Source organism: Ixodes scapularis, unplaced genomic scaffold (genome assembly GCF_016920785.2).
Source record: "Ixodes scapularis isolate PalLabHiFi unplaced genomic scaffold, ASM1692078v2 PGA_scaffold13__105_contigs__length_92229423, whole genome shotgun sequence".
NCBI lineage: Eukaryota > Metazoa > Arthropoda > Arachnida > Ixodida > Ixodidae > Ixodes > Ixodes scapularis.
The window spans coordinates 51983504-52124833 of record NW_024609839.1 but is presented as its reverse complement, the minus strand read 5'-3'; the positions used below and the strand labels follow the sequence as shown (position 1 = coordinate 52124833).

General features: G+C 47.3%; 8 protein-coding genes across 10 annotated transcripts; 3 read left to right on the top strand and 5 right to left on the bottom strand.

The window, feature by feature from the left end:
• Positions 1-29542: 29542 nt before the first annotated feature.
• On the bottom strand, positions 29543-45318 carry LOC8030224 (neuronal membrane glycoprotein M6-b). Of its 2 annotated transcripts, none has more exons than XM_029972285.4 (4): positions 44939-45318; positions 41590-41758; positions 38531-38829; positions 29543-30687 (listed from the first exon to the last, which is right to left on the bottom strand). In XM_029972285.4, the coding sequence occupies exons 1-4, from the start codon at positions 44973-44975 to the stop codon at positions 30392-30394; spliced, it is 801 nt and encodes a 266-aa protein (XP_029828145.2). In that variant the 5' UTR covers positions 44976-45318; the 3' UTR covers positions 29543-30391. The 2 variants fall into 2 exon arrangements, with proteins under 2 accessions (XP_029828145.2, XP_029828144.2); XM_029972284.4 differs by lacking the exon at positions 44939-45318 and adding an exon at positions 44525-44776.
• A 539-nt stretch (positions 45319-45857) lies between these two features.
• Positions 45858-82180, bottom strand: LOC8030225 (putative helicase MOV-10). The gene is made up of 19 exons (XM_029972282.4): positions 81758-82180; positions 80139-80418; positions 79100-79261; positions 76103-76290; positions 73503-73595; positions 72038-72172; positions 68896-69096; positions 67639-67747; positions 60203-60451; positions 58512-58671; positions 57373-57572; positions 55370-55438; positions 54914-54991; positions 52516-52671; positions 51141-51352; positions 49950-50216; positions 48225-48339; positions 47269-47406; positions 45858-46094 (listed from the first exon to the last, which is right to left on the bottom strand). The coding sequence occupies exons 1-19, from the start codon at positions 81871-81873 to the stop codon at positions 46026-46028; spliced, it is 2997 nt and encodes a 998-aa protein (XP_029828142.3). The 5' UTR covers positions 81874-82180; the 3' UTR covers positions 45858-46025.
• Positions 82181-83678: 1498 nt separating this feature from the next.
• Positions 83679-100374, bottom strand: LOC8030226 (ubinuclein-2). Its single transcript, XM_002399387.5, has 5 exons — positions 99112-100374; positions 98194-98274; positions 95375-95485; positions 91468-92486; positions 83679-85289 (listed from the first exon to the last, which is right to left on the bottom strand). Exons 1-5 carry the CDS (start codon positions 99280-99282, stop codon positions 84362-84364), a joined length of 2310 nt encoding a protein of 769 aa, XP_002399428.4. The 5' UTR covers positions 99283-100374; the 3' UTR covers positions 83679-84361.
• Positions 100356-103521, top strand: LOC8030227 (inhibitor of growth protein 2; the record flags this gene model as incomplete). Its single annotated transcript, XM_029972286.4, has 2 exons — positions 100356-100716; positions 102836-103521. Coding segments are annotated over 2 exons (1002 nt in total), but the record flags the coding sequence as incomplete, so codon positions are not given.
• A 3745-nt stretch (positions 103522-107266) lies between these two features.
• LOC8030228 (DPH3 homolog) lies at positions 107267-108443 on the bottom strand. Its single transcript, XM_002399389.5, has 3 exons — positions 108167-108443; positions 107974-108048; positions 107267-107458 (listed from the first exon to the last, which is right to left on the bottom strand). Exons 1-3 carry the CDS (start codon positions 108272-108274, stop codon positions 107390-107392), a joined length of 252 nt encoding a protein of 83 aa, XP_002399430.5. The 5' UTR covers positions 108275-108443; the 3' UTR covers positions 107267-107389.
• A 68-nt stretch (positions 108444-108511) lies between these two features.
• Positions 108512-117454, top strand: LOC8030229 (probable dolichyl pyrophosphate Glc1Man9GlcNAc2 alpha-1,3-glucosyltransferase). 2 transcript variants are annotated; one of them, XM_002399390.5, is made up of 12 exons: positions 108512-108835; positions 108975-109053; positions 109417-109610; positions 110441-110636; positions 111239-111368; positions 112485-112588; positions 113009-113129; positions 115301-115431; positions 115863-116002; positions 116092-116189; positions 116315-116429; positions 116635-117454. In XM_002399390.5, the coding sequence occupies exons 1-12, from the start codon at positions 108771-108773 to the stop codon at positions 116843-116845; spliced, it is 1584 nt and encodes a 527-aa protein (XP_002399431.4). In that variant the 5' UTR covers positions 108512-108770; the 3' UTR covers positions 116846-117454. The 2 variants fall into 2 exon arrangements, with proteins under 2 accessions (XP_002399431.4, XP_040354755.2); XM_040498821.2 differs by having other exon boundaries at positions 108596-108724.
• Positions 117455-120210: 2756 nt separating this feature from the next.
• On the bottom strand, positions 120211-122214 carry LOC8030230 (cytochrome b-c1 complex subunit 8). Its single transcript, XM_002399391.5, has 3 exons — positions 122091-122214; positions 120964-121119; positions 120211-120379 (listed from the first exon to the last, which is right to left on the bottom strand). The coding sequence occupies exons 2-3, from the start codon at positions 121115-121117 to the stop codon at positions 120285-120287; spliced, it is 249 nt and encodes an 82-aa protein (XP_002399432.3). The 5' UTR covers positions 121118-121119; positions 122091-122214; the 3' UTR covers positions 120211-120284.
• Positions 122215-122426: 212 nt separating this feature from the next.
• LOC115313332 (electron transfer flavoprotein-ubiquinone oxidoreductase, mitochondrial) lies at positions 122427-136300 on the top strand. The gene is made up of 13 exons (XM_029972288.4): positions 122427-122543; positions 123120-123218; positions 125199-125351; positions 126085-126161; positions 126272-126353; positions 128142-128260; positions 129022-129099; positions 129931-130143; positions 130891-131109; positions 132262-132427; positions 133517-133699; positions 134844-135065; positions 135938-136300. Exons 1-13 carry the CDS (start codon positions 122507-122509, stop codon positions 136099-136101), a joined length of 1812 nt encoding a protein of 603 aa, XP_029828148.2. The 5' UTR covers positions 122427-122506; the 3' UTR covers positions 136102-136300.
• Positions 136301-141330: the final 5030 nt, after the last annotated feature.

Below are 141330 nucleotides of genomic sequence, written 5' to 3'. Positions count from 1 at the left end.
CCTTATCAGCGCTGATAGGAGGCAAAGATTTTCTTTATAAAGAGGCGTTTTTTTTCCCTCAGAAGCGGCCTATTTGGGGGCGTGCTTTCACGCAACCGGCACACGTCAAACCGCCCCACATTAGACCGCTGGATGATTGTTCTAATAAAGTAATCAATTAATGCGCCTTTATTAAATAGCTACTGTCATTATACGAATACATTTAACGCCCGCGACTGGTGCTTTCAAGCGAATCCAGGGGACCCCTGCAAGCACGACGTTAGTCGAGTGTCAGTCGCCTGTAGACCTGTCGGGTAAAGTTGGACGAAAAAAGTTTCGGCCTTATCAGCGCTGATAGGAGGCAAAGATTTTCTTTATAAAGAGGCGTTTTTTTTCCCTCAGAAGCGGCCTATTTGGGGGCGTGCTTTCACGCAACCGGCACACGTCAAACCGCCCCACATTAGACCGCTGGATGATTGTTCTAATAAAGTAATCAATTAATGCGCCTTTATTAAATAGCTACTGTCATTATACGAATACATTTAACGCCCGCGACTGGTGCTTTCAAGCGAATCCAGGGGACCGCTGCAAGAACGACGTTAGTGGAATGTCAGTCGCCTGTAGACCTGTCGGGTAAAGTTGGACGAAAAAAGTTTCGGCCTTATCAGCGCTGATAGGAGGCAAAGATTTTCTTTATAAAGAGGCGTTTTTTTTCCCTCAGAAGCGGCCTATTTGGGGGCGTGCTTTCACGCAACCGGCACACGTCAAACCGCCCCACATTAGACCGCTGGATGATTGTTCTAATAAAGTAATCAATTAATGCGCCTTTATTAAATAGCTACTGTCATTATACGAATACATTTAACGCCCGCGACTGGTGCTTTCAAGCGAATCCAGGGGCCCGCTGCAAGCACGACGTTAGTGGAATGTCAGTCGCCTGTAGACCTGTCGGGTAAAGTTGGACGAAAAAAGTTTCGGCCTTATCAGCGCTGATAGGAGGCAAAGATTTTCTTTATAAAGAGGCGTTTTTTTTCCCTCAGAAGCGGCCTATTTGGGGGCGTGCTTTCACGCAACCGGCACACGTCAAACCGCCCCACATTAGACCGCTGGATGATTGTTCTAATAAAGTAATCAATTAATGCGCCTTTATTAAATAGCTACTGTCATTATACGAATACATTTAACGCCCGCGACTGGTGCTTTTAAGCGAATCCAGGGGCCCGCTGCAAGCACGACGTTAGTGGAATGTCAGTCGCCTGTAGACCTGTCGGGTAAAGTTGGACGAAAAAAGTTTCGGCCTAATCAGCGCTGATAGGAGGCAAAGATTTTCTTTATAAAGAGGCGTTTTTTTTCCCTCAGAAGCGGCCTATTTGGGGGCGTGCTTTCACGCAACCGGCACACGTCAAACCGCCCCACATTAGACCGCTGGATGATTGTTCTAATAAAGTAATCAATTAATGCGCCTTTATTAAATAGCTACTGTCATTATACGAATACATTTAACGCCCGCGACTGGTGCTTTCAAGCGAATCCAGGGGCCCGCTGCAAGCACGACGTTAGTTGAATGTCAGTCGCCTGTAGACCTGTCGGGTAAAGTTGGACGAAAAAAGTTTCGGCCTTATCAGCGCTGATAGGAGGCAAAGATTTTCTTTATAAAGAGGCGTTTTTTTTCCCTCAGAAGCGGCCTATTTGGGGGCGTGCTTTCACGCAACCGGCACACGTCAAACCGCCCCACATTAGACCGCTGGATGATTGTTCTAATAAAGTAATCAATTAATGCGCCTTTATTAAATAGCTACTGTCATTATACGAATACATTTAACGCCCGCGACTGGTGCTTTCAAGCGAATCCAGGGGACCCCTGCAAGCACGACGTTAGTGGAATGTCAGTCGCCTGTAGACCTGTCGGGTAAAGTTGGACGAAAAAAGTTTCGGCCTTATCAGCGCTGATAGGAGGCAAAGATTTTCTTTATAAAGAGGCGTTTTTTTTCCCTCAGAAGCGGCCTATTTGGGGGCGTGCTTTCATGCAACCGGCACACGTCAAACCGCCCCACATTAGACCGCTGGATGATTGTTCTAATAAAGTAATCAATTAATGCGCCTTTATTAAATAGCTACTGTCATTATACGAATACATTTAACGCCCGCGACTGGTGCTTTCAAGCGAATCCAGGGGACCCCTGCAAGCACGACGTTAGTTGAATGTCAGTCGCCTGTAGACCTGTCGGGTAAAGTTGGACGAAAAAAGTTTCGGCCTTATCAGCGCTGATAGGAGGCAAAGATTTTCTTTATAAAGAGGCGTTTTTTTTCCCTCAGAAGCGGCCTATTTGGGGGCGTGCTTTCACGCAACCGGCACACGTCAAACCGCCCCACATTAGACCGCTGGATGATTGTTCTAATAAAGTAATCAATTAATGCGCCTTTATTAAATAGCTACTGTCATTATACGAATACATTTAACGCCCGCGACTGGTGCTTTCAAGCGAATCCAGGGGACCCCTGCAAGCACGACGTTAGTGGAATGTCAGTCGCCTGTAGACCTGTCGGGTAAAGTTGGACGAAAAAAGTTTCGGCCTTATCAGCGCTGATAGGAGGCAAAGATTTTCTTTATAAAGAGGCGTTTTTTTTCCCTCAGAAGCGGCCTATTTGGGGGCGTGCTTTCACGCAACCGGCACACGTCAAACCGCCCCACATTAGACCGCTGGATGATTGTTCTAATAAAGTAATCAATTAATGCGCCTTTATTAAATAGCTACTGTCATTATACGAATACATTTAACGCCCGCGACTGGTGCTTTCAAGCGAATCCAGGGGACCCCTGCAAGCACGACGTTAGTTGAATGTCAGTCGCCTGTAGACCTGTCGGGTAATGTTGGACGAAAAAAGTTTCGGCCTTATCAGCGCTGATAGGAGGCAAAGATTTTCTTTATAAAGAGGCGTTTTTTTTCCCTCAGAAGCGGCCTATTTGGGGGCGTGCTTTCACGCAACCGGCACACGTCAAACCGCCCCACATTAGACCGCTGGATGATTGTTCTAATAAAGTAATCAATTAATGCGCCTTTATTAAATAGCTACTGTCATTATACGAATACATTTAACGCCCGCGACTGGTGCTTTCAAGCGAATCCAGGGGACCCCTGCAAGCACGACGTTAGTGGAATGTCAGTCGCCTGTAGACCTGTCGGGTAAAGTTGGACGAAAAAAGTTTCGGCCTTATCAGCGCTGATAGGAGGCAAAGATTTTCTTTATAAAGAGGCGTTTTTTTTCCCTCAGAAGCGGCCTATTTGGGGGCGTGCTTTCACGCAACCGGCACACGTCAAACCGCCCCACATTAGACCGCTGGATGATTGTTCTAATAAAGTAATCAATTAATGCGCCTTTATTAAATAGCTACTGTCATTATACGAATACATTTAACGCCCGCGACTGGTGCTTTCAAGCGAATCCAGGGGCCCGCTGCAAGCACGACGTTAGTGGAATGTCAGTCGCCTGTAGACCTGTCGGGTAAAGTTGGACGAAAAAAGTTTCGGCCTTATCAGCGCTGATAGGAGGCAAAGATTTTCTTTATAAAGAGGCGTTTTTTTTCCCTCAGAAGCGGCCTATTTGGGGGCGTGCTTTCACGCAACCGGCACACGTCAAACCGCCCCACATTAGACCGCTGGATGATTGTTCTAATAAAGTAATCAATTAATGCGCCTTTATTAAATAGCTACTGTCATTATACGAATACATTTAACGCCCGCGACTGGTGCTTTCAAGCGAATCCAGGGGCCCGCTGCAAGCACGACGTTAGTTGAATGTCAGTCGCCTGTAGACCTGTCGGGTAATGTTGGACGAAAAAAGTTTCGGCCTTATCAGCGCTGATAGGAGGCAAAGATTTTCTTTATAAAGAGGCGTTTTTTTTCCCTCAGAAGCGGCCTATTTGGGGGCGTGCTTTCACGCAACCGGCACACGTCAAACCGCCCCACATTAGACCGCTGGATGATTGTTCTAATAAAGTAATCAATTAATGCGCCTTTATTAAATAGCTACTGTCATTATACGAATACATTTAACGCCCGCGACTGGTGCTTTCAAGCGAATCCAGGGGCCCGCTGCAAGCACGACGTTAGTGGAATGTCAGTCGCCTGTAGACCTGTCGGGTAAAGTTGGACGAAAAAAGTTTCGGCCTAATCAGCGCTGATAGGAGGCAAAGATTTTCTTTATAAAGAGGCGTTTTTTTTCCCTCAGAAGCGGCCTATTTGGGGGCGTGCTTTCACGCAACCGGCACACGTCAAACCGCCCCACATTAGACCGCTGGATGATTGTTCTAATAAAGTAATCAATTAATGCGCCTTTATTAAATAGTTACTGTCATTATACGAATACATTTAACGCCCGCGACTGGTGCTTTCAAGCGAATCCAGGGGCCCGCTGCAAGCACGACGTTAGTGGAATGTCAGTCGCCTGTAGACCTGTCGGGTAAAGTTGGACGAAAAAAGTTTCGGCCTTATCAACGCTGATAGGAGGCAAAGATTTTCTTTATAAAGAGGCGTTTTTTTTTCCCTCAGAAGCGGCCTATTTGGGGGCGTGCTTTCACGCAACCGGCACACGTCAAACCGCCCCACATTGGACCGCTGGATGATTGTTCTAATAAAGCCATCAATTAATGCGCCTATATTAAGTAGCTACTGTCATTATAGGAATACATTTAACGCCCGCGACTGGTGCTTTCAAGCGAATCCAGGGGACCCCTGCAAGCACGACGTTAGTGGAGTGTCAGACGCCTGGTAGACCTGTCGGGTAAAGTTGGACGAAAAAAGTTTCGGCCTAATCAGCGCTGATAGGAGGCAAAGATTTTCTTGATAAAGAGGCGTTTTTTTTCGCTCTGAAGCGGCCTATTTGGGGGCGTGCTTTCACGCAACCGGAACGAGTCAAACCGCCCCACATTAGACCGCTGGATGATTGTTCTAATAAAGCAATCAATTAATGCCCGTTTATTAAATAGCTACTGTCATTATAGGAATACATTTAACGCCCGCGACTGGTGCTTTCAAGCGAATCCAGGGGACCCCTGCAAGCACGACGTTAGTGGAGTGTCAGACGCCTGGTAGACCTGTCGGGTAAAGTTGGACGAAAAAAGTTTCGGCCTAATCAGCGCTGATAGGAGGCAAAGATTTTCTTGATAAACAGGCGTTTTTTTTCGCTCTGAAGCGGCCTATTTGAGGGCGTGCTTTCACGCAACCGGAACGAGTCAAACCGCCCCACATTGGACCGCTGGATGATTGTTCTAATAAAGTAATCAATTAATGCGCCTTTATTAAGTAGCTACTGTCATTATAGGAATACATTTAACGCCCGCGACTGGTGCTTTCAAGCGAATCCAGGGGACCCCTGCAAGCACGACGTTAGTGGAGTGTCAGACGCCTGGTAGACCTGTCGGGTAAAGTTGGACGAAAAAAGTTTCGGCCTAATCAGCGCTGATAGGAGGCAAAGATTTTCTTGATAAAGAGGCGTTTTTTTTCGCTCTGAAGCGGCCTATTTGGGGGCGTGCTTTCACGCAACCGGAACGAGTCAAACCGCCCCACATTAGACCGCTGGATGATTGTTCTAATAAAGCAATCAATTAATGCGCGTTTATTAAATAGCTACTGTCATTATAGGAATACATTTAACGCCCGCGACTGGTGCTTTCAAGCGAATCCAGGGGACCCCTGCAAGCACGACGTTAGTGGAGTGTCAGACGCCTGGTAGACCTGTCGGGTAAATTTGGACGAAAAAAGTTTCGGCCTAATCAGCGCTGATAGGAGGCAAAGATTTTCTTGATAAAGAGGCGTTTTTTTTCGCTCTGAAGCGGCCTATTTGGGGGCGTGCTTTCACGCAACCGGAACGAGTCAAACCGCCCCACATTAGACCGCTGGATGATTGTTCTAATAAAGCAATCAATTAATGCGCGTTTATTAAATAGCTACTGTCATTATAGGAATACATTTAACGCCCGCGACTGGTGCTTTCAAGCGAATCCAGGGGACCGCTGCATGCACGACGTTAGTCGAGTGTCAGACGCCTGGTAGACCTGTCGGGTAAAGTTGGACGAAAAAAGTTTCGGCCTAATCAGCGCTGATAGGAGGCAAAGATTTTCTTGATAAAGAGGCGTTTTTTTTCGCTCTGAAGCGGCCTATTTGGGGGCGTGCTTTCACGCAACCGGAACGAGTCAAACCGCCCCACATTGGACCGCTGGATGATTGTTCTAATAAAGTAATCAATTAATGCGCCTTTATTAAGTAGCTACTGTCATTATAGGAATACATTTAACGCCCGCGACTGGTGCTTTCAAGCGAATCCAGGGGACCCCTGCAAGCACGACGTTAGTGGAGTGTCAGACGCCTGGTAGACCTGTCGGGTAAAGTTGGACGAAAAAAGTTTCGGCCTAATCAGCGCTGATAGGAGGCAAAGATTTTCTTGATAAAGAGGCGTTTTTTTCGCTCTGAAGCGGCCTATTTGGGGGCGTGCTTTCACGCAACCGGAACGAGTCAAACCGCCCCACATTGGACCGCTGGATGATTGTTCTAATAAAGTAATCAATTAATGCGCCTTTATTAAGTAGCTACTGTCATTATAGGAATACATTTAACGCCCGCGACTGGTGCTTTCAAGCGAATCCAGGGGACCGCTGCATGCACGACGTTAGTCGAGTGTCAGACGCCTGGTAGACCTGTCGGGTAAAGTTGGACGAAAAAAGTTTCGGCCTAATCAGCGCTGATAGGAGGCAAAGATTTTCTTGATAAAGAGGCGTTTTTTTTCGCTCTGAAGCGGCCTATTTGGGGGCGTGCTTTCACGCAACCGGAACGAGTCAAACCGCCCCACATTGGACCGCTGGATGATTGTTCTAATAAAGTAATCAATTAATGCGCCTTTATTAAGTAACTACTTTCATTATAGGAATACATTTAACGCCCGCGACTGGTGCTTTCAAGCGAATCCAGGGGACCCCTGCAAGCACGACGTTAGTCGAGTGTCAGACGCCTGGTAGACCTGTCGGGTAAAGTTGGACGAAAAAAGTTTCGGCCTAATCAGCGCTGATAGGAGGCAAAGATTTTCTTGATAAAGAGGCGTTTTTTTTCGCTCTGAAGCGGCCTATTTGGGGGCGTGCTTTCACGCAACCGGAACGAGTCAAACCGCCCCACATTGGACCGCTGGATGATTGTTCTAATAAAGTAATCAATTAATGCGCCTTTATTAAGTAGCTACTGTCATTATAGGAATACATTTAACGCCCGCGACTGGTGCTTTCAAGCGAATCCAGGGGACCCCTGCAAGCACGACGTTAGTCGAGTGTCAGACGCCTGGTAGACCTGTCGGGTAAAGTTGGACGAAAAAAGTTTCGGCCTAATCAGCGCTGATAGGAGGCAAAGATTTTCTTGATAAAGAGGCGTTTTTTTTCGCTCTGAAGCGGCCTATTTGGGGGCGTGCTTTCACGCAACCGGAACGAGTCAAACCGCCCCACATTAGACCCCTGGATGATTGTTCTAATAAAGTAATCAATTAATGCGCCTTTATTAAGTAGCTACTGTCATTATAGGAATACATTTAACGCCCGCGACTGGTGCTTTCAAGCGAATCCAGGGGACCCCTGCAAGCACGACGTTAGTGGAGTGTCAGACGCCTGGTAGACCTGTCGGGTAAAGTTGGACGAAAAAAGTTTCGGCCTAATCAGCGCTGATAGGAGGCAAAGATTTTCTTGATAAAGAGGCGTTTTTTTTCGCTCTGAAGCGGCCTATTTGGGGGCGTGCTTTCACGCAACCGGAACGAGTCAAACCGCCCCACATTAGACCCCTGGATGATTGTTCTAATAAAGTAATCAATTAATGCGCCTTTATTAAGTAGCTACTGTCATTATAGGAATACATTTAACGCCCGCGACTGGTGCTTTCAAGCGAATCCAGGGGACCCCTGCAAGCACGACGTTAGTGGAGTGTCAGACGCCTGGTAGACCTGTCGGGTAAAGTTGGACGAAAAAAGTTTCGGCCTAATCAGCGCTGATAGGAGGCAAAGATTTTCTTGATAAAGAGGCGTTTTTTTTCGCTCTGAAGCGGCCTATTTGGGGGCGTGCTTTCACGCAACCGGAACGAGTCAAACCGCCCCACATTAGACCCCTGGATGATTGTTCTAATAAAGTAATCAATTAATGCGCCTTTATTAAGTAGCTACTGTCATTATAGGAATACATTTAACGCCCGCGACTGGTGCTTTCAAGCGAATCCAGGGGACCCCTGCAAGCACGACGTTAGTCGAGTGTCAGACGCCTGGTAGACCTGTCGGGTAAAGTTGGACGAAAAAAGTTTCGGCCTAATCAGCGCTGATAGGAGGCAAAGATTTTCTTGATAAAGAGGCGTTTTTTTTCGCTCTGAAGCGGCCTATTTGGGGGCGTGCTTTCACGCAACCGGAACGAGTCAAACCGCCCCACATTAGACCCCTGGATGATTGTTCTAATAAAGTAATCAATTAATGCGCCTTTATTAAGTAGCTACTGTCATTATAGGAATACATTTAACGCCCGCGACTGGTGCTTTCAAGCGAATCCAGGGGACCCCTGCAAGCACGACGTTAGTGGAGTGTCAGACGCCTGGTAGACCTGTCGGGTAAAGTTGGACGAAAAAAGTTTCGGCCTAATCAGCGCTGATAGGAGGCAAAGATTTTCTTGATAAAGAGGCGTTTTTTTTCGCTCTGAAGCGGCCTATTTGGGGGCGTGCTTTCACGCAACCGGAACGAGTCAAACCGCCCCACATTAGACCCCTGGATGATTGTTCTAATAAAGTAATCAATTAATGCGCCTTTATTAAGTAGCTACTGTCATTATAGGAATACATTTAACGCCCGCGACTGGTGCTTTCAAGCGAATCCAGGGGACCCCTGCAAGCACGACGTTAGTGGAGTGTCAGACGCCTGGTAGACCTGTCGGGTAAAGTTGGACGAAAAAAGTTTCGGCCTAATCAGCGCTGATAGGAGGCAAAGATTTTCTTGATAAAGAGGCGTTTTTTTTCGCTCTGAAGCGGCCTATTTGGGGGCGTGCTTTCACGCAACCGGAACGAGTCAAACCGCCCCACATTAGACCCCTGGATGATTGTTCTAATAAAGTAATCAATTAATGCGCCTTTATTAAGTAGCTACTGTCATTATAGGAATACATTTAACCCCCGCGACTGGTGCTTTCAAGCGAATCCAGGGGACCCCTGCAAGCACGACGTTAGTCGAGTGTCAGACGCCTGGTAGACCTGTCGGGTAAAGTTGGACGAAAAAAGTTTCGGCCTAATCAGCGCTGATAGGAGGCAAAGATTTTCTTGATAAAGAGGCGTTTTTTTTCGCTCTGAAGCGGCCTATTTGGGGGCGTGCTTTCACGCAACCGGAACGAGTCAAACCGCCCCACATTAGACCCCTGGATGATTGTTCTAATAAAGTAATCAATTAATGCGCCTTTATTAAGTAGCTACTGTCATTATAGGAATACATTTAACGCCCGCGACTGGTGCTTTCAAGCGAATCCAGGGGACCCCTGCAAGCACGACGTTAGTCGAGTGTCAGACGCCTGGTAGACCTGTCGGGTAAAGTTGGACGAAAAAAGTTTCGGCCTAATCAGCGCTGATAGGAGGCAAAGATTTTCTTGATAAAGAGGCGTTTTTTTTCGCTCTGAAGCGGCCTATTTGGGGGCGTGCTTTCACGCAACCGGAACGAGTCAAACCGCCCCACATTAGACCGCTGGATGATTGTTCTAATAAAACAATCAATTAATGCGCGTTTATTAAATAGCTACTGTCATTATAGGAATACATTTAACGCCCGCGACTGGTGCTTTCAAGCGAATCCAGGGGACCCCTGCAAGCACGACGCTAGTGGAGTGTCAGACGCCTGGTAGACCTGTCGGGTAAAGTTGGACGAAAAAAGTTTCGGCCTAATCAGCGCTGATAGGAGGCAAAGATTTTCTTGATAAAGAGGCGTTTTTTTTCGCTCTGAAGCGGCCTATTTGGGGGCGTGCTTTCACGCAACCGGAACGAGTCAAACCGCCCCACATTGGACCGCTGGATGATTGTTCTAATAAAGTAATCAATTAATGCGCCTTTATTAAGTAGCTACTGTCATTATAGGAATACATTTAACGCCCGCGACTGGTGCTTTCAAGCGAATCCAGGGGACCCCTGCAAGCACGACGTTAGTGGAGTGTCAGACGCCTGGTAGACCTGTCGGGTAAAGTTGGACGAAAAAAGTTTCGGCCTAATCAGCGCTGATAGGAGGCAAAGATTTTCTTGATAAAGAGGCGTTTTTTTTCGCTCTGAAGCGGCCTATTTGGGGGCGTGCTTTCACGCAACCGGAACGAGTCAAACCGCCCCACATTGGACCGCTGGATGATTGTTCTAATAAAGTAATCAATTAATGCGCCTTTATTAAGTAGCTACTGTCATTATAGGAATACATTTAACGCCCGCGACTGGTGCTTTCAAGCGAATCCAGGGGACCGCTGCATGCACGACGTTAGTCGAGTGTCAGACGCCTGGTAGACCTGTCGGGTAAAGTTGGACGAAAAAAGTTTCGGCCTAATCAGCGCTGATAGGAGGCAAAGATTTTCTTGATAAAGAGGCGTTTTTTTTCGCTCTGAAGCGGCCTATTTGGGGGCGTGCTTTCACGCAACCGGAACGAGTCAAACCGCCCCACATTGGACCGCTGGATGATTGTTCTAATAAAGTAATCAATTAATGCGCCTTTATTAAGTAGCTACTGTCATTATAGGAATACATTTAACGCCCGCGACTGGTGCTTTCAAGCGAATCCAGGGGACCCCTGCAAGCACGACGTTAGTCGAGTGTCAGACGCCTGGTAGACCTGTCGGGTAAAGTTGGACGAAAAAAGTTTCGGCCTAATCAGCGCTGATAGGAGGCAAAGATTTTCTTGATAAAGAGGCGTTTTTTTTCGCTCTGAAGCGGCCTATTTGGGGGCGTGCTTTCACGCAACCGGAACGAGTCAAACCGCCCCACATTAGACCCCTGGATGATTGTTCTAATAAAGTAATCAATTAATGCGCCTTTATTAAGTAGCTACTGTCATTATAGGAATACATTTAACGCCCGCGACTGGTGCTTTCAAGCGAATCCAGGGGACCCCTGCAAGCACGACGTTAGTCGAGTGTCAGACGCCTGGTAGACCTGTCGGGTAAAGTTGGACGAAAAAAGTTTCGGCCTAATCAGCGCTGATAGGAGGCAAAGATTTTCTTGATAAAGAGGCGTTTTTTTTCGCTCTGAAGCGGCCTATTTGGGGGCGTGCTTTCACGCAACCGGAACGAGTCAAACCGCCCCACATTGGACCGCTGGATGATTGTTCTAATAAAGTAATCAATTAATGCGCCTTTATTAAGTAGCTACTGTCATTATAGGAATACATTTAACGCCCGCGATTGGTGCTTTCAAGCGAATCCAGGGGACCCCTGCAAGCACGACGTTAGTGGAGTGTCAGACGCCTGGTAGACCTGTCGGGTAAAGTTGGACGAAAAAAGTTTCGGCCTAATCAGCGCTGATAGGAGGCAAAGATTTTCTTGATAAAGAGGCGTTTTTTTTCGCTCTGAAGCGGCCTATTTGGGGGCGTGCTTTCACGCAACCGGAACGAGTCAAACCGCCCCACATTAGACCGCTGGATGATTGTTCTAATAAAGCAATCAATTAATGCGCGTTTATTAAATAGCTACTGTCATTATAGGAATACATTTAACGCCCGCGACTGGTGCTTTCAAGCGAATCCAGGGGACCGCTGCAAGCACGACGTTAGTCGAGTGTCAGACGCCTGGTAGACCTGTCGGGTAAAGTTGGACGAAAAAAGTTTCGGCCTAATCAGCGCTGATAGGAGGCAAAGATTTTCTTGATAAAGAGGCGTTTTTTTTCGCTCTGAAGCGGCCTATTTGGGGGCGTGCTTTCACGCAACCGGAACGAGTCAAACCGCCCCACATTGGACCGCTGGATGATTGTTCTAATAAAGTAATCAATTAATGCGCCTTTATTAAGTAGCTACTGTCATTATAGGAATACATTTAACGCCCGCGACTGGTGCTTTCAAGCGAATCCAGGGGACCGCTGCATGCACGACGTTAGTCGAGTGTCAGACGCCTGGTGGACCTGTCGGGTAAAGTTGGACGAAAAAAGATTCGGCATAATTAGCGCTGATAGGAGGCAAAGATTTTCTTGATAAAGAGGCGTTTTTTTTTCGCTCTGAAGCGGCCTATTTGGGGGCGTGCTTTCACGCAACAGGAACGAGTCAAACCGCCCCACATTGGACCGCTGGATGATTGTTTTAATAAAGTAATCAATTAATGCGCCTTTATTAAGTAGCTACTGTCATTATAGGAATACATTTAACGCCCGCGACTGGTCCTTTCAAGCGAATCCAGGGGACCGCTGCATGCACGACGTTAGTCGAGTGTCAGACGCCTGGTAGACCTGTCGGGTAAAGTTGGACGAAAAAAGTTTCGGCCTAATCAGCGCTGATAGGAGGCAAAGATTTTCTTGATAAAGAGGCGTTTTTTTTCGCTCTGAAGCGGCCTATTTGGGGGCGTGCTTTCACGCAACCGGAACGAGTCAAACCGCCCCACATTGGACCGCTGGATGATTGTTCTAATAAAGTAATCAATTAATGCGCCTTTATTAAGTAGCTACTGTCATTATAGGAATACATTTAACGCCCGCGACTGGTGCTTTCAAGCGAATCCAGGGGACCCCTGCAAGCACGACGTTAGTGGAGTGTCAGACGCCTGGTAGACCTGTCGGGTAAAGTTGGACGAAAAAAGTTTCGGCCTAATCAGCGCTGATAGGAGGCAAAGATTTTCTTGATAAAGAGGCGTTTTTTTTCGCTCTGAAGCGGCCTATTTGGGGGCGTGCTTTCACGCAACCGGAACGAGTCAAACCGCGCCACATTGGACCGCTGGATGATTGTTCTAATAAAGTAATCAATTAATGCGCCTTTATTAAGTAGCTACTGTCATTATAGGAATACATTTAACGCCCGCGACTGGTGCTTTCAAGCGAATCCAGGGGACCCCTGCAAGCACGACGTTAGTGGAGTGTCAGTCGCCTGGTAGACCTGTCGGGTAAAGTTGGACGAAAAAAGTTTCGGCCTAATCAGCGCTGATAGGAGGCAAAGATTTTCTTGATAAAGAGGCGTTTTTTTTCGCTCTGAAGCGGCCTATTTGGGGGCGTGCTTTCACGCAACCGGCACACGTCAAACCGCCCCACATTGGACCGCTGGATGATTGTTCTAATAAAGTAATCAATTAATGCGCCTTTATTAAGTAGCTACTGTCATTATAGGAATACATTTAACGCCCGCGACTGGTGCTTTCAAGCGAATCCAGGGGACCCCTGCAAGCACGACGTTAGTGGAGTGTCAGACGCCTGGTAGACCTGTCGGGTAAAGTTGGACGAAAAAAGTTTCGGCCTAATCAGCGCTGATAGGAGGCAAAGATTTTCTTGATAAAGAGGCGTTTTTTTTTTCGCTCTGAAGCGGCCTATTTGGGGCGTGCTTTCACGCAACCGGCACACGTCAAACCGCCCCACATTGGACCGCTGGATGATTGTTCTAATAAAGCAATCAATTAATGCGCCTTTATTAAGTAGCTACTGTCATTATAGGAATACATTTAACGCCCGCGACTGGTGCTTTCAAGCGAATCCAGGGGACCCCTGCAAGCACGACGTTAGTGGAGTGTCAGACGCCTGGTAGACCTGTCGGGTAAAGTTGGACGAAAAAAGTTTCGGCCTAATCAGCGCTGATAGGAGGCAAAGATTTTCTTGATAAAGAGGCGTTTTTTTTCGCTCTGAAGCGGCCTATTTGGGGGCGTGCTTTCACGCAACCGGAACGAGTCAAGCCGCCCCACATTAGACCGCTGGATGATTGTTCTAATAAAGCAATCAATTAATGCGCGTTTATTAAATAGCTACTGTCATTATATGAATACATTTAACGCCCGCGACTGGTGCTTTCAAGCGAATCCAGGGGACCCCTGCAAGCACGACGTTAGTGGAGTGTCAGACGCCTGGTAGACCTGTCGGGTAAAGTTGGACGAAAAAAGTTTCGGCCTAATCAGCGCTGATAGGAGGCAAAGATTTTCTTGATAAAGAGGCGTTTTTTTTCGCTCTGAAGCGGCCTATTTGGGGGCGTGCTTTCACGCAACCGGAACGAGTCAAACCGCCCCACATTAGACCGCTGGATGATTGTTCTAATAAAGCAATCAATTAATGCGCGTTTATTAAATTGCTACTGTCATTATAGGAATACATTTAACGCCCACGACTGGTGCTTTCAAGCGAATCCAGGGGACCCCTGCAAGCACGACGTTAGTGGAGTGTCAGACGCCTGGTAGACCTGTCGGGTAAAGTTGGACGAAAAAAGTTTCGGCCTAATCAGCGCTGATAGGAGGCAAAGATTTTCTTGATAAAGAGGCGTTTTTTTTCGCTCTGAAGCGGCCTATTTGGGGGCGTGCTTTCACGCAACCGGAACGAGTCAAACCGCCCCACATTGGACCGCTGGATGATTGTTCTAATAAAGTAATCAATTAATGCGCCTTTATTAAGTAGCTACTGTCATTATAGGAATACATTTAACGCCCGCGACTGGTGCTTTCAAGCGAATCCAGGGGACCGCTGCATGCACGACGTTAGTCGAGTGTCAGACGCCTGGTAGACCTGTCGGGTAAAGTTGGACGAAAAAAGTTTCGGCCTAATCAGCGCTGATAGGAGGCAAAGATTTTCTTGATAAAGAGGCGTTTTTTTTCGCTCTGAAGCGGCCTATTTGGGGGCGTGCTTTCACGCAACCGGAACGAGTCAAACCGCCCCACATTGGACCGCTGGATGACTGTTCTAATAAAGTAATCAATTAATGCGCCTTTATTAAGTAGCTACTGTCATTATAGGAATACATTTAACGCCCGCGACTGGTGCTTTCAAGCGAATCCAGGGGACCCCTGTAAGCACGACGTTAGTGGAGTGTCAGACGCCTGGTAGACCTGTCGGGTAAAGTTGGACGAAAAAAGTTTCGGCCTAATCAGCGCTGATAGGAGGCAAAGATTTTCTTGATAAAGAGGCGTTTTTTTTCGCTCTGAAGCGGCCTATTTGGGGGCGTGCTTTCACGCAACCGGAACGAGTCAAACCGCCCCACATTGGACCGCTGGATGATTGTTCTAATAAAGTAATCAATTAATGCGCCTTTATTAAGTAGCTACTGTCATTATAGGAATACATTTAACGCCCGCGACTGGTGCTTTCAAGCGAATCCAGGGGACCCCTGCAAGAACGACGTTAGTGGAGTGTCAGTCGCCTGGTAGACTTGTCGGGTAAAGTTGGACGAAAAAGGTTTCGGCCTAATCAGCGCTGATAGGAGGCAAAGATTTTCTTGATAAAGAGGCGTTTTTTTTCGCTCTGAAGCGGCCTATTTGGGGGCGTGCTTTCACGCAACCGGAACGAGTCAAACCGCCCCACATTGGACCGCTGGATGATTGTTCTAATAAAGTAATCAATTAATGCGCCTTTATTAAGTACCTACTGTCATTATAGGAATACATTTAACGCCCGCGACTGGTGCTTTCAAGCGAATCCAGGGGACCCCTGCAAGCACGACGTTAGTGGAGTGTCAGACGCCTGGTAGACCTGTCGGGTAAAGTTGGACGAAAAAAGTTTCGGCCTAATCAGCGCTGATAGGAGGCAAAGATTTTCTTGATAAAGAGGCGTTTTTTTTCGCTCTGAAGCGGCCTATTTGGGGGCGTGCTTTCACGCAACCGGAACGAGTCAAACCGCCCCACATTGGACCGCTGGATGATTGTTCTAATAAAGTAATCAATTAATGCGCCTTTATTAAATAGCTACTGTCATTATAGGAATACATTTAACGACCGCGACTGGTGCTTTCAAGCGAATCCAGGGGACCGCTGCATGCACGACGTTAGTCGAGTGTCAGACGCCTGGTAGACCTGTCGGGTAAAGTTGGACGAAAAAAGTTTCGGCCTAATCAGCGCTGATAGGAGGCAAAGATTTTCTTGATAAAGAGGCGTTTTTTTCGCTCTGAAGCGGCCTATTTGGGGGCGTGCTTTCACGCAACCGGAACGAGTCAAACCGCCCCACATTGGACCGCTGGATGATTGTTCTAATAAAGTAATCAATTAATGCGCCTTTATTAAGTACCTACTGTCATTATAGGAGTACATTTAACGCCCGCGACTGGTGCTTTCAAGCGAATCCAGGGGACCCCTGCAAGCACGACGTTAGTGGAGTGTCAGTCGCCTGGTAGACCTGTCGGGTAAAGTTGGACGAAAAAAGTTTCGGCCTAATCAGCGCTGATAGGAGGCAAAGATTTTCTTGATAAAGAGGCGTTTTTTTTCGCTCTGAAGCGGCCTATTTGGGGGCGTGCTTTCACGCAACCGGAACGAGTCAAACCGCCCCACATTGGACCGCTGGATGATTGTTCTAATAAAGTAATCAATTAATGCGCCTTTATTAAGTAGCTACTGTCATTATAGGAATACATTTAACGCCCGCGACTGGTGCTTTCAAGCGAATCCAGGGGACCGCTGCATGCACGACGTTAGTCGAGTGTCAGACGCCTGGTAGACCTGTCGGGTAAAGTTGGACGAAAAAAGTTTCGGCCTAATCAGCGCTGATAGGAGGCAAAGATTTTCTTGATAAAGAGGCGTTTTTTTTCGCTCTGAAGCGGCCTATTTGGGGGCGTGCTTTCACGCAACCGGAACGAGTCAAACCGCCCCACATTGGACCGCTGGATGACTGTTCTAATAAAGTAATCAATTAATGCGCCTTTATTAAGTAGCTACTGTCATTATAGGAATACATTTAACGCCCGCGACTGGTGCTTTCAAGCGAATCCAGGGGACCCCTGTAAGCACGACGTTAGTGGAGTGTCAGACGCCTGGTAGACCTGTCGGGTAAAGTTGGACGAAAAAAGTTTCGGCCTAATCAGCGCTGATAGGAGGCAAAGATTTTCTTGATAAAGAGGCGTTTTTTTTCGCTCTGAAGCGGCCTATTTGGGGGCGTGCTTTCACGCAACCGGAACGAGTCAAACCGCCCCACATTGGACCGCTGGATGATTGTTCTAATAAAGTAATCAATTAATGCGCCTTTATTAAGTAGCTACTGTCATTATAGGAATACATTTAACGCCCGCGACTGGTGCTTTCAAGCGAATCCAGGGGACCCCTGCAAGAACGACGTTAGTGGAGTGTCAGTCGCCTGGTAGACTTGTCGGGTAAAGTTGGACGAAAAAGGTTTCGGCCTAATCAGCGCTGATAGGAGGCAAAGATTTTCTTGATAAAGAGGCGTTTTTTTTCGCTCTGAAGCGGCCTATTTGGGGGCGTGCTTTCACGCAACCGGAACGAGTCAAACCGCCCCACATTGGACCGCTGGATGATTGTTCTAATAAAGTAATCAATTAATGCGCCTTTATTAAGTACCTACTGTCATTATAGGAATACATTTAACGCCCGCGACTGGTGCTTTCAAGCGAATCCAGGGGACCCCTGCAAGAACGACGTTAGTGGAGTGTCAGACGCCTGGTAGACCTGTCGGGTAAAGTTGGACGAAAAAAGTTTCGGCCTAATCAGCGCTGATAGGAGGCAAAGATTTTCTTGATAAAGAGGCGTTTTTTTTCGCTCTGAAGCGGCCTATTTGGGGGCGTGCTTTCACGCAACCGGAACGAGTCAAACCGCCCCACATTGGACCGCTGGATGATTGTTCTAATAAAGTAATCAATTAATGCGCCTTTATTAAGTAGCTACTGTCATTATAGGAATACATTTAACGACCGCGACTGGTGCTTTCAAGCGAATCCAGGGGACCGCTGCATGCACGACGTTAGTCGAGTGTCAGACGCCTGGTAGACCTGTCGGGTAAAGTTGGACGAAAAAAGTTTCGGCCTAATCAGCGCTGATAGGAGGCAAAGATTTTCTTGATAAAGAGGCGTTTTTTTCGCTCTGAAGCGGCCTATTTGGGGGCGTGCTTTCACGCAACCGGAACGAGTCAAACCGCCCCACATTGGACCGCTGGATGATTGTTCTAATAAAGTAATCAATTAATGCGCCTTTATTAAGTACCTACTGTCATTATAGGAATACATTTAACGCCCGCGACTGGTGCTTTCAAGCGAATCCAGGGGACCCCTGCAAGAACGACGTTAGTGGAGTGTCAGTCGCCTGGTAGACCTGTCGGGTAAAGTTGGACGAAAAAAGTTTCGGCTTAATCAGCGCTGATAGGAGGCAAAGATTTTCTTGATAAAGAGGCGTTTTTTTTCGCTCTGAAGCGGCCTATTTGGGGGCGTGCTTTCACGCAACCGGAACGAGTCAAACCGCCCCCCATTGGACCCCTGGATGATTGTTCTAATAAAGTAATCAATTAATGCGCCTTTATTAAGTAGCTACTGTCATTATAGGAATACATTTAACGCCCGCGACTGGTGCTTTCAAGCGAATCCAGGGGACCCCTGCAAGAACGACGTTAGTGGAGTGTCAGTCGCCTGGTAGACCTGTCGGGTAAAGTTGGACGAAAGAAGTTTCGGCCTAATCAGCGCTGATAGGAGGCAAAGATTTTCTTTATAAAGAGGCGTTTTTTTTCGCTCAGAAGCGGCCTATTTGGGGGCGTGCTTTCACGCAACCGGCACACGTCAAACTTCCCCATATTAGACCGCTGGATGATTGTTCTAATAAAGTAATCAATTAATGTGCGTTCATTAAATAGCTATTGTCATTATATGAATACATTTAACGCCCGCGACTAGTGCTTTCAAACGACACCGGGGGACCGCTGCAAGCACGACGTTAGTGGAGTGTCAGACGCCTGGTAGGCCTGCCAGGGTTAAACAGTGAAGTTGGCCGAAAAAAGTTTTGGCCTTATCAGCGCTGATAGGAGGCAAAGATTTTCTTGATAAGGAGGCGTTTTTTTTCCCTCAGAAGCGGCCTATTTGGGGGCGTGCTTTCACGCAACCGGCACACGTCAAACCGCCCCACATTATACTGCTGAATGATTGTTCTAATAAAGTAATTAATTAATGCGCGTTCATTAAATAGCTATTGTCATTATATGAATACATTTAACGCCCGCGACTAGTGCCTTCAAACGACAACGGAGGACCGCTGCAAGCACGACGTTAGGGGAGTGTCAGACGCCTGGTAGGCCTGTCGGGTAAAGTTGGCCGAAAAAAGTTTTGGCCTTATCAGCGCTGATAGGAGGCAAAGATTTTCTTCATAAAGAGGCGTTTTTTTTTCGCTCAGAAGCGGCCTATTTGGGGGCGTGCTTTCACGCGACCGGCACACGTCAAACCGCCCCACATTAGACCGCTGGATGATTGTTCTAATAAAGTAATCAATTAATGCGCCTTTATTAAATAGCTACTGTCATTATATGAATACATTTAACGCCCGCGACTTGTGCCTTCAAACGACAACGGGGGACCGCTGCAAGCACGACGTTACGGGAGTGTCAGACGCCTGGTAGACCTGTCGGGTAAAGTTGGCCGAAAAATGTTTTGGCCTTATCAGCGCTGATAGGAGGCAAAGATTTTCCTGATAAGGAGGCGTCTTTTTCGCTCAAAAGCGGCCTATGTGGGGGTGTGCTTTCACGGGACCAGCGCACGTCAAACTACTTCATATTAGACCGCTAGATGATTGTTCTAATAAAGCAATCAATTAATGCGCCTTTATTAAATAGCTATTGTCATTATATGAATAAATTTAACGCCCGCAACTAGTGCCTTGAAACGACACCAGGGGACCGCTGCAAGCACGACGTTAGTGGAGTGTCAGACGCCTGGTAGGCCTGCCAGGGTTAAACAGTGAAGTTGGCCAAAAAAAGATTTGGCCTTATCAGCGCTGATAGGAGGCAAAGATTTTCTTGATAAGGAGGCGTTTTTTTCCCTCAGAAGCGGCCTATTTGGGGGCGTGCTTTCACGCAACCGGCACACGACAAACCGCCCCACATTAGACTGCTGAATGATTGTTCTAATAAAGTAATCAATTAATGCGCGTTCATTAAATAGCTATTGTCATTATATGAATACATTTAACGCCCGCGACTAGTGCTTTCAAACGACACCGGGGGACCGCTGCAAGCACGACGTTAGTGGAGTGTCAGACGCCTGGTAGGCCTGCCAGGGTTAAACAGTGAAGTTGGCCGAAAAAAGATTTGGCCTTATCAGCGCTGATAGGAGGCAAAGATTTTCTTGATAAGGAGGCGTTTTTTTTCCCTCAGAAGCGGCCTATTTGGGGGCGTGCTTTCACGCAACCGGCACACGTCAAACCGCCCCACATTAGACTGCTGAATGATTGTTCTAATAAAGTAATCAATTAATGCGCGTTCATTAAATAGCTATTGTCATTATATGAATACATTTAACGCCCGCGACTAGTGCCTTCAAACGACACCAGGGGACCGCTGCAAGCACGACGTTAGTGGAGTGTCAGACGCCTGGTAGGCCTGCCAGGGTTAAACAGTGAAGTTGGCCGAAAAAAGATTTGGCCTTATCAGCGCTGATAGGAGGCAAAGATTTTCTTGATAAGGAGGCGTTTTTTTTTCCCTCAGAAGCGGCCTATTTGGGGGCGTGCTTTCATGCAACCGGCCATACTTGGGTAGTAATTCAATTACAGTAATTGAATTACTGTAATTTAATTACTTTTCCTGGTAATTTGTAATTGTAATAATTACTTTTGGCTAAAAGGAATTGTAATTGTAATTTAATTACTTTCTAGCTTCAGTAATTGCTAAATTTCAGGCACAATTACAATTACTTTTGCAAGATTTTGCGGCGGCGGCGCTTTTCCCCCCTGGCCACGGAGACGACAGTACAGCCAAAGCGACAGGGGAGAGAGTGTATCCCAACCTGCTCAAAAGGAGGGAAAGGAGGAATGCGAAAGAGAGGACAAAATCCTTCATACCGATAGAACGGAATGAAGGATTTTGTAGACTGTAAAACGATTTAATGAAGAATCCGAGAAATAATTTGATAAATGAGGGCTACATTCGCGTCCGTTTTCGTTCCTGACGTAGTTAAATGTGACTCTTCGTCTCGTTCGCTTCCTGCTGCTCCTGTTTCTAGGGGTCTTTCTCATTCCCACACGGGGGCATGGGGGGTCGAAGTCGAGCTGGTTGGCTCCGATCACATCATTAGGTCGAGGCGGGGAGGCTCGAGGTTTTCCTTACCCGTCTTCGCCGCAAAGCATATTAGCTTACATATTTCAGTCAAGTTTGGGGACTTTTTTGTTCGTGAAATTATTCTCTTATCTTTATGAGTTTTTTACGTCCTTCTCTATCTCGTATGTTGGTACCACTAACAGTAAGTCGTGCTACTCTAACATCGAGGCGAAGAAGCAAAGAAGCAGCAGGTCTTAATAACACGACTCACCCTGCTTTTCTTCCAACCGTTGTTGCTACACTGCTCTTCCTTCTCCCAATCCTCGTCTACCTTTTTGTATAAATCTTCATTATTTAGTGTTCGCTCTGCCTAACCCTTTCAACCGTTCGTCAGCCTGATTGGACGAGATTCCAAAACTTACAAACCGCTACTTTAGACTGTAGGGAGCTTGTTTTTACATTTGTTGTTCGCTGAAGGCTTTATTTTTTTATAAAGGGCTTGGCTTGCACTTTGTTTTTTACACCTCTATCGTGACCCTCCACGCGTTGTCCTCTCGTCCTGGCCTGTGGAACCGTCCCGAGGCGCGCAGTGCTACTTTGAATTGAGAACCAGCAACAGTCTTACCTACAATGGAAAAGGAAAGGCTGCCAGGGCCTTGTTACGAAAAATTCTTTAAACATATTAGCAGCAATGTAAAAAATATAGTTGTGCAGTGCGAACTCTCCGCACCGTCTCTGAAAACAAATTTAACAAACCGAAAGGCGACCTCCACTTTGCGGAAACATTTGCAGGTAGGCAACTTTTTGTCACTTTCAATAATACTTAGGTATAAAAAATAATATTAATGGCTCCTCTGTATCTTCTAGCTGAAACACGCTCAAGTAACTCATGAAATCGAGGCATCCAAGAAACCGCAGTTTTGGAATAATTCGCGGATTCTAATTTTCATAACGCGGTGGGGTCGCAATATAGATTCCAATGTGTTTACATTTTACCGGAATTGCTCCCGGGACTTTTTTTTTTCGCGAATTGTAGGTGATTCGCGAAATTCGCGAAAATAAAGTCGTTTTCAGTGTATCATTAATTTTTCGAGGTTGTTCTTGCCATGCTAAATTCAAATCGGTCTTCTTTATGAAACGCATAATATCGACACAATCATTGATATCCTAATGATTAGCTACATGACGATCCTAAATTTATTATCTATCTCAGCCGCTTTTTGGGTATTACCGTGCACTGAATTAACCCAGAATCCCTGACGATAGAGTTGCTGCTATTGTGACACTAGTTTTGTGGAAGCGACCACAGTTCGCGTGCTACGGTTACCCACATCCGGCATGTTTCAAGTCCACAGACGGGGAGAGGCAGCGAATCATCGTGGCTGAAATGTTTTCGTAAGTTGTCGTATTCTTTAAACGTTTGACGTCGTTTACAAGTTTCTCTTATTAGCCATTTTTACGTGAGTTTTATGATAGCAGTACTGTCGCATATTTGTTTCCTTGTATTATTTTTTAAGTTTATTTTTGTTGGTTTGACTTGGATACCATTTTCATAAGCTCTAAGGAGATTCACCTCGCACCTGTGAATTTTGTCGCCATTTATTTTTTGATTTTTTGAGAACATAAGAACGCAGGAGTCCATTACTCCAAAATATTAAGTTCTATAATCCATTTAACAAATTTTATAAAAGGAAAGTACAATGCGTGACATTTATACAGCGGCCATACAACTCGTTCACAGTTTATATGGCCCAAGGTAATTTGGGGGGGGGGGGGGGGGGGGGGAACTCAGAAATAAGTAATTGTAAAGTAATTGCATTACTTTTAAAAGGTAATTTGTAATTGTAATGAACTACTTTCGCGTAGTAGTAATTGTAATTGTAGTTAAACTACTTTGGGAGCTAAGTAATTGTAATTGTAATTAAATTACATTTTGGAAGTAATTTACCCATGTATGCACCCGGCACACGTCAAACCGCCCCACATTAGACTGCTGAATGATTGTTCTAATAAAGTAATCAATTAATGCGCGTTCATTAAATAGCTATTGTCATTATATGAATACATTTAACGCCCGCGACTAGTGCTTTCAAACGACACCGGGGGACCGCTGCAAGCACGACGTTAGTGGAGTGTCAGACGCCTGGTAGGCCTGCCAGGGTTAAACAGTGAAGTTGGCCGAAAAAAGATTTGGCCTTATCAGCGCTGATAGGAGGCAAAGATTTTCTTGATAAGGAGGCGTTTTTTTCCCTCAGAAGCGGCCTATTTGGGGGCGTGCTTTCACGCAACCGGCACACGTCAAACCGCCCCACATTAGACTGCTGAATGATTGTTCTAATAAAGTAATCAATTAATGCGCGTTCATTAAATAGCTATTGTCATTATATGAATACATTTAACGCCCGCGACTACTGCTTTCAAACGACACCAGGGGACCGCTGCAAGCACGACGTTAGTGGAGTGTCAGACGCCTGGTAGGCCTGCCAGGGTTAAACAGTGAAGTTGGCCGAAAAAAGATTTGGCCTTATCAGCGCTGATAGGAGGCAAAGATTTTCTTGATAAGGAGGCGTTTTTTTCCCTCAGAAGCGGCCTATTTGGGGGCGTGCTTTCACGCAACCGGCACACGTCAAACCGCCCCACATTAGACTGCTGAATGACTGTTCTAATAAAGTAATCAATTAATGCGCGTTCATTAAATAGCTATTGTCATTATATGAATACATTTAACGCCCGCGACTAGTGCCTTCAAACGACACCGGGGGACCGCTGCAAGCACGACGTTAGTGGAGTGTCAGATGCCTGGTAGGCCTGCCAGGGTTAAACAGTGAAGTTGGCCGAAAAAAGATTTGGCCTTATCAGCGCTGATAGGAGGCAAAGATTTTCTTGATAAGGAGGCGTTTTTTTTCCCTCAGAAGCGGCCTATTTGGGGGCGTGCTTTCACGCAACCGGCACACGTCAAACCGCCCCACATTAGACTGCTGAATGATTGTTCTAATAAAGTAATCAATTAATGTGCGTTCATTAAATAGCTATTGTCATTATATGAATACATTTAACGCCCGCGACTAGTGCTTTCAAACGACACCGGGGGACCGCTGCAAGCACGACGTTAGTGGAGTGTCAGACGCCTGGTAGGCCTGCCAGGGTTAAACAGTGAAGTTGGCCGAAAAAAGATTTGGCCTTATCAGCGCTGATAGGAGGCAAAGATTTTCTTGATAAGGAGGCGTTTTTTTTCCTCCAGAAGCGGCCTATTTGGGGGCGTGCTTTCACGCAACCGGCACACGTCAAACCGCCCCACATTAGACTGCTGAATGATTGTTCTAATAAAGTAATCAATTAATGCGCGTTCATTAAATAGCTATTGTCATTATATGAATACATTTAACGCCCGCGACTAGTGCTTTCAAACGACACCGGGGGACCGCTGCAAGCACGACGTTAGTGGAGTGTCAGACGCCTGGTAGGCCTGCCAGGGTTAAACAGTGAAGTTGGCCGAAAAAAGATTTGGCCTTATCAGCGCTGATAGGAGGCAAAGATTTTCTTGATAAGGAGGCGTTTTTTTTCCCTCAGAAGCGGCCTATTTGGGGGCGTGCTTTCACGCAACCGGCACACGTCAAACCGCCCCACATTAGACTGCTGAATGATTGTTCTAATAAAGTAATCAATTAATGCGCGTTCATTAAATAGCTATTGTCATTATATGAATACATTTAACGCCCGCGACTAGTGCTTTCAAACGACACCAGGGGACCGCTGCAAGCACGACGTTAGTGGAGTGTCAGACGCCTGGTAGGCCTGCCAGGGTTAAACAGTGAAGTTGGCCGAAAAAAGATTTGGCCTTATCAGCGCTGATAGGAGGCAAAGATTTTCTTGATAAGGAGGCGTTTTTTTTCCCTCAGAAGCGGCCTATTTGGGGGCGTGCTTTCACGCAACCGGCACACGTCAAACCGCCCCACATTAGACTGCTGGATGATTGTTCTAATAAAGTAATCAATTAATGCGCGTTCATTAAATAGCTATTGTCATTATATGAATACATTTAACGCCCGCGACTAGTGCCTTCAAATGACAACGGGGGACCGCTGCAAGCACGACGTTAGGGGAGTGTCAGACGCCTGGTAGGCCTGTCGGGTAAAGTTGGCCGAAAAAAGTTTCGGCCTTATCAGCGCTGATAGGAGGCAAAGATTTTCTTGATAAAGAGGCGTTTTTTTTTCGCTCAGAAGCGGCCTATTTGGGGGCGTGCTTTCACGCGACCGGCACACGTCAAACCGCCCCACATTAGACCGCTGGATGATTGTTCTAATAAAGTAATCAATTAATGCGCCTTTATTAAATAGCTACTGTCATTATATGAATACATTTAACGCCCGCGACTAGTGCCTTCAAACGACACCAGGGTACCGCTGCAAGCACGACGTTAGGGGAGTGTCAGACGCCTGGTAGGCCTGTCGGGTAAAGTTGGCCGAAAAAAGTTTTGGCCTTATCAGCGCTGATAGGAGGCAAAGATTTTCCTGATAAGAAGGCGTCTTTTTCGCTCAAAAGTGGCCTATTTGGGGATGTGCTTTCACGCGACCAGCGTACGTCAAACTACCCCATATTAGACCGCTAGATGATTGTTCTAATAAAGTAATCAATTAATGCGCCTTTATTAAATAGCTACTGTCATTATATGAATACATTTAACGCCCGCGACTAGTGCCTTCAAACGACACCAGGGGACCGCTGCAAGCACGACGTTAGGGGAGTGTCAGACGCCTGGTAGGCCTGTCGGGTAAAGTTGGCCGAAAAAAGTTTTGGCCTTATCAGCGCTGATAGGAGGCAAAGATTTTCCTGATAAGAAGGCGTCTTTTTCGCTCAAAAGTAGCCTATTTGGGGATGTGCTTTCACGCGACCAGCGCACGTCAAACTACCCCATATTAGACCGCTAGATGATTGTTCTAATAAAGTAATCAATTAATGCGCCTTTATTAAATAGCTACTGTCATTATATGAATAGATTTAACGCCCGCGACTAGTGCCTTCAAACAACACCAGGGGACCGCTGCAAGCACGACGTTAGGGGAGTGTCAGACGCCTGGTAGGCCTGTCGGGTAAAGTTGGCCGAAAAATGTTTTGGCCTTATCAACGCTGATAGGAGGCAAAGATTTTCCTGATAAGAAGGCGTCTTTTTCGCTCAAAAGTGGCCTATTTGGGGATGTGCTTTCACGCGACCAGCGCACGTCAAACTGCCCCATATTAGACCGCTAGATGATTGTTCTAATAAAGTAATCAATTAATGCGCCTTTATTAAATAGCTATTGTCATTATATTAAATTTATCGCCCGCGACTAGTGCCTTCAAACGACACCGGGGGACCGCTGCAAGCACGACGTTAGTGGAGTGTCAGACGCCTGGTAGGCCTGTCGGGTAAAGTTGGCCGAAAAAAGTTTTGGCCTTATCAGCGCTGATAGGGGGCAAAGATTTTCCTGGAGGGGCTTTTTTTTTCGCTTTGAAGAGGCCTATTTGGGGGCGTGCTTTCACGCAACCAGCACAAGTCAAACCGCCCTATATTAGACCGCTAGATGATTATTCCAATAAAGTAATCAATCAATGCACCTTTATTAAATAGCTATTGTCATTATATGAGTACATTTACGCTCAACATTTTAAATATTGAGTTTAAGGGCATGGTTTCGGTTAGAATCTTGCTGAGATTAATCGAAAAACACTACATCAACAAATGTCAGTCAGAAAAATAGATGGCACGCGCGGTATTTTACGGCTTTCTGAAAAAAACGCACAATTTCGGCGGGTTTTTAAGTTTTGGTTTGAAATCGGAGCGCTTCTTGGTGGACTTCTCGGTACTTCTCGGCCCCGACGACTCCGCACCCCGTGGAGAAATAATGCAACCAACCTCTGCTGCGCTTTTCTCGGGTAACGCAGCAGAGGGTTCACGGGGTAGCGCTCCGATTGCAAAACGAAACTTAAAAACTCGTTGAAGTTGTGTGGTTTTTCAGAAAACTGTAAAATGCTGCGCGTGCTCCTATCGTTCTGCGGTTTATTGATTTAGTGTTTTTCGATAATGCTAAACTCAGTAAGTTCCTAATTGAAACAAAGCCTGGAAACACAATATAAAAAAAAACAATTAAAAACCCAATTATCTCAAGCTTTAATAATTTTCCTAAATGGGCGCTTGGCCCAGGACCTAGACGACGCAAGCCTTTTTTGTTGCGACGCATAGTTTTTGCAGTGTATATACTTTTTATTCAAATTTGTTTTGTAATATTAGTAATCTTTTTAAACTGTTTATAAAAAAAAACTAAAATACTTTTACAAACCTTTGTAATGCAGAAACACGGAGTCACTCCCACAATAAAATGGGACAAAATGGGAGACCGTTGCGGTATCCTGCTCTGCAAGTGAAGCATTGTTCCACAGCAAAAACAGGACAACGAACACCAATGAGACGCAGAAACATGAGAGAATGGCCATTCATTTATTAGCCAAGTTTGCCATTCCCGGCACATCAACAACTCCGAGACAGATTTTTGTTACCAAAAAGGTGACACAAACACTGCTTGGCAATGTCCTTTAGCAACATTTGTAATAAGAAAGCTGAAGACGCTACAATATCTATACATATAAAAAAAAAAACGGCAGTTTACTAGCCGGAGTCCTTGGAAAATTATAAAGCAATTCACACCTTCTGCAAGTTCAAAACAGATAAAAGCCAGCCATCAGCGAGCAGCACAGATGGCCTGATTTTAAAAATAAAACAGATTTCACGTCACGGGCTTGTAGAGAGTCCAAAGCTGCCCAAATGAAAATGCATCAAACACAAAAAAAAAGTTAATGAAAATGAACAACTGGCATGAACTGGTCATGCCATTGACTAACTCGAAATGTCATCGGTTTATTAGCAGGATTGCAAGCTACTACAAACAATGCTGCTGTGGCCAATATTATCCCGCATAATAATGCAGTATTGTGGCAACTCTCATATGATCAATGGCAAAACACTTCAGTATTATGTAAGTACCATGGGCCAACAAAAGCCAGTGACAGAAGTGTGTCATTCCTTTTTGAGACCTAGAAGCAAGATATTGAATATTTAAGGTGTCACATGGTTTACATGCAGTACATTCTTGAATGGTTCATGCCTGGTATTTATGCCATCTGGTTTCATGCACGATATTGATATTTATTTGAGCTCAGGAGAGCCATGGCCAATACAGTATTATCCTGTAGATCATGTAGCATACATGACTCATGTGTACTACATATGTGGCCCCAATTGCTTTTCAGACAGTGTGGCCAATGTGTAGCATATGGTTTACATTAGACAGTATGCTGTTCATTTAGAGTGAAGACTTGGCTCACATGGTCTTGTACAGCAAACATGACATCAGATACGCCGACCAAAGTAAGAAACAATGCAAAAGGAACTTTCCACAAAAAGAACTGAAGGTTACACTCTTTTCAACAATTATCGCATCGGACAATCAGCAAACGCACAAGTATACCAGTATATCACTGCTTTAATCGGGCAAAATGTCCTTACCAGTTCTTCACAATTGCACTGAATTTGGCCGACAACACATCAGCCCTTTAATTAGCATAGGACAGTGGAAAATATGCCGATTTTGAAAACATGGTATTAAACTATTGTCTCAACAGAGTTCACAAATGAAGCGAGGTCAGTGTCATAGTGGGATGAGTTTAAAGGAGCTGTGCAACGATTTTAACGTTGAAAGAATTGGCATTTTCTGCTTTTGATATTGTTCACTGTGTCACAAATGGCAGAAAACACACCTCCTTTCATCGCAATGTTGCGATTCCGCCGCGTAATAGCGAGGCAAAACTTGGAATATTTCCCGACCTGCAGCCACGAGCGGCGGCCATGAGAAACAAGCGGCGTGACGTCACTTGGGTCGTTGTAAGAAAGATAGCAAGTTGTGCGAATACCTGCTCGATAAAAGGTAACTCTTTTTACAAATCTTGTCGTTCCAACATATATATAAATGCGTCAACACCCTGGTATCATCCACAAAACTTTTATTATACGGAGTTTTAGTGGCGCCATCTATCCTAGGTCCACAAAACCGCGAACAGCCGCCAGAAGCCGGAGGGGGAGGGGGACAGCGCCGGACGGGCAAGGACGGGTGGTCACGCGGTCGGCAGCGGATGAGTTCTCGCTGCTCGCTGATGGTCTAAAGAGAGAACTTTTCCGGAACTCCGCGCCTACTCTAGTGACGTCACTGTGCACGTGACCCGGAAGACGATGCACGAGTTGAGAGGCGGCGAAAACCTGGATCTTTTTCATTTTTTTAAGTAAAAACTAGGGTATCCAGGCAAAATCTGTTTTCTGTAGTTCACTGCAGAAGTGTCAGGCATCAACTTCCACAATTATTTAAGCAAAGCCCTGAAATTGTTGCACAGCTCCTTTAAAGACTTGAACGTCTTCTCTAAACAAGTGTGGTGCAAAGCTCGTTTAGTTACCGTGGCATAAATATTTCCACGAATCTAGATCAGTGGATTTTTTGGTGCTCTTCCAGAATTTCTTATTTTTATTTGAGGCAATTAAAGAAACACTCTCACTTAAACTAATGTGGGTTAGTGCAGACAGGTTGGCTGTATCTGCCGTCACAACCACAAATTTCACACCGAATCTCCAGATCCATTTTCTTTTCCCCTCAAAAACTTTGCTAGCTGCCACACTTCACAAACTTCTACAAATGTAGAAATACAGGCCTTCACAACAGACTTCGAACAAATTGGGAGACATCCCAGAGTGCACTTGCACTCGAATACTGCCTTTGCACTCCCGCAGCCTTACGCTCCAAAGCAAGTCGGTCAGGAATGTTCATCAGACAACGTGACGACACCAGAAAACGACACACACGCCCTCAAAATGCAACGAACGGAACCACCAGGAGCGGCGTAGAAATTCAGACGTCGATGGTTTTGTGTCGGTATGGTGCCTGGAATGTGTCTCCGACCTATGTGCTTACCACATGTTCCAATGTGGTCTTTCGTCCGCTTCCGATTACACCGTTACACTGCTGCCCGTCGCGATGCTGGCCGTCGAACGGCAGGCATGGATGCGGCCGACAGTTGTTTTATCGTGGGTCGCTCCACCGCCAGAGAGCTCGTGAAAGCTTCGACAGGCAGAAGCTGGGACGCCGCGACGACGGCGACCTCCACCTTTTTCGCCGGTACTTTTACGACAAGCTGCCAGGATAGCGACGGGCGACAGTGCGACAGGTCTACGACGCCAATGAGTAGAAATCAAGGCCGCTTCAGAAGCGGTCTTTCGATCCCAGGGTCGTCAGTTCCGTGTCCTGCAGGTCCTGGAGCAGTTGGAGGTCGAGGAGCTTCTGCTGGTCCCTCAGGTGGGCGTAGTTGGCGGCCAGACACATCAGGTGCTTCACCAGCCCAAGGAGGGCCAGGAGGGCGGCACCTCCGGCCAGCCAGAGGAGCAGCCCGCATTGTTCCACCCAGTCCTTGCAAAACTCCTTGCGGCGCACGTCGCACAGCTGCATCGCGGGCTTGCCGTTGGCTTCGTAGACGGGAAAGTCTCGCGGCAGCAGGAACTCTGCGAAAGCGGGAAGGTACGGTGCTTTAGGGCTTGGGTTCGTATGGCTTCCTAGAGCTCCCAAATTTTTTTCTCCGTCCCTGCACCTAAAGAAAGCATTTTCCCAGTTTAAGCAGTTCTTTAGGAGGTTTGAGCCATTCATTGATGCGTAACTATGTGGCAAACGTTCAGTATGTGCATTTATCTTTACAAGATCTGCAGGCTCCTTCACCGTTCTATTGCATTAATGCCGAGACCAGGAGGAGTTCCTCGGCTGCCATTCAAGAAAGACGGGCGTTCCTCGAGATAGAAAGGTTTGAGAACCCCTTGTTTAGGAGGACGTGACGAAGAAGTATGGTGGGTGAACATTAGCGCACTGTGGGATGCCAACACTTATCGCGCTATGCACACGGGTGTAGATAGGGTGACCCGACGTCCCGTTTGGGTCCTCGTATGAAAGGCCCATTTTGGCTGTTCTCTCATTCTGTTTCAATGAATCTTCGTGTCCCCATTTATGGGGTGGCACACAATCGCAAAACCAGCATGAAGCGAGCAAAAAGAAAACCAAAAGAATATTTACGACTTAAGCATATATTCATAAAAATAAATGCACAACAGTGGCGTACCAACTTGTTTATGAGTGGGGGGGGGGGGGGGGGGGGCAAACCAGACCCCCCCCCCCCCCCCCAAGGGCCGGGGGGCAGTGCCCTTGGTATCTCTTGGGCGGCGCCGGCCAGTGTTCAACCTGCCCAGTGGCGGCTTTTTGAGGGGGGGGGGGGGGGGGGGGGGGCAAAACACATGCCTTGCCCCCCCGCTCTGATAACTGAGGGGGGGGGGGGGGGCAACATTGGCAACATTTCCTCCATCTTAAAATGCGGAAAAAGGAAACCCAAATTTCCAACAAGGAAAAAAAAATGTAAGTTCTTACGTTGAGCTGAATCTTAACACAACTTCTCTGTCTGCCTTTGTCCTCCCCCAACCCACAACTGTCCTATTTTCCATTCTTGAGGATTACAGTCACACTAGTATTACATGCCTATGCACACTACCTGAGGTCTATTGCAACCCTGTAAGCAGTTCCAAAAGTAGACAGGATCTTTCGGCGCTAACGGTAACGAGCCAAGTAGGCCTTCACACGTCGGGTCCCTACCTACAGTCGATGATAAGCTAAGAATTCAGTAGAAGCTCTGCCTCCAGAATGCGCTTATTGCCTTTTGCCAGGCTCTGGCATCTGGCTGAATTCTCTGTCACCGACTCTAGGTTTGGTTGGACGCCCTTTCTAATAAATCTCTCCAGAAATATGTGGCACCGCCCTGCTTGACGCATTGCAATGTTCCAATCTGCAGTGCATCTACAGTAAGCCCAGGAAGCGGAGGAGACGTTGACTTCGGTTTAAGGGGGGACGCAAAGATTGAAAACCAAAAAATCGCGAAAAAGTCGTTTTTGGAAAATTACTTTTTTGGGATGTATATTCTATAAGCTACCTCTTTTAATTATCAGCATCTAATTCACTGAAAAAATATGGTAAAAAGAAATATTTACAAGGTCTCGGCGGCTTTCAATTCGCGCTAGAAATGCAAAACTGAGCTGGACTTTGAGCAATTCGTGCTCGCTTTCAACTCGGCAGACGGTCTTGTTTTGAAACGATTTTGCTCAACTTCAGTCTCGTTTTGAAACGGAGCTTTTTGTATTTTTTTTGCCGTCCTTCAATATAGAGTCCGCAGCATAGTTTTGGTGTGATCAGCGTTTTCCCGCCTCACGATTGCAAAGCAGTGATTAGCCACAGAGCCCGCACAAGGGAGCGCACGACTACTATTGGCCCCCGACATTTCTTTTTATCTCCTTCCGTAGCTATGGCTACCATGCAGCCAAGGCGCATTTCACCAGTCTCACTGCCTTGCGTCGTCCGCTTGTTCCTGCACTGTGTCAACTACATTTTGCTTTTTGCCATCTGTACGATCGTTTGCTGCCCTTTGTTTTAGTAGTTTCGCATACTTTCCACACGTGTTTCATTGCCTCAAAATATGCGGGGAATGAATTAGGAGATGGTGCACACATTTGACGGCATGGCGACCATCAGAGGCAGCATCGGTGACCCGCCTCTGCGCAATGGGATACCGATGCTCACTGTGTTGCCGCTTCAGATTGGGATTCTTTTATCTATGCCATCGGCCACCCGAACTAAGTAAAGACAAAAGTGAAACAAAAATAATATACGCAAGGACACTTCCAGCTACTCCGCTGGTAAAGCCGTTTCACCTGGCTTTATCAGCGAAAATCGCAAGCAGGAAAATCCTGCTTGCTATTTTCGTGATTTTCGGTTGCGACGTTGCTCGCTCGAGAAAAAACAAATGAATAAAAGCTGTGCATGGCGACTTATGTGCATGCATACTGTGTTCACAACCTCTTTGACGCACGAGAATGAAAAGCGCAAGCAGATTCGTGCCACATGTAATGGGCTCATTGCTGAAAATGTGTGTGCAACTTTGAACCGCCATTTCCACAAAATGAATTTTTGCGCTGGCATTGACACTTATCACAGCGATATCTCGGGAGCAGTTTAACAAATTTGCATGCAGTAATTTTTTAATTCTTTTCCTAAATAACTTTGCGGTGGCATGACAAGCTTCCTTTTTTAGAAAATTCTATTAAACTTTTAAAACACTCAAAATAAATTTGATGAATGAGGCAACCAGCAACATAAAATTCAATGTAGAGTCAAATGTTTTCTGAAAACAAATGAATAAAAAGGGCTCTGCCATGTCCAGGGGTGCCTATCCAGGAATGCTTATAATCAATTTCACATTCCCACAATGTTTTTTATTCCTCCAGGTCTGGGATAAAAGAAGCTAGTGAACCACACTGAAAAAACTCCCTAACTTATGAATCTGTAGGAGTGGAGGCTCGGCAAATCACACTCTACATATTTATTTACAATATTTTACACTGTCCTTCTGACTAGCTCATCGAGGGGCCCTTCGCCGAATCCCCAGATTCCGTGCAGCTCGTGGTCCAGGCACCTCGTGTCCTTAGCTCGTGCCTGTCCCGTGAGCTTGGCGCCGTTCAAGCGCTGGATCGCTGCTGATAGCTGCCGCTACAGGTACTCCCTCCCTAGCGAGGAAGCGGTCTGGCGAGCGTTCCTGGCTTCGAGAGGGTCTGTGTGCAGGCTGGTGTTCATGTGGAGCCTTACGTGACGTGGCTTTGGAAGGCGTGTGGTCACGGATGAGTAAAAATCGGGTGCCAAGTGAGCAGGCTTGACTCTGTCTAGAGACACTACTTCTTCTCGACCGTTGACGTCAAGCGTCATGTTCTTCTTGTCTCGACGCAGTATAAGATAAGGGCCGTCATATGGGGGCTGCAAGGGCTTCTTTACGCCATCGTGTCGAACGAACACGTGCTTACTTGTGTCGAGGTCGCGGCTAACAAAAGTGTGTCTTGTGGAGGGCGTCCTTGGGCAGGTGGGCTGGAGGTCTTTCATTAGTAGTCGCAGCCACTGGACGTAGTTTTCTGCTGTTTCCTGTGAAATGTTGGCTGAGGAAGAAAAAAATTCGCCAGGCAAGCGGAGTGACGTGCCGTAAACGAGTTCAGCTGCACTGCAATTGATGTCCGATTTGAAGGCCGTTCTGATTCCCAACAAGACAAGTGGAAGAGCATCTGTCCATGCCGAGCTGTTGGTTTGCGCTTTGATGGAGGCTTTCAACTGACGATGAAAACGCTCTACCCTGCCGTTGGAGATCGGATGGTAGGACGTCGTATGGATGTGTTGAACTCCAAGGAAGTGGGAGAGAGTTCGAAATAAAGTCGCTTCGAACTGACGTCCTTTGTCCGTTGTGATGGTCTGTGGGACACCGAAGCGACTAATCCGCATTTCAATCAGTGTGCGAGCTACGGTTGTTGCGGTGATGTCTTTCATTGGTGCCGCTTCCGGCCACCGCGTGAAGCGATCGACGCAGGTTAGAAGATAACGGTTTTCTTGTGATGGAGGAAGTGGTCCCACGATATCAACGTGAATGTGGGTGAAGCGAGTGTCCGGTGTGCTAAAAGCTCCCAAGTGCGCCTTGGTGTGCCGGGGAACTTTCGAGCGTTGGCACTGGATGCAGGTTTTGGCCCAGGACCTCACGTCAACGTTGATACGAGGCCATATAAACCGCGAAACTATCAGTCTCTGGGTTGCTCGTATCCCCGGATGGGACAAGGAGTGCAAGCAGTCAAAAACTGTTCGCCGCAAGTCTGCTGGTACGAAGGGGCGGGGACGACCTGTCGAAACTTCGCACGCAACTGTGCCGTCACAGTCGGGCATGCGTATGTCTTCAAAGACTAGTGTCGTTGACGTTGTCCGTAGGCGTTGTAGTTCGAGGTTGCCTCGTTGTGCTTCCGCCAGCTGTGCTTAAGGAACTACAGGTCGGTCCGTGGAGCAGAGGTTGACCCCAACTCTGGAGAGTGCGTCAGCTGCGGCGTTATCCGTGCCCTTAACGAAGCGGATGTCGGTGGTGAATTCCGAAATATATGCCATCTGCCGTATCTCACGCGGAGTGTGTGCCGTGCTGTTGGAGGCCAGCGCGTAGGTCAACGGCTTATGGTCTGTCAAGACGAAGAAGCTTCGACCTTCCACGCAGTGGCGAAAGTGCTTGATGGCAAGGTATATTGCCAGCAGCTCTCGTCCAAAGGTGCTGTATCGCCGTTCTGTCGGGGTCAGCTTCTTCGAAAAGAAGGAAAGTGGTTGCCAGTTGTTTCCGTCGTGTTGTTGTAAAACCGCTCCAACAGCTCCATCCGAGGCGTCGACCATGATGGAGAGGGGTGCGTCGGTTTTGGGGTGGCTGAGAAGGGTGACGTTGGCAATGATATTTTTTACTCTCTCGAAAGCTTGGTTGGCGGTTGGCGTCCAACGGAGTGGCGTTGCCTTTACTTTGGTGGCCGGCAGTAGGTCGTAGAGGGGCTCGCAAACTTGGGCGCACTGTGGTATAAACCGTCGATAGAAATTCACGAGTCCGAGAAATTCCCGAAGTTTCTTCGCCGTCGGGGGTTGTGGAAAGCTTCGGATGACTTCGACTTTCTCGGGTAATGGTTGAATTCCACGGCTATCAACATGGTGGCCAAGAAATTCAAGTTCGTTGACGCCAAATTCACACTTGGTCGGATTGACGACAAGTCCGTATTCTTGGAAGCGCGAGAAGAGTTGTCGTAGATGGTCGGCGTGCTCTTCCGGAGTGTTGCTGAATACAAGGATATCGTCGATATACGCGAAGGTGAATGACAACCCTCGGAGGACTGTGTCGATGAATCGTTGAAAAGTTTGCGCAGCGTTGCGCAGTCCAAAGGGCATTCGCAAGAATTCGTACAATCCAAACGGCGTGATGACAGCCGTCTTGGGGATGTCTGCCGGTTCTATAGAGATCTGGTAGAATGCCTTCACGAGGTCCACCTTGCTGAAAACCTTCGCGCCCTGCAGGATGCCACCGAAGTCCTGAATATGAGGGATGGGGTAACAGTCGGGCAGAGTACACTTGTTTAATGACCGGTAGTCGCCACAGGGGCGCCAGTCCCCGGTTTTCTTCGGGGCCATGTGAAGTGCCGAAAACCAGGGACTCGAAGATGGCCTGATGAAACCAAGTTCATGCATGTGTTGGAATTCGTTCTTGGCTATCTTGAGGCGGTCGGGGGCGAGTCGACGTGGTCTGGCGAAAACCGGGGCCCCTTTCGTCACGATGTGATGGGTGACGGAGTGTCGGATGGCTTGATCGGGAGCAGGTGGGCGAAACACGGCAGGAAATTCGTCGGCGATGGTTTGCCATGGAGAATTCGTTTCTGTTCGTGGAAGAGCAAGTTTAAGAGGGGGGGACTTCGACACAATTACTTGGACGCTCAATTGCGTCTCGGTGTCAAGAAGTCGATTTCTCCTCAGGTCCACGGTCAGTGCGAATCGCCGCAGAAAGTCTGCTCCTATGATCGCCTGCCGAACATCCGCGATGATAAAAATCCAACGGAATGTCCGGCGGAGTCCGATGTCCAACGTCAGGGACCTTTCGCCGTACGCTTTGATCGGGGATCCGTTAACAGCCTGGAGCGGTGGGGACTCTTGGCGGCACCGGCGGTCCTCCAGCGTAGGAGGTACCACGCTCACCTCAGCCCCAGTATCCACGAGGAAGCGGACCTTCGTGTTGCGTTCCGTGACGTAGAAAAGCCGGCCTGAAGTTGGGTTTTCGACGCTGGCGGCCTTCAGCGGGTGCCCATGTCGTTTCCCGAGTAGTTACATGGTGGGCGGCATGCTCTGGCTTGGGATCCGTATCTCTGGTGGTACCAGCATACTCTTGGAAGGGGGGACCCAGCTCTTGATTCACTGTGGTGCCGGCCAGCGTTAGTTCGTGGATTGACGGTCAAGGATCGGGAAGGTCGTGATTGGAGGTTACGAATCTCACGACTGAGCTCGCTCACCTTGGCCTCTATGTGATCGTTGAAGCTGAGGAGTCGAGCGAGCTGGGATCCGATGTCGGTCACAGTAGTGCACGACGTTGAGGGGGTTTCTTGACGCACCGCTGAGATGGTAGGGGAGCCTACGTCCATGATTTGGTCGGCCATACGAGCAAGCGTGGAGATTGAGTCGGTGGCAGATGTACTCAAAATCATCCGGACTTGGCTTGGTAGACGTTGGAGAAAAAGTTCTTTAAATATGGATGTATCCATAGTCGTGGCTTTGTCTCCAAGGAGGTGCTCCATGCGTCGCAATAATTCTGTAGGTTTGCGGTCTCCCAGCTCCTCCGCAGTCAACAAACAGCTGCTGAAGGCGCCGTTGCTCAGACTCTGTGGTGCGACGAATCAACTCTTTCCGTAGAGTCTCGTAGGGCTGATCTGCGGGTGGAGAACGCAGAATGTCGCGAACCACAGATGCGGTTGACTGCGGGAGGGCCGCGACGACGTAGTCAAATTTGGTCAAAGATGAGGTGATCCTGCTCTTTCAAAAAATTGATTCCGCGGTCAGGAACCACAGCTCGGAGTCGGACGACCAGAACTCTGGGAACTTGATGTTGAGAGTCGTCGCCCCCAGTGTGGTCGGGGCTTCGGGAGAGGTGCCATCGTCTCCGAGGCTCATGACGGGGGCACGAAGCTGGACTCACTCAAAGAACCAGGGCTCCAGGGCAGCGTAGCTGGGCGTGGTCGGGGGCGGCTCGGTCCAAGGTCACCAGTATGTAGGAGTGGTCAGGGCAGTAGGACAGTGTAAAATATTGTAAATAAGTATGTAGGAGTGGAGGCTCGGCAAATCACACTCTACATATTTATTTACAATATTTTACACTGTCCTTCTGACTAGCTCATCGAGGGGCCCTTCGCCGAATCCCCAGATTCCGTGCAGCTCGTGGTCCAGGCACCTCGTGTCCTTAACTCGTGCCTGTCCCGTGAGCTTGGCGCCGTTCAAGCGCTGGATCGCCGCTGATAGCTGCCGCTACAAATCCATAGGCAAAGCTTTAGAAACTTATGAGTTACTCTTACACACGTGCTACGAATGTACCCTGAAAATTTTATACAAATAGCTCTAAAAATAAAAAGAAGTTTAGGCTCACTACCAGCTTCCCCCTTTAATACTTTGCCAATTCACAACGTGGAGACGTCAGAAGAAGAGCAAAACCAAGTATGCAACAACCCCCTTCTGCATATGCATCATTTTTTTGTGTGTTCCAAGCTTCTAACGATAATAGAGAATGAATTGTGTCGTCCCAATTAAACATACGAAGAATTTGGGTCGGCACAAAAGCATGCCTGAACCACTCCACGATTCCCCTCGCTGCGACGCCTCTCAGGATTCTCCGGGAAGGTACACTGCTACCTGCAAACGTGCGTGGCGCAAAGAAAGCAAAAAAGCCGTGGTTACCTAGCTGCCTAAAGTCCAGGCACTGGTACTCTTGCTTGAGCTGGTTGCACATGCCTCCGACGAGGGTGACCGAGAGGGCGGCCGTCACCAGGAGCAGGGCGAGCGCCAGCCAGACTAGGAGCACCAGGTATGAGAGCACAATGAGCAGGCCGCACGAGAGCCGGCCTCCGACGCGGGCTCGAGCCCCCAGCCGCTCCCGCGTCGGTCCCGTAGTGAGAAAGCCCACCGCCACCAGGCACAACTCCAGGAGGCCCATGGCAACTGCCGTGCCGATCGCCGCCGCTTGCAGTTCTGCGGGCCTGCCGAGTTTGGTGAGGAGTCGGATTAGAACGGATTGGATTAGTGCGTTCGAGGTCTATAAAAAAATACAGTCGGTGACAGGTTTAAAGCTCGGTAGAAGCTATGCCTCCAGTATGTGCTCGCTGCCTACTGGCTGTGCATGCAACGCGAAGCTATCGAAGGTAGAAAACTCGTGCTCGAGGCAGAGCGTGTACTGTGTTAACTTGTCCTTGATTACAGGAAAGCAGGTTCGTGACTGAAACACTACAGTCTGTTGCAGGTTAATGAATGAACGTTTACTAGAAAAAGTTACACCAAAAACTCTCGAGTCGTCCGAGTAGGGGTATAATGGGATGGGGTGGTTTAGATAAAGAAGGTGAGACCTGCCGATTTGACGAAGCCCAGCAGGTTAAAGCAGTTAATTGGAACACTATGGTCTGTTGCAGGTTAAGAAAAGCAGCAGAGGCTCTTCCCACTTTAATAGAGTGAACGATGGAGAGGAGGAAACAACCAATCGTGGGAGGCAAAGAGCTTTGGGGGAAAGGCTTGTCCCGCTTTTCTGAATGTGCAACAGACTATGTGGAAGTCTTTGGAGAGACTTCTGCGAGTTGTCCGGCTACGACCACCTTCTACCTCAGTCCGGTGATTCCGTGGTGGACTTAGCATTGTGGCACCTCTTGGATAAAACTGAAATTTTTCTCAGTGAATTGAGCAGCTGCCACATGTATCAATTCGTGGCTACTAAGGGTAAAAGCTGTCAATAAAAATTATTGGCTGATAAACTTAAGGAAGAGTTGCCGCGTGCAACTTTATAGATGGTTGTGCTTTCAAGCGCAAAAAGAAAGCACAAGTTTGACTTTGAATGAATCTTGTGCTGCTAGCATTTTAATTCCTCGCTTACATAAAAAAGAAAGTCATATTCAGCGATGCCATGGAAGGAAATCAACAATGTGATTGGTCTGAGTCATTTTAGAGCAGCTCTTGAAGCAGCCAAAAGTACATTTTAGAGGAGCAAAAGAACTTTTGGTGCATGAGTACACATTTCATTTCAATTCATACCACTGCAAATATTATGCTAAGATTAATCTGTCGGCCTCTTCAACCAAATGGCAATGGTCTACTTTGCCTTCTCACTCACTTGCAACCCTTTGCTGACATCAATTGCACAGCAAAAGCGATTTGCTCAAAAACAAAAAATGGTGTTTTGTTGCGTGGAGAAGCACCAGACATGGTAACAAGAAGATGACTGATGAAGGACAGCAGGAACTGTAGTGAATGGTTTTTGTAGGCACAGAATCCCACTGAAATAATGCTTGAATACAATAATTTTGAGCACCTAAATTAATGTTTCCTTCAAGTTTTGGAGGTTGTAAAAAAACAGCAATTTTTATTCCGATAAGAAACAAAACACTTGTCGTTTGATTAAGTATGTCAATTACATTTTTTATGTATAACTTCGTAACAAAGAATGGCACGAAAAACAATTAAAGCCTTCTTGACAACAATCTTGAATCAGAAAAAAGTAGGGTTGTGCGAATATTCGAAATTTCGAATAGTAGTTCCGAAGAATACACTATTCGATATTCGCTTCGAGAAGAACTGCACTATTCGCGTTTTTCGAAGTGCTGATTGCGGGTTAGCCCCGTTGAGTGCGCTTCTCACCAAGCACCGGTGCGCTGCGGAGAAGCAGTACCCGCGAAACCGAGCTCCGCGGGTGTTGCTTCTCGGCAGCGCACCGGTGCTTGGTAAGAAGCGCACTCAAGAGGTAACCTGCCGCAATAAACACTTGGAAAAGTATGAATATCGTAATTGCGTGCTTGGAAGTAAAGCATAAATTCAAAGCGGGATGGAGCACCTGTGCCGACTGTGTGATATCTACATTGTAGTAAAAGTTTCAAAATTAAACTGTTACGCAAGTTACTATGTTAGGCAGAGATGCCCTTACAACCTGCGTTCATCATGCACGATTCATTCTTTTTTAACTCGAGATTAAAGAAAGTATATTTTATATAACAAGATTTGTAAATTCACTTCTTTGGGTATAGTTGGCCATCTCTACAGGATTCATTTTATGTCAAATCTGTCGTTTACTTGCCATCCCAAGACACCAGACCTTCTGAGGTCACAGTTCATAAATATAGATAGATCAAACTTAGTTTATAAATAAACAAGTGGAACAACCTTCACAAGTTTAGCTGGGTTTTCGTCTAAGTATTATGCAATGGTAGTGAAAGGCATGGAAAAACTTCGATATTCGAATCGAAAAAATTCGGGCAAAACCACTATTCGCTTCGTATTCGCTTCGAACTCAAAATCCACTATTCGCACAACACTAGAAAAAAGGTACCGCCAGGATATCACAGTGCTCTTGAGGAATGCTGCTTTTCCCTTAGCATATGGGTGCGCTACGGCAAAGCATGACATGCGAAATTGCAATGCCTACCTTGCAGTTGTCGCTTCTCCGCAGCACACCAGTGCACGGCGAGCTGCGCACGTGACGAAGCTAATAGCCTATTTGTCTGGGGCACACTGCACACATGCAGTGCTGTAAACTCTTTCCAATTTAGTACACAGAAGGCTAATGGGGAGAAAAGGAAGCTCCTCTCTCCCTTATAGCCTTTCCTGCAGCACGAACTGCACTGCACCGGTGCGATGCGGGCCCAGACGAATTGGCCAGAAGTAACTTGCCAGAACAAACCACGGACTTAAGAATTATTGCAAAACTTCTGGAAGATAAAAATGGAAGAGGGGCCAAGACCACCACACCCGGTGCTGCTCACCCATATGGGTTGGGCCTCTTAAAAACCACCTCGACCATGCGCATGGTGGATGCCACCGCTCTGAGCACAGCACCCAAGAAGATGGCCACCCCAGCACAGCACATGACTGTTGCCACCAGGGTGGCAAAGGGCACACGCGACAGGCATCGTGCGCATGGCCGTTTGCAACCTGCAACAGTGTATAAGATGACGGTTAGAGTTTGTAGTCTGTTGGTTCGTTGTCATTGACGGGATTAAACGGCAAAAATGTCCTTCAGTTGTCCCACCTCCAGCGCGAGCATTATATCGAAGCACTACGGAAGGCCATAAGTGCGTGCTACAGCCCCGGCATCGGAATGAGACACCCTGGACTTCTCGTATCCAGTCAGTGACTACAGAAGGCTCTAAACGACACGCGTTACAAAGTGTTTGACCATGTATAGTCATCCACCTGGTGGGGCACGTCCAAGGATACCAAGAAGAAAGATATAGGCATTTGTTGTGGCAGCCGATGATGACAGATAAAGCCTTCAATAAAGCGTGACTGCAGCTCAAAACTGATCCGCTGTATTGAGAAGATAGATATATAACCTTTAGTGGCAACAGAATATATATATATATATATATATATATATATATATATATATATATATATATATATATATATATATATATATATATATATATAAACAATTACCACGTCCGTAAGAAAAAAAAGGTGTGAAGAGAACAGTGTTTTCTTTTTTAAATAACTATTTAAATGAGTACATTCATGCAGTAACGCTACAGCATGCAAACTAACACACTTTAGACGGCCCCCAAAAATCAGTTTCTCGACATACCACGCAGCAATTTACTACAGAGTTGCAAGCAGGTGGTGGAAGTTTGCAATGAAAGAATCAAGAAATGAACTTACCTCGTTCAAAAAAAAAAAAAAAACACAAAAACCTGTTCTGGGCAATTTACGCCGCTACTTCACGCGTATAGAGGTGCTGCCGACAGATGGCGTACGTCCAGTCAAGGGAGCGCCGACCAATTCGGGTTCTTTTACAAGACTGTCTGCTATCAACCTGAATCGGCCTGTGCTACCTCGACACAACATACACCATCTGTTGGCAGAAAGATGGCATATGTCGCATCGAGGAAGCGCGAGAAAGTAGACAATCTCGCAAAAAAAAAACCACATCGGCCAACGCTTCCTTGATGCAGCGGGGAGGCACTCACTTGATCGAATGACGTATTAGCAAATGCCCACGTTTCACCGAATGACGCTTTAGCGAATAGTCTGACGCCGCTAAGTGGTGTTTTCAGGCGGGCCAAGTCGGTTCACATTTTTGTAATGAGCCGCTGAGACTGTAATGAGCCGCCGCAGACTGTCACTGCGAAGCGGCGTAAGCACAGTGCGGGGGGATGGATTAAAGTGCGCCCCCATTATTCGTTCTAAAACGTTATTTGCTCAAATGTCGCTGTTCGCTAAAACGTCATTCGCTCATGTGATATTGCCCCGATGCAGCGTACGCCATCTGTCGGAAGCACTTCTATGTACACGTGCATCGTCTGCGAAGTTGCAGCGTTCCTTCTGAACGAGGAAAATTAATTCCTTGATTTTTCCACTGTAAACCTCCATTACCTGTTTGCACCTTTGTAGTTTATTGCAGGGCAATACGCTGAGAAACCGGTTTTTGTGGGTCGTTCAAAGTGCCCTAGAAGCGTTAGTTTACATTCTGTATATTGATTGCAGTCGCCTATTGGGAACATTGCCATTATTGATGGAGCACAGATTCTTCATATTTACAGTGTTTTTTAAACTCAAGGCCTCAAACAGTGTTCGTAATTCAGAACTAAACTCCTTACATTTCCCTTTGTCATTTGTAAACAGGCTGTGACGTGAAAGAATGCTTGTTCCGCGTGACACATATCCACAAACACGGTTGCCAAGCGACGCATAAAAAAAAAAAAATAGTAAGCAAAAAGAAAAAAATAATAAATAAATAAACGTTAACAAAAGAATGCCAAAGCGGCCGGAAACAGGAAGTGTTTCTCAAGGCCGACGCGATTGACGCGATAGCTCAGCCTCAGTTGAACGTCCTGGCAAAGTGTCAGGGAATTACACGTCAAGCTTGATCGGCTCCGCCCAACCCATACGAGGTTTTCGAACTCCGCGGTCGAAACGCTCTTGAAACAGAACACAATGTGAAGAGCATGTCCCGCCCACCAACGTCGCGTGTCAACGATGAGTGTTAAACTGGCCAACCCGATTTGCTTGGTTTTTAGACCCGACTGATTATAAAAGCGTCATTTAAATAGCAGAATTTACGTAGGAGCCACGCTAATTTTAGTTTCTTTTTTTTTTTTTTTTTTTCATTTACTAGTTATAAGACACGCCTTCGTGCTGAGATACCTGAGATACGACTGCTTCTTGAAGCCTTGATTTGTGAGATCTTTTATTTGTGACCCGGTGTGACGTAACAGACGCCAGCAACGCTACGAGCATGTAAATTAATTCAGGAGTAGAGCTCTTAATTCAGTGCCAAGAACACGATCGCCAGCACCACGTGTTACCGACACTGCAAAACGATGCCACCAAAGTTAACATGCTCTTTTTCTTTTCTCTAATCGGGTACCACAGTACTTTCCCGAAAGATATGCGAACGACACAAATCATCGTCGGCGCAACGCCGCTAAAAAAACGACGCCACGACGCGTCCCTTTAAAAACGAAATAAGAAAAACAACCCGACGCCACCAAGTCAACCAAGTTCTGAACCCGCAATGTTGCTCCCGACAGGTAAGGCAAGTCGAACTATCGACGCAAAGCATCATAAAGAATGAAACACGTCGCTCGGTACCAATTTCTGAAGATATCTATCCCACAACGCCGCCGTGACCGATTTTAGGCGAGCAAGGTAAGCCTAGAACGCCTAGAATACGACACAACGAAACAGGTTTTCGCTCACCGTTCGGCGAGCAGCACACACATCGCTTCTCCTTTGAAATGCTAGAGTAGGAGTAACTTTTCCTGTTGTAAGTCATCGTTCTTTCACAGGCCTCAAAATATAGAGAGCAACAAAACACTCTCGCTAGAGACGCAAACGCAAAACACCACAGGCAACTGACTACCGCCGTAACCACTCAAGCACCGCAAGTTTGTTTCTGCAAGTTCGCTTCACGGCAAAACGCGTTCACGCCCCGGCGAGAAACAGAGATCGATGACGTAGCGGATCCGGATACAATCATCTCATAAGCAAAAGATTCGTCGGATTAGCCCGATTAGCGACATTAGAAACCATACACATCGATGGTTCGAGGTGGCAGACAACGGGCAGCGAGAAGTTTTAAACGAACGCGGAGGAAAAGAAGGTTAGACTCACCCATCGCTCCGTTGGGATCGTTTACCGACTTCCACATTGTTCGTTGTTCGCGTTATCACGAGCTGCTGTTTGCACAACGCGGCGCCGTCAACGGTTTATTTTTTCCTACCCTTATCAGCTGTGCATCGACTCCGAGGAATGCGTGTGGCCGTGCGTGAGTCCGCATCGCGTAGGTGAGGCTGCAGCGGCACGCACGGACGTTGAAAATCCCGGCGTATGAACGCTGTTGATTTGTTGTCGAGTCCGTCTCTTTGGCCCCGATTGCTTGCTCGTTCGCTTCTTCTTCGGAGGAGCTGAACCCGTTCGGGACACAGAGAACACACCTGTAGACGCCAACGCTTTCTAGATCCCGGAAACAGCTGGCCAAAATAGAGAAGGAAAAAAAAAAAAAAAAGAAACTGGGCGTTGCGCGCACGCTTTCTGTGAAGCGGCGCTGCGGACGCTACTTTTGCTGTGGTGTGAATGACGGTAACCGAAACCGAAACTGCTAGCGATTTGTTTTTTTTTTTTTTTAAATGGGTATGACGTTTTTGTCGTGTTTAACGTTTCCCCGCTTGTGCGGCATCACCGATTCGACCGTTCTTATTATTACTATTTTTTTAATCAATTCGTTGTACAGGGTATTGTTTTTATGGGGGCTAGAACATTACTATATATGAATTATGGCTACGTTCTTCACATTGTCATTTATTCCATAAAACATTACTTATTACTTACATTTTATTGCCACTGTTGAGCAAGGTGCATCGTTTCCGACTCGTTATAGCGTTAGTTTTGGTTTCCGAGATTATGAAATAATTTCAGCTTGTGCATAAAACTGTGCACTTTTTTGGTCCATCAAATGACACAGAATACCATTTCTTGGATGACCGTTTCTGATGTGTACCCTGAAAAATGAAATAAAAAAGAAGCAATCGAAGCAGTTGACAATGAGCAATGTTTATATGAACTATGTGATGCGAGATTTGGCCTTGACAGCGGCCTTGTCCCAACTTGCACAGTGGTATTTTTGATCGAAGACTAGTTAGTAGTCTCAAAGACATAATTAAGAAGTCCTCTTTCTATGTGACGGGTTGTTTTTCCACTTCTAGACGTTGCAGCCAACGTAGGCTCCGTGTGCTCGACAGTACTCCATTAATGCTTTCCAGTTGGAGTCCTGAAAAGAGACCAAAAGCACAACTTAAAAAAAAAAAAAAAATTGTATCGCTGAGATTATTTGTTAAAAGCAATGATAGCATGATAGTATGATAGCATTTTATGGGGGTTTTCACAGGCGGCACATGGCAAACAAATGGTGAATGTACAATGAACTTCTCTTCATTTTCCTCCATGCGCCTTTTCTTTGGGGACATTGCATTATTTTCTCCCACCAAACGCTGATGCAGCGACTGTGCACAACCTGTGTCTGCGTTCCATCTCACTGTGATAGTATCGAAATGCCAATGCATGAGCTATTATTCCAGGTAATATCATCATCAGTGCATGATTATTCCAGGTAATGTCATCATCAGCGAGCTAACAGGAAGTCACAGCCAAGACAAGTCTCTCCGAAATCCAAGCGTGGCGTACCACAGTTCCTATAGACCAGTGTCCGCACCAATTCCAGGGCGCCGTTATGTTTATCTACGCTCGCGCCACCACGTGGAGAGAACTGGCAGGCAGGAGGGGGGGCTGCGTTGGCGGCGTTGCTTTGGGGAGCTGGATGCGGCAGGCTGTCCGAATGCACCGGCACATCGTGAACGATGTCTTCACCAGAAGCCTCCGCGACCCGTTCTTCAACAGATAAGATGTCGTGAACATTCGAGAACCCATCTCGATCAAGAAAACAAGAGAAAACCTTTCTTGTCTTAAATGTTCTCGGTGTCTGCTGACCCTTGACATCCGCGTTTCAGTCCGGGTTCATTGCGTAGTAAATATTTCGCTACCGCTTTCTTGTAGCTTTCAAATGCTTGATTGTTGGCTTCTTGTATATGACATTACATTCGTGGCACGTTTGAGACCGATTTTCGTGATCTGCTTGCCTTTCTGCGGCAGCGCGGCTCTGCCGAGCCGAAATAAGTGGGAGGCGTTCACTTGAACGAACACAGTTTTAGCGAATGAAAACGAGACCACGACGTTTCATCGAATGACTAGCGAATAGGTCTAGTTACATAGACAGCTCGGATTAGCTTTCTTTTGTAATGCGGCGCCTTGTCTGCCGCTGCGAAGCGGCGTAAACGAGGGCTCCGAGTTAGTGATCAAAGTGGCCAGACTGAATTTCGGAAAGGGTCTATTACATTCTCAATTCGTAATCAATAAACGTCATGATCCGCCAGTCCAGCCAATCTTACCAGTGCAAGGACATCGGGGTTGCCGACGATGATCAGCATCGCACTAGCTCGGCTGATGGCCACGTTGAATCGCCTGCTGCAGAAGAGGAAATCCAAGACCTCCGGATTTTCGGCGTCGAGGGATTCACTTCCCCGCACCTGCATCAAAATTAGATTGCCTATAATTTCTTCCTAGATGAATGAAAAAAAAAAAATAAATGTCAACAAACTAGACCCAAATGGAATCTTCTGTTCATATTATGAAGCCACTGATTGGCCAAATTTAACATTTTTGCCATTGACCTCCTTGTATTCCTGGGCTCCGTTAAATTTACTTTTCTAAATAAAAAAAAAAAATTGCTTTTAGCTTTTATTTTGGAAAATAAATAATTTTGAAACTGGCATCTGGTCTTAACCACTATACTAATCTTTTGAAGGTTAAAGAGAGAAAAACAAGCCCTTCCCCCCACAAAACCCTCTGCTCGTTGCGATTGGTGCTTTCCTCCTTTCCACTCACATCCTCTCCAGCATTCACTCTGCTGAAGTGGAAAGAGTGGAGGAATTGGTGGGAGGAGCTTATTCTGCTGTACTTAGCATGCAACCAACTGCTGTAAACGACATGATTGTTGCAAGGACAAAATCTTCGTGGATTTTGCAACTTGAAAAATATCACGACAAATTTATCACGTGATTATAGTATCATGCCACGGCAACGAATAGGTACATAGCATATCACTCTCGTGAAATCAATGTTTTGCACAATTCGCAAAACACTGAGCCTGCGAAAATAAAGTCGCTTACAGTATGGCGCTACGCTTGGGCAAAGACTGGGCGATCGGCGACGCATAGCTGATTCTTGCGGTGAGAAAAATGCTGCCCTTTCTTCTCCCTAACATCCGGTACATTCACATTCCATCTAGAAGGGAACGTGCCACGACGCATCGAAGCAGCGAGGGTTCCGCAGCATGAAGACTCACCGTCGACACCACGATCAGGCGCCGCTCTTGGCCCTGGAATTCTTCGGCTGAGCCCACCTTGGGGGCGGCCAGGCCCAGAGATTCCATGAGAAGCCGCAGCTTGAGTCCCTGCCGCCTAGAAAAGATAGTGCAGACTCTCGGACACTGGCCCCCAAGAAGAACCTCCACGAATATCTTAAGGTTGAAATGTTTCAGAATGAGTAATCAACCACCTTAGAAGGCCTCCAACAAGGTCTTTTAGCCTAGATCAGGGGCGGACTTATAGGTCAGGTTTGTAGTGGGGGGCTCTGGAAGGTGATGTAACATTGCTGACAGATGGGACGTCAAGGTACAGTTTAACCTCGATTTAACGAAGTCACCGGGACCCACTAATTATTTCGTTAAACCGGGAACTTCGTAAAATCAAGGTAGGCTGTGCGGGATATCCAAATTTGTTTGTTAAATTGGGAAATTCGTAAAATCGGGTTTCGTAAAATCGAGATTCAACTGTAATTGACATTTCACCAATAACAAGGCCGAAAAATCCAAAAAAATCTATGTCCTTTTATCAATAAAAAAATTCGCACCTGGAGGCGGAGCAGTGGTGAATTTAAAGGGAAACTACAACGAAATTTCTGTGCTTTTTTTCTTGATCGATACCTGTTCAAGGGAGCAGTATCACATCGGACACACAGATCTCTTGCTGAAAAGGACAAGAAAAGGAATTTTAAAACAAATAAAATGTTTAGCAAATGACACCTTGGTGGATGTCGCTAAGGTCTCGTTCGTAATGTCCGTCCAGAAACATTGACAGGTAGCAACGATGCCTGTCTCGCCTAAAACTATACGTATCTTGCACCCGACGTCATCCTGTCAGCTCCCCAGTCACCACCAGAAAAGGGGGGAAGGAGGAACTCTTCTCAACGTGACTCTCTTTTGTGTGTACCAGACTTGCTTAGATGTCGCTATTCTCCCTCTACGAGATTATAGAAGATTAACCTGTCACTCAAAATTCGTACAAAAGCAGTTTTGCGGTTAGTTGGGGTGGCCCGATCGCTGGCATGCTTGGGTCGCTTCGGTGGCTGGAATGGCAAGGACATCCTGGTGACATCAGCCTTGCCGCAGCTTTGCTCGTCCCGAGACAGGCTATGTCACGATTGTGCCGGATGTCACGTGCTTTCTGCTGGCTTCTCTCCGAGCGCTTGCCAGAGTGGGCCGTTTATAACCAAAGATACGGCCGTCAGGCTCAAAATACAAACATAGGATTGTCATTTACAGATATTGTGGGTCATAATCAGCCTATCTCTGAACACGACGGGTACACTTCTAATTTCGTTGAAGTATCGGGACAAGGTGCTAAACACTAAGGCTGTGCAAAGAGTGGTCTGAATCGAATAGCACTGCAGCATACCGTATTTACTAGCAGAATGAACACACTTTTTTTCCCGAAAAATCGATGCAAAGTTGGGGGTGCGTTTATTACGCGAGTGAAAAAAAAGTCGAAATTTTGAGAGCCGACTTGGGGGGTGCGTTCATTACGCGAGTGCGCTCATTGTGCGAGTAAATACGGTACATAACCTATGCAGCGCAAGAGGAAGCACAACAATCGTTTTCCTCGACAGTGTACAAGCTAGGGTCAACACCGTGCGTTTTGATTCACACCATTAACCACATGCACCCCTACGAAACACACACGTCGAAGACCCGATCCGGGCTCTGCAACGAGAGGGAGAAGCGCGAGCCCACCTGTACGGCGTCAGCAGACCAACCTCGCACGCTCTCAGGCACCAAGGACCGTAGGCACGCTGGAGGTAGCGCACCGTCTGAACCGCCTCCGCCGCATTGAACCACGACGGGCAGGAGCCCTCCCGCTGGGCGCGGCCCCGCACGGCGTGGAAGAGCACCGGGAACTCTGGCAGCAGCCCCCGGTCTTGGTCGGTGACCTGGCTGCGGAGCAGCGCTCCGTAGAAGAGCGTCGAGTAGGGGTCCAGGAGGGCCTGGGGACAGCGGTAGCTGGGAGGAGGGGGCGAAAGAAGGAGCACGGTCATTGCCTGTTAAAAACTATAGTCACTGACGAGGCGGAACTAGCAGGGTGGAGCTTCAGTTGCCTCGCCTCTAACGCCAGCTTCCTACCTTCGAAAGACGCTTTGGCGTTTCGTGCACCCCGAGGGTGCGCGCACAGCCAAAGTAGGAGGAAGGCAAGGAGCAGACGCCGGAGGCCGGGTGCTCGAAGGGAGCACCCTGCCGTTCTCATTCTGTCAGTTCTGTCAGTGATTATAAAGGTGTAATTCAAATGTGACTCGACCAACAACTTAGGAAGGAAGATGGGCACACTACTCGGGGCGTTTCTCGGAATCCAGGACAAATCGTTTTTGCAAAAAGCATGCGGTGTGCGGGAAGGAAGGTAAATATTATATTGGTCACTTTTCGAATGGCCTTAATTTAATGACCCTGTGAAGCGAGGAAAAAAAAATTTGGCAGCTGTAGTTCAATCTATTGACCAAACTGCAATGTGCAGAGTTGCAGTGTATGAGAAACTTTGGCTTTTCGCGACCTTTCTTGCTGGCTCGCTGCAATCAATCGTGTGATGACATGCGGCCCAACGTCGTGCGACGTGGTTGTGCGATGCCAAGGTGCCGGGCGACATCACATTGTGCGGCACAGTGTCATGCAACGCCGTTACGTCAAGGCACTAAGTCAAAGGTGCCACTCAATGCCACGTGATGCTGCGATGTCGTGCGACCTCACGCCACGTTACAGCGCGACTTGACACTCAATGTTGTTAGATCCTATAACCTTGTTGACACCGTCACATCACATATGACCCCACAACGTCACGTGACCTGACATGAAGTGCCACGGACGAACGCGAAATCCGAGTTACCTTTTGTTAGAACTCGATTCAGCATTAAAAATAGAAGACGCTTCTGCACGCACCTGTTTCGAAGTTGCGTGACGGGAACCGGGCATCTCTCGTTCGTCAGCACGAGCCGTTCCAAGAGAGAAGTTCCGAGACCGCCCCGGGTTGCCAGACGCGAGCGAATCACCGGCCCGAGCTGGAGTGGATCTCCCCCCAGCACCAAAGAGCCACCGCCGAGCGACACCAGTCCCAGTGCCACTAGCGACTCTGGCTCCGTGGCCTGCCCCGCCTGACAGGAAAAAGTGGCCGCAGGCAGAACGCTCGTTTGAAACACCCCGTGGAATATGTGGGGCGGCTGCAGTCGCAGTTCCAAACTGCCGGACTTCTGTGGACGTGTCCGCCAAATATTTCGAATCAAAGAAATCCTCTCACTAGTCTGGTGAAACAAAGACGAAATGAACCTTTTGACATGACTACTGAAAGGGCCTCAGATGAGGCATTTACGCATGCCTGTGTTTGTGTGCAAAAACGTGCAGTACATGTGTCTACGTAATGCATATTATTACGGAAATGCAACCTGTGAGGGTGCGCTGATAGAGAAAGAAGCATCTGTGACCAAAAATCCAGCCATTTCTTCTGCAAGGAACCGCCGCTTAAGGACTAACCATTCTGCGCCCCCCCCCCCCTGCTTTTTTTTTCCTGTCATGTGTGACGACATCAAAGAACAATGAGTCATCCAAGGCATGTCTCCAATGACGAAATATAAAGATAATAAATTAAACAGAGCTTTCATAACCACCAAAAACACCAGACGCGCATTGTGACTTAAAGAAACCCTGAATGCCTAATCACAAAGGTCGACGCAACCCAAGCAATCTCCTCTGACATACGATTGCTCCGCACAATACTAATTGCTCTCAGCTTGACACTACATGTACCACCCATTACAAAGTGCACAACCATAGTAGTCATCTGCCTGGGAGAGCAGTCCAAGGATATCAAAGAGAAAGATTTCTAGGCGCATTTCACAGGGGGCCAACAACACGTGTGTACACACCGGTCGAAAACTTCATTAAAGAAAGACTGCTGCTCAAAATTAATTAGCTGATTGAGGGGAAAAGTACATAGCCTTTCATGGCAGTAGGACATGAAATAGTAACCAATAACTTCGCACACACCTGCGAGAACAGAGGCTACAAAGAACTTTGTAGTTTTTGTTCTTAGAGAAGTATTTGAATGCCTACAATTATGAAACAACTGCAGTGATTGCAGTCACCTATTAGGAACATTGCCATTATTGATGGACATATGTGCTTGAGGCTGGACTTCTAAATAAGACGCTTTGCCATTATCATACTGTCAGCGACTACTGTGCTTCGCAAGGAAAACGAAAACTTCTGGGGCAATGATGTTCTTTCGAGGGTTCAATTGACGGCCGAAGCGGACGAGTACCTCATCGAGGAATCCATGCGTGAAGTGGTCCGGGGGCAGTCCGAGGGAGTAGAGAGATCCGGCGGTGATCACAGTGGCGACCACAATGCGGCGCCGTGACGCCGTCTCCAGGGATTCCGTGCTCAGGCACAGGTGGCGGATGCCAGCTGGAACCAACTGCACACGACACATAAGAGAGCGGAATTAACAACGATTGTTGCACATCTGTGTCCTCCCGATTGTCAATTTGATTCATGGAAGAAAGAAGAAATCTTCGATGCTACATCAGTGTTATCTCTAATGCATGAGCTCACAAACTGGGTTCTCAAGAACATGGGTTATCCAGGACGCCCTCATATGTTCTTAGGGAGCCCTCATAGGTTCCCAAGGCACCCCCATAGGTTCTCCAGGGCACCCTCCTAGGTTCCCCAGGACACCCTCATAGGTTCCCCAGGGCACCCTCATAGGTTCCCCAGGGCACCCTCATAGGTTCCCCAGGGCACCCTCATAGGTCCCCCAGGGCACCCTTTTAGGTTCCCCAGGGCACTCTCATAGGTTCCCCAGGATAGGTTCCCCAGGGCACCCTCATAGGTTCCCCAGGGCACCCTCATAGTATGTTCCCCAGGGCATCCTCAAAGGTTTTCTAAGCCCCCGAATTTCATAGACCGATCCTGACCCTAAGTATGTGTGTTTCCAGTTTAAGCCCTTTTTTGGCAGATTTGAACCATGTATTGATGCCATAACTATGAGCCAAGCACCCTTATACAGTGGACTCTCATTGACTCAAACTCCAAGAAGCCACAAATTTTGTTTGAATTGTCACAAGTTTGAATAGCTTCAAAGCAAACTGCCGCACAACCAAACTTCTAGTAGAACGAAGGTGGCTGGCCACTGTTAAAGGAGCTGTGCAACGATTTCAACGTTGAAAGAATTGGCACCTTTGTTTTTGATATTGTTCACCTTGTCACAAATGACAGAAAACACACCTCATCTCATCAAAATGTTATGATTCCGCCGCATAATGGGGAGGCAAAACTTAGAATATTCCCCGACCTGCAGCCGCGAGCGGTGGCCATGAGAAACACGCGGCGTGACGTCAATGAGGAATCTTGTAGAAAGATAGCAAGTTGTGCGAATACTTGCTCGATAAGAGGTATCTTTTCGTTCCAACATACATATAAATGCGTCGAAAACCGGGTATCATCGACAAAACTTTTATTATACGGAGTTTTAGTGGCGCCATCTATCCTAGGTCCACAAAACTGTCAGCTCTCTCTGCTACTGCGAACAGCCGCCAGAAGCCAAAAGGAAAGGGGGACAGGGCCGGACGGGTATGGCCGGACCCGGATGAGACTTTCCTCCTTTCACCATATTGTTCGCGCAACGCCCGCCAGCACGCAGTCACGCGCTCGCAAGCGGATGAGTTCTCTCGCTGCTCACTCATGGCTCTAAAAAGAGAACTTTTCCGGAACCCCGCGCCTACCCCATCAATGTCACTGCACACGTGACCTGGAAGGCGACGTACAAGTTGAGAGGCGGCGAAAACCTGGATCTTTTTCATTTTTCAAAAAAAAAAAACTAGGGTATCCAGGCAAAATCTGTTTTCTGTAGTTCACTTATTAAGTGCCAGGCATCAACTTCCACAATAATTTAAGCAAAGCCCTGAAATTGTTGCACAGCTCCTTTAACCCTTTCATGGTCACTGACGTACCTGTACGTCACCGTGGGAGCGTCCCGCATGGTTGCTGACGTACCGGTACGTCCGCGACAGCTCATTCAAAAATTCGCGCCTCTGCTTGAATGGGCGCGCTTGCGGGGACGTGCTGCCATCTGGTGCGTTTGTAGGGAACTACGACTGTATAACTCCGGTCGTGTTTGTTTTGGCGCGACTTTTTGAAATTGCGAAACTGGACGCTCTGTGCAAGTGATACTTTCGAGATGGCCGCGCGTGCTGGCTGCTCCGGGGGTAGCGTAGTGGAGATTGGAGCGATGGCTTTTCGGGGTCAGACTTTGAACCCTTCTCGGTCCCTGAGTCGGATGACAGCTCGACATCCGACGAACAACTGAAAACCAGCTCAGTTTGGAGTCCGGAGTCTGACACACAGCCGCACCGTCTGCTAGACCGTCTTGGAAGCGGGCGCGTCAAAGTTTTAGTCCTTCTTGTTTTGTTCAGCCTCCAGCGAGTGTGCCGCAGATCTGTTGAAGTCTGTGTACTATTTATTTTAAGTCTTACATTTTTTTATGCGACAATAAACTAGTGTATACTCTTTGCTATCGCACCGAGTAAAAAAATCCGACCACGGGGGCGCGTCTTTAGACAAAAAATGCGACCATGAAAGGGTTAAAGAAATTTGGCCACACAACCTAAATCTAATGAAAAATAATCTGAGAAAGTCCAAAAATTGGTTCTGCAGCTCACCTCAAGGTCACGCTGAAAACCGAGCAGACGAACTATGTCCGACGGAGCCAGCTTGCCACTGTTCCAGAGTTTCTCCACCTGCATCCAAGTTGCCTCTCAGAATCTGCACTGTTGTTTTTCTTTAATTGAAACCCCAATGATCCCATGATCAAGGTGTGGGTCCTAGTACCTTAAGTCACAGATTAAAGTTACAATAAGCTACCTTTCCCTAAAGTCACTGTCTATTTGAATTACAAACAGTGACAGAGACAATTAACACCACAACTTCAAAAGCTGGTTGCATCATTTCACCAGAAGGCTGATACGACAAATCTAGGCGCTAGTTTTCAACGTGGACACCCTGCTTTAACGCTGTTCAGCTCAGCTGACACAAGTCATGACTTGTCTCATTGTTACTTTTCGAACCTTAGCTGCTTGGCCAAGTCTAATCCACAGCCGTGGGGTCCTGGCACTCACCAGCAAATCAGCAGCGCTGTTGGAAGGTGCGCAGGCAAGCACTCGGCTGTGTTTCAGGTTTAGCACTATCTGTGAAGAAAAAGAAAAAAATATTCAAAACTACTTTCTCGAGAAGAAATATTTGGGTCCCTTCGCAAGCACACAGTAGGTTCCAGATACCATTTCACACTGCTAATGCAAAGAAAAAAAAAAAAAACAGTATTAATAAAAACATTTTACAAGTACTTTTTTACTCAAATTTTAGTCTACCCTTTTTTTTTTTTTTGGAAAACGAGTCATTGAGCTTGTGTTGCCATAGTGCCGCGCTGCTTCTTGTTTCAGAAAGCTTTTGGTCAACGAAAACAACTGAAACAGCAGCAGCCATCGGACTGCCTCTCCGGAGCAGTGGCAAGATGTGGGGCCCCGCCCCATATCTTGCCCCCTCCCCTCCCCCACTATCACCATCCCTCTCTGCCTCCTCTCCCCTCTCCTTTATCTCTTTCCCCATCGCAGACGTGCAGCAAAAGAAAATACAGAGGTTTCACTTGTCGCTCACGGGTTCACGGCCGCTCGCGACGTTGCCGTTGTTCACTACGGCTAGCGGCAGCTCCCAGCGGTGCTCGCATCTTTATATTTGGTCTTTTGTCGCTTCACCCGTCTCCACCTTCTTTCGTCTCTTGTTGTCACCGATTTGCAACGGTGTCAGTGAGGTATTGTCGAGAATTTGTGAGAATGTCGACGAAGCTACCGACGACGATAGCATGTCCGGAAGGTCTGACAATGATTAACTTCTTGGCATTGCACTGTGGTTTAGCTGAGAGCGCTGTTGTCTGTCCCTTTTTCTTCCTCCTTCACGAGTTTCCGTTTTTCAAAACCCTCAAAACACAGTCTCAGGTTTCAATCATCAGGTATGAAAAATCCACACTACATTAACAAAACAAAAAAGTTTGTCAAGGGTAGTCTTCTCAAAGCATCCACTAAGGGAGTACAACTACGAAAGACTTGCACGGCAATCGTACCGCTTGAACAGGATCATAAAAAGAAGAACTGGGTGTACTGCGACAGCTGGACGAGACATACCACGTCTTCCGGACTACAGTACACGAACGACGTGTGTCAAGAAGTTTAAATTTTACGCGGTGTGGACTATCCACAAATGCAAATCATACAAGCTTTTTTTTTTTTTTCTAAATCGTTCATTATGACGAGACGTACCGGGTTTTGTGAACAATGCACAGATTACACCAATGATAATTTCTGTATGAAACAGGCTTGTTTGTACGCTAGTCTAGCAAACATTTATCACGGTGCGCTTGTCTTTTGTCTTTCTAAAAATGTTTTTTTGCGTGCAGACTCTACGCTAGGTGTAGACAGTATGGTTGCCAAAGAGGTGAGAATGTTAGGGTGTCTCTTATGAACACCCCGCCTCCAGCTCACCCTCACTGCCTTTCGCCCCGCTTTGCCGTCAAGCACGCTGGAGGCTGACAAGACACAGAAGTGCCGGCGAAAGTAGCAAGCGTGCGTCGGAGGCAGTACGACTGAAATTCCTCTCTGCTGTTTTCGTTCTGTCAGTGACGAAACCGGTACCCGTTCGACTGCGCGATCTGTGATATCGCTTTGTGTGACAAGCGAGCTCGTAGCAGGTTCCTGCAGTTTTGCCCGCGATTTGCACGCGCTGTGTCGTTTCCCGCGACGCACAAGTTTTTCCCGCGTGTGTATTGCATCGTGAAACGCGAATCTGATGTGTCCGCAATCTGCGGCCTCCATTCCCGCAACAAGGGAGTTCGTAGTGAATTCCCACGAGTTTACCGCGTCGTAAAGTGTGAATTTGCCGTGTCCGCCATCTGCGGTATCAGTTCCCTCGTCACGTGGTCTGCGGCGGGTGCCCTGGTGCACATCACAAAGTGTTTTATAAAGTTTCGCCATTGCATCTCCAGAGATAGTCCAAACCATGTTTTTCACATGTTATCTCTTCATTTTAAGCAGGCATATTATTACAGGACTTTACGGTACAGCACTATCACCTGAAGGATGGTCTCGACCAGGGTGACCGTCTTTCCCGTTCCCGGCGGGCCCCAGACGATGTAAGGAAGCTGCCCGCTCACGCCCCCGAAGATGTCTCGCACCGCAGTCTGCTGAAGCTCGTTCAGGTCCCCGTTCACCAGCTCCAGTTTCACAGACGGCGCTCGGGATTTGGCGGCCATCCAGTCCTTCGGGAAAAGCACTGTGTGGAATGCCACTTCTGTTTTTATAGCGGTAGCTGTTAGTGCCCCTTTCTAACAAAACACGGCACCATTCATATGCAAAATTTTAAGTGAGTGCGAGGAGAGAGTGACAGTGTCGCCGCGCTATTACTTTCTTGCCATCACCGTCGCTCCTTACATAACTACATTGTCTATGGCAAGACGCACTACCACTCCCTCCGTCTCTCTCATTTTTGGCTTCAACTTTGTGTTTGACGAGTCTACAGACACGTAAATAAGCCAATGAACGGAGTGCAATGAAACTTTTCTCAGACATGTCTTTAGGCTGTGCAGACTCAAAGTTTGTTAGTGTAGGTTAAAAAAAGTACATGAAAAGCGAAAACTTGGTACATTTCCTATGCAATAAGAAAAAAGGGGAAACAAACTGTCCGGTTGACACTGCTCCTCGCATATCGTACCACACATGCTCGGATCTGCGGTGTCTGCCTTACGGCGTGCATCTCTAAGAAACGTTTAAGTTTTTGAAAGACGTGGCACCGTTTTTGAGTAGCAGCGTCCACCCGACAGCTTGCTTTTACTTTCCTCCCGCGCGTAGAAGATACACAATATTTTCTTTTCGCATATCTCTTTCCCAGAAACTTACATTAATAAAACTTAAGTACTATACTAAATGCACCACCTGAAGATGTCTTCATGGAAATTTTCGTTGCACTCCGTTCATTGGTTTATTTATAGGAATTTTTTTATGCCCGAACGGCGCATGCAAACACCATGTTAAAGTTTCAAGGGGTATCTTCGTGAAGCAATCATCAGTTACGATTGTCCCGATTGTTGCTGTGATGTTGGTTGCTGTAAACGCAAATGTGTGAACCAGCCAGGCACTTGCAGTATGCCTCTAATTTGTGTGAACCAATGTGTGAACCAGCTGACCGGAGAGGCGGAGACAAAACACCACTCACCGCTGTCAAGCAGAGGCCGCGCCAACCTAACCGCCATGTGGCAGCGTCTCAGCGGCGTGCGGTTCAGCTGAAAGTGCAGCTCCCAGACGCAGCTCGGGTTTCGCTGGAGCTCTTCGTTGAAGCCGGGGCTGAGCTTGAGGAGGGCCTCTTCCGACATAAGCTGCAAGACGGCGACCAAGACGGTCTTTTGCGACGGCAAGAGATCGGCAACGCTCAAGATCGTGGCGCACCCACAGATTTCAAATGCTTATGTAGCGAGGTAGAGTTAAAGCGTGCTTGTAACACACGGAAGACGATACCATAGTGAAGATACAGACATGGTGAACGTACTGAAATAGAGAAGACACAGAAAGAGTGGCAAAAGAGACAGCGAAAGTTCTGAAATAGAAAGGTTAGTGACATAGTGAAGATACTAACATGGTAAAGTTACTAAGATAGTGAAGCTACTGAAATAGAGAAGATACTGAGATAGTGAAGATAGTGATATAGTGAAGATACTAACATAGTGAAGATACTAAAAGCACGACTGATTCCTTTCTTGTGTGCTGGCAGCGTGGGCATGCAGTGCCATAGGGTGACCCTCCTTGAAACTGAAGTGCAGCGGCCAATGGGAGCCTCGTTCCATGAAACTATGACGTGTGGCAGCCAATAGGATTGAAGCCGAAATCCGACAGGTTTCGGCTTCACAGTGCTCCAGTGGGAGCCGGGAAATTAGGTGTCGTTTTGCTAGGCTTTTCGTACGGCTTCAAAGCTGGGAGACATCAGATCACGGCTTCATTTGGAAAAAGGAGTTTAGGTGCTGTTTGGCGCAGCTTCAAAGCTGATGATGTCGGCTCGCTCCACGAAACAGTTAATGGTTTTGCACGAAAAATAAAGTTACTTAATTGTAGAGTGTTTACTGTAGCTTGCTCCACTTGCAGTCAGGAGTGATGTTTAACCATAGCTTGGTTAATAACGGCCTATAAGTTAACAGAGTTTATGTGTGGCTGCAAACTACATAGTAGATGTATCTTCAGCATTTGTGAGTATGTACTTTCAAAGAGTGACCTTAGCCATGGGCTAGTGTCGACTCGCTAATATTAGTAAAAATAATGTTCGCCCAAACGAAGGGGTATGTCAGAGGTGCTGGACACAGAATGCATGCCACATTGCTGCGCTATACTTAAGTGTAGAAAAAAAAAAGAAGCGTAAAATGATAAGCGACGAAAACGGCAGTGCCATCATAAATTACGACTTCAGACAAGCTCGGGAAGAACGGCAAGACTTGTGTTTAGTACTTCCAGCAGCGGCTATACAATTATATGGACCAACTGTCAACAAGACTCCAGTTGCACCTAAGCGTTCTCTTCGCGTCTTCTGAAGAAGCAAGTCAACGGAAGTACACAAAAAAGTAACATTTATTCCCTTGAATAACGCCTAATTCAGGTGGGAAAGACTCTGAAAATATGGGATCTTGGGGAGCCCAGTTTGAGAACCTAAGCTCCGATAGTCTGCACTGCATATAATTTCAACTTTAATAGTCTGCAGACTGTAGCACCTATAGTCTGCACCACATCATATTAAAACGTTTAAACATGTGTAGTCAGCACCTGTAGACAGTCCGCACACCATAAAATTTAAAAACTTTTAAATGTGAATAGTACGCAGGTTACAGCCTGGGAACTGTCGTAGGCACCTCGCCAAAAGCTCACCTGATGAACGAAGCCCTCGTATCGGATACGAGAGTCCATGCCGCATGGACGGAGCAGGACGCGGTCGCCGACACGCGGGGGTAGCCGCCCCTCCTCCAGCCAGGGAGCGAGGTTCAGTCGGACCAAAGGTCCGTCCACTTCTAGCTCTGCTGGACTGAGCACGCGCTCCTCCAGTTCCCGGCTCAGTTGGATCTCTTCGAGGTGAAGCAGGAGTTGAAGCTTCTCCACATAGTTCCGTGGACACAGGGGCTGGAGCACAAGACAGAAATCGACTGCCTTCCAGACTTTGTTTGCAATATAGACGTAATGCCACGAGGTGGAACTGGCAGGGGGTGAGCGCAGATTACACTGATTATGTTTATTGATTCTTATACTCACTCTGCATAACTTTTGGGCGCTTCATTTAAATAATTTAATTTTGGTGAAGCCTGCCACAATTGGTACGAAAGAGCGTTGAAATCAAGCAGAAAATCTTTTCGTGTTGATTGCACCCTTTTTGTTTCGGGTAAGTCACATTGAGCACAAAGCCTAGTGTGAATATTCTAATAGTAGTTTTGAATAAAATGCTATTCCATATTCACTTCGAGATGAACTTTTATTTTTCGAAGTGTAGATCACAGCGGGCCAGGCTTGTTGAGCATGCTTCTTACCGAACACAGGTGCACTGCAGAGAAGCAACACCAGCGAAAGCAAGCTCCGCGGGTGTTGCTTCTCCACGGTGCACCCGTGCTCGGTAAGAAGCGCACTCAACGGGGCTAATCAGCCACAATCAATATTTCAACAAGTACACACTTGCAATTGCGTGCATAGAAGAAAAGCACACTTTCAAAGCAGGACGGTGCACGCACGCGTTTGGTGTATTTATAAACACAAACGGAAACTTTGTGAATGTTGACAACTGCGTTGCAGTAAAATTTTCAAAATAAAATCCTGGCTTTTGTGCGAGAGTAGATATTATGCAGAGATGTCCTGACAACCTGCATTCATCATTCAAGATTTTTTTTCCATTTATTTTTAAATTATAGATTGAAGAAAGAATATTTGAAGATAGCAAGATTTATAAATTTTCTAGATTACGTATAGCCGGGCATCTCTATGTTTAAGTTTGTCGAATCCAATGTTTCCTTGCCATCCCGATGCAAGCTTTGGAATTTAGCCCATAAATATAATTAGATTAAAATTAACTTAGCTTAGAAACAGACAAGTGGAAGCTTGTGAACAACCTTCATAAGTTTAGCTGGGTTTTCATTTAAGCATGGTGCAACAGTAGTGGAAGGCTTGGAGAAACTATACAATATTCAATTAGAAAATATTTGGCCAAAACCACTAATTATTTTGAACTCACTTTGAACTGAAAATCAACTATTCGCACATGCCTACATAAACCTAGGATGCGGTAAAAAAAAAAAGATGAAAAACTGTAGAGCCCTTCCACTTCACGTGAAGATGGAGGACCAGCGAAGCTGCTATTTTTACGACATCTAGGACGATGCCTAGAGAATGATGTCTAGAGGACAATGTCTAGGACGACCTCAAGGACACAGCCTAGAGGACGACGTCTAGGACAACTTCAAGGACGACTTCTAGGATGACCTCAAGGACAAGGCTTAGAGGATGACGTCTAGGACGACCTCGAGGATGACGCCTAGAAAACGACGTCTAGGACGACCTCAAGGACAACTTCTAGGATGACCTCGAGGACGATGTCTTGGACAACCTCAAGAATGACTTCTAGGACGACCTCGAGGACGACGCCTAGGACGACCTCGAGGACGACACCTAGGACAACCTTGAGGACGACCTTGAGGACAACGTCTAAGACGACCTCAAGGACGACTTCTAGGACGACCTCCAGGACTACGGCTAAAGGACAACGCCTATGATGACCTTTCGGACGACTTCTAGGACGACCTCGAGGACGATGCCTAGAGATGATAAAAAGGGATCAGGACTTCACAATCTAATAATGCCAAGAAAGGCTGACTCACGCTGATTGCCCCCTCTTTTTATTTTTATTTATTCATACTTGCCACGACCAATGGGGAGTTTTCTGTATACAACCGAGGACACATTTTCTCTCAGATCCTAGCGCATAACAGCTTCGCTGTAAAAACTTGTACAATGTAATGCTATGTATATAACTGAGAGCAGGAGCGGATGCAAACATTCTCAAAGGCCGAGATGAAGCCTCATGAAGCACTGATCTTCAGCAAGGTAGAAGATCCTCTTATATACAGTGAAACCCGTATAGAACGAACCCACGTGCAGCGAATTATTGTCGGTATCAAACTCATAGAAAATTTCAATAAAAATGCATGTGAAACATACTTTTTATAACGAACAACATATGTATTGGTAATATCAAACAATTCCCCTCCCCCCCCACCCCCCAAGAAGGCTTCCAAAAACATGCGAACAATCTTCTTCTAGACTGTCCCTTCCCCCCAAAAAGAAGTAGGAAAGAAAGAAAATTCCAAAAGCTCAAAGTGCAAACAAAATTGAGCGAAGAGAAGCGATTCAGAAGGGAAGAAGGCTGAAAAATACACTCTGCACGCACACACAGAAAATAAAAGAACTTTTCATCCCAAAGCATTTGCCCACAAAGAGAAGCGATTCAGAAGGGGAGATAAGCTAAAAGAACAAACTCTGCACTCATGCAACAACAAAAAAAAATGAAAGCCGCTTACAACTCCCTGTAACGCCGAATTAGAGCGCAGCTCTTGAGGAGGAGGAGGGAAGGGCACTGGGGGGGGGGGGGGTTAAACTAACCAGGGGGGGGGTCACGTTACCTTGGGGGTCACGTGACCCCCAATGCCGATGATGTCATCACTGACGTCACTGATGACGTCATCAGTGACGATGACGATGCGCGTACCGATGACGTCATTAGTGACGTCACTGATGACTTCACCAGTGATGATGACGATGACGATGCGAATGTCGGTGACGTCATCAGTGACGTCGCTGATGACGTCATCAGTGATGATTACGATGACGATGCGGATGCCGGTGACGACATCAGTGACGTCACTGATGACGTCATCAGTGATGATGACGATGACAATGCGGATGTCGGTGACGTCATCAGTGATGATGACGACGACGATGTGGATGCCGGTGACGTCATCAGTGATGATGACGATGACGATGTGGATGCCGGTGACGTCATCAGTGATGATGACGATGACGATGTGGATGCCGGTGACGTCATCAGTGATGATGACGATGACGATGCGGATGCCGGTGACGTCATCAGTGATGATGACGATGACGATGTGGATGCCGGTGACGTCATCAGTGATGATGACGATGACGATGTGGATGCCGGTGACGTCATCAGTGATGATGACGATGACGATGCGGATGCCGGTGACGTCATCAGTGATGACGATGACGATGTGGATGCCGGTGACGTCATCAGTGATGATGACGATGACGATGTGGATGCCGGTGACGTCATCAGTGATGATGACGATGACGATGTGGATGCCGGTGACGTCATCAGTGACGATGACGTCATCGGGGGGTCACGCGACATCGGCGGGGGTCACGTGACCTCGAGGAGGGGGCCACGTGACTTCGGGGGGTCACGTGACCCCCCACGAGGTCACGTGACCTTGGTGGGGGGCTCGCGCGGTGCATTATGGGACATTTCCCATGATGCACCGCGCGGTTACGCCGACGCCGACGGCGACGGCGACGGCGACGGCGACGCCGACGGCGACGCCGCTCAAGCCGGAAACGGGCCCCTAAGAGCTGCGCTCTAAAAAATCTTCGCACCGCATTTTTACAAGGTAGAAACGAAGAGATGAGAAAGAAAGAGAAGCTCTCGCCTTGCAACGAACGCATCGTGGAAGTTCGTCGTAAAAGGTTTTTGCTATATCAAACTACTTGGTACATCGAACTGATCGTGGCATTTCCTGCTGTTCGTTATAAACGGGTTTGACTGTACTCTGTTCACCCAAAGACGACAGGCCAAAGGGAGCTAAACGCTTGCTGCACCAATCAACTGCTTGCCTTTTATCACCTGACCCCACACTCTGCACATGGGCATGGGCAGGAGCATGGTCATGTGGCAAAAGATTGACATGTGACAGGTCGAGTGGGCACATAGCTTCCACTGCACTGTCAGCTTAGATCTGAACGAAGTACAGTAAACCCTCTTTACCTTGAAATCGCAGGAACTAGAAAAAAAAAAAAAAATTTGATATAAGCGGAGTTTTTTAGATAAGCGAGCCTGGAGACAATACACAGATCACGCATTGCGCAAACGGAACCCCAAACAATTACACCAATAACAAAATGACTGCAACAAAAGACCAAGCAACACTTAAGATTTGACAAAACCAAAACGCAAGAACGGAGAAAAAAAAGATTAAAGGAGCTCTGCAACAGTTTCAGTGCTTTGCTTAATTAATTTGGGAGTTGGTGTCTCGACCTTTCTGAAGTAAAGAACAAAAAAACGCTTTTGTCTGCATGTTCTAGTTTTCATTTTAAAAAATAGACAAAGATTCAGGTTTTCGGCACCTCTCAACTCCTTCACCATCTTCCGAGTCACGTGCGCTGTGACACCAATGGGGTTTGCGCGGGGTTCCGGTGAAGCTCTCTCTGTAGAGCCATCAGTGAGCAGCGAGAACTCATCCGCTCATGACCACGTGCTGGCGGGCGCAGCACGAACAAAATGGTGAAAGGAGGAAAGTCTCATACGGGTCCGGCCATACCCGTCCGGCCCTGTCCCCCTCCCCCTTCGGCTTCTGGCGGCTGTTCGTGGTAGCAGATAGAGCTGACGGTTTTGTTAACCTAGGACAGATGACGCCACTAAAACTTTGTATAATAAAAGTTTTGTCAATGATACCAGGCTTTTAAAGCATTCATATTTATGTTGGGACGACAAGATTTATAGAAAGGTTACCTTTTATTGAGCAGGTATTCGCACAACTTGCTATCTTTCTACAAGACCCCCATTGACGTCATTCCGCGTGTTTCTCATGGCCGCCGCTCGAGGCAGCAAGTCGGGGAATATTCTAATTAATTTTTGCCTCGCGATTACGTGGTGGAATCGCAACATTTTGAAAGAAGGAGGTGTGTTTCCTGTCCTTTGTGACAAGGTGAACAATGTCAAAAGTAGAAGATGCCGATTCTTTCATCGTTAAAATCGTTGCACAGCTCCTTTAAGAGTGGAAGTTAACGCTCAGTTGAGTGCGAGGAAGAAAAACAGCAGCCGTATTAGGGGAGGAAAAATGTAAGACAAAAAACGTCCTTGAGGCGCACGGAGGGTTGCTGTGCTCATGACAGCTCATAACACGAGGCTTTTTTGATAATTTTTACAAGTTGTCGTGTGTGCACAATGATGCAATTTTTTTTTTTCTTTTTTGTGGGTTTGTTTTTTGGAATTGCGGTTCCTTTGTCAACCAATGTTTAGGCCACCAGTTCATTGTTTGCTGTGTCCCCACCTGTGCTTCTTTTTAAATATATACTTGTAGTTAAGATTTAGAGATATCCAGTCCTGAAAACTTTTCGAGGTAAGTGATGAGTGAATGCATTGTGCCTATAGCAGTTCATTCCACAACAAGGAAATCTTTCGAACTCAACCGATACTTTGAGATAGCCGAGTTTGATTTATTGAGAGATCACTGTATAGCCTAATCCCCTTCAATACTCTTAAAGCAGCAAAAAGAAATTACTAGCCATCTTTATCTCCAAGGTCCTGTAATGCCTGAAATGTGGAATCTGTTTTGAAGACATGAAATGGCTGTTTTGGGAGGCAAAGAACATATTGTTCTCCGCCTAAAAATTGCAAATTCTTTTTAAAAGTCACACTTTTAACAACTTAGTCATCATCTTTCAAATATCCTGATGGTTGCTGTCGAAAAGTTTCTTTCCCAAAATTAAAGCATTTTTTTCCGGAATAAGTTATTTTCAACGTGCGAGCACCACTTTGTGTTTTGTTCCTTAAAGGTAGTGTCTCACAAAGAGTGCTTCATCGCCGCCCGACAAATACGCCGACGTAAGCGTCACGGACTCCATCAGTCCACCCAGCCCACCAACTCCTCCGAGTCATTCCGGCAGCAGCCAGGACATACGCCGAACCACTAAAGCCCCAAAAAAGTTCACCAGCAGAACGTGTGAAGGAGCACCTCCCGGGGCGAGTTCTTGGAATTGGCTGTACTACGACGACGTCTTGTTTTTAGCTATTTTGCGACTTAAGTGTCGTCGGACGTTTGACACAATCCCAACTTTCACCCATCTGTCCCTTTCACCCTTCCCTTCCCCCATCACATCAGTTTTATTCGAGGATTGATTTCTTCGAACTCGCAGTATACGTGGCAGCAGGCTAGTATGCGCCCTGGCATAAAGTTTTTTACCCATCGATCTGCCTTGCCTGGCACGGTACCATGTGTGCACGTGTCTCGTGCCAATGAATCACTTCATCACCATCTAGACTGCAGCTTTCTGAACTTTCAAACATGTCTATAACAGTTTTTCCTTTCGGCATCAAATCTCGGTTTAGGAAAACTATCATTTGATAATGAGCTCATGTATCGAGCCAGTTCTGGAAGATTCTATACTGAAATTTTTGTAAGTAACATGACTGCGAGCCTACTTTCTCCATTTTCACAGACTTTCATCATGAAAAGCTACAGGTGTTTCCACTTAATAAATGCAAAAAGTAGAAACATTTTTTGCACATTTTTTTAAAGAATGGTATAATTTTCGCAAGTGTTTTCTACAGCCACATGACACAGGTGTTATAGTGTATGTTTCACCAAAAGAGCTGGCCATTATCAGTACTTTTTTTAAGCGATAGTTTTCCTAGGGAATGCTGTGTTTATTTGATGCACCTACTTTAGTGTAACTCATTGATGAATAAATTTATAAACTTAAAATTTTGCACATCATCCTTCTTTCCAGCAACGAATGTGCCCTGCAAATTTTATACAAATAAGACTATAGGTTAAAAATTTTGCCTTTCTGAGTAGTGTCCTCCCTTAATTTTCCAGGCAAGTTTATCGGGAAAATCACTGTCACACGAGAAATTATTGTCACAATATGACACCATGATGTCGCGTGACACTGTGACGTCAGGTTACGCGACATCGATTTCCCCGCTAAATTTAGCGGGGAAATCACCAAATTTAGTGTGCTAATTTTAGACCTGACACCTCTCTGTCTGTTCGCTCGATTTGATGCCACGGTGTCAGATTATACAAGGACATTGCGTGACATCAATTTCCTCGCTAAATTTAGCGTGGAAATGCACAAACGTACGGACGGACTAACGGATAGACACATTTCTGGGATTGAGGGCTTTGTTCGGGAGCATTCCAGAATTTACTAAAAAAACAGAAAGCTAGCAAAAAGGGGAAAGGAAAATGTGAGCGTCGGTCGTTGACGGCGTACGTCAATTCGTCGGGCGACAAGGACCGGGCCCTCACCCTGCGCAGGCAGCTTCCCAGCGAAGCTTCCAGTTCCCGCTGGGACAGGTCCCACAGGTGTGTGCTGACTGGGAAATGGGGAAGAGCCAAAGGGAGCTTGGCAGTACGTCTAAAACAAAAAGCAGAAAGACAAAAAAAAGAAAAAGAAAGTACCATGAAGCATGGGTTTGGCACAGGAAGTAGACATACTTCTGAAGTCCGTTGAAATGGATTTTCTGATTAGCGGAGCCTCCTACAGCGAGTCTCCTTTAGAGCGGTCGGTATTAAAAACAAAGTCTTGTGTCGGAGTGCCCCAACCCATTTTTATTATGAGGCACTTTACGGCCACTGACAAGGTGAGAATGATGTTGAAGTTGTTCAGTTTCTCGCCTTCAGCGCGAGCTACCCGCTTTCGATCGTGCTTTGGCGTCCCGTCGACTTTCAGCGTGTGCGCGCGACCAAAACACAGCAGAATGATATAATTGAGTGCCAGAGGTCAGGCATTGGAAAGAGACGCCCCAGCATTGGTAACTACCGCGTTACCCCGAGAAAATAGCCCACTTAAGATCGAGGGCAAATCGGATGAAGATAAGAGTTGGGCTAACTTTTGGCATGCAATCGAGACAAGCTCAAAAAATACTATTCTTAGATTATGTGCCTCTACAAAACTTGTTATCGCGGAGAGGGGCAAAGATGCAACGACGAGCGCACTTCCTAGTTGGCGACGTTCGCTTACATTCCACAGTAACTAACTGCATTTACGGCTAGGCCATCGTTGATCTGAGCACTACGACTACTAGGAGTTGGCTGTCTTTTGGTGTTTAGAAAAAATAGCAAATCAAGGCAAAAATAGGGGGCGGGTTACCTTTCAGAATTTAAAGAGAAACAAAAAATCAAGCCCCCCCGCCAAAAAAAAGCTATGTTTTGGTGTTTAAAAAAAAAAAAGCAAATCAAGCAAGAAATAGCAATGAGCTATCCTTCACTGTTTAAAACGAAAATTGTGAATCAAGTCGAAAACAAGAACGGGTCATCTTTCGGGGGTAGGGCACCTCTCAAACCGTTACGGAGCAAGGGCGCTCCTCGCACTTTTCAACGTACAAAATGCATCACTTTCGGCCATCTTTGCACCAAGTTTTAGCGCGACCTGTTGAGGAATTAGTTTACAAGGTCCCTTTAAAAGTTTGCAACAATTCATTCAATTCACGCGGTAGACAGCTGGAACACAAAGTGATTTCAGACGTCGGCAAAAAACGAAACCAGCCTGCTTTCCGGACTCACGTGCGGGGACGTTCGCCCGGAACGGTCGTCCAACGTCGTTCGTCTCCTCGGTCGTTGCGACGCGTGACCTTCTTCACGCGAGCGTCGGAAGTCACGAGCGTCCGCTGAAGCGGGTCCGCCACCGTGACGCTCACCTGCCGAACCACGCTGAAGCCCTCTTCGAACTCCAGCAGCAGCAGCTGGCGGCTGCTCCCCAAGTGACTGCACGAGACGTTCGGTTTGGAAAGGAAACGGAGCAAATGAACATCGGAGAAAGATGCGCGCAAGATTCCGCGAGCCGTGCCCCGTTTCACCTCGGGACGGACTGCAAAGGATGCTGCGAGCTGTCGAAGCAATTCTGATGCGGCGTGGGCATAGCGTGACCTTCGAGAGGGGTTGCGGTGATGTCGCGTGGCACGTTTGCGATGCCGGATTGGCTGGGACGGCCCGTGGCGTTCACCGAGGTCTGTCATTAGGTGAAACTAGGTGTACCGGTGAATGGGGGCAACTCGACTTCCGGGCAGTCGGGCATATTTAAATGACGGCCCCCTAATTTAATTTCTCGCTCGACAAAAAGAAAAAGAGGTTTATTAACTTTCTGACAGTTGTCGTCATACATGCACGGCAGTAACTACAAGTTTGGAAGTGCCCGCCCAAAGGCGAAAGTGAGCCCACCGTGGGCGGTGTTGCTATTTGTTGTATCTTTGGTGAAAACTCAAATGTTAAATTCGCACAGTGTTTTGCTTTGCTGGCCTATTCATAGTTTTCAAATTAGATGCTCCGCGCACATGGTGCTCACTTCGTGTACCGGCCGCTCTGGCGGTAGTGCCAATCGGAGCACTGGCTCTTCCGGTTCCGACTTCTGACACTATTAGGAATTAAATTCAGAGGATGAGAGCTCATCGTCCGACGAAGAAGCTCTGTAAAGTGCGTGCATGTAGGAATCAGAAGCCGCTAGAATGTCGCAAAAACAAATGCGCCAAAAAATTAGAGAAAAATAAACTAATGGGACGAAGGTGACAACTTTTCGCCTTCACCTTTTTATTTGATGCTTCTCAACCTAGACAGCATACAAGCACTCTATGCCTTCCCGCTAAATAAGTCGGGAAAAACCTGTGCATTGACCCTTTCTTTATACTACAGTCGCACCCGTTTATAACGAACCCGGGTATAGCGAATACAATTGAATCTCATGGTAATTCAAACTCGAGGGGGACCGAAATTTTTTTTGAAGGAAGCGAAGTTTGAATTTGTGGGAGTTTCCTCCCATAGAGACGCATAGAATGGGACCTGCATGGTAGTTTGAATTATCCGCAAGTTTGTATTAAGAGAGTGAATTAATGAGAGTCGATTGTACTGTCTATATCGAACGCCCAAATATTTCGAGCGAAAATGCATGTAAAATGTATGTCTATAACAAACAACCTATCCGCTACATCAAACTTTAAACAGAAAGCAGCCACCAAAAACGCACAAACACCTGTCCTACTAAAAAAAAAAGGCTTTAGCACAGCTCATTGCATTGATGCGCAATGATTTTCGAGCCAATAGAATGATTCTTCTCTGGCGCCCGAGGCCCCTACTCAAGATTACGACGTGCAGACGGCTGACCCGACATCTCTACAAAGAGCAGTCTCGACCAGCTTCAGCATGAATCTTGTTCTTGTTGGATTTTGCTAGGCACGCAAGCACACGGATGTGCGACGAGAGGGCTTTGTTGTTACCAGTCGCACAAAAGACATGGTGCGCTTCTCGACGGTTCCACTGGTTTCGTTTAGATTGTGGCATCAAGGGAGAAAAATCTCCTTCAATAACATGCCTGTCATATTGCCAGCCCTAAATCGAAGACACAGGCGCTTTGGCTCGCTCATAATCGGTGCACCTCATGCAGCTGCGCAACGGAGGCGTGCAGCTGCGCAACGGAGGTGCACAGCTGGGCATGCGGCGGCGCCAGTGCGTCTGCCGCGGCTATGACGTCACTCCTCTGGAATGTGAAGACCAGCGAGACGCGCGCTGTGGCAGCAGAGGCTCCGGCACGCCAGCTGTGCGCCGTGTGACGTCACTGCTCCTCGCACTTGCGCAGATCGGAGCACGGCTCATTATGCGAGCCACGCGAAACTGCTCAACCTCGGCCAGTGTAGCTCACGCTACAAAACTTCGCGCAAGTCTAGATTCTCTAATCCAGGAAGCGTGCCAGCAGAAGAAACAGTTGAACTAGGATTGCCTCCTGTTTTGTCTATCAGCCCACCTAGCGCATTCTCAGTTATGTTTGTTTACCGTAATTAAACGTTTCTTTTGTGATCCACTGAAGTACCGGCACACAAGTGTTTATACTACACATTTAATGTCAATGCACATATTTCGAACTTCCGGCATTCAACCTTGCTGTATGTGAGTTCCACTATAACAAACTACTTGATATATCGAACTAATATGTGCACCCGAAAGAGTCTGTTAAAAACGGGTTCGACTGTATTCCTTTTGAAAAAAAAAAATATTACTGGGAAACACTTTTTGGGAAGAAAACTCGATAGTCAAAGAGCTAAGAAAAGGCTAGTATCTCCACAGATACAAGAATAAACTTTTAAGCTAGAATCAGTTGAGAGGGCTCAAAACGTAAGTTAAAAGGTTCCCATTCCTATAACAAATGCATGTGCTCTGCTTATGCAGGGTGACCAAAAGATATATAGATCCCCACAAAGTCTGAGATCATATCAATGTCTCAAAATAGACAGGCACCCATACCGTAGAACACCGCGCATCCGTCCATTCCACACTAAACGCTCATTCCCAAATTTGTAAGATGTGAGAAAATATCCACAGTGCATTTATATTTAAAACTGATGACCGGACAAGTGCCCCTCCTACATTTTTCCGGAATTAGGGTATCTCTCAATTTTGAATGAGCGCTTGCCCAGTATTTTACAGCACGTTTTGGCAGCACTTTCGAATGAGGCCATTTTATTGACACTGTCACAACATCAAATCACGATCGGTCGTACAAACGTAGGTAAATTAAAACGTTGGATTGAGTGAAACTTATTTTGCAGTTTATTCAAATTTGGTCGGGGTCATTCAGCGCTTACTGTGGTATAAACCAGACGAAGAAAGAAATTCACTTAAGACATGCTCTCACACAGAGGAGCAAGCTTTAGGGGCTCACCTAGCGGTGCACAGAAACTGCAAGAGATGCTTGTCACCGGAAGCAATTAGCGTGGGGCGGAAGGCATGTGCCAGAGACACTTGTCCTTTGGGAAGCTTGCACGCCAAAAGAAGGTGAGGTCTGCCAGTTGCATTACTGGAAAAAAAGAGTGAAAAAAAAAAAAAGACATCAACAAGGGTACAAAATCTGCAATAAATTTTCGCACATCTTGTGAAATTGAAAAATAGCACTGATTCGGCACAGTCCTCGACCGAGAACCAGACCTCACTGTGATGCCAAGTGGATGTGACTCTTACGTCCAACTACATTCTGAGACGGCGAGTTCAGAAGATCCCAAAATCATGCCTTAAAGACCCAAAAAGCACAGCAAACCAAGCAGAATTCAGGCTGGGAAGGCACAAAAGCCGTGTGGGGAGCCCTAGGCATTAAGCCGGTAAAATGCTAAAATTGGAGCCAAAAAGTACACTAATTCGCAACTCTACCTTTCCCGGTTTAACTTTACTACTACAGTTGCCGGACACGATTCACAAGCATCCCCTTATTGCTTTTCAGCCTATGAGATCAAGGAATCAGCCGGTAAGAATGCTGAAGAACGAATCATGAAGCAGACTCGATTTATCTTGATCTTACGGATAAAGTTGGTAAGCGCAGAATGTATTTCCGCGGCGTTAATTGGGATATGTAGTGGAAGTTCCAGTTTATTCTTGTCTGGTTACAGTACCTTTTTTTTTTATTCCAGACTCCGTCCTTTTCTTTGAGACAGTGGGCACGTCTCAGATTTCTCGTTTCTTTCCATAAACTGTTCGCACGCAAATGTCGAACGTAGATGCCGAACGCCAGAGTCCAGCTTTCCAACAGTTAGTAATAGACGAAATCGGATGGCTTTGCGTGTTCTCACTAATTGGCTGGCATAGTGGCATAATGTTGAGCTCTTGATCATGGGCTCGTAGGTTCGATCCCCGTCGCGGTGCATTTAGAATTTCGTTCTTTCCTCTCAATTTACTGCTCTTTTGGACCGACTGTCCTCTGAAGTATGAGTCACACATTTCCTAATGGTTTCCATGGCATTCCGTCACGTTCACCTCGAGGATTCCAGCGCTTAAAAATATTGTGTTAAAAGGTTCATTCTGTGTTAAAAGGTTGGAACGGACTGCCATATTTCCTATTATCGCAATATGGCAGTCGACTTCACAGCTTAGCATGCCAGAGGCAGCCTATGGGGCATTTCGTCAATGTTTGGTTTGCACAAGTCCGGGCCAGCTCAAATTGTCGCCAACTGTACAGGGGCAGGGCAGGACAGTCTATCTGTAAAACTATGAAACAAGGAGCAGTGGCATCACTAGGGTCAGCGGCACTAGTGGCGGCAGCCCACCGCGACACCCCCCTCCCCGCTTTCCTGCTGCACCTGGGGCGGTTTGTCCCCCCATCCCCTGTGACGCCACTGACGAGGAGATCTCTCCCTCACCTGATGCAGAGGTTGAGAACACGGCTCTGTCCGGGCTCCACCACTCCAAAATCGAGCTCCTCCGTCACCTCGAGACCCACGGGAACCTCACCACTGAGACAAACGTGCGAGACATAGAGTTATAAAAAAGATTGTGCGGACGATCACGCAACGTGATGCTAATGAAAGGCGTCGGCTAGTGCGACATTTTGATTATATTGCGCCGTGATTGACCAGAAATTTTGGCGATACTGCATCGTGCGGTGTCTCGCGTAAACCAGAACTGATCGCACGCTGGACAGCTGGCACCAAACGCGTTCCCACAGACGCGCTGCACAAATTGTTCTATCACATCGGCATGTCCAATCTTCGCTCAGTAACGTGCCCTTCTGCCTGTCGCATCACTTTCAAGCACAGAATAATCTTGACGTCAATGCGTTCCATCTTAGAGTTCAGGGTGAGACCGTCGGCACCTACACATTGACAACATTCTCCCTCGAGGGCGCGTGTACACCGTCGAGCGGCTGCCCCCTTTCTCGTGCGCGAAGGCTTCAAGTGCCGAGCAAACGGGTGCGGAAGGCGAGAAAGAGTAGGTGGCGAGCAGCGTCATTACACGACACCCGGTGAAATTGTGATTGGCCAAACGCGCTGCGCCTCGACAGGCGACTATTATCGGTTAAGGGAAGAGGATGTTGCTGTTATACTCGCCCCCTCCCAGCACCAAAGCCACCTGCGACACAAGTGTGCTTTTGTTTTCGGCAGCACGACACTCGCCCAGTACAGCTGTTGCTGCGAAAACTCGGAGATGCACATTATTGTGTTGCGAGTGAGCTGGACACGTGCCATGTGTGTATCTGATGTCATGTGGCTCTGTGATGTCACATGATGTCATAGTGACGTGACATCACAAAATCATGTGACACCGTGACGTGGAAAAAGGCTCAAGGTACAGTACACCTAAGCACTTCTTATGAGTTGTGAATGTGAAAGCATGCGTGCCGTTTTTCTGCTCCTTGTTTCGTTTGTGGCGTATTTGCATCAACCGTGCGAGCGCACTCCCAGCTCTCCTCGCAGCTTCGACCTTGGACGCTTTGTTTTATAGGTGCGCTCGTGGCATGGACACGCAGCGTCATGGGGCGGCGGTCGTTGAAACTGACGCACGCAGCGGCCGATGGGAGCCTCGTCGGCAATGAAATCCATCAGCTGTACTCTGCTCCTTCGGGATTGGGGAAACCAGGTGCCACTCTCTAGGCTTTTCGCATGATTTCATAGCTGGGAGCTGGCTTCACTTAGAAAAAGGATTTAAGGTGACGTTTGGCGCGCTTCAAACTGATAACGTCGGCTCGCTCCATAGGACCCCCCCAGTTAATGCTTTCATATTAAAAAACATGTGACATTGTGACATCGTACGACAGTGATTTCATGTGATTTGACATAAGTTTGCGTGTTGCATGATGTCACGGCATCACGTGATGTCTGAACGTCAAGGTCATGAAGCAATACAGCCCCTATTCCACGATATCACTTTTCTGACGTTGACCCGTGTGTGGTCGAGCATGACATGCGGTTTGTCTAATGAAACCCAGCCATACAACACATTCTGCATTAAAAGCAGATTTCAGAAATACAGATGCGATCCTTTGATGTTGCGACACGTCTCGTGTGCCCTCAATTTGCCGTAAAATTCCAGTAAAAGTAACTACGGTAGGAGAGAAAACTGAACCCAGAGTCAAGCAGCTGCGGTTAGCCAAATTAACCAAATAATAAGCCATGCTTCACATTTCCGAGGCCATACTGTTGCGTGGGATTAACACTGCCAGGTACAACTGGCTTTCGCAGACCTGCCCAATGCGAGAGCAAAGAGACAAAACAGCATCGCTAAACTCCATCAATGCTGGGCCCAAATTGCAATGAGTCAAGCATTATACCCTGTTGCAGGTTAAGAAAAGCAAGACAAGTGCCACGCTAAGCCCTCTGCTCCTTTCCACTTTAGCGAACGAAAGCTGCAGACAAGGCGAGTGGAGTCGCCTCGTCTCTTGTTTCCATTCCAAAGTTTGTTCACTAAAGTGGATAGAGCAGAGGGCTTTGTGGGAGGAGTTTGTCTCGCTTGTTTTAACCTGCAACAGGGTCCGCATCTTTTGGTAACGCCTTCCGAGTTGTTGGAACATAGACAAATACTGCGAGATTGACAAGACGAATATTTATAGCGTCGGCATATATTTCAGCAGCGACTCTGGATGTGTCCGCCAGTGTTTAAACATGCGTTAGATGCGTGACAACAATGGTGGTTCTTGCACGTCCATGAGTATTGTTGCGCATGGGCGTGCGAGCAACCTATAGTCGGTGACAAGTTAAGAGTTCAGGGAAAGCTCCTCCCACCTCTTTCCACTATAGCAGAGAGCACGCTAGAGAGGAGGTTGCCTCCTCTCCGGCATTTGCTCTGCTAAAGTGGAAAAAGGTGGGAGAAGTTTCCACCTCATTCTTAACTGGTCACCGAAAACATACTACGCACCTTTTAGGAATTCGTGAAATATGCAAAGATTTAGGTTAGTGCGAAAGGAAAGCTGCTACGGTAGCCACAATCAGACTACAGCCAATGGCAAATAAAAGCGTCGCCTCACGTTGCCTGCAGACCGTTGAGCACGTATTCCACCGGTATCTCTTTCTTCTTTTTGTCCTCCCACGGCTCGAGGGAGACTGCCCTCCAGCTGAGGTTACCCTGGTCGCTCTCCACGGCCCGCAAGACCACCCCCTGCCCCAACCACGGCCCGCGCGCCCCCGTCGGCCACTGGTGCGCCGAGAACGCCACCTGCAACATGGAAAACGCGGGTATCACCATGAACTTCGCAGTGCTGGTTTGTGCGAACCACCGGGATTTTTGTTCTATATAAGGGGAATCGGTGGCCAAGCGCGTCAATGCACCGCAGCACGGAGCATGTGAAGCAAAAGCTTGTGTCGCAGAACCCGGGCATCGTGAGTTCCGTCCCCGCTGCTGCCCGTTTCGATCTGGACGGGCGTCGTACAGCACGCAGTCATGTAATGATCGCTACTGTGTCTGCAGCAGAGATTCCAGGTGCCCACTGGGGCTGGCTAACTTCCCGATGTTTGAACACACATGCGATGCAATTACTTTATTTTATACTATTCAAGGGGGGACACTGGCTAGAGGTTGAACTTTTGAACTACTCAAGTGATCGGAATGAAATTAGCAGGGGAGATTTAACTTCAGCTGTAGGTGTACTGTGCAAACTTTCAGCTCTCTAGGGCAACTTTACATACCTGCATAAGAAGATGTGTCACTCTTCGTTAAGAAATCTATGGTATGCAAAGGAAGCTATTAGGCACCATTTTAAGTGCTTGAGTATAAAGTGGGGGATGTGGGACTTCGGGCTATCTAGTTTTTATAATTTAAATGTAAATATTTCAGGAAGAGTGATACCTCAAAATATGATATGCATATCTGTCCTATGTCAATTTTTGAAAACAGTCTTTCTCTATGAGAACTTTAATGTAAAACAAAATAAAGTGGATAGCCTGATTCCCCAGTAAATTTCTGTTCAGAAACATCTTGATTGTGGTATCAAAATAATTTTACCTTCAAACAAAAGATTCCTTCGTATGAAATTTGCAGCAAAAGTGGAACTGAGAAAAATGCATTCAAACAATGAACTCCTTTACTTTGTTACTGCCTCACAATGTGTTGAAAATAATTTATATCAACGTAACTATTTGTCATATGGTTATGAAATTTAGTGTAAGGGTGTGTAAATAGTTTCTAAAACTGAAAACCTCAAAATTGAAAAATTAATTTTTTCCAAAAATTTTGAAGCTCAGGCCCATGTCCCCCCTTAATAGTCAACCGAGTTTCTGCTGCGTTTGACGCAACAGGTGGAAAAGTTAGACACGTCGCAAAAAGGCCCAATAGTTGGTCAATAGGCCAATTGAACACACTACAAGATTTTGGCTGACAAGACTTGCTCTCATCATTCACCATTTTCGCGGTGAATGGGGACTAAACGTTTCTGAGTGTTTGTGAACGCGTGAAGTAACTTAAACGTCTAATGTTTTATCGAGAAGTAAGTGCATGACTAAATGCAAGTTATGTTTTTGTCAGCATTATCATACTTGGGCACCATGGTGTAATAATTGGCTCTGATACATAAGCTCTTTGCGACAGACGGATAATATTGCACTTTTAGAGCGCAGCTCTTAGGGGCCCGTTTCCAGCCTGAGCGGCGTCGGCGTCGCCGTCGGCGTCGCCGTCGTTGTCGGCGTAACCGCGCCCCTCCCTCTCCTCCTCCTCCTCCTCCCTTCCTCCTCCTCTTCCCCCTCCTTCTCCTCCTCCCCTCATTGTGTAGTATGGTCCGGGCGGGTCACGTGACCTCGGGGGGAGGGGGTCACATCACCCGTTTCCAGCCTGTGCGGCGTCGGCGTCGGCGTTGCCCCTCCCCCTCCTCCCCCGCCCAGGTCACGTGACCCCGGGGGGGTGACTCCCCTCCCCCCGCCGAAGTCACGTGACGGCCCGCCCAAGGTCATGTGATCCCGTCCCCTCGAGGTCACGTGACAACCTCTGCCCTCCTCCTCCTCCCCCTCCTCCTCCTCCCCTCATTGTCTGGTTCGGGGGGGGTCACGTGACCTCGGGGGGAGGGGGTCACATGACTTCAGCGGCGAGGAGGAAAGCAGTACGAAGGTGGAGGAGGGGGGAGGAGAGACGAGGAGGCGGAGGCGAGGGGAGGGGAGGAGCTTGAAGGACGAGGAGGTGGTAAAGGAGAGGGAGGGGGAGCAGGAGGGGAGGAGGACTAGCAGGCATGATAACGAGGGAGAAGGAGGAATATACCCTCCACTCCTCCTCCTCAAGAGCTGCGCTCCAATTCGTCGTTACAGGAAGTTGTAAACGGCTTTCACTTTTTTATCTGAAACTTCTTCGAAACAAACTTGGGAAAAAATAAATGCTATTATTAAAAACAGCACAAAGGGACGGGACAAAAGTAGAAGAAGCACACAGGACGGACGCTGACTAACATCTGAATGTTTAATGGAAATTCCACACTTGCACAGTGTCTCACATATGCATGTGCTCATCTAATCACGTATCTTGTGGGGTCATACATGGAGTCAAATCAGCACTAGATAAATTCGAACGCTGGCTTGTGTAAACCAGTTGCGTAACACGTAAAGACGCAATCAGGTGGGTGACGAAACGTGTATAAAAATAAAAATATGATTAAGTACTGTTAATGAATTGCAGTTCCCTGCTCATCAAATGTAAAGACGTGACACTGATTCAGCACAATCTCCCCTTCAACTTTCCTCTGCTGCGTCCTGCCACCTGGGTGTTGTCCAATAAGGAGGAACAGCCTGTATTGGCAAGTGAGACCCATAGCTGTTGTTGAGTGCTACATGCTGTCGCAGTTTGTTGTTTAAACAAAGACCGGTCTGGCCTTTATACACTTGAACGCAGCTCAGAATAGTCCTGTACACAACTTCAAAGACGCAGGGCACAAAGTGCTTGCCGTGCTTCTTGTCAGCTTCTCAACTTTGTCGCACTATTCATACTATGGCCGGCACACCTGTCGAAAGCGTAACAAAGGATGTGACTAGAAGTGTGAATGACATACCTTATTATCCACGACACCGCCCGCATTGGTGATGCGGGTGATTTGCCCTGTAAATTCCCGCGACCTCAGTGGCTCCATCCCCGTGATGCAGCCTTTCTTTGGATTGAGCCGAAGCTGAAGCCAGTCGCCACAACAGACGTCGAAATCTGGCTCATAGTCAATCTGAAAGCACGTTTGAAATTAAAGCAAGTTACTCATATAAAAACAGAATTTGGAAGGGTTTCATCCCAAATCAACAAAGGGCCAGTGCTTCCTTCAGGTACCCAAGATCCTCAAAAAGAAAAGGAAATTTCAGTTATGCTGCATTTAACCCCAAGTCCTGCCAGAATTTGAATGCAAACTGCAAATAGCCACTAAAATGGCACAGTTTGCTGCTACGGCAAACGTTTTCTCCTGCCAACTGCGGTGTAACTGCCGTTTGCCACGGTTACCCAGCAATGTATGTGCTGGGTAACCGCGGCAAATGAACACCCGCCTTTTTGATTTCTACAGATACTGAACAACGTTTAGAGCGCTTGCCCGTGTAAAATAAATAAAAATATAGCTGCCGAAATCACTGCGCAGATTGTCATTGAAATACGATAGCACTTTGCACCGTCTTGCACCGCCCCCATAAATGTTTCTTTATTAAACTCTTCAAGAAGAGCCGTGGATATTATCGAAATATTTCTCGTCTACGTACACAAAGTCTTTTGTCACATTTGAAAGCAATTCACACGATTTTCTGATTTAACAGTAGTTCCTGTAGACAGACCTCCAGCACTAACCAACCACTATTATTGCGGCATTGTTGCAATTGAAATGTTTCTCTCTTACTATAGCGATGGAATCATAATAGGATTTCGTTCAGAGGCTAATATAGCTTGCCAATCGGAAGCTGATATCCTATGGCATTTCCCCCCTATGTATAATTAAAGTAGGTAAATAACGGACGTGTGCCGCCTGCTTTGTTGGTTACAAACAGAGCCACAGACATGTAAATGAGTAGGGTTCACTTATAAATGAAAATAGAAAACTTGCACAACTCCAAAGCACTCACGTCGAAGTGGACGGGCATGGCGAAGTCGAGAAGGTGAAGACAACGCTGCCCGACGCGTGTGACCTTGGCCACGGCACTTGACGGAGGCGGCCTCGGAAGGATTGCCATGCTCTTGACCTTGGGTTCATTTAAGCACAGCTGGGTCGAAACCCTGGTCCCGACGCTGAGTTCCTCGCCCGGCAACATGTCGAGGGGGAAGAAGAACTCGCCGTTGACCAGGCCATACTGTTCGACGGCGTTCAAATGGGTCACTTCTCCGACGATCGAGGTGCCCCACGTGCTGCACGGAGGAGTCGGAACAGGTAAAAAAAAATGTGTGTCTTAGCGTAATATTTCCAGAGATGCCCACCCCTACTTTTCAACATAGTTTGCTTTTTTTTTTTTTTTTTTTAAGAAATTTTGGAAGATAGTTTACTTTCAGTAATTGCAGGGTCCAGGCCAATGGTGACCTTGTTCCTTCCTTCATTGTTCCTTCCTGCGATCACAAGTTTCGAGGGACACAAAATCTAAAACTAGCATTTTTTTAACTTTTTTTTTATGGCACAGTGAAAGTTAGCCTACCCCTTATTTTTATATGATTTGCTATCGATTTTAGGTGAGCTATCTCGGGATATTACGGTAATCATATCTGATATACTTGGAGACACAGAGAATCTGTTGCACATGAGCTAAGCACATGCTGTGCATGTGTGATGTCACGTGACATTGTGGTATCTTGTGATGTCACAGGACACGTGACCTTATGACATCATGATGTCACAGAGTTGTGTAACGTCATACTGTCACATGACATATCATATTACATGAAACAGGGCATGTGACCTAAGGACATCATTTTGCTGCATGACAACACTTGATCTCACAGAACACGTGACCTCATGACGTCACAGTGTCATGTGATGTCATGGTGTCACACGACATCTTCATATTATGCGCTAGCTGGAGGCCAGGCCTCGGAAAAAGACATACTGCCGGTCTCATCCTGTCAGTGAACATAGTATATGAACGCGGTTAGACTTGCGTCTCTGCATTTGGTCAGTGTGGCACGGCTGTCACTCTGAGGTCTTTTGTGACATGTGCATCAGGCAGAACACAAGTATGCATGAGCAAGCATAACATCGCTCAACTTATTGCAAGGATTTTTTTGTTTTTTGGGGAAATTTTCGTTATTGGGAATGGGAGGAAAAATGTTTCAGGTGCTTTGCTTTCTGTTGTGAAAGGTTACCTACCTGTACGACTTGGAGTATATAATAAAACGCAGATCGACCCTGATCAGAAAACAAGTCACCACACATTTGGCCCTAACAACTCGAGCTCTTGGTTTCTGTTGGTTCACTGATTTCTGTTAATTTTCTCACAAACATTATACGCGGCAGTGGCAAGACTACTTGGACGACCGAAATCAGATCGCTAAAAAAATTGTACAAACATGCGCCGACTACAAACTTCGAAGGGCGCACGTGAAAAACCGACAAAGATTTCTACAATTAGGCATGTTTGTTGTTCGACGTAATGTTTATGTCTCGAAAGTACATGTGGTGTACGCTTCACGTAATAGCTTTAAGTGAGAGATTATAAAAAAACAAAACGGCAACCAAGAATGTTTCGGGAGTACGTACGGTGGTTCCCGGGTGAAACGCCCGAGCCGTTGACCATCGTCCAAGCTCGCGTCCTGGCCCAGCGAAGTCCAATTTTCTAAGTAGTAAGCGACGATCTTGCCTAACAAAGTGTACATGACGAGACAAAGAAGACGTCCTAAGCGCCGTAGAGGGTGTACGAACACAGAATGATAACTTCAGAGCGGTTGAATCGCAAACACCGAACTTGCCGCTCGACCAGCTGATCGATGTCACGTGGACGATTGCTTACATAGAACTGCTACAGAACTACGTTACTCAGAATTCCTTCGAAGGCACACGGGAAAACGTCATGGGTGTTTTGCCAAAGAATAGCTCTTACATAGTCAACGAGTGTCCGCAAAACGGACCGCGATCATAACAAACAATCGAAGCGCGGGAGCGGGAGTTGCCTCCAGCGGCGGCGGAAAGGAAAGCAGGGTTGGATTGGATTGCGTTGGCTAATTGTTTCTTGAACTTTCAGTGCCAATTTCAGAAAAATTAATCTTGCTGTTTTGGAGGTTTTGGTCGGTTCATTCCATCGATTCCATCAATCTGCCGGCCTCTGTTATTCATTTCTGCTAATTTTTTTATTATCCGCTGTCTTAGCAATCAGAAACACCCCCGTGTTCATTAGCATCCAGCAAGGAGACGGGCGGGTTACGCCGTTAGGTCAAAGGCATCCTGAAACCGAAACTTCGCCGAGTTGCTTTCTTGTAGTGTTACCTTTTCTCATTTTTTTTCACAAATATACTAATTTACGATTCTTAAAATTACGATTCTAGCGCTACTGGTATGAGATACGGATTCACAAAAGATTACGACTATGGGAGTCGCGAACTTGTGCAGGGTCTTGTTTGACCAAGTTTGACTTTTTCGAAATTTCGATGGGATGTTCGACAAAGGCTCGACTGAAGCTCGACTTTTGTGCACATGCGCAAAAATCACATTACTAACTAACGAAAGCATTAAAAGCGAATATTTTTCGCTTTGGTAACCATTTTAAAAAATATAAAACAAACAGCTTTCTAAACCATTTGTTCCCCAGATTTCAAAATATTCCTGTAGAACCAGGGCAACACTGTCCGTAAGTCGAACTTCTTCGAACTTTAGTAAAAGAGCGCAAGTTTGTTCGCTTTTTGCGTAGGGGTTTCGGTGACGTCAGAACGTTGACCTCAGATTGGAAGGATACTAGGTAGACCTCAATTGTGGCCTACCCACTATTTTACAGTCGGAACCAATCGGAGCTTGGTGTTCCGACGTCTCCGCAACCTTTGCACAATTGAATCAGACAAAACTTGCACTCCGCATGCCGTCTGGTAAAACAACTCAGAAAGTCCAGACTTTTTTAGTGTCATTAAAAACTCGCTCTTGAGGCAAAGATGCATTGTGCAAAGAAGGGGCATGAGGTCGAAAGGCAAGCTAACAAACTAACCTACCGGATGGCTCGAACCTGATACAAAGCTATTCCATCTTTTCGTCACTCGTCTTGGCATTAATTTGTCCACTTCCGACTCGTAAAATACTAGCCTGAGCCTTTGTCATGACAACCCTAAACCATTTTCACAGCAGGACCCATTTCTTTGTGCAGAATTTGGTAGTGGACGTCCTCTTGACTGCTTATGATGCTCATTAGACCATCCTAAGGTAGTATCCATACGGCCACGGAGCTGTTCACAATAAACTACATTCCAGACATTGTAGTAGTGACACTGGCCACATTTTTTATGGGTATTCCAACGAGGTGTGCGAATATCGGTATGAATCAAGTAATGCTGCATTATGGCACTAGGGAGACAAATGACATACCGACCCTCTTTGCAGTGTCGAAACCGGGGATGACACTGCACTGTCCGATTTAGAGCCCTATTCGCACAACCCCAACAGACTCCCCAAGCTTCACAAATGAACCACAGCTCTAAAATTATTACTCTGGCAGAAGACAGCAGATGTACTGTACAACCAAATTTATTTTTATTATTATATATAAAAAAAAACTGCAATTCAACTCAATGCAAGAAAAAAAAAAGAATGAGTTCATGCATTTTCAAGTGTCAGCCAGTCAAGAGCCACACTTGCTGTACAAGCAACATACTCTGGGAAATGCGTGCATAATTAGGGTTACAAATGGAGGAAATAACCACCAGTGTTTTTTTAAAAAAGGTGAGGAGGAAGCATGGGCCATTTAAACTAGTCCCTCTTCCTTCCGCACTAAGCCGCCAGCCTACAGCACCTGGCTTGCATACAAGTTCCCAGGGCCCCGCCCCACCCAAGCCACCTCACTTGTTCGATCACGATAACACGGCACTTTCAAATGTCTCACTGCCTCGCTCCTCCCACAGCCAACACCCACTTGCACGGCACAAACAACACGTCACTTTTTGAGGGCCTTTAAACTTCCAACAGAGCCTCGATCTGGCAACAGGCTCAGCCAGAATGACGACACAGCACTTTTTGGGGACACAGCTCCAACCAGATCCAGAAGGCATCTTTCAGTCACGGCACGAGGACACACTTGGACGAGATATCCAAGCTGGTCGACTCCACGAGCTGCGAGGTGCCTCGCCCGTTTATGAGGATGACTCGACGCTATTCCGAGGCCGCGGCTCAAGAGGCGTGCCCCTGCCCCTGCGCCGCCCCCTTCGAGCCCTGATGACTCTGCGGAGGGTATGGATATGGCCTCGGAGGATGCGGCGGGTAGCCCGTGCCCTGCGGGTAAGGCACGCGCTGTCTCCAGTGCTGGGGTTGCGGCTGCTGTGCCACGCTAAGGTGCGGCTTCGGCCTGTGCTGTTCCTGCGACGGCGACACGCCCGCGCTTCTGCTCCTCGGCACATACCCCACTGGGTATGGGAAGCCCTTCATGCCCTCCAGCACGTCCGCCTTGTAGTAGGAGCTTGCCGGCGGCTCTTCTTGCTCGAGGCCTCTCTTGAAGGCTTCGAGGAAACCGTATGGCTGCTGATGCGGAAGCCGCGCTGGCGCCGTCTGCAAGAGGCTGCTACGCGGCGGCGGCTGCACGGGGTTGCCCCTCGAAGAAGCAGACGACGGACCTCCTTCCGAGGGGCTGCTCTCGAGTGCACGGGCATTGGTCAGCGGCGGTGCCGACAGTGCTGACAGTCCGGTCCCCTCCATCCCCGAGCTGGGGAAGTTGCCGAGGCTGGCCGTGATGATGCGGTCCAGCATTTGCGATGCCAGGAACTGCGGTTTCGCGGGAGGGCTGCTGTGGTGGGGACGAGAGTCCTGGAGGGGCGGCGGCTTTCCCGGCGACTGGAGGATGACCGACGTCGGCACCGAAGTGGGGACGGGCTGCGTCACGGGTGGCGACGCAACGGCAACGGAGACGGCGGGCGCGGTGGGGGTCGGCGTCGAAGAGGGAGGCGGGGTTGCCGGGGGGAGGGCCGTGATGGTCAGCGACGACGTGGACTGCAAGACCACCGAGGACGAGGTGGAGGGTGGCGGCGTGGCGGGTTCCTCGTCCATTTGTAGTCTGCGTGGTCCGGGGACCGGGGGCGGTAGGGCCGGTTTGCGTGGTTTGGCCCTAAGAAAGTTTTGGGGCACGAGTCAGTGCACGATTACGAAACGGTGATATTTTGTGTAACGAGGCCACTGCAGTTACGAGATGAAATGTATTACTTCGCGACGAGCTGCGCGCTCGGTGATGCGCAAAGTTAGCAAGCTACGCGTGACGGCTGTCGAAATATGTTGCCATTTTGTTTTGTTTATCTTACGTGCATGTTTTAATTTGGTTTCCCATCTTTCTAAAAATTAAGTTAGCCCTCGAGGGAGCACTGACACAAGCTTCTACGTACTAAAAGTACCTCAAAGTGCACTAGTGTAGTACCAAAAACAAAGAAGCCTAAAATAGCTCGGCGAAGTTTAAAATAACAGGAAACGGTATATACTTTGCTTCATCACAAGTCAGAGTGGAGCTGACACTAAGAGCCATGGGGGCCGATGAAGTACCGTCGAAAGTGCAGCTTCCTAGTACTTGTCATTTTTTAGTGCATGTGTCATTTCAGCGGAATTAAGTCGACTGTAGATGACCTTGCATTTCTTAACCTGTTTGCTTTTGCCAGTCTTGTAGTTTATGAATGCTCCCAGACATGTTCGCAAAGCAAAGTATACATCACTTTCTCAGGCTTTTTTAGGTTTTAAATTTTGAATACGACTGCTAAGGCTGAAATATTACACTATAAAATTAAACATAGCCCCGTGAAAAACGGTAAATGTCACACTTCCTAATTTGGCGCCCGCAGTCTCCCGTTATTTTGATGGTCTTAGAAAATACATTGCAATTTTGGCCATATTCGCAGCGAAGATAATCCACCTTTGTGATAGCGATAGAATACCTCTACACTGGGGTGAACTTTTTAACACAATGTCGGTGTCATATGACACATGATAGGACAGGCAAGCAGAAGGGAGGCACATTCAGAAATAAAACTGTACGAAATCGCGTTTCCGTGAACCCATTCGTCAGACCACGAAGCGCGCGTTCCCTCCGAGCACGACGGCGGCAGGACCCAACCCACCACAATATGGTGCCGCAACCTTGCCGAAGCACCCGCCGCAAGACCATTCCTCCAGGCAGCATGCTTAAAGCATGCTTGCTTTAAGCATGCCATGAACTTCATACTAACCTTACGCTCAAGGCGTTGTGCGGATACGTTTTACTGCGTGGCACAGTGCTTCAGTTAGTGCTGTGCCCGGTATGTCAACCTCTCGCAACCTGAACTCCAAGTGTTCCTCCTCCTCTCCTCGATCTCTCTGTTCCATTTGTGTGTAAGATGCTCTACCCTGCCCCTGTAAAGCGGTAGTGACAGTCGTCAACAGCAGCATTAAGCGAAGCCAAGGATGAGATGCAAGTACCATTCATTGCTACCCGGACGTATTTGAGGTCAAAGGTGTGATTTTTAGAGGCATCATTATACCAGAACCCTGTATACAGTAAGTTTGGTCAATGGGAGGCGCGGGCAGGGCCAGGGCGTGCACCAGATGCAGAAAGTGGGCTTGGCATGCTCTCTTGACCAACCAGAAGCCGAAAAGAATCACCTAGCAGTGGTAGCGGGAAACAGTTCTAATCAAAGGTATATGTTGGTATGTGGTTTTAATAAGTGCGTATGAGTAAAATGTAGTGACCCTTCATGGTTGAAAATAGGGTGCACCTGATGTTTCAATCATGATCACGCAGAAAGATGTAAGAAACGAATGCGCCGCTCAACTCCGTTTTGCTTGAACAGAGTTTGACCGCTCGGACGGCAGATTCCCAGCTTTCGGCACTTGGCGTACTGATTATGTTGATCGTTCCACCAATCGCACTCTTCTGCCATGATTTTGGATGACCATGATTGAAACATCACGCGCACCATATTTTCAGTCATTTTCAGTCAGTTACTCCGATGCACTTACCAAGTTCGTTTCTCGCGACCACTGTCAGGGTATTATTTCCGGCTCCTGGTTTGCCACATTCGAATTTCTGAAGACTCCCTAGAACACGCCCAGTCCGCTTTCGCCCAATGGCGCCTCCTCATTTGCCTCCTATACTTCCCATCGAATGGCCAAACTCTCTACATATACGGCTCTGCATTGAACTAGAGCCACTAAACAAAAGTTACGCCCAGTGTATTGGCACCTTATCCCCAGATTTTCTCGTAAGCACCACCATCTTGGTGCTTGGGGGTGCCGCCATTTTGGTGCCATGAGACTTCCTGAGCAGAAGATGCGGTTTCGAGAAGCTCCGGCGATGTGCAGAGTGCAAGTTTGTCTGCTTCTTTTGCAGTGGTTGTTCTGACGTCAGAACACCGAGTTCTGATTGGCTCTAATTGAAGGATAGCGGGTAGAACTCGAGGCAGCTCTTGCTTTGAAGTCTACCCACTATCCTTCAATCAGAACCAATCGGAGCTCGGCGTTCTGATGTCACCACAAACCCTGCAAAAGAAGCAGACGAACTTGCGCTCCGCGTTGTTTTCCTTTGTCGCAGGCAGTTTTGACATTTCTCGAGCACAGAAAAGCATTTTCTGTGTTTCAAATAGAACTTCAGATAACTGGCAGCAATGATTTTGACCACCAAGGCTGTGTTCCAAAATTTAATCAATCTCACTCAAGGGCAAAGGTTTTGCACCTTGGTGTCTGACAACCTACCCGTGTCCAGCATTGCTCTATCTGTCGTGTCACGTGACATGATCCGCCGAAGTAACTCGGATCTATTCGACTAAGATTTGGAACAGAGCTTAAGGTGGCGGAGGTGTAGTTACTCTGAAGGCCCGTTCACACTCTTGGAACTGAGTAAGACCGAGAGAGACCAGACCGGTTTTTAAGCCCTTGTGATCTCTTAGGACCAGCTATGCTGCAGCGCATCCGGTCCTAGAAAGTCGCAAAAGGCTTAAAAACCGGTCTGGTCTCTCTCGGTCACAAGAGTGTGAACGGTGCTTAAAGTGTAGCATAATCAGGGGCTCTAGTCTAAACTTCTGAAACTTGAAGGTATAGCTTGGTTCCCATGAAAAGCGAGGAATTCCTTTACGAGCCTAACTCGTCAACGTGGAGCCATTCCCCAGATCGTTCAGGACGAGTATAGCTCGTCTGATTTTTCCGGTTCGCGCACTCAACCGTTATGGACGAACCAGGCTCGCTCATGGCTTCGTTTGCGGCTCTGCCCAAAGATGGCAACACTGAATCCTTCTTTATTTATTTTTTGAAATTTTGCTCCTAATCTGTTTGTTGCTAAACATATGATTATGAAGGCAACACATTTGATTTTGAAGACAACAGTTAAGCAGTTAAGGGTCAGAAATTCCCACAAACTAAAAACGGTTGAAAGGGGAGTTCTGGCGTCAATTTGAATGTTTTCAACTAAATATACTTTCTGAAAGAGCACAAGAAACTGAACCTAGAGCAGCAAATGAATTTACCAAACTGTTTTTAAAATTTTTAATCGTGGAACCGAAACCGAAACTAACCTGCAGCTTTACTCGCCTGCCCGTCTTGTTGTCATGTCAGATGCTGTATAAACATGAGCGCATCGGCAGCTTGAGCCTGTTTTGCCCAGCACCAGAAGCAGTCAGAAGGCCACAGCGATCGCCCGTCGGACGAATTATCAAGCTTGCCTGAGTCAAGCAATGATTCACCGTTCACATACGGCCCCCCGCATTGCCTCCGAGGGAACCACCCGTGGCGGCTGCATTCGCGACCTGCTACCACGTGGAAACAGATGCCGCTTCAAAAGTGGAATGGTATGGAAAGTTTTGTTTGCTTGTTTGCTAGCATGGTGAGAACTGCTTTCTAGCGCGACACAAACACTGCAGAGCCAGCATTTGCGTCGGACCGCTCAGACCCACTTTTGTTGCGGAGACGGTCGGAAACCGACATGATGTCACTGCGCCATACTTCTTCGTGGTGTTACTGCACCCCACGGCACACCGCCGATTCCCCCCGCCCTCTGTCACATGCTGCAAATAGCCCAAACCACACACAATCTGCAAAACCACGGACACTCACTATCACTACAACACACAACGCCTTGGAGGAGGGGAGCGCTGTCTGCTCTCGGATACAATGTTTCTAGTCATGAGGGCACCTGCTCGTTGTTGCCAGTAGAGCGGCAGCCAGTGGTTCAAAGGTGAACGCGCAACCTTCAAAAATCACTTTCTCGATAGAAAATGATTAAGATATTTCGTAGTATTCAAAGGGAAGATTTTAGTCCTCGGTGAAAATTTCATAAAAATCGATGGCCATCAGTATTTCGCCCGAGTTCTCCTTGAAGGGGTGAAACAACAAGAACTCCGGACGCCGAGTTAGGCGAACGAGTTGGGGAGAGAGTCACGTTTGGCACGTCTATCAAGAGGCGGCACCACAGGTCGCCTACAACACAGGGCACAAGTGAGCGACATGTCGGCAGCAGCCTTTTACAATTGGGCTCGAGCTTACTCTATTCACTTCTGGCATTAACTGGAAGTAAATAAAATAAACCTGTGCACATTTAATTTTAGGATTACCAAGTTGCACAATGATTATCTTCAATCTGGTCAAGCACAACCGCCACAAATTGCGTCATGTGGCACCACCACTTGATAGCTGAGCCAGCGCCTGCCATTCACATCTTTGAGGATCTAGTACACATTTTTCACAGAAGCGTAGCTATGTCTTGAAATCTCGCAAGGTAAAGCAGACTGCTGCAACACACGTTGGAGCAAAGTGTCAGCTTTCTACTAGGAGGCACTAATTTTCCAGGCGTAATTTAGGTGGTATTCAGTTGGTTATGCCATGCTGTATTTCATTTCCAGCAGAACCTGTCACAGTGGCAGACTTACTGAGGTGTAATTGTGGTTGCTTTAAGCGGATGATACCGTCAACATAAAAGGATGTTGCTGCCTTCTAGCACACATAATCTCTGTCGTAACAGACAGTAATTGATGCCTTTTGGCTTTTCGCAGTGGTGCCGTCTGTTGGTTGCTACATCAATAGACGTAAAAGGGGCACCAAACCACTTTCTGCGATAGTCCATTTATGGTCATAACTCAATTTGTGGCCTCAAAGCTTCCTCAAAAAACTAAACATTACATTCACGCCTGGCCAATTCCTCTGTTAAAATTGCCATCAAACAATTGACGCCAGATGGCACCACTGGACGAGGAAGGGCAGAGCCCTTCCTCGTGCAACGGCATCCTCTGGCGTCTGCGATAGCTTCAAGGTAATCAATCTTTTAATACTGACTTTAATGGAGCAATTGGACATGCATGAATGTAATGATTAGTTTATTAGAATGTTAGAGCCCATAGATTAAGTTGTGACCATAAATGGACAACCACAAAAACTGGTTTGGTACTCCTTTAATGGTAAGCAATTAGCCATTGCAAATATTTGAAAAAGTTTGCAAGTCTACACTAAAGTGCAGCTTCCCGAGGTACTTAAAATGTGCATTTGTCTGCGACAAACTAGAACATGCAAGGTCATGAATGAATCTCTGTGGCGCACTCGATGGAGCTAGACGAGGATGAGGGTGTGACCGGCAATGCCCAGAACTGGGTTGACAGTTATACTCTTAAAGCCCCCATAAGGTGAGAACGGCAGGGACGTCTTTCAGTCGTCGCGGCTCCAGCATGAGATTCATAGTTCCAGTGACACTTCGGTGTGTCGGGAGCATCCAGCATGCGCGTGTAACTACAGCACGACGAAAAGCAACGAGCCCATACTGGAAAGAGCCCGCTTTTTGCCCTGCCGGCGACTAACATTTTAATTGCCTGTAGGAACAAATGTATTCTATAGCCACTGACAGGACAAAAAAACCCCGATAGATGTGACACCTTCAGTGAGAGCTCCATACCTTCTATAACACTTCGGCGCACGCGCCTCCGAAGCCCAACAGAAGGCAAGGAGCGCTTGCTGGAAGAGGAGCCTCTATTGTGTTCCTAACCTGTCACCGACTGTAGACATGTTTAGGGAACATCAAGGTAGAAAATCTGGAATTCCAGTAGGCCAGAGACATGTGCACAACGCAGCAAATTATAATTACATGGCGAGAAACAGCAGCTTAGACACTTGGGAGACGACGCTGCTACGCGCGCAACTTCTGTAGCCTACTGGAACTGCACTCATTGCTGAGCTAGAAACATTGTATGATAAAGTCAGTGGACGTCACAAAGAGAACATGAACCTCTCGACCCGCTCCATGCACACCCAAAAGACGCACTCAGAGGGCATTGCGCATAAGCCATACTCACGTGAGGTGCGCGTGCACGACGCGGCTTTCCCTGAACAGCGCCCGTGCGCTGACCGGCTGGCTTCCCGCGGGCCACAGCGGGCACACCTCGTTGTTGAGGAACTGTTTGAGGTAGTCCTCTGCCGACAACGTCCTCGTCTTTGACAGCTCGTAGCAACGGAGCTTGATGCGCACCACGTCGCACAGTGGCTCCCGGAACCGCGGGTCCCCAAGGCCCGCGCCGGCGGCCATCGCCTCCTTTAACCTTTTCAGCGGCTCGCCGAGGCGCCCGTCCTCCTGGTCCAGCCGCAGCTTCTTGGCCCTCTTCAGCAGCGTCTCCTTCGTGCAGGGCAGGAAAGACGCCAGGTGCGCGAACACCAGCGACCGCTGGCTCGAGCCCAGCTCGCGTGCAAGAAGCTCCACGTTGAGGAGCTGCTGGTTGACCTGCCCGCGGAAGAACTTGCACTTGCCTTCCGCCGACGTGAACGCGGCCTGCTTGAGGTGCCGGACTGCGGCCTCCAGGTCCTCGGGGAGGTTCTCGGGGAGCCGCGGGGCGCCGGTCTCGCCGGGGGAGCAGCGCAGCACGGCCGTCCGGTCCTCGCCGCCGCCGCTGCTGCTCGAACTCGTGCCGCTCGTCTCTTCGTCCTTCGTGACGGAGCTTCCGCCGCCGCGCACGACCGACTCGATCGCTTCCGTGATACCACTGCTCGCACCGACCGCCACAACGACAGGACTTGCCGCGACGACGGCGGTGTCCGTCGCAACGGCGGGGGCAATCGGCGGCGTGGGGACGGGTGGGGCGGCGGCTTCCTTGAGTTTGCGGGAGCCCCGGGGCCGACCTCGGCGGCGCTCGGGGTCGCCGTGTTCGCGGCGATGGTGTCGCTGTGGCACCTTGTTGGCGCCGCTCCGCGGCCGCCCGTCCGACGTGTCCTGGAAGTCCTCCGAGTCGGAGCCGGAGGGGGTGCGGAACTCGAGGCCGCCCGCGTTGATGTAGAAGCCGCCGTGCTTGGTCGTCAGGGTGGATGGGACCAGCTCGTCGTACTGCGCAGACAGAGAGGGCACCGGTTGGGGTGTCTAAAGGCCAATTCACACGCACGTCGCGGCACTAAGTCGACTTTTAGTCATCGACAAGGCGAGAACGGCATCTCTCTCAGACGCCCAGCCTGCGGCGTGCGCCCGTTGCCTTCTTTGATGCTTTGGCTGTGCGTTATCGAAGGTTAGGAAGCTTGTGCTGGAGGCGGGACTGAAGGGATTCCCTGCTGTTCTCATCCTGGCAGTGACTATGGCAACAGCGCCGACGCAATGTTCAGTTCAACTTGACTCAGCAGTGATGCAGGGCTGTATTAGCAATGTTGCACGAAATTAGCGCTTTGTCAGCACTGCCCGAATTGGCCTAGAAGTTACGAAAAGGAGAGATGTTCAAGCTCAAAACTGCGAGGGTTAGAGGAGGGCCGATGCCCAGAAATCTCTTTCTTATTGTCGCGAGCTCAACGAAAGCGGAGAAGAAATAAAATAAAATGTGTGAACATTTTGGCTATTGCGGAGGAGATCCAACCGTCACGCCTCTTGTGGCGAAAATTGGGAACTAAACCCCAGGAGACAACAGCAATACGAATTATCTGCTTGCGTTTCTGTCACAGCGATCGGCTGGGGTTAACGTTCAATCAGTCGAGCACCAATAGAACGCAAGTTCCAGCCAAACGCTGACACTTGCACTCGCATCCAATCCGTGCACCACACTCAATCGGGGTCGACGACGTAATCTGGTCTGCGTGCCGTGCGTTGGCTAAATGTAGAGCTCTGGGGAAAACAAGCTAGACAAAGTGGCCCCCATAGTTTGATCTCCTCGCCAATAGTCTGTTGGAGGGTAAGGGAAGCGGACCAAGGTCTTCCCGCAAAACTCTCTGCCCTTTCCACTTTAGCAGAGCAAATGCCGGAGAGCAGGAAATCCCCAGCTGTGGCAGCGGGGAGCTTTGTGGGAGGGCCTTGTTCTGCTACTCTACACCTGCAACAGAGAATAGGCAAAAAACCTTCTCCCTTCCTCCTTTCTTTGACAAACGAGCAAGTTAGAAACCTAAGAATCTTTTAACAGTCGTGTTTATTTTAGAAACAACCCCTCCTAGGGCAAAAACTATCTCGGGGTCTACACAATCGAACCTCTGGGCATCTTACCTCTTTTTAGCAGGGGATTTCAAACTTTTCTATCTCAAAGAATGCCTATCTCTCTTAACCCTTTGAGTGCCGCACCCGAGCCTACTTGGGCGCGTTCCCTGGCACACCTCTTACTGCATTCGAGTATGCTCATTTCGAGTTATTCCAAATTTTTTTTTTTTTTTGCTGCAAGTGGCATTTATGGACATTTTATTGAATTATATTTTGTCGTGCCTTCGCCTTCTGATGCCAGGGGGGAGAGTTTTGTGGAGGCAACTTCCTCTGTACGCATTTCTGAGTCAACATTGTTTTTGACTGGCGAACCCACGCGCCTCAACTTCGCGATCCTTGACGGATGCTAAAATCCAGAAACTGCTAACGAATTCAGATTCTGATGATAGTGAAACTGAGTGCACTTGGGATACTGATAAAAGTGAGGACGAGTCGTTGCTGCCTGAAAGTGTACCGTGGAACAGTTTCTTTGAACGTGAACCAACATAATCTAGTAAATAAATGTACATATCAAAGCATGCATCCACGTTTCTGCATTAAAAAATAAAGAGAAAATTTGTGCAGCAAAAAAATATTTGGCACAGGGTGCACGCTGGGACGAAAAAAAAACCGGCCTTTAAAAGGGTTAATCGAGGAACCCCCCCATTGTTGACGGTCATGCAATAAAGCAGTGCATCACCCCTAAGGCCCACTTCAGACGGGGCAACTTTCTCAGCAATTTTGGGGTTGCTGGCGGGTTGTTCCCTAGGTTTCCCTAGATCGACATGAATTGCTGAGATTGGGTCCGGATCAAATTAAGCAAGCAACTTAGAGCAATTCGAAGACATTTAAAGCAGCAGCAGCCAATCAGGGACGCAATATTTTCATGTGTTACCCCAAGCCTGTGATGACGACAACTAAAAACTTAGTTCTGGTTATAAATTGACTTTTTTGTGGAAATAAACCATTCAGAAAGATGAGTTAGTATTCTCAACACCATTTAAATGTATAAAAACATGTTTATAGCGCATAACTGTGTGTCTAAATAGTGAAAAAAAAAAAATTTTAACGATATAATTTAATAAAAGTTTTATAAATATTTTTTTGCACTATTTAGACACACAGTTATACGCTATAAAGATGTCTTTATACATTTAAATGGCATTGAGAATACTAACTCATCTTTCTGAACGATTTATTTCCAGCAACCCATGTTGCTGGTGTTGTGACATCAAGTTGCTGGGAGAAATTGCCGTCTAAAGCGGGCCCAAGTTGACGGTGCGGTAGGAACCACATACTCATTGGATGTCACATGTCTATCTTTGCCCATGTAATCTTGCTTCTGCCCGTACCCGCGCGCAGAGTGTGCAGTCTGGTGATGAAAGAAGGTAGTTGATTGGTACAGAAGGCATGCAGCTTCCACGACACTGTCAGCTTAGGAGTGAGCGGAGTATAGCGAGTGTTTGGCACATACTTATGCATCAATGGATGGCTGAGATCTTCTCAAATAGCACTTAAACTGGAAGACTTTACATAGGGAAAGGGACAGCCAAAGAAATTTTTGGTACCCTAGGGGACTCATATGGGTACACTAGAGAACCTATGTGGGTACCCTAGGAAACTTCTGGGTAGAAACTCAGTTTTGAGAATGCATGTTCCATGGCACCAGTTACGTGACCTTGGCCGCACAGCGCCGCACGTAAACGCCGGGAAACGCTAACGAACAACGGAAGCACGGATCAGCTGGCACATCCACGATCAATGCGGGTATCGTCCGTGCGACTCACCGCTTCCTCGTTGTCGATGAAAGGGTCCGTCTCGTCGTAGCCCATGCCTCGGTCTACGTAGTCCTCCCAGGCAATCTTGCCCTTGCGGCGTTTCTTGGACGGTCTCGACCCCTGCGAAACAAGAGGTCAACGTGGATGGAGGGCGTCGGCCACTCCCTTCGGATTGGGCGGTAGCTTGTGCCACCTAGCCTACAAAAATTCGCACCCTTCCACTTTAAATTTTGCTCTTAAAATCCTGTCTTCATTAAATCATTTACTCTACCGATTTTCTGTATTTTCACAGTTCTCTAGAGATTTTCCACCAATCTTCCAGCCTCCACAGCAGTAGCGCGTCAGCATGCGCAACAGCAGAGTGCGTGCTGACGGCAAACTTCCAGAGTTCTTTTGCAATGTGCATTTCGCACTATCAAAGTTACCGGTTTTAGCAGCCTAGTAATGTAAGCTTACTCAGAGTATGTGCTCTGAAGGCGTCCAGTGAATACCCCCTATAGTCCGTAGTTGCCTGCTGTGCTCAACAAATTACGTGCGAGTACGAGTGAATATGACACGAACAATTGATGAATAGCTGTCAATGTCTGCTTTAGCTCCCACAAACATTCATCAGCAGCGAGTGTCCCCCTATTGTCACAGACATCGAAATGTGCCCCTACCCAAGGAACGAATGCGCTATAATTGGGGTTCCGTGTTTTTCGGCATGCAACGACGAACCCTGAAAAGTAATCCCTGAGCCGATTTGACCAAAATTGGGGCAGACTGAGGACCCTTGAACTGGAGCTGTCCTTAAATAAGAAGAACCCAAGCCTGGCAGGAAGAAATGATTTCTGCGGACTGATAATGTGTTGACCCCGGAACATAGCTGCAACCAAACTGTCTGTGAAAGTTTTTTTTGTTTTTTTTCTCTTTCTTGTGGAACATTATTTTTTATTTTCTCTTTTTCTTATTGGTATGGGGAGATTTTTCAAGCATTACGGTCATGCAGATGTTCCCTGGAGTTTGGGAAATCCCGTGCCCTCGTCCTGCTTTCTTCAACGTAAGCCCCGATTCTGTGTCCGACACAGGCAATCGACACCGATAAAACCCTGAAAAACATACCCTAAGAACATGGAACCCTTAGTACAACTTCACAAGCTGCCATTTCCGTAGATGTCAGAGTGTTTCATGCTGTTATTATTTTGTTTAGATGCTACTACCTTTTCTTGGAAAGTGTTGTAGGACCAGGTTTCATGGCCCAGAATTTAGGATACAATAAACATTTTGTAACACTAACAAACAAAACAAATAGGCAACAATTATGTGAACTGCTATATTTGATGCATAACTCACACTCTGCATAAAGTAAAACCAAGTGTGAAACATCCAGCAATGAGAAAAAAAAAAGGTTGTCAGACACATTATTGATGGTAAAAAAAAAAACAAAAAAAACAAGCACACTAGTAGAACCCATCTAAAATCACATACATAAGCTAGAAAAGCAAACCAAGCAGTAAACAAGTGGCACATAATCAAATAGTAATATACACTGCAAGGTTTAAAATCTGAATAAATAAACTTACTGTAGATAAAGTACAGCAGGCTCTTTGTGTAGAAAGAAAATGTGAATCAAATATTGGGGTTTTACATTGCAAAGCAACTCAAGCAATAGGTGACACCCGAAAGACTACTTTGGGAAGGGACCATCCAGGGTTCGAACCCTACGTCTGGCGCTACGGAGGTCGAAACGGAACCTTTACACCATGGAGGTGTCGTGCAAATTCCGGGGGTAAAAGCCTGCTTTTACGACAAGGCGAGTCAGGTCCACCAAGAATGCTTGCGTGGAAATAAAAAGACACACCTCTATCGTACAATACATCGTCGGGCTAAGTACAAATGATTCGCTCGGTTCCTACTGTAACTTCTTGCAACGAAAAATGGTAGTATGTTCTTGGTTCAGGTCACATTATTACATTTTAATACTGAGTAACGTCAGCGAGGACCAACGGCACCTTTTGGACGGTAAAGAAATCGTGACCAAAAGGGAGAAGCCGAGGCAAATCACATTTCAGTTGACATAGTAAAGTCGAATTCACAGCTGAACAGAAAACCTTCAAAACGACCCTGAACAAAAAATGGGAGCTGATGTTGCTACATTGTCCCTAACCATTCAATCAACCACACGTGGGCCTCACAGATCCCTTCAGTGTTGAGGGCCTTATGCGAAGAGTTTGACACGGTTAGCACAAACAAAGCGATTGGCGCTTTTTCTATTCTCCCTGTCATAACGTAAACACTCCAACGAAAACTACTATAATCGTCGCCGACAGAAGCGCAGGGCGTGGCAAGACCCATGCATTTCATTATTGTCCCGCAGCCAACGAAATTACGACGTTAGCCAATGCAGTGCGCAAGTTTGTCTGCTTCTTACACTAGGGGTTACGACAATGTTAGAACACCAAGCTTTTATTGGCTGATGGGAAAAAAAAGAATAGTGGGTAGACCTCAAGACATGTAACATTGAGGTCTACCCACTATCCTTTCAATCAAAGCCAATCGGAGCTCGGCATTGTTCCGACGTCACCGTGACTCCTGCACACAAAGCAGATGACTTACTCTCCACACAAAAATGCCGAAGAATGAATCACGGATCAAGGACCGTGAACACAAGCCACGCCCTCCTGGTCTCATGCTGTCAGTGAGTAAAGTAAAGTTGAATGTGCTCCTCTAGGGTGGTAAAATTGATAATGCGTCAACGCCCTGTTTGAGTACGATGGGAAAAAGTGTTTATGCAGACTGGTTAGAAAAGCATGCAAAACGTGCAGTACGAAACGTTCCCTTGGACTTACATATTTTTCTTCCATCCGTCGGGCAAGTTCTCGAATCTGGGCTTCCTCCCCATCTTCGAATGGGCCGTCTATGTCCGGGGGCTGAAAACGGTGATCGGCTGTTTTTACGCCAATCGCTGCTGCGTTTCGCCTGCCTGCTGGACTACTCCAGCCAATCCCAGCAGTTTTAGAGCTTTTGTACATTGCCGCCGTTGGAAATGAATTGTGTCAATGGATTACACTCCCAACAATCGTAACGGCAATGGTTTCTGGAACCACGAGATCACTGTGACGCTTTGAAAATTTGTACGCCCAATTTTGCTGCAGCCTTCTGTCACTACAAAATTGGATCCTTTCGAGATTCGTTCTCAGGCACACACAATATTATAGAATGTTTACTACCAACTTATAGAGAACACTTCAAGCCCAGTAAAAACACTTTAACAGAAACAGCAATTCACAATTATGCGGACAATGCGCGGGCACTCGGTAGAAAAATACTTCCCAAGGACACCAAAAAGTACTTGTGTAACTTTTGTTAAACGAGTACTTTGAGGCTTCTCTTTTTTTTCTTTTAGGAGGGAACAAATATCAAGATCGTCTGACTGGGCACCTGATGCAGCGAGGTTAATTATACAGTGACGCGGTACGCCATTGAGTAACTGCTCATACAGGATGTAATTAAACGTGAAAATCTCCCGCAGGGTGTCACATTACCGAACCCTCCGCGTGAAGGTTACATATCCAATTATCCGCCTTTCTGCACTAACACTGATTTAATCCGTGCATTGATACTTTCATGACGAATAGAAATTCCGCTTCTGGTAAAATTTGCGGGTTTGTCGTCACGCCGCGGAAAGAAAAACACACTGTCCCAACGTCCCGGCGATGAAAACGAGACAACGAGAGGGATGAAACGCATGGAAGGAGCCGGCTTACCCGTTTTGATTTGAGCAGATCGCTGTAAGAGAACTCTGGACACGCTGACTCTGGGGTAAAGTCGCCGAGCGAAAGCTGAAACCTCTTGGTCGGACACAGTTGGAAGCGTTTTTTCTTGGACTGCGGTGCTTCGTGAGCGGATTCGAGTTTGATGCGTCGCGGCTCGGCCATTCCAAACGGAAATTAAAATGAAAGAAAGGTACGGGGTAGGGACGGTTTCCCAGGCACGATGGTTGTTCCTCGGGTAGGGTGGGTGCCCTCAAAAACGGGCATGCTGCCGCAACTTTCGAAGAAGAGCGCTGTGAAGCGCCATTTTCCCGAGCTTGTCCGCCGTTTTCTGGTCTCTGGTTCGGTGCTGGGAGGCGTCGGACGGGTTCGCGGGGTCACGGCGGTTACTCGTTGCTCTGGCACCAGCGCGGAGATGTTGACATTGAGACGTCACGCTGCCCAACATCGAGTCGTCGAGCGGCCAACGGGACCCAAATAGCGGCCGCCATTGATCTTCGCTTGGGTTATTGTGAGGCGGCTTTTTTTCTTTTTTGTTCTCTTCTTTCTGCACGTTGGTTGTTTACCCAAGGTTTGCGCGCTTTTTCGGTGTTGCCGGCTGCTTTACGTTGGCTGGCAGATAATTCATTGGCGCTTCTATCGGCAGCGTGCGCATGACACAAACATGTAATGTACCAGGTAGTACAAGGCATAGGTACAAGGGGTACAAGGCTACCGCGAAACCGCGAGTAAGCGCCAAACTGGTGACACAAAATATTAATTCAGAAATGAAAACACGAGTTTTCATTTCTGAATGAAATCTGCATTACTGCACAACGAGCACGAGATGTTCAGCCAGTCTCATGATAATTTAGAATCAAATATAGATATTCATAAATAATGAAGCTATCCTCGTCGCCCTACTGTTTTCAAAAGTAACCCAGATAATTTTCTGATACGGTTTTCCCAGTTTTCCTTGTTTGTGATCGCTAGTGATCGCTTTAGATTGGCGCGCCACTAGCGGACTCCTGTCTCGCCAGCGCCAAGAAAGGAAATTCCAAGTGAAACTGGCTCGGGCGGCGGGCGCGCATAGCCGCCGCATAGCGCGTCGACTTGTCACCCTGTCACCGGAGGCCAAGTCAAGCCGAGCAAGAATCCAACTTTTTATCAAGTCGTTGTTTGTTGGCATGGGGCGCTTGTTATGCGTTTGATCATCGCGCCCGATGCGTACAAGCGCGAACAGCAAGTCTTCAGCCTGACAGCCTAACCTTCGTGTGAAAAAGGCCTCCCGGTCCGCGCCCTTCCCAACGCCTCATCGTGCTTCTAGCGCGGGACGAGGGGCAGTCCCAAGAAAGCCGACGCACTTTTCGACGAAGCCAGCTGAAGCGACCGACACCACGGCGCTTCGACTGAATCCCTGTCGTCGGGGCCTGTTTCTCGAGACGCTCAACATTACGTCGAAGGAAGGCAGTTCGTGGGATGTAGCGCTGAATCAGGCAGCCGTCGAGGCCCTGTATTCGGCGGCCTACATCGAAGACTACCTCGACTGCGTCGAAAACCTGCCCGACGATGTGCAACGCAACCTCAGCCAGCTACGAGAACTCGACGTCAAGTATCAAGGTGGGTAGTAGCACCTCTAACCGCAGTTGAATTCGGGGTCACGACATTCTTGAACTGGCGGCTGGCGCTCGGCTCAGTTGCGCGTCGAGTACGGTGCTTTGGAGGGCGGCCAAGCTTACGCTACCGAGAATGGTTCCCGCTTGTAAACGCCACAAAACGGAATGAAAAGAGAGAGAGAAAAAAAGGAAGAAGACAGAATATAGAATTTAAGACGTGCAGGATGTCGTTGTGCGGAACGGAGGCCCGTCCGCTTTTGCAGTGTCCGTCGCATATCGTGACGCGGTGTTGTGGGAACGGAAAAAGCAACAACGCACAGTGCACAACAAATAAACTTTGTTGTGCCCTGTACCCCGCTATGCTGTCTATTCCTCTGGTTCTCCGCTACGCTGTCTTCTCTGCATTTTTTCTTTTCTTTTGCTTTCTTTGGTCAACAAGCTGGGCTCACTTGACGTGCACTTTCCCAGCTACATAAGAAAATAAGTATGTTGGATGTTTTAGAGTGTAGAAATCTGACTTATGATGAAAGAGACAGATGAATCTGTTTCTGCTAGTTCTTGCAATGCAGAAAACTACTACTACTACTGCTCCTGTTTACAACTGAAGAGATGTTAATGACTTAGCAGAACTCCCCAAGGCACAGAAACTTTCTCCACCTTGGAGGGTTCTCCTAAATCATTAACGTCTATTAAGCATCAGATACTCACCACTGCTCTGTGTACGATGGAGACTGTTAGAAACTTAAAATCTGTTTGCCCTACTGATGGCTAGCTCCTAGTCAACTCAGTTGGTAAAGTGGCTCCAATAGTCTTACAGAGGTCCCAGGATCGACGTCTGAACCAGGTGGATTTCAATGTGAAAGCATTAACTGTCTCATGGAGCGAACCGGCGTTATCAGCTTTTGAAGCTGCGCCAAACGGTAGCTAAACTCCCCTGCCTGATGGAGCGAAGCCTGTAGTCCGTAGCAGCGAAATGGAGAATCAACTCCCCCGCAATCCCTAGTTTCAAGGAATGTTACCCTATGGCGCTGCGGCCCCGCGCCGGTGGAAGGAACACTGTTAACACGGTGGCGTGCTCTCGCCAAAGGGCACCTCAATACTTGCACCGCAAAACTCAAAGGAGCACTTAGCGGCATTCGATTCGACATTCATACTTTCGTGTTCACGGTCATAAGAAGTGATTAGGTGTTCTTGGAATTGTTTTCAGTGGCAAACAAGTTGCCTGGAGGGCAAGAGCTGCACTCCATCTCAGGCGAAGGATCATTGAAGTGGCATAGGAGTTAGGCAGCTAAGCTTCCTTACTGCTGTAGGGGTTTTAAAATGCACTGTGGTCCAAGCTGTCACTTGAAGCCAAAGAATGCTAGGTGATCCAATGCAGACCTTCCAACTGGAAAAAAATTCGGCAGAGACACTTAAGAGTGCTTACGTGTAGGAGTGCAAAAGCATTCCTACAAGCAGTGCACCATGTCTTCCTATCGCACACGGTGCTGCGGCAGTGACATCACGCTCCCCCACTGTGCAGGCGTGGCGAACCTTGTCGGCTTCACGACGGCTTCCGTGACAAAGCATTGCGTTGCTGTGCTTTTGAAAAGGGTCTATAGCAGGGGTGGCCAAGCTGCAGCTCACGAGGCACATGGGGCTCTTCGCTTGTTAAAGTGTGGCTCGCGGCTCCCTCACCTAACCCCCCCCCCCCTCCTCAGCCTCCCTTCCGGTCAAACGAGCACTTCCCCAGAAAGAGAAATATAGAACACCTTTTAAATCGAAAAACAGGTTGCGGTTCGGTAGTCTTGTGCTACTGCTACCTTACGTACCATTGGATGGCTTTTGACTCTGGTAGATTAAAAGTAGCTCGAGTTTTGTTCGTTGCTCTCAACAAAAGTTTGCCCCCCCCCCCGCGGCTCTTGGAAGTTCCGTGGTTTTAATTGCAGCTCTCAGGCCGGGTCAGCCTGGCCACCCCTGGTCTATAGGGTCTGTCCATCTTGGCTTCTTGTCTCAGGTTCTTTTGGGATGACGACTTAACTTCCAGACTTCTTTATTTTGAGCTAGTTAAGAAGAACTCTCTTCTTTAAGACCAACGGGTGGGAAGAGCTGCCCTTTCAACACTAACGGCACGGTCCTCGCAGAGGTGCTGGCCGAACTGGAGCAACAGCAGGGTCTGCTCCGGCGCCGGGACCTCGACGGCAGCCGCAAGAAGGTCATGCTCCAGATCCAGCACTCCCTCATTAAGTCCCAGGAGCTGGGTGACGACAAGCTCCAGCTGCTCCAGCAGATCCAGGACATGATAGAGAATAAGGCCCGCCAGCTGGACCAGGACTACCGGAACCTCGACCACGAACCCGAGACACGGGAAGCCAAGCGGTCGCGGCGGCAACGCGGTCACGACGACGACCAGCCGCCGTCTGCTCACCCAGCCTGCAACCGGCGGCAGCCCAAGAAGAAACGGAGGCGGGGCGGCTCCAATGCGGGGGGCACCACGCACCAGCAGCATCATCATCAACAGGCGCACCAGCAAGGACACCAGCAGGGCAATCAGCAGCGCGGGATTCCGTCGCCGGCGGAGCCGCCGATCGACCCGGACGAGCCGACGTACTGCCTCTGCGAGCAGGTCTCGTTCGGCGAGATGATCTGCTGCGACAACGAGGAGTGCGCCATCGAGTGGTTCCACTTCTCGTGCGTGGCGCTCACCACCAAGCCCAAGGGGCGGTGGTACTGCCCGCGCTGCCGCGGTGACCGCAGCAACCAGATGAAGCCCAAGGGGAGCTAGCCCCAACCCCCCCTCTGCCAATAAAGAGGTGTCCGGTCCACGGGAGATCTGCGAGTGTGTCTGTTGGAGTGCGGGAAAGTTTGTTGTAGGTTAAAGCCCGACCTACAAAAGGTGTTTCCGCAAGGTAGGAAAATCTCGCCACCCCTCCCGTTTTCCCCTCTCCCACTGCTATATTGACAGAGGGGGACTTCTTTTGTTGGGGCTGAATGAGCCGAGATAAGTTCCCGGTTTATCTGGCCCCAAGAAACAGCAACAAAAGGAGTCCCCCCCTGTTAAGATAAGAGTGGGAGAGGTAGAACTGGGAAGGATGGAGAGGAAAAGTTTCCTACCTTGCAAAAAATTATTTTGTTGGTCGGTCTTTAAGGGACGTGGGACTGGCCCCTCCCACAGAGCTCTTTGCTCACTACGATTGGTGGTTTTCTCCACCCCACTCGACTCCAGAATTTCTTCTGCTAAACTGGAAAAATGGAGGGCTTTGTGAGAGGAGATTGTCTTACGTTTCTTATGTTGCAACAGGCTATAGGACCTGCCATCTCGTGTAGAAAGGAAGCATAAAACATCCAGCCTTGAATGCAAGTTGCACAAATGACTCACCAAAGTGCAAAAATTTTGAATCGCTTTCCTGCATGATGAGCAAACCAATTGCACTGTAAATGTCAATAGACTTTTTGCAATTGTGTGGTGCCACCGATGGGATCGAAAGGGATGCCGGGAACTGGCTGTAGTAAACAGAAAACGGGAAGGCGAGAAACTGCGCTACCCAGGGTTGTTAATAGCAGGAGAGTATGACAGTCGTTTGAAGATTCGTCAGTCTTGTAACCATGGATGGAAGTCTCACAACTGCAAAATGGCGTTTTCTCTATCATCTTGGGTTCGCGACGTATAACAAACCACGACAATCTCAATAACTTCCTATTTTGCTTCCATTTTTTCTAGTTCGGTTCATTGGCCAAACTTTAAATTTAAGCAGCTATGGTGCTCTCTCTCTTTATCTTGCTGCCTTCAGTGTCATGTGGTAGATGTTCTGGGGGCGAGAAGTAGGAACATTCTGATAATATGCCGTGCACGTAGCCTTCCGAGATTTCTGGAAAAGGTCTTGGTATTAAAGATGCGACAAACCTCTCAAGGTTCGAGTTTGGAAACGTTCGAAAAATTTCAAACCTTGTTCAAGTTCGAATTTGACAGTGTTGGGTAAAGTAGACCTAAAAAGTACTTGAAGTACAAAGTAAATGAGGTTATGTACCTGAAGGAAAGTACAAATACCTTTCAAAACATCTTTTATGAAGCCCTTTCATCCCCTTATACAGCATTTTTATTTTAAAACAACGCATAAAGTTGGACGAGTTGGTTTAACATCACGAAAGGGGAACAGCTCGAAAATAAACGAGGGACGAGTAGAAGCGGTAACGACAGACACGGCGCTATGAACTTGTATACTTTGCTTGGGGGCAATCGGGGCTGCATCAGTTATTTTTTGGAAATGGTGGCAAGTTCAAGTGGCAACAGATTGTTTCTTTTACTCTCGCTGACAAACTGTTTAACAGAATGAACTTGCAAGGCACTTATTTGTTGAAAAAGCGTCATTACAGATCAATCTAAAACAAATGGGGAAAGGTGGCAAGTCCTAAATATTTTTCATTTTTGTTAGGCCGTAAAGACTGCAATTGCAGCTTAAAGGTGGAAGCCCGCACATCCAGGCAACCTAGACAAGACAATGCGCCTGCCGAACGTTTTTAGTAGTTGTGGACGTTCATTTCCGGCATGGTGCCACGAGACCGAGAACACGCTAGGACATGGGCACTGCACCCAATGCAGCTCAAGGTTGAGCAGCATGCACCTGGACCAAACTGACTAAATGCAGGTCATGAACGATTGTGCGATGAGCCTTCCACGCTCTTGAAAAAAAATAAACGGAAGATGTCAGCTGCTCTAAACTGCAGCCGGCCACTCCATCATTATTTGAAGGGGCGGTGCAACGGTTTTCAAACTTTGACCAATTAACTGCGGGAATTAATCCATGTCACCTATAAAACGAAGGACAGAAAGCCATTTTTTTTTTCTTGGACGAGCTAGCTTTTATTCTGAAAAAAAAACAAATTGAAGGTCAAAGTTTCCGTCAACTCTCGCGCAGTCTTCCAAGCGACACCACCCGATTTCCTGTTGGGTTCGCTCTCCAAAGCCCCCCGCCACTCCCTCCGCGATTGTTGACTTTTCAAGGATTAGCATCGCCGAAGGTCACGGCGAGCGAACTGGACAAAAAGATGGTACACACCACGGGGCTGATGGCAAGTGCAGCAGTGGAGGCGGACCAGTTTTGTTGACTTGCGTGTACCCACGACGGGACGCCGTAATTCACAAAACTGCCACACGCGTCTGCAGATCGGCAAGCAATTCTATCTTTTCTATGTGACATCGCGGCGGAATAGCAGTTTCTTGGGGGAAGGCGGAAGGTGGTACACTTTTATCACTTGTACCTCGATATAGATATAAAGATACAGGCTGCAAATTCTTTCAATGGTAAAAACGTTGCACCGCCCTTTTAACAATGGCTGAGCTAGTGGCTAGTGCAAACACAGCATCTGCTGTTATGCATCAGCTTTGAATTGTGTGTGGACCTCTTCCCAAATCAAGTAAGGCAAGCCAGCTAATTAAATTATTGAATTTAATTTCATATAAAGAAACTGGAGGACCTCCTCTTCCCGATTCAAGTAAGGCGAGCCAGCTAATTAAATTAATTTATTGATTTCTATATAAAGAAACTGGAAGACCTATGTTGAGAAACAACCAAGGTTACAAATGATGCTCTAGCAAAGTGCCTCGACTGGATATCAAGCCTGCAGACCAGGGGTACATTGGTCTGCGGGTTACCTTGGAACAATCTACACGGTTTTGCGCGGGAGTGGCTCTGTTTGAAAGTCTCAGGCAAGAAACTTGGATACAAACCCGAGGCCACCCCAAAACAAGCTGTTTGTGGTAAAGCTTGGGTGCAATATTTCCACTCGTAAACCCTTGAAGTAAACCTAGTCCAAAGTTCGACGAATTTCGGAAGGTTGGAAAATGGAGACGTAGTCGAATTTCAAAGCGTAAAGAGTGTAAACGTTGTTAAATTTCTTGGTGTGACAAATTCGAAGGGTGATATATAATTCATTAATGTAAAAACTTCTAAACAGTAAAAAGAAGATATATATATATTTTTTTAACGTAGTCAGAAGGAAAGCTTTCTAATCTTCAAATCCCTTTGAAGCCTTCTCCATGGCGGCGCAGCGCACGCAACAGCCCAGCTGCCGGTAAGGGGTGCGGCAATGCTGGCCTGGCCGCACAGCCCGCATGGGCAAACTCCGGAGAGGCTGCACGATCGAGCTCAGCACGGCACGGCCACTTCACAAGAGCGCACGCTCGGCCGTTGGCTGCAACCTCCGCAGTAGTGAAACGTGGCCATTCACGCCATTACACCGCAGTTGAACTAAGGGAGCGGAAGAACGACATCCATGTTTTCACACTCACAACTTATAAGAAAAGCTTAACTGTCCTCAAACTTTTTTTTTTTTTTTTTTTTTAACAGGGCTAGTGTTACACATAGAATTTTACAAAGTTAAAGTGGTTGCCGATACACTTTTGAAGATACACCACCTGCTTGATGGTGTATAGATAACCAATGTATCGAATGCCTTTCACATTATGTGTACGGAGCAAATGCTGTTTGCATGGTAAGGTTCACAGTTCTATCACAAACCAAGGAATAAATTACAACTTTCTGCCCAATATAATCAGTAACAACAGATTCCACAGATTTTTGTGACAACATATCTTATTGGGAGTGACTCCAGTGTATGTACAATAAAGTGGTGGATGCATGGGGCATCTTACAGACCAGTTACAGAAGGAACTTTCTAGTAGCAGTGGATGCACCAGTTCACGTTGCTGCTTGAAGTTGTTTTGCCTTGGCCTTTGCGAACTTGTCCTCCTCCCTGACAAAGTCCTCCTACAAGACACAAATAATAAAATTAAGCACACCGCCGAGATTCCTGAGCCAGCTTTAGGTTAAACAATAAAACACATCTCACTGCTATGTTGAGACCACATCTATTGCAGTTCAAATGTTGCTCTCAAATCAGGGTGCTCGTTTTTTTACCAATGGCAGTTCAATTTAGGACCCTCGGAAATCTTTTTTCTTGCTTGGTATATTTGAGTGATGACCTTACAGCTGGAATGTTGAACGCAATGTACACATTGAGGCCTCATTCACACACTCAAATGAACTCCCTTCAACATCACAAGCAAGATCCAGCCTACATTTTGTGTCCTCCGTTCAGACTGATTTGTACTATGTGTATGAAACAGATATGTTGGTGGTATTTGCTGCTAGACACGAACAGGAAGGCTTCTCACATTTTACGCACGGAAGTGTTAAAACCCTTTACGTTTGTCGACGCAATCGATCGGAAACAGGTGAAGCGACACGTTCTTATGCCCGCGACTGTATCGCTGCTGACTCACCCGGTTGTAGATGACCTTTACCAACAGCGAGCAGCTCGGACAAGTCGCCACTTCTTCACCATTCAGGAGGTCCTCCTGTTCAGGAGTTGGTGTTTAGACTACAGGTCAATCAATCAATCAATGAGACCACGTGCGTAAAAAGGCTGGAATTTAAACGCTGCAGCCACGACGAACACGTAGAGACCGCACTCACCCTGGTTATCTCGAATTTGTCGCCGCACGGACAGGGGTAGGTGTACGTTTCAGTCTCTTCGTCGTACTCGAAGTCTTCGATCTCGACTTCGTCGTGGTAGACAGACATACCGCTGTCAGATGCAACGCGGTCGATGATGAAAGGCAGAGTCAGCGTGGTTAGCGCGTCAGCGTGCGCGCATAGCCAGGCGGCTTTGGCATAGCGCGTACAGAAAAGAAAATTAACTCTAGATACACAACAACATCGCTCATAACAAACTGGGCGGTATATTGTGTCACCTGGCGTGAGAAATTAAAAGCAAATGTCGACGTTACGTTGTTAATTATTTGTTCGCTTTTTTAAGATATTTGTTTCTAACCTTGGAGATGGCTTGGGCCAGAGCCGTGCCAGGCCGTGCGCTGATTGCGCATCACCGACTCCGAAACCTTCCGACCCGCCGAGCGCCCGCCGAGCCCGCCGAGACACGGCCACGCCTTCGTTTGCCTGCGTCGTGGCTCGCGGCGTCGCCTGCCGGCAGCTGAGGCCGAGCTGAGGCTGCTGCAGCGGCAGAAAACACGTGTACGAATGCGAGCTGCGCTTACCGGCTTTGTTTACAGCAGTAGTTATGCTGAACTTTTCAAGCATCGTGCTTTCTGTCACTTGTGTGAAGCTCCTCTTCATCACCGCCTAGTAGGTTCAAACGCTTGCTTCTGTCCGCTCATCCTATGACTGCGTGAACTGTTCGCATTTTGTTGCCGGCATCGTCGTCGGAAGATCATTGAAAGTACACAGCGAACCTGAAGCGCGTTTCTTTCTCTCACATTTGCAGTAGATCCACCGATTTCGAGGTCCACAGGAATTGGCTGGCCATCACGCACTCTTTACCGACATCAAAATGGTATTTCGAGGTGTGTACATAGGTTGACCCCGCAATGGGTCTTATCGCGGTAAACCGAGCCGGAAAAATCGCCAAGCGAATGTGAATTTAGGTGATGCATTTTATCTGGTGAAACTTAAAGGCGTATCTCCCTTCTCGTGTAAAATGCGACCAACAAACTTGCCAGGGTCGACGGCGGAGATGTTCGCAGTCGCAGACGATCGATTGTGGTTTGTGGCGCCATCTCCCGATAGACACAGCGAGCTAGCAGACGACGCTCCCGGCTCGTTTTACTGTGCTAAGGTCCCTTGTAGACACCCGGTACATTCAACCAAATGGTGGGGCCACGAGTCTTAGAGTTTGCATAGGATAAACAACTGTATTGCCTTTGCAGAGTACCTCAGAATGGACGCTGGACTATCCGCCTCTGTTTGCCTGGTTTGAATATTTCCTGTCTTTGGCGGCGTGGTTCGTCGATCCAGCCATGCTGCAGCTGAACAATCTCAACTATGCCAGCACAGCGACGGTGTACTTCCAGAGGCTTTCCGTCATATTTTCGGACCTAGTCTTCATCTATGCCGTTTGGACGTAAGTTGGGACCGGAGCCACCCGTGCTTCGTCTGCTTTTTAAGAAATTTGTAGACACGAAAGAACACTCAAGGTAGCGGCTGTCGTTATGGCAGTTTTTGTGTCGCCTACATCTATTGTCGGAGGGAACCCCCGTGCTCTAAGCGCCCTCTGGACACCACTCTCTCCGATACCGAGTGACAACTGCCGTTCTCAGGATCTGTTCCGGTCCTCTTACAAAGCGCAATGTTAGAGATAAAGAAAACAAAAAAATGCTCAAACTTGCTAGCTGCATCAACGTTAAGAGCAGCAGGACTAGCTTCTCCCACGAAGCCCTCCACTCTTTCCACATTAGCAGAGTGAACGCTGGAGAGAAGGATCTCGCCAATAGTATGGCACTTGGAGGGCTTTGTGGGAGGGGCATGTCATGCTAATCTTAACCTGCAACAAGCTATAGCTCACGCGTCATTAATTTTAAGATGACGCACTTGGCATATTTCCTGTCTTGTCCTGTAAAAACGGTCAAAGTGTTAAGTGTGTCAAAAATTGTCCAAATAAAAATAGAAACAGCAGTGTTTTGCATTATACTGAGACTAGAGTCACTGACTAAATGGGAACGGCAGGGCATATTTTTCGAGTGCCCTGCCCCCAGCATGCACTCCATTGCCTCCCCCGCTGTGCTTTGGAAGCTTGCGCTCACTCGAGGTGTGCGAAATGCTGAAGTGTTGTCGAAGGTAAGAAGCTTGCGCTGGAGGCAGGACAGTTGAAACTGCTTTTCACCATTCTCGTCTTGCGAGTGACTTTAGCGTCTAGCACGAGTTCAGCGTGGTTGTCATTAAAACGATTTTCAGATGGCGTGGTCTGGTGGCCCCTCCGAAGAAGAGGCACGGTTCCGCGAGCGGCGCCGACCCCTGGTTCGAACCGGCGACGGTACTTGCCATGCTCTTCCTGTGGAACCCCGGCCTGCTCTTGGTGGACCACATCCATTTCCAGTACAACGGCTTCCTTCATGGAATCCTACTCCTGGCTGCTGCCAGGCTGTTCCAGGTGATGCGCTCTTATTATAATAGTTCTGCCCGAAGGAACTGGTCCGGGAGTTTGTAGTAAAGGCTCGTTTGTATGTTTGTGTTTGGCTGTGACTGGGTGCATTCTGATCTCTCGCGACTGCTTGCAACAAAAGTAAAGTCCCTAGATGTGCTTGCGTTTGTCTCGCAAATAGCGTCAGATGCATCGATGAACCCTTGGAAGCAAATCGTGGCGCAACACAGAAATGAGCGGCCCTTCGAGACGAACGGCAACAGAGCACTCGCGCATTCTCACGACAACGGTCTTTGATACTTTTAAAAAATGCAAGGTATGGATTTTATCGAGGGACTTTGAATGAGGGACCATATTGGCACCAGGGATACTGCGTTTCTTTCCCAACTTTTTACGCATCCTTCTTTCACCGTGGGCTTGAAATAATAAGCGACTATTTCTCATAGTGCGTAAATTTGATTTCACAAGTACCGCAAAATCTTCAGTCTAGTTATACGCAATTCCAGGGCTGGTCGCAAGTGATCGCGGGTGATCACAATGCACTCGTTCGCGGTCAAACGCAAATCCGTTAACCGACCCTTAGATGCCAAACGTTTGCGCAATGTTTGCAGGGACGTGCCGTGGAAGCGACCTTCTGGTTCGCTGTGCTGCTCTACTTGAAGCACATCTACATCTATGTGGCGCCCGTCTTCTTCGTTTGTCTGCTGCGCAGCCACTGCTTTGCGCCAACCTCCGAAAAAGGCGAGTAAAGGCGAATTCGGTGCAGGCCTGGGACCGTACCTGCACCGTGGGCGGCAACATTTTTGTTCCTGGACGCTCCAGTGCGCATTGAGCATCAAATATCTACGAGAATATATATACAGTCGCCGACAGAACGAAAACAGTGGGGCGTCGCTTTCCGATGCCCAGCCTCCGGCATGCGCCATTGCCTTTCGTTGTGCTTGGGCTGCGCACGCATGCTCGAAGCTCATGAGACACCAAAGCATTATCGAAAGTGGGAAGCTATTGCTGGGGATGGGAGATCTCAGAGGACCTCCCTGTCATTCTCTTTCTGCCTAGACCTACGTCACTTGCGGGCATCGTCAAACTCAATTTCATTGAAGGGCTCCACTAGAAATCCCGGCATTTCACTTGTGACGCAATTCCTCATACAAGTTCACGATTTGAATTTTTTTAACGAGATCACCATTGCATCTGCTACAGCGTGTACACTACAGTGCTTCGATCCCACTTGGGACAGTCCGCAAAAATCAGTTTCTCAACGCGTCGCGCTGGAATTTGCTACGAAGGTGCGGCTATAGGTGGCGCTCGCATAAAGTTGAAACATCAATGAACAAACATGCCTCATTCAAAAACGAAAAAAAGAAAAACTTGTTTTGGGCGACGCAGGTTCAACAATTTGGAGACGCTGCCGACAAACGGCGTATGCATGAAAAAACTTTTGCAGGATCGTCTGCTATCGAAACCTGGATCGACGCGCCCCGCACGCCTCCTATGCAGCGTACACCATCTGTCGGCAGCGTCGCCAAGTCAACGAGCGCCATAGATTGTCCGAAACAGGTTTTTATTTTGTATATTTTTAACGAGGTAAGGTTATCCTTAGATCTTTTAACTTTATATGTGCACCAACTGGCTGCGCCCCTCTAGTAATTCTTAGTGTGATACATCGAGAAACCGATTTTTGCGGACCACCCAATGTGAGGTTGAGGTGTTAGTGTACATGCTGTACTTACTAGGCCTAAAAACGGATGTTGCGAAATTGATTTCTGCCAGAGGACACGATCGGTGTTGGACTTGGCTGTAGTGATTTGGTGCCAAAGACAATGAACTGATGAAAACTCTCGTCTTTTTATGCAGGTATGAAAGCTCTCTTCGGAAGTTTCCGCCCCGTGCGTTTCCTCCAACTAGCAGGAACGGTGATTCTTGTGAGCCTGGTTTCTCTGTGGCCTTTCCTTAGTCAGGTGAGTCCGAGATTTCCGAATATTTGAATGCATAATCCGTAAAGCGGACAACAATCCGCTTTTCATTTAGCAGAACTGTGCAGCACTTCACCATTTTCCGAATTCCCGGCTTGAGATTTTTTTTTTATATAAAAGTTTGTGGGCGTAGCTCGAGCAATCGTGGACACAGAGCCAACAGTTAGTTTTGGCTAGCCCCATTGAGCTACGGCGACCTGGATTGAGATGTCGAAACATCGCTTTTTGTGCCCATTGTAACTCATCTTCCACCTCCAGCTCGTACAGAGACACAATCTCCTCTCTTTCTTAATGGCACTGCTACAAAGGTCACCAGCTCTTCGGAAAATAGTGGCTTGTTTATCGCCAAGCGCCTGTCACAGGTTTTGGCACGTTTGCAGGTTCTTTGTTCCACGTCTGTTCCAGACTCAGCTCGTACAACTAGGGCAGCGACTGTTCCCGTTCAAACGTGGCCTGTGCCACGCATATTGGGCACCGAACTGGTGGGCACTGTACGCTGCCATGGACAGGGTCATGGCACTCTCGGGTGAGTTCCTGACATCTTAGAGTCCAGTGTTCGGATTGGATTGCCTCGGATACCTGCTCCATCGAGCAGCTGTGTTCATTAAAGCGAAGGAATTCGCGGCTAGGGTTTTAACACGCCGCTGCTTGGCGCACTTCGAGCAAAAGCTTGCGCTGCAGAACTCAGAGTTCTATTTTCACCTTTGCTCGTTTCGGTCGGAGTGAGCGTTGTACCGGCGTGTGGTCATGTATCACTACTGCGGGACGCACGTTGAAGACCGCAGGGTAGCGGCTGTACTGCAATGGCTAACTACGTTTCTCATCCCCAGCTAGTGACAGTGTCACCGTAATTTGGTGGACTAAACTCGCGCTCTCTAAACATCTAGCGGCTCATTTGTTTGTTTTCTATTGAAGAGGCCAAAGGCCCTCAACAGCTAGCCTAGTAGATTACTTCACTCTACAGTGGACTGAGGAAAATAGAAATTTATACATTTCATACTTCCGGTTAATTCAAACGAATTTCAAAATGTTGGTTGTCCGACTACATTTTCAATGCATTTATAAGGTGCATAAGGGGGGATACTACCCAAAACAGTAAATTTTTGAACCACTTGTCGGATTTAAATTATATTTACACTGCTTGTTTCTGTTGATGTTGAGAACATTTCTGCCAATTTTTGTTAACCTGGGTGAAGTACGAAAAAAATTGTGAACGTTCAAAGACAAAAGTGGGCGTGTCTGCTTAGGAAAACTATCGTTTTGAAATTACTTATAAATTTGTTGTTTTCATGTGTTACATAGCATTAGGACAGTTCAGAGCAGATAACTATGGAGCTATATTTCTATGTTATACCATCTTTCATGACAAAAAAAGCCACATAAACACAAATACAGTTTTTTAGATTTCCATCCTTTGTCGGAACTTTTAGTTCTTGAGCATGAAAAATGACAAAATAAAAAATACAAGCTCATAGTTATCTTCCCCTTAAAATTTCACCCCAGAAAAACTCATAAAAATGAATCCAAGTTGCGTAATAACAAAACGATAATTTTCCTAAAATGAAATTTATGCCAAAAAGTGGAATGGAGAAAAATGCGTTCAAAGTGCTCCAACCTCTACCTTTTCTTTAGCATCGGAGGACCGAAAATAATTTATAAAAAATTAACTATGCAGTGTAAATTAATGACATTTTCTGGGAATACTCTCTAGATGTTGGTGGATGTAAATATGACATTTTTCAAAATCAACTTTTTTTTTCAGAAATTGTTTTTTCTGGGTAGTGTCCCCCAAACAGCACTTCCACTTAACTCATACTATTTGTTCAACGTAGTGGGTTAGACCCATTGAGTGTACTTCTCATTGAGTACTACCTATGTACTGCGGAAAAGCAATACCCGCAAAGCTCGCGAGCATTGCTTTTCCTCAGTATGCGGGGGCTCAGTGAAAAGTACACTCGGTGGGACTAACCCGCCGCGAGTATGCAAGCAGTACTGTCTTTACAATCTGCTTTAATTATTCATGCTTATTTGTTTAAATTTTTCTGAGAGTTAAATTTGAGATTAAAGAAAGAATATTTGCATATAGCAAGCAGATTTTTAAATTCCCTCGATTAGGATAGCTGGGCGTCTCTCTAGGTTTAATTTTATGTCAAATCTATTATTTACATGCCACCACAATGTAGGCATTGGACTTTCCGAGGCCACATTTCATATAGTATTAAAACTAACTCTGCTTAGAAGTGGACGAGTGGAAGGTTGGAAACAACATTGACGAGTTTAACTGATTTTTCGTTTAAGCATGGTACAACGGTAGTAAAAGGCTTGGAGAAGCTATTCAACATTTGAATAGAAAATATTCGGCCAAAACCACTATTCGCTTTCAACTTCACCAATGTTTAATGTCTGTGTAGAGGAAAGCATAATACATCTACTTGGTACGTGTAGATATTCCTATAGCAAATCGCTACTTTGCCTCTCATCATATTTAGATGAATTTCTGATTACTCAAACTTCTGATATTTAAAACAAAAGTCTGTGGCTTCTTGGGGTTTGAATTAATGAGGATCGACTGTAGGTCTTTGAGCATTACACCTTTTAGATGTTAGCAGCTGCAAAGCATATAACACCTCCCTAAAACAAAGTTTCCGATAAAAGATAAAAAAAAAGAGGAAACTAAATTTGCATTTTTTGTTGTAGGGCTGATGCCCAAGTCGACTGCAGAGGCTGGTGTGTCGACCACTGCCGGCTTGGTTCGAGACTCCAGCTTCGTCTTCTTGCCAGACGTGCGGCCACTCTGTACATTTATTCTCACCCTGCTCTTCCAACTGGTGAGAGGCACCCATCCCAATGATTCTTGAAGCTGTCGTATGCTGTATGCATGCCAATTTGCCACAGCCAGTGCTAGCGAGTTTCAGAAGAAAAGAGTCCAGTTGAAGTTGATACCTGCGGACTAGCATCCCCAAAGGTCGCCTTTTCTGCTTATTGTTGCTTCGGCATGCTGTATAGATGCAACGCCTGAAGTTTAATTTGGAGAACTCAGTTAACTCCCGGCACCAGTGAAAATATCTCGGTGTTATAGTGGTAACATGATAAGCTCTTCCAACAATGCTCTCCAGCCATCTCACAACTGCTAAAGGGGAAAGAGTGGAGGGCTTTGTGAGAGGAGCCTATCTATCTATTCTTAACGTGCAACAGCCTGTAGCAAAGTCTGGTCCGCCAGTTTGCACAGTTCCTCGGTAAACCGATTTCATCTCTGCAGCCGGCCCTGTGGGGACTGTGGAAGCGTCCGCGGGATCCGTGGGCGCTTCTCAGGGCGCTCGTCCTCTGCTCCCTAAGCGCTTTCCTCTTCGGATGGCACGTGCACGAGAAAGCGGTGCTCATGCCCATCTTGCTTGCCACGTAAGCCGGCGACTCAAAACATAGTTCGGTCCAGCGCAGCTGTCAAACCCGTGGCAGGTACTCAAAGGGTGGCGCGCTTTCACCCGCAGACCGCTGGCCCTTCGAAGCTCGGAGGACGCTGCCATCTTTGTGCTCCTGTCGTTCGCGGGACACTGCTCGCTGTTTCCTCTGCTGTTCCAACCTGCTGGTACGTGGTGTTGGCTGCGACGTCCTAGCCGCAAAGTGGGCGGCAAGGGCTTTCTTCAATAGGGCAGCGTCACAAGAGCGGTCTGGCAGAGATGCCGAACAGGAGACACCTTTCACTTTCTACAGAAACTCCCATCAAGGGGTTGCTGGTGTTGCTGCACACCGTCTACGCCATCTGCGCGCTCCGCAAACTGCACGGGAACGGAAAAGACATGGTCCGACGCTCGGGCAAAGTGCAGAGGTAAGTGCACCGAAAAGATACCACAGTGAATGAGCTACTACTTTCTCTATGTTGATGTTCCGAGCAAGCCCCACCCGTACATGCGCTTAGGCAGCTTGTCTGCTTTCGGCATGTTGTCATCTGCTTTTGGCATGCCATCCGCCCTGGGCAGGTCATCTGCTTTGAGCAGGTCATATGCTTTAGACAGGTCGTCTGCTTTTGGCAGGTGTGAAGACCTGCTGGCACCGGCAGAACAGTTGGGAATAAGCATCCTGGCCCTTGTGCTGGTCTACTCGGAGCTCATCCACCCATTTGTTCCCTCCGCCGAGAGACTACAGTTCCTGCCACTTCTGCTGACGTCCGTCAGTTGTGCCGCCTGCATCATCTATGCCTGGATCCGGTCGTGGGTTGTCTGGGTTTATCCATTGCATCCTTAGCTCCACGTTTCAAGTGTTTTTATTTATATTTCTCTCCCTGCAAGTTGGATGGGAAGCCCAATAACAAACCTCTTGTGTTCCGAGTTACGGAAGTTGTGCCAAAACACTTTCATACTTACAGCACGCTGCTGCTTCTTGTCTGTTAGAACACTATCAGCCATTGGAATCTTTTCAGCTAAGCGGACAACTTTCTTCTAGTCGGAGTGACTGCAGTCGGAGAGCACATATTTACATTTTCCATCCCTTTGAATATACATTTTTTGGTGAAAAGTTTAATAAAAGGGGTTTGCAGCTCCCACTAGTGAAAACAAAAATTGTTGCAGAGCACTATACTCTGTTTCACCTTACGATGTACCACAGGAAAGGCTACAAGCGCGGTCTCCTTGCTCTAGGGCAGCTCTCGCCGGCACAAGCTCTCGTGCACTAAGGGCAGCTGCCAACGCTACGAGCTCGCGCTTCTAGCCTTCGCTGCGGTACAGCATAAGGTAAAACGGAGTATAGCCGTGGCCTTTGAAGCTTTGCATATGCCTTATGCAGGGGTCATCAGATGTGGTTTTGCAATGCCAAGGCATATCGCCCACGTCAATAAATTGTTGTGTACCTTTCTCCCCCGTTCTGATTGATCACTTCCAATGTAAGCATTTGTATTACGTGCAAGACAGACCAACTCGACTTAAATCGGCTTTGGGTATGTATTTAGACCGTGCATACATTGAGCTGCGTTAAGGTTTAGTACCGCTACTTTTAAGCGTTGCCTCTCAAACTAATTTAAGCGTAAGTTTGAAGCTTGGGCGAGTTGGTACATACTTATGGATTAAAACCGTGCTGTGTCTTTCATCATCCGGTCTCCCTTGCGCTGATTCTTAAAGGGGTACTCCGCCGATTCCTTCATGGTCCCCGATTTGCTTGAAATTTTGCTAAACTCGCCAAACAACATCGCCAAAATAGTATCCCAAATATTGGGTAGAAATAATTTTTTTTCACGAAGTTATTGAATTTACAATTTTGGTCCTCATCAGTGGAAGTGCAGGGGTTCACTCTTTGGACTGTAGAATTTGTTCCCAACTGATTCGAAGCAGTTTCATGGTGTCAAATGAATGCTTTGGAAGCTCGCTCCAGGACCCGCGCTTCAGCACGGAACAAATGATTGGCATATTCTATTTTTTAGACTGCTCGCCCGACTGGCAAGCTGACCTTCCACTGACGTCAAGGCACTGAAAAGGGCGGGTATATTTGAATTTTGGTTTTTGCATCATTTTCATTTGCCTATTTCGCAATAACTATTATGAATTTTACGATACTAAATAGCATACCAGAAAGGGTAAAGGACAAGGAGTCAGAAAATATAGTCGAGGTAGCTCAAAAATCGGCGGAGTACCCCTTTAAAAGGATTGCGAAACTTTTTTTTTTTTTTTTTATTGCAATAAACCTGCTGTTTATAGATGGTAATCCAGTCTTATTATAAATAACAATGGAAAACGTTGTCCTTTCTAGCTTTGCAGTTACAAAAAACGCCAGAGAAAGTTGAGTCAACCTTGATCCCTAGCCAGAACAAGTTGTGGGCTGTTCTTTCACTGACCCTTGCTACATTTGCAGCACATGTTGTAGCCTGGTCACATTGTTGTATTCTGCAATTTGCATGGTGTCATGCAAATTGCAGAACAGTCATGATGCAATTGGTCTACAGTCATGGTGAACAGTCATGGGGAGTCATGGTGCCAAAACTGTCATTTGGGAATGTAGTATTGTGTACAAGGTCAGAAATAAAGGCAGGGTTAGAGATACGGCAAAGGAGTGTGGGTAGGTTGGCATTGGGGGCACATGGGAATACACCAAATGAGGGAGTACAGGGGGATATGGGTTGGGCATCTTTCGAGAGTAGAGAAGCGATCAGTAAAGTAATTTTTGAACAAAGACTAGCTGAAATTGAGGATACATGGTGGACAGCGAAAGTGTACAAGTAATTACATATGAAAAGTCTAAACACTAAGTGGACAAACCGAACCCACAGGCTGAGATCTAAATACATTCAACGAGATGGGGCCGATCAGAGCATATCAGTAGAAAAGGGAGTTAAGGAAATAGAGAGGAAATTGTGGGACGAGAGATTGCAGGGGAAATGAGCTTTAACAATATACAGGGCACAGAAATAAATAAAGAAGGGACAGTTGTATGATAATTCATTAAGGAGCTCATTGCTGTTTGAAGCTATGACGGGGGTGCTAAGAATGAAGACATATAGGACTAAATTCCAGGAAATAGACACTCTGTGTGACATACGCAAGTGCGAAAGGGAAACTATAGAACATGTAATTTTAAGGTGCACGGGGCTTCGTCCCACTCTCTTGGGGGGAGATGACTACGGATTTGGGGGGGGGGGGGGGGGGGGAGGCACTGGGAATTGCAGGCAAGGATGGACGAATGGATAGGGAAAGAATTGCAGTAACTAAGAGGAGAATGAAAGATTGGTGGAAAAGATCTGAGGAGGGGTAAAAATACAGATAAGAATAAGCAATGGAAACACTTAGGGAGGGGTGGGGGTTGTGTTAGAACAAAATTTATACAAATTTTAAAAAAGGATGACAAAATGTTAGGCTAAGTGGCACAAGCCGCCGTCCGTTACAAGGGGTATAGCCATTACTATCCATCCATCCATGCATGCATGCATACTTTTTCATTCACGATGGACATTACGTTTTTAGGTCAATCTCATGCACAAGCCCTCTTGTAAGCCACTATACCATATGCAGTTAATAAAATTCCTCCAACTAATATTGTGCCGCAGTTTCACTAAAGGCAACCGTGATGCTCGAGCAAATGACTGAAAAATGATTTAGACCGCCCGACGGCCTAACTTAACACCCGCCTACCCGGTGGGTGCCGTATACAACCGAAAGGAGGGTTAAACCGTGCCAACTCTACAGAAAGTCTTTGGTACCTCACTTCAGGCTTGACCCTGGCTATCTGTAGGCGGCTGCTGCCCCTTAGATCTACCCGCAGCTATCAAACGGAGCAACGTCTAGGGGTAGCGACCCGTCGGTCATCTGGGTGCTTACGATTCTTGTTGCCGCCAGTTATCAGTAGCTTTGTCAAAAGTCCTAGAAAACAGTTTTCTGCCCTCGAACGTCAAAACGGTCCGCGATAGAGCAGAACGACATTGCTCGATCCCTCCCGACACCGTATCCAAAGCTTGGGAAGTCACATTTTCTAATCGCACCGATCACCAATCGCGCCCGTTCCGTAGGCAGCACCAAAATGGTTGTACTTATGAGAAAATTTGGGAATGCTGCGTAAAGTGAATACAAGAGCTCGGAGTTGTCTGGGAAACGCATTAAACGGGGTAAGAAATGCGAGATCACAGGCCATTTAAGTTTGAACGACGGTGTATTAGTGCCCAGTCGGTTCTAAATAAACTCCAATGTCTGCCGTTGGGCTGCTTCTACTTGTCGTTGGCATAGTCCGCAGGGTTCTTCCTTATGCTTCGTTCGTACTCCCTCTTGCTGTAGTCGTAGACGAGGTAGCCCATGATGAAGGCTGCAAGGAAAATAAAACGAAGGTCATCGAGAGCTTTTGCAAAGGAGAAGAAAAACTATGGCCGCCAAAGAAAACAGAACTTTGAATTGTGAACGTCCAAATTCGATTATGGCGACGGCTGGTAACACCTAACTCCACTCCTTTCTTTGTCCTTGTATTTTGAGTCCCTCTCTCTCCCTCCGAAATTCTCTCGACCGTCCACCGACTGTTCCTGCCGCGGAACCTTCAATGCCAATTTAGGCATACGGAACGAATATATCGGGGCATGTAATAGCCGCCCGGCCCCACTGAGCCTCCTCTATAATACACTTAATGCGGCAGGACTTCATTGTATCTGCTCCGCAATCGTTAAGGGGTCAACCTGTTGCAGGTCGGTGGTGTCTGAACAGGGGGCAACCGCACCCCCTCTCCCCAGACGTTTCTGAAGTCTGTTGCAGGTCAAGAAAGGCAGCACAAAAACTCCTCCCACAGAGACCTACACTCTTTCCACTTTCGCACAGCAAATGCTCGAGAAGCGGCCGCCAATGTCACTTGATGGACTTTTGAAAAGGGTCTATCGTAGAGCATCAAACATCCTGTCATACGTGGGGCCACGTAGAATATCTGGTCCTTCGTCCGTCGGATGACGTTGGGAAAGCCATGCTTCAGCAGGCCGGCGAAGGCTCGCTGCTCATAGGGCGACAGTCTGTACGTCACGACTCCCCTCAGCTTGATCAGGTTCCCAAAGTGCAGGCCCATGGCTGAAAAATGCAAACCGAAAGCGTTACCAACAATAGTCCCATCGGACCACATGCAGCGTGCCCTCCAAAAAAAGTTCATAGTATTTTTTTCTTAACCGCAAAAATAAACTGCGTCACCAAACGCTCCGCCTCCACTGTACTAACCACTGTCTCATTCAAGTCGTAAGCGATTTTCAGGAATTTTCAGATGGAAAATGGGGGCCAACAAAGTCCACGGGTACTTGAGATGAATGGCGGCAGTTACCATAAACGGGCCGCAATTTTCCTATTTAAAATTTCTGAAAATCGCGTTTGCGCAGCGCAAGTTCGTCTGCCTCTTGCACAAGGCTTGTGATAATGTCAGAACGCCAAGCTCTTGTTGGCTTACTGAGAAACATAGTGGGTAGGCCTCAAGGCATCTAGCACAGTTCTATCCACAATCATTTCAATCAAAGCCAATCAACTCGGCGTCGTTCTGACGTCATCACAACTCCTGCCAAAGAAGCAGACGGCTTGCTCTCCGCATAGCTTTTGAATCAGATGACGGTTAGTTCTTAAAATTTGGCCTCTAGTCCGGACCCCTAGCGCAACATTTGGGTGAAGATTGAGCGTTCGGCGAAGCGTAATTTACTCTTGCAATAAAAAAAAAATAAAACATTATTTGGGGACGGGCTTTACAGGATCATCGCGCAGCGAGAGGGTGCCCCCATGACCTTGATAGCGATCTGGTGATTTACTGTTAGATATTAATTTCTTCTAGATTATAAAGGCATCTGTGCTAGATGGTCGTTTTAGTGAAGCTGGAAAAAATATTTACAAAATGTACTATACGATATGCGCAGAAGGGGTAACGTTGGAGGGGTCGCGCTGGACTGCAAACCCCTCCAACGTGCTACGCACAAGTCCCATTTGAACTCCTAGGTCCTGCTAATTAGCGAAAAACTGCTAAACTTCAAACAGCTAGAAATGAAATGATTAGTGATTAGTATTACCTCGGATGTGGTGACTGGAGCTCCAAGAGGTTCAGACTTTCAACAATACTCTAGGGTGCAAGACTGGCGAGCCAACGCCGACTGAGACCGACCGAGAAAACGCAATCGCGCTATTTGCGTTACAGAACGCCGATGACTTTGATGTATCCTCTCGCCATTCAGGAACATTGTAGACAACTGCACGACTGAATAAATATTATTCCAAACTTTCGGTGCTTTAGCGATAAGTTATTTTTAAAAGGTTAATCACAAAGTGAGCAGTTACAATTAAATGTTAGCCTGACATGTAGTTTTATGCCAATAATAGAGAACTATTTTCCCAAGATTGGCCAGCAGCGGGGTAGGATATAGTGACCTTGAGACGGAGGTGGTGCCCCCTCACGACTTCCTTTGACATTACTGACGTCACGAAAAGAATGGCGACCTGCACGAAGTTTCGATCTGCCGTGCTCTGTAAGTAAAGGCAATCTTGATCAACCACTCGCAATTTAAAAACAATACAAAAAAACGGATGCTCATAGTACGTACAGCGCACATTGTTAATGTACTATTTAAATTGTATCCTTCGCCGTCAATGTCTTTATGGAAAGGTTCGAAATTTGACTAGCGATCGTATTTCTCAAGGATCCTGCATCTTCGCCTTTCGGTGTTTTTTTTTTTTTCCCTTGTAGTAAACAGTACCAATACGTCACGTTACATTGGTTGGCGCGCTTATTGGCAGAAACACGTGCGAGATGTGAAATAAGTCTAAGTGTTCGAGCGTGTCCTTTACAGTCGTGCTGTATTATCTAAAGGTGAACAATCTAGGTGTAGTATCTATGGCGTAGATGCTTCCGACGTTCTCAGACGCGTGCGATTTTTCAAAACAGAAATACAACCGATGCACATGACTGTACAAGCAACCAACCTAAACCTGGGACAAGCTTGTTGAGAAGGCATGCGTTTTCAGTGCGTGAAGGGATGTTGCGATGTCGGGTTGCACTTTCTTTTATGTAATCTTTTCGTAAAACATTTGAATAACGTACGCAGTGAGGCGAGCTTTCCAGGGCCAAGGGCGGAGATGGAGCCACGCCAAGATTACAACCCATTACACTATAGTTCCACGAGAAAACGACCCAAGATGGAAAGGTAAGGCGTTCGAGTCTCTTAAATATGTCTCCGTGTTTCAGAGAAATGCAGTGCCACAGGACAGTTCGAATAGCACATCAAAGCCAGTATATTGTTTACTGTTTATGCTAGGCTGCATGGGATTTCATCTTTTCTGGCTCAATCAATATATGTTTGAATGGATGCGGTGAAACCTACTAAGTTGATGAACTCAGTTTCACCTTGCGATGAACAGCGCAGAGTCTGCTATATCATCCCAGCTAATCCAGTGCTGTGAAGTTATCACGTGATGCACCCCTAGGTACCAAAAGTTGTGCGACACTCATACATTATTTTATTTGCTTCGGCAGATAGCAGCGTCCTCTATGATCCAAAGATGCGGCCAAGCATAGACACCATCCATTACCCATGCACATTCTTAAAGGGACCCTGCAAGGACTTTTTTACTGGTTTTTAATTTGCATCGAACCTGAGCACACTGAACGTAGTAACTTAATGAAACTCGAATTTCGCTTTATTCTAAAATGACAAAAACAAGCAAAAAATAACCTCCTTCGTGACGTCCTTGCTCGCTTGAGTAGCCGTGAACTAGAGGAAGGGTAGTGAGCTCGATGAGCGCTCACAAGTGCCGCACTCCATGTCGACGGCTCGAGAGGGTGCCACCAAAGCATGTTCTGGATAGGCTGTATGAAGCGGGCAGCCAGGGCGGCTTGCATTGCATTTGCTGCGCGATTAAACACTAATTCGGCATGACACTTCATTGGCCACAAAAGACAGCAAACACGGGGTAAGGATCATTTGAGAATGGGAGCCACTTTGCACTGCCATACCGCCAAACCGCATGCCAAACCTGCTCGCCGAAAGCCTTCAGAACGCTCGGAACCGGTCGGATCCTCGAGCCCGTATACTACCGCAGCGCTGCCGCATACATCCGGGACCTTTTCTACGCTCGCTGCTTGTCGGTGCCTGATCCCGCTATCCCTTTCTAGTATGCGCCGCCTTTTCCACCGCTTGGTGGTGAGTATGTCGACGGGTCATTTCTTGTTTCCGTACTTTCTAAACTACATTTGTTTCTTTTCTGATCTAAAGTACTGAACAGAGACTACTTTCATAAATAATTGAAACGGTTCGTGCCTCTTATATTTTGTATTTCGACTAAAAAGAAGCTTTTAGCAGCTCTGACCGGTAGTAAGCCCAGGACCAAAGACTTCACATATCGCGCGCTTTCGGCACCGCGGGGCGCCCCTGTAGGTGGAGAAGGTTTCCACGCCGTCCGGTTAAAATATGATGCACTGATATTTAGTTGCTCTCTCCGTGCCCACTGGCTTGCCCGAACCCCAAGAGATGTAGAAACCGCAAAAAAAGGTAGACGCTTAAATACAATTATTAGATCGAGGAACCTTTCATGCAAGATCAATCAGCACTTTAGGTGAGGAGAAATGGAGAGAAAAAAACTGGGAATGGGATTCTCAGCCTTGCAAAAAAGGAATTCGAAACATTGAAATTAAAATCTGACATCTGTTCAACTCTTTTGTTTTCCATCTGCCACTGGGGCCTGCCCGGCTTTTGTGGAGGCGAACTTTAGAAACTTGGACAAGGCTAGGTTAACTGTTGTAAAGGCTGGTTCATGCACTTGCATCTGCTTACAACTGTGTCTTAAAACCTCTTAAACTGTCTCAAGACGAAATAGCACACTAGTGCCATCTTTTGGGCAACTGTGGAACACTTGGCATACATTTCTTTCTTTTCTTTTTCGCGCGTTATTCTTTCTCGTTTTGAAAAACTTCTGACAGCATTATGAACATCCATTTCTTTTCGCTAGAGCGCAACCTTTGCTCTAGCGAAATGCGATTCCGGGGCCACCTCATAGACGGCGCCAGCATGTATACATTCTCTCATCATGAGAGATCACAAGAACTCTCTAGCTAGCAAACACAAGTGTGTGAATGGGCCTTGAGGGTCCTGTTTACCGAACTAAGCGCCGTTCCTGTGTTTCTTCAGAAGTGGACATGAGCCGGGTTTCGGACGAAGCCGACGTAGTCATCGTGGGTGGAGGGCCGGCCGGGCTGTCGGCCGCCATTCGTCTGAGGCAGCTTGCAATCGAAGCCGACAAGGAACTGAGGGTGTGCCTGGTCGAGAAAGCCTCTCAGATCGGTTGGTTGCATTTCATTTCAATGCAGTCACAATAGACCCGTTCTGAAATTTTGAAATGATGCATAGATTATGCTCAGTCGCCATTAGCTAGGTTTCATCGCTTCCGATATGAAGCCCGTGATTGGTTTTGAGTTTGCGCCGAGCACTGACACAGCACTCGTGTTGAATGCGCTTCGATCCGAGTACACGCTGAATGCTGACGAAGCACTCGTGTTCATGCTCATGGCGCATGACCAACTAATGGCGGCCGCACATAATCTAGGCATCATTTAAAAATTTTGGAAAGGGTCTATGCCAGGAACGTTCACTGGCAATGAAGAGTAATTGGCATTCTTCAAAGCGCTTTAACCAACACACATCAATGAGACACCTCGTGTGTTCCGCAGAAGTAATTGCCACCACCTGTTGACATGCGTAGACTAAGATTTTTCCATCGACATTTGGTGCTCGTTTTGAACTAGTTTATAAAATGTTATTCGTGTCGTCATGACGCGCCTTCGAAATAAATTACACTGCCATCTGTGTTGGAGGTGAATTCTGGGATCGATCTAGCTCCTGTGCTTCTACAATAAAACAATCTGTAAGCGAGTGGGCATTTTGGGGTTTAGGGCTCATATTTTTTTAACAAGCTGCATGGGTTGCACTACCCATTCTCTTATACTTTTCTGTCCAATTGGTAGTTGTATCTTATTTCTATGAGGGCCTAAATTGCTTATTTCTCTCACGGGTCCAGGCGGACATACGCTTTCCGGCGCCTGCATCGAGCCTGGTCCGCTGATAGAGCTGTTCCCGGATTGGAAAGAAAGAGGCGCAAGTTTACTAACGCTCATATCTTTTTATCAGTTGAATTTTAATTTATTTTTTGAGCCTCTTTTAGTAGAGTGCAAGATCCACTTGCCAGTGCCGAATCATATTTGCAGGCCCCACTGCACACCCCCGTGAAAGAAGACGAATTCTACTTTTTTACGGAGAAATCCCAGTTCAAGATTCCAGTCTTCAAAGGTGGGCCATTTAAAAGAAACACTCGTAGCTTCGTTTGTTTGTTTGGTCGCTATTGTCTTTTGTTTTGAGCCATGAGAATATGCTGTTAGTGTATCGTATTAATTGCAAAAGCATTTGCATGATGTTGTTGTTTTTTTTTTTTGCAAAATCAGTTCATGCTGTAAAAGCCAAACAAGGACCTTGCTTTTTATTGGGGAAAAATGTTTGAACCATGCGAATTCGGGGAGCAGCTCTCAATTCAGAGTGGGCGACCATAACCCATAAAAAACGGGGCATTGATGGAGAGTGGAGGCAGGGGAAGTACTGAAGCAGACAGAAAAGGTTACGCTACTACTATTCAGTTCAGTGTAAAACTGCACATTTCTTTAGAGCTCTTCGTTGGGAACACAAGTGCCTTTCTTCTCCATTTTGAAACGGTGAAAAAGATGTATATGTTGCCAAGCGAAACATACCAAATTCACTGATGTAGTAAAAATTTCCCAAACGCACCCACGTCTAGTTTAACAAAATGTATTGGCAGATGTAACCACAGAAAGTAAATTGTTCTCTATAGATTGTAACGTTTTAACAGTATGTTTATTGCTGTCAAATTGTGTCTAACAAGGAGCATTCTTTCAATCTTCTTCCATTCGCTTAGCACTAATTTTGAAACTTTGCGCGTTCCCACGAAAACTGGACAGTTGTAAATAGCAGCAGTCTTTTACATGCTTCTCTATAAACAGCAGCAGTCTTGTGCACACTACTTGAAAAAAGTAATTGATTGCAATTACAATTACTCTTGCTTAAAAAGTATTCAATTAGATTACCTGATTACTCCAGACGGAAAGTAAATTGTTACTTCTTTGATTACCTCAGATGTTCAGAACGACAGTGTTTTCGACCGGTTTGAAAACGGGTCTTTCGTACTGTCCATTATCAGATTAGAATCAACCGAACTATGAACTTTTTATCTTCCTAATCCACCGATTTTGGTGAACAATATGTCTGTCAGAGACTTGGTTCGGTGATTCCGCAGTTGGGGAAACTTGTACAAAGAAAGAGCGCCGTTAGAAACGGGAGGGGTAAAAAGTTGTGGTTACAAATAATTTTAGTACTTCTAAAAGTTATTGAATTACCGTTGCGATACTTCCTAATAAGTGTAATCAAATGGTCAGAAAATTACTCTACCCCTCCCCTCCTCCTCTCCTGTTCCCCTCCCATTAAGCGGGAGATTTTTGCTAAATTTTCCAGTAAATTTAGCGACAATTTTCCCGCTAAATTTAGTGGGAAACTGAATTGGTGTTCAGGTCATGTGACGTCAGTTTCCTCACTAAATTTAGCATGAAAATTGTTCCGCTAAATTTAGTGGAGAACTTTTTCTGCTGAATTTCATGTGACGTCATGAGGGTAAAATTTTCCCGCTAAATTTAGCAGAAAAATTTCCCTCATTAAATTTAGCGGAAAAGTTTTCCGCCAAATTTAGTGGGAAAATTTTACCCCTGTAACGTTATTATGGGAAATGTCTCATAATGCAACGGCGACGCCGCTCAACCCGGAAACAGGTGCCTAAGAGCTGCGCTCTAAAAGTAATTGATTACAAGTAATTTCATTACTTAGTGTAACGAGCGCCGTACAAGTCTGGGCATCACTGAGGCAGCATGACGTGACGGCAGAAATCAACCTGTAAAACGGGACTGTCCAGGCCAAAGAAAGATGTCCGGTCACCCCAGTTCAAAAGGCATTTAGGAACTGTGCTGGTGCAAATGCGGAAAACGCTGAGTTTTCTAACCGAGCCGGCAACATGTCCAGGCCTTCCCATGTACAACCACGGAAACTACATTGTGCGGCTTGGGAACGTGGTTGCCTGGCTGGGCACCCAGGCGGAGGAGTTGGGTGTTGAAATCTACCCCGGCTATGCAGCCAGTGAGGTACGTCTAGCCATTCCTTGAAGCCGCATCCGTGTCTTCGAGCCAGCGTTACCGGATCGACTTGGCTGAGAGACCTCCACGAAGAAGCCAACCCCTCTCCCTTTCTACCCCAAGGCCACTATTTGTCATTCATGGTGCCATCTAGAGGCTTTGATTGTAAACTTGCATTCTTTGGAGAGGCTACAATGCAGTGCCATATGGATGCTGTGCTTCAAATCCTGTACATTTTGTGAAGCACACTGCAATTACTCTAACAGCCGCCTCCAAAACCGTGGAGCTCCAAAGACTGAAGGCAAACCTTTTGAAAGAAAGGAGGAATACTGCATGTGGAAGCAGCGTCTGTGAGCAGTTCTGTAAGCGAGTTTGTCTGGTAACATTGCTTTGAGCCAACACATTGACCTGTGAATGCCGGGTTGGCAGCGTTCAAAAATTGATCGCGAAATGGCCATAATTTAACTGAGAGTCCTGTTGCGTGCATAAGATCGCTGGCCTTTTAATAAGCGAGACGATTCTTCCACTGGAGCAGCGTTCATGCCCTTTGCTGGTGGAGTGATCTAAATCAACTTCGTTTTGTTTCTGTTTTGCATCATTGTGCTGCTTCGCCCTTGCTGGAGTTAATGTTGACGAGCGAAATTGTGTGGCAAGAAGCACCTGGGAACTTTGGTGTACATGGATGGGCCCTGCACTAAAAAGTGCAGTGCCCATTCTTGTCTGTGGTGGTTTGGTGTTTCTGCAAAAAATTGACGCTTTCTGTCGTGCAGGTGCTGTACCACGAGGATGGCAGCGTCAAGGGCATTGCCACCAATGACGTTGGCATTGCCAAAGACGGTTCTCCCAAGGCAAGTCTTCAGAATGCTTGTTGCAAACTTAAGTCTCACAATAGCTTCAAGCTCTATTGCTCTGCATTCTAGGAGACCGTGAAAAAAGAAAAGCGCCGAAGAACAAAAAAACAATTTATTCTTAAGCACTCTTTTTTATGGGGGTGTTCAAAAAAGTATGAGCAAATAGACTGTATTTTGTAATACGAACACTGCGGGCATTTCAAGCTCCCGCACAGGGAGATGCATTCTTGGATGAGACACTGACATTGACCAATACAAGACGGGGCGGACTTAATAGGAAGGGAAGCATACACAAAATGTAGACGCTTTTGTTTGTTTGTACTGAAGAGGGCAACGGGCTGTTGTCAGATTTGTGTGGTTGGAGAACGTAGAACAGTAGAGAGACGTCTGCATTATCGAGAGAAGAGCGTGCTACTAAGTTGACGCATTTAAAGATGGGCGAACATTAATCCGCGATCAGCAACGCTTGAGTCGTCCCGGCACGGCTGGAGTGTTGCATTTTTTGACACGGCGCAAGAGCCGCCCCTCTGATCAAAAGAACCTAAAGGACAAGTCCTGCGCCTTTCCCCCCTGAACGTCGTCGCCAGTAGATCCATGCAGCACCGCCTAGCTTGTGTCAGTGCTGCCGCCAACGTGTCTCGCCGTCTCACCACAAGTGCGTCGGAGGACAGCGACGCCAACACGAACATGTCTACCGCTAGCGTGTTTGCTGCTTCGGGCAGGTCGGGGCTCCACTAATACAACGTCAGACCTCGTCTCCTAGGTGGTGTTGCTCTGATCCTTGCCAAGTCTAGCACGAATGACGTTCGACGCCTCGCACAATCGCAGGACACCTTCGAGCGGGGCATGGAGCTGCACGCCAAGTGCACAGTCTTTTCGGAGGGGTGCCACGGCCACCTGGCCAAGCAGCTGTTCAAGAAGTTTGACCTGCGCAAGAACTGCCAGCCGCAGACGTACGGCCTGGGCCTCAAGGAGCTCTGGGAGGTAGACCCGGCGAAGCACCGGCCGGGCCTGGTCATGCACAGCATCGGGTGGCCCCTCGTGAGCACTCCTTCCTCTCAAACGTGGTCCTAATATCTTCCGTTTGCAGAAGGTGTTCGTCATATCGGAGTTGAGACTGGTTTGGACATTTGTGTTTGAACGTGATTGACTGCTATTATGTTACGCGATATTATGTTTGTTTATTTATTGATGCCAATAGCAACATGCCTTCCCAATGGTACATCACAACAATGACAACAACAACAACAACAAAAAAAACGTGCACACATAATAAACACACACAAAAAAAAAAAAAAATTAGTTTTGACATTGCTGAGTTTTTAAAATAGTTTCAAGGCGCGAATGTGTTAATTGAAGGTGATGAAATACAGTTATACAAAACTTCAATTTGGGTATGTGACAGGTGAATGCCAGGAGCGCCCCTTCCAACATAAAACAGTTCCATTGACCTCAAAGAGCAAGAAAACAAACACAAGCTTACAGTGGATAATAAACTTTAGCTTGACACTCTGCTGTTTAGAAGTTTGTGCCACAGATTACAAACCATGATCTCTTGTTTTGTAAAGTGCGTCCATATCTATTTTACTCGGTGGTCAGTTGTAGTCATAAGGATACTTCTTTCCGAGAAGCAGACGAAACAGTTTATGATTAAATTCATAATATGCACGATAAAGGGTGCCAACGTGTCCTTTTGTAGCAGGCGGCTACGAAGGAACACAACACACTTAAGCATGCTCGTATGCAAATGTATGAACTCGCCTTGACGGAGAAACTTCGCCGATGCAGGACAAGGACGTCTACGGGGGCTCGTTCCAGTACCACCTGGACGAAGGGGCGCCCCTGGTGTCCCTCGGGTTCGTGGTGGGCCTGGACTATTCCAACCCGTACGTGAGCCCCTTCAAGGAGTTCCAGCGCTACAAGACGCACCCGGCCATCCGGAAGGTGCTCGAGGGAGGCAAGCGCATCGGCTACGGGGCCAGGGCGCTCAACGAGGGAGGGCTCCAGGTCGGTGGACCTGTAGCAACCAGTGTCGGTCTACAAGTACCGTACACCATAAAACCCCGTATGAGTGCCCTCCCCCTCGAGGGATCGCCCATTCAATTTTTCATGCTATATATACATAGGTCGAGAATGAATTCCGAGACATTGCCCAACTCGACCTGATTCCCGTTGTACACACGGGATGCATCACCTGCGTGACCTGCAGTATTGGTGTTTGCAGCTCCGACGCCCTATAGGCGGCAGGGCGGTAGCTCCAAGGTGGCAGAAGAGACGGGGATAGAGTCTCCAGGATTTCCCATGCATCTGCTCACCGACACCAGTCGTGTGCTACAATTATTTTGTTTGACTACGGATACGAAGCGGTCGGAGCAGGAGCATATCACGGATGACGGAGACGTCTGCATGCGTTGAGATAATGAGCGTGTTGATTTGTAAAGGTTGCAAAGCGGAACACTACAGTTCCTATTTTAGCGCACTCACTTTTTACGTTGCACCTGCAAAATGCACAAACACGCCAACCGGGACCATATGGTAATGGCAGCACCAAAGCCAACAGTCCATGCCACCGCCACCGTCCCCGCTGCTCCGGTTCCTTTTTCGTCCGTCCGCAAAAGGATGAGTGCCGGAGCTGCAGTTGCAAACACCCGTGACGAGCGATTTCGTAGTGAGTTTCGGCGCGTCTAACGGACTGTGGAACTTGAATTTGGCATGCCTGCGATCCAGGCATGTGATATCAGATCTCTCGAAGTGCAAGTTAGCGGCGAGCTCCCACGCATTCATCGCGGGAGCTCGGCACAGAAGCCGAGCTTGCCGTGTCAGCAATTCGGATGTGCAATGTTGGTCCTCATGACGTGCGAGTTTCGAGACGAGTTCTGCCGCATTTGTCGCGCCGCAGAACCCGGCTTCTGTGATACTTGAATTCGTGATGAATCCTTGTCCATTTCAAAGCGCCGTGGAACAAAAATTTTCCGTGTTCACGATCAGCATTATCAGTTCCTGGGTCACATGGTTCATAGCAGGTGCCCCCGTCCTGGTCATAACTAATTTTTGGTAACATTTTTCTGTCGCATCCCCGTAGATCGTCCGCCCGATATCTTGCACCATTTATCTCTTTGTCGTTTGGCTGGGGTCTCTAATCCTTCGTTGCATCTGCAGAGCCTGCCCAAGCTGAGTTTCCCTGGCGGCTGCCTGGTTGGCTGCAGTCCGGGGTTCATGAACGTGCCCAAGGTTAAGGGAACGCACAACGCTATGCGCAGTGCCATGCTGGCCGCCGAAGCCATCTTTGAGCGTATCTTCAGCGAGGCTTCTTCCCCGACTAAAGGTGCTTTTGTGTTCTCGCTCTTTCTTTTTTGCGAGGCTTTGGTATATACTTTGCCTCCATCACGAGCTTTGATAACACTTCGTCGCACATGGAATATAAAAGTCTGGTAGATGGCAACGAGGATACTGCATTCTTAGCTTGCCACCGTCGACAGGTATTAGGAGGAGAGCATGCCGCTTAATGAATCTTATGCTACGAGACGAATCAAGTGAGATTCTAGGCACAAATATGCTCAGTATGGAAAGGGTTGTTTGTTTCTGTATGTTTCGTCCTTGAATCTTTCTTGCATTGACCTGTTATCATAGGGAGGTGTTACACGTTTAAATTGAGGATGGTTTGAATGGGCACCGGAGGTGACTTGCAAGATTTTGTGAACTTGAAAACGGTTTTAATGCAAGACGACTCGACAACCTTGGTAACGAGTTTTACAATGTGTCTTTGTTGCACGTTAAAGTGAAAACCGAAAGGGATGAGCCATCAGAAGCAGCTTTCAGAGGATCGTAAGACTAAGAAAATGCTTACTAACCACGGTAAACCGTATGACTGTGTCTCTTTTGAGATCACGCCCCTATGACTCCGTCGTAGTAAGCTTTTTTCTATTACCCACGAGATTCTGTCTCCCCATCATACTTTGTTTGCTCTTACACTGCCAGCAAACCAAACTGACACGTTACTCCTTACGAAAAGTGAATCTCGTTTTGTGTTTTCCTATACATTATGTCAACGAGAGTTGCAGCAAACCAGCAGGCGCGTCCGTATTGGCGTCGCCGCACGCTAACGTTGCGAGACTCCCTGTCGGCGACGATGCAAGGTAGGTGGCGCTGCGCAGACCCACTAGTTGCGACGTTCGGGGGAAAAGGTGCCAGCCTCGTCTTCTAGATGGTGTTGGTTGGTTACGGAAAAAGAAGGCTCGCATAATGACGCCGTAACTGTCATTTCGTGTGGGACCATCAGTTAACTATCATGTTATCCTATACCTTAACTATATCATATTATCCTATACTTTCAAAGCAAACCTCGAGCTAGCCAACTGTGTATCATCCCGAGGTGTGCAGTTCTTGGAGACGCCGCTCTGTGACAAACTTGCAGGTCTGGAACCGACGAGCTACGAAGAGAGGGTACGCAGCAGTCCACTGTGGAAGGAGCTCAGCTCCGTGCGCAACATCCGGCCTTCCTTCAACTCAGCCCTGGGTATCTATGGGTCGGTGCTCTACACGGGGATCTTCTACTTCCTCGGCAGGGGAAAGGAGCCCTGGACGCTGTCGCACCACGGTAAACTCCCCGGCAAATACTGTTGTTGCCACCGTCGAAAGACGAATGCCTGCTTTTAAGCCGATAGCTTTATAGGGGAACTCTGCGTAGGCCTTGCTTGCTCATATTGGTGTACGTTGGTCGCATTATAGCAAGGCCATGGGAGAGAGTGTCAGCAATGAAGTCTAGCTGTTGGTTTGACGTCATAGCTTGTGCGACCAATGGCAAAGTGCCACACTGGGCTGCATAGTAGAGTAAGAATTGCACGTTAATCGAATATATTACTAGGCACGAAGGCACGGTCAAATTGCATGTGTGGCGGCATTTCAGAAAAAAATTATGCTATGCCCCCAATGAAAAGGTGTATGAAGAAAGATTAAGAGAAGTCTTTTATACATTTGAAATTCCTTCGCCGCATGTCACATCGCATGTCATTCCGATAGCAAGTGGCATTTGTTAGAAAACCCATCATGTGCTATCGTAATTGTTGCGCGTTTGGACGTCGGGAAGTTAGTCAGTCCCAATGAGCAACCAGTGTCTCCGCTGTAGACGAGAAATTTAGCCAGCGCAGTACCACTGCCACCCTGGAGCCTTTAACGTGTGCCATACAGTAGCGATACACGACCGCATGCCAGTACGATGCTCACCCAGAATGAAATGGGCAAGGGTGGGGATCGAACCCAGGCTCCCTTGGTTCTGCAGTGTGAGTTTTTGCTCTACGCGCTCAGAGCCGTGGTGCATTCACAGTGTATCTGTTTCCAGTAGGCCCCTTTCTTCCCGCTGCCATCGTTCCTGGACGTCACCTTCCCGTACGAGTGGCATTCTTAGCACCCATCTTTGCACCTAATTTGTATTTTTCGATACATCTTTTTGAACATCAGTAGCGTGGTGCAAAAAAAGCAATGAAAACCGATACAACGGCATGATGCCAATACGTATGTTCCGACGGGTAGATAAACGTTTGGCAGCCCTTCATTTATAGTTTGCAGACGACCCCCCGCAGTTGCACCTGTTATTCGAAGCGGTTTTTTTTTTTTTGCCACGTGTGACATTGCATGTCGTTTTATTAGCAAGTGCCGTTCCATAAAATCCCGTCAAGCGCCGCCGCGTGCTCGCTGCATTCGACCAGACGTCTAAGCCAGGCGATTTCCCCACTCGACATCAGGTTCGGATGACAGCAAGCTGAAGCCCGCCAAGGAGTGCAAGCCCATCGATTACCCCAAGCCGGACAATGTGGTGTCCTTCGACCTGCTTTCCTCGGTGGCCCTGACGGGGACCAATCACGAGGGGGACCAGCCGGCGCACCTCACCCTGCGCGACGACGACGTGCCCGTTGACCGGAACCTGGCCGTCTTTGATGGGCCCGAGCAACGTTTCTGTCCCGCAGGTAAGTTGGAGTCGAGGGTCTCGACGTGCCGAAGTGTTATCGATGGCAGAATGCCCATGTTGGAGGTGGGACAACTGAAGTAGGACCATACAATAGGCTTGTGATAATTCAGACTCGGATATTTCATACTTCTGGCTGATTTCAACAAATTTTGGGTTGTCCCACTACGTTTTTAATATATTCATAAGCCACTTAATTCAAGCTGTGTTTTCGTACAATTCATGCTTCTTGTTCTCGCAGCCCAATTGAGTGCGCTTCTTTACGAGCACCGGTGCACTGCAGGGAGGCAATACCCACAGAGCTTGTTTCTGCGGGTGTTGCTTCTCCGCAGTGCACCGGCGCTTGGTGACAAGCGCACTCAACAGGGCTGAAGCAGGTACACGTGAGCTATGGAAACGGGCACCACGTTGAAACTTCCATAGCAACTTGTGCGGATGCTGTTACGTGGCGACATGGCATAGGTACCCATCACAGCATCTGCGCAAGTTGCTATGACAAGTGCCACGTGGTGCCCATTTCCATTGCTCGCTAATGCATCCACATTAGATAACTTCTTGGCCTGGTGAACAAACTTAATTTTGTTATGAGTTGTCTAAACAGTCTACGATAAACAACATTTTTGAGGGACAAATAAATTTGTGTCATACATTTCACAAGTGTGTCATCTGTGGCACACATGCTTATGATGAACAGGCCTATGTAGAGGAAATTATCAAATATCTGCTTTGTATGGGTAGCCATTTATATGACAAATTATAATTTTATCTGGCATCATCTGACATTTCAAACAAAATTTGTGGCTTCCTGTAGTTTATTCAATGAGAGTCTACCGTAGCAAGCTACTCCAAAGACACGCCTCTTTAATGTTGCAGGGGTCTACGAGTATGTACCAGTCGAGAAAGGCGAAGGGATGCGTCTGCAGATCAACGCTCAGAACTGCATCCACTGCAAGACGTGCGACATCAAAGACCCCAGCCAGAACATTAACTGGGTGACGCCCGAGGGGAGTGGAGGCCCTGCCTACACCGGCATGTGAAGCGGCGCTTCATCGCAGACTACTCTAGAGGAAGGATGCGAGCTCCTGCTACCTCGCCTCAAAGGCCAGCAACTTTGGGCACAGTCGTAAACACGTCAACAGAAGGTTTGCTCGACTACACCTCCAAACAAAAGCTGTATTTTACGAGGGTGGGGTGGGTCGTAAGCTGTATAAATAAAAACAAAGTGTTTAGTTTTAAGCATGCTTTGCGTCTGGTATGTTTTGCATGGCCGTCGACTGGTCTTCAATGTTTTTTGAAGGTACAAAGGTGCTGGATGACCGTATTGTTTTCACGACCAACAAACCGTTTTGAGAAATCTTAGGGAGGCAAGGAGGTTCCAATGTGAAAATGCGTGAGCACGTACTTGAGCGAGTATGGGTGCTCCCTCGATCGAGGAAGCCAGATCCTGCTGGCTTTGTTCAGCTGCAGCAGCCTAGATTGAGCTCTCCCAACGTTCCTTATGTGCCGATTGTAGTGTATCTCTCTTCCCAAGCCCGTTTAGAGACGTTCCTTCCCTGTCCTCACCGAATGGCACATACTGGTTCATCCTGGAAATCCTCAGACCCAGTTTTCTACTAGATGGTGCCAGTTATTATAAAAATGGTGGGTTAACTGTGCTGCTCCAGTGCTCATTGGTCGCTTGCCTGCGACATCCCCGGTTGCAGGAAACCGAAATATGCCATTGTCATATATTACTGCGTGAACAGTGATGGAAGCGGCATTCGACCTTTTGTAGCAGGTTGTGTAGCAGACAAAATATTGTTTTGGAGCAGCCACTGACACTCTTGGAGCAGATGCCAATGTCTGTTATCACATCACTTGAAAATGAAAAGGGGTTGCTTCAGCAAATAAGTTGAACTATTACAATCATCGAGGGTTCTTTTTTGATACTAGGTCATACTAGCTTTTGTAATAAGGATAGGGTGAAAGAGGAACACGAAGCATTCTTTCTAGAAATAAGACTGGTCAGAGGAAGTTCCGTTTACAAGGTGTATTAAAAAAATGGTGTAAAAATTATTCCTAGTGCAGCACTTTGGTTCAGATAAAGCCCCTCTCCCCTCCCCTTTTTACACTCAGTAGTTTATTGAGCCTGTAAATATAATTTCTATAGAATGCCATCAAAAACCAGCGTGTCCACTAACACGTCTATCAATAACAATGCGTCTCCCAAGTCTTGTTAACCTACCAAACTCGAGCCTCCAACTTAATTTCGCTCGACAGCTGCACAGGAACTACCTTATTCAAACATAGACCCACATTTTTCTTTTCTCCTTCTCGGAGCAGCTTTTTATATTTAAAAGTCAACCTGCCATTAAGACCAAAGATGATTGACCTGTAATAATACTTAGCCTAATTTTCGTTCCTAGAGCTAACACAGGCACTCTCCCATATAAGCTGCTGCTCCTAGCGCTCCGGTGCAAACCAGTGAAGCTCGACGCGTGCACGCCCACGCTGGTGAGAGGCAGCAAAGGGCGACACAAGCGGTGCAAGTGCCACAGTGCACCGTAGTCGCCGCACGGAGGCATGTGGGAGACATGGAAATAAAGTGGTCTCATCAGAAGCACAAGACCCTGGTTCTGTCTTATGACAGTAGCCGCCGTCCCACTATTTTTTAAAGTTTTCTCGCAACTTTTAGTTCCCGACATTCCCGACACTGTCCAGAGATTTAGACAATGTCAGCAAGCAGCTGGCCAGCGCGATTGATGAGCAACCTCTATACTTCGTTTTACTCGAAGCGCAGCCAACACTACAAGCCAATGGGATAAATCAAACGGTATCAAAGAGCGGTTTTACAGGCTAAATCAATTGGGTGCAGCGAATGCTCCGCCACTTGTGCCTTTTGCATGTGCGCTCCTGGTTGTATATGTCCGAGCCTTCGACTGTGCTCTGACCTAGTATGGAACAAACCGTGCAGTAGGTTGAGGCACTGTGAAATACGTATTTGTGCTATTTTTTTCCTCTACTCCTCCAAATATTAGAGTCGAGGAATAATAAAATATTTTTATTTTTTGCTTTAAGCATGTCTTGGCGCAGGCGTGGCGAAATTCTTGGCAAAAAAGGCGCTTTGGCACAAGATGTAGCAGACTTTCGATCATGGCGCAAACGGTGCAACACTTCTGTCACTGTGTGCATTCGCAAAGGCAAGGGGAAAAAAAAGTGATTCAGGCCATCTTTTTGTCGTCGTGTCTTAGTTTGGCTGATCGACGGCCACAAAGGGCTATAAAATGTACAAATACCCCCAGAGTGAAGCACGTTTGCTGAACTTGTAAAAATTTATCAAACCAACCATTTTTTTACCTGCACTGCCAGCAGCATTTGCAAATGGGTGTAAATAAAAACATGTTTATTTAGAACAACTACATGAGGGCAAGAGGGAAGGGGGGAAGGTGACCTTGACCTAAATGTTGTGCGTCGTTACACCTTCAATAGGAGCCGTAACCCATGTCGGCCATCGAACAAAATGAAAAAAATCACTCGTTTTGGTGTTGTGAACCTTTCCATTCTGCGTCTGCAACATTTAAAAAGATAATATCTCAGACGCTCGTCTTGCTCGTCGGTTTAGTTTAGTTCATGCCCAACCTTGAAGAGTGTGGACTCTCACTCAAAAGGCACGGCGGCAGAAGTGGCGTCCTCTTCGAAGCACAACCAGACTTGTTCGATTCCCTCGTCCTGCGAGCAACACTGTGCCACGAGTCGGCGGACCCGCTGCCTGAGCCGGGCTCTCGCTTGCGCCACGACACAGAAGCAGCTCAGGATTTGGCACCAGTGCTGCACACTTCTCTGCGACCTCTCCAGCTTCCTTCCAAACTGCGCCACGAGCTTGCCTGCAAACTCGTCGAAGCAGACGCAACAGGCTTGCTTGCATCCCAGGGCCTGCTGCGCGAGTAGCGCACCTTCGCAGAGTAGGTCGGCACCAGGTTCTTGTTCAAGGGGCTTTGAAAGCAGCTTCCAGAGGCAGGTCCCTCGTGCTTGGGTGGGGCAGCAGAGCGCGGTGAGGCTATCCGGTGCCTCGAGCGCCACCTTGACTAGCCGCAGAAGCGGAATAGCTATTTCTTTCCCAACGTTCGTGCTACCTGCTAGATGCGAGATATAGTCTCCTTTCCGAAGGACCTCTACACACGGGTGGGCTGTCGACGATTCAGCGAGGTGCTGAAGTGCGACGACCGACATCGATGCCAGCCTCGAGTCGGAGTTTCGTGCCACTTTTGCCAAGACGTCGAAGATTGAGGTTTCGGAGTGTGTGGTCGAACCAAGAGCGATTTTCTCTGCTGGAACGCGGAGACCAGCTGCAGACGCTTCAATGGCCGCTTCAGAAATGGCATCGTCCAAACAGCGCAAGGATAACGTGGCAGCGGCCGCTGAATCGCTGCTTCTGCCTTCCTCCCTTACATAGTCGCGAATGACATCGATGTGTGTCGGTGTGCTGGGATTACTGCCAACCGGACAGAGTGCATGCTGGTGCCCTAACCACGTCGCTACGTTGGGTAGGCTGCGCCGGGCGGTCGTTACCGCGCTTGTCGGTCGTGTGTCCCATGTTTTGACGCTGCCAAGAGCGTCTGCGTCGTTGAGCGTCGTCGACGTGCCGGCGTCCACGACTTGTCTGTGTCTCGTCTCGACGCCATGACCGCGCAGTTTTTCCTCCAATGACGCCTGTCTGCTGACGACGCTGCGCAGCTCGCCCTCCTTGAACTCGATCTGGGATTTGAGCTGTTTGAGTTCCTTGGAATGCAGGTCGGCCTGCGCCTTGAGTTCCTCTCGTTTGCTGAGACGCTCGCTGTGGAGTTCTCGGGTCAGCGATGCGACTCTGCGGCCCAGAAGTTGCACTTGACCTTCGAGTCTGTACTGTAGGTCCTTGCCCGTTACTCCGTTGTGGATGGTGCTGGAAACAACGCTGCTGGTCTGTGGCTGGGCCAATGTCGCGTCGGCGACCTGCGTGAGGCAGAAGTCGAACTCTTCGGCGGTGAGATCGCCGTCGGGAAAGTCATCGTCGGCGAAGTCTCCGACTGGTTGTTCGTCGAGCCCGTCGAGGCGAATTCTCTTCGGTGCGTTCTCATCGTTAGTCGATGATATATGCGCCCGTGAAATTAAGTTGCGGTTCATCTAGGGGTAAGGTTGCTGACCGGTATGGGACATGAATGTGGGGACCCAACTTCAGTCCATGGAGCAGCCGCTGCGAGCTCGTTGGTGCGAAATTCGGTGGCTCAAAACTTCAGCGACTTCCGTACATTTGCGACGCTCCGCTGAGTCAGCCGAGCCAGCCATAGAGATCGAGCCAGTCGAGCGAGCTGGAGAAAAGTATTGGCTGGAGCGAGCCAGTGGTTCAGTGGCTTGAAAATATTACAAAATACATTCAAACTATAAATTTTGTAATATTATTAAGATTATCAAGTTTTTTTATAACGTAACCTTTATTAATAATAAAATATAAGTGTAAAATCTCATGTTATAAAAAATTAAAAACGACAATAAATATGAATGGGCAAACAATAATAAGGGCCAATTTGTTTTTTATTAGGCGGTACATTGCGCTACCTAGGGAGTGTAATATTTACCGCCTGGAGAATCTCTATGCCTGGAGACAGGCGGCGCGACGCCTTTCAATGTACTCTTTGTCATTGTAGGATATACTACAATATATCCTACAATGAATGAAGCCTTATCTCCTCCCCTGCTCCTCCCGACCTGCTCGCTGGTTGGTTGCGGAGTTCTTTTGTCATTTTAGCCCGATCTGCACCAGCCATCTGGCCTACACGAATGCGGTTCATTCCTTTCCATTCCATACATTTCATTGTTTTCAAGAATCACAGTCAAGACGCGTTAATTCAGAGCCCATGGCACGCGCATGTTTCCCGCTTTGGAAGGCGAGTGAGCACGCGCCACACACACGAACGCTGAGAATGTCGCCGACCAGAAGCGCTTTTCTTGAATGATCTATAGATATTTTGCTAAAGTAATCAATCCCCAAGGAACATATGCATGTTACAAGAATAGTTACACGTGCTGGCGTCTGCAACAGCAACTCTTCTAAAGAAAATCTAAAACGAATGGCACGTTCCTTCGGTAACACGAGCGTGTGGGCCATCTGCCCGCATTCCGAGCATTCTCCGTGGTGCTTGAATGATTGACTTGTCAAAGAATCTATTGCGTGTCTCTTCGGCCTTCCTTCGCCAGCGTAACTGCCAGCTCCTGATAAAAGGATAACGGATTTGCTAGCGATTTCACGAAAC

Coding starts and splice junctions, on each gene's coding strand:
- LOC8030224 (XM_029972284.4), bottom strand. CDS start 44,600: ATGACTTACAACAGGAAAAGTTACTCCTACTCTAGCATTTCAAAGGAG. Junction 38,830..41,589: donor AAGAGGCCCAACCCATATGG/GTGAGCAGCACC, acceptor CAAACTCGGCAG/GCCCGCAGAACTGCAAGCGG. Junction 30,688..38,530: donor CCTGGACTTTAGGCAGCTAG/GTAACCACGGCT, acceptor CCGCTTTCGCAG/AGTTCCTGCTGCCGCGAGAC.
- LOC8030226 (XM_002399387.5), bottom strand. CDS start 99,282: ATGGCCGAGCCGCGACGCATCAAACTCGAATCCGCTCACGAAGCACCG. Junction 95,486..98,193: donor GACGGATGGAAGAAAAATAT/GTAAGTCCAAGG, acceptor CTTGTTTCGCAG/GGGTCGAGACCGTCCAAGAA. Junction 85,290..91,467: donor GTCGTGCACGCGCACCTCAC/GTGAGTATGGCT, acceptor AAACTTTCTTAG/GGCCAAACCACGCAAACCGG.
- LOC8030228 (XM_002399389.5), bottom strand. CDS start 108,274: ATGTCTGTCTACCACGACGAAGTCGAGATCGAAGACTTCGAGTACGAC. Junction 108,049..108,166: donor ACAAATTCGAGATAACCAGG/GTGAGTGCGGTC, acceptor ACTCCTGAACAG/GAGGACCTCCTGAATGGTGA. Junction 107,459..107,973: donor TAAAGGTCATCTACAACCGG/GTGAGTCAGCAG, acceptor TGTGTCTTGTAG/GAGGACTTTGTCAGGGAGGA.
- LOC8030230 (XM_002399391.5), bottom strand. CDS start 121,117: ATGGGCCTGCACTTTGGGAACCTGATCAAGCTGAGGGGAGTCGTGACG. Junction 120,380..120,963: donor GATATTCTACGTGGCCCCAC/GTATGACAGGAT, acceptor TTTTCCTTGCAG/CCTTCATCATGGGCTACCTC.
- LOC115313332 (XM_029972288.4), top strand. CDS start 122,507: ATGGCGACCTGCACGAAGTTTCGATCTGCCGTGCTCT. Junction 130,144..130,890: donor ACAGCATCGGGTGGCCCCTC/GTGAGCACTCCT, acceptor TCGCCGATGCAG/GACAAGGACGTCTACGGGGG. Junction 135,066..135,937: donor GCAACGTTTCTGTCCCGCAG/GTAAGTTGGAGT, acceptor TTAATGTTGCAG/GGGTCTACGAGTATGTACCA.
- LOC8030225 (XM_029972282.4), bottom strand. CDS start 81,873: ATGTACACTTTGTTAGGCAAGATCGTCGCTTACTACTTAGAAAATTGG. Junction 54,992..55,369: donor ACAGCGCTGCTGATTTGCTG/GTGAGTGCCAGG, acceptor ACTTGGATGCAG/GTGGAGAAACTCTGGAACAG. Junction 47,407..48,224: donor GCCTGATCGTGGTGTCGACG/GTGAGTCTTCAT, acceptor ATTTTGATGCAG/GTGCGGGGAAGTGAATCCCT.
- LOC8030229 (XM_002399390.5), top strand. CDS start 108,771: ATGCTGAACTTTTCAAGCATCGTGCTTTCTGTCACTTGTGTGAAGCTC. Junction 110,637..111,238: donor CTGCTGCCAGGCTGTTCCAG/GTGATGCGCTCT, acceptor CAATGTTTGCAG/GGACGTGCCGTGGAAGCGAC. Junction 111,369..112,484: donor TGCGCCAACCTCCGAAAAAG/GCGAGTAAAGGC, acceptor CTTTTTATGCAG/GTATGAAAGCTCTCTTCGGA.